Here is a 121,896-nt window from a genome sequence, read left to right as displayed (position 1 = left end):
AATCACTCTGTAATGGCTTCAAACCTTAAAGAGCTTTACAACTTTTCAAACACTTTGTTTTGTTGTATAACATCATTATTATATACTTAGTAGCTGGGAGGATACACATTGTATTGCAAAGAGAGGCAGGAAGGCAAAGGGGGCGGCATTGCCCTGTTGGTAAAAAATGAAATCAAATCGTTAGAAAGAGGTGGCATAGGGTCAGAAGCTGCTGAATCATTGTGGATAGAACTAAGGAACTGAAAGGGTAAAAAAGACCCTGATGGAAGTTGTTTACAGACAGCCAAACAATTGTAAGGATGTGGCCTACAAATTACAGCAGGGGATGGAAAATACAATAGTCGTGAAGGACTTAAATATGCAGGTAGATTGAGAAAATCAGGTTGGTGCTGGATTGCAGGACGGGGTATTTCTAGAGTGCCTACAAAATGGCTTTTTTGAACAGCTTGTGGTTGAACCCACTAGAAGAACAGCTATCCTGGATTGGGTGTTGTGCAATGAACCAGAACTGATCAGAGAGCTTAAGGTGAAAGAACCCTAAGGGGAACAGTGATCATAATATGACTGAAATCACCCTGAAATCTGAGAAGGAGAAGCTAAAGTCAGATGCATCAGGATTACATTGGAATAATGGGAATTATAGAGGCATGAGAGAGGAGTTGAATTGACTGGAAACAGACACTGGCAACTTGGAAGCCACAGGATATATACATCCCAAAGAGGAAGAAGCCAACATAAAAGCCAAAGAGAGGGCAAATTTAGTGGGAAGTTAGAGGATTGGGATCCTTTTAAAAATCATCAAAATGAAACTAAAAAAGTCATTAAGAAGGTAAAGATGGAATACGAAAGTAAGCTAGCCAATAATAGTAAAGAGGATACCAAAATTTCCTTAGATACATAAAGTATAAAAGAGAGGCGAGAGTGGATATTGGGCTGCTGGAAAATGATGCTGAATAGGTAGTAATGGGGGAAAATGAAATGGCGGATTAACTAAATGAATATTTTGCATCAGTCTTCACACTGTAAGTATGCTGGAAGTTCCGGGTGTCAGGTGAAATGAAGTGTGTGAAGTTACCATAACTAGAGAGGTTCTTGGGAAACTGAAAGGTCTGAAGGTAAATAAATCACCTGGACTGAGTGGTGTATACCCCAGAGTTCAGAAAGATGTGGCTGAAGAGATTGTGGAGGCATTAGTAATGATCTTTCAAACATCACTAAGTTCTGGAATGTTTCTGGAAGACTGGAAAAGTGCAAATGTCACTCCACTCTTCAAGAAAGGGGAGAGGCAGAAGAAAGGAAACTTCAGGCCAATTAGTCTGACCTCAATTGTTGGGAAGATCTTGGAGTTGATTATTAAGGATAAGGCATATGATAAAGTAGGATGTAGTCAGCATGGTTTCCTCATGGGAAAATCTTGCCTGACATACCTGTTGGAATTCTTTGAAGAAACAGCAAGCAGGATAGACCAAGGAGAATCAGTTGATGTTGCATACTTAAATTTTCAGAAGGCCTTTGATAAGATGCCACACATGAGGCTGTTTATCAAGCTACAAGCCCATGGAATTAGAGGAAAGATTCTAGCATGGATAAAGCAATGGATGATTGGCATGAGGCAAAGAGTGGGAATAAAAGGAGCCTTTTCTGACCAGCTGCCAGTCACTAATGGTGTTCCACAGGGGTCTGTGTTGGGACTTATTCTTTTTACATTATATGTTAATGATTTGTATGATGGAATTGATGGCTTTGTTGTAAAGTTTGTAAACAATATGAAAATAGATGGAGGGGTAGGTTGTTTTGAAGAAGTAGAGAGGCTACAGAAGGACAAACAGATTAGGAGAATGGACAAAAATGGCAAATGAGATAAAGTTTTAGGATGTGTATGGTCATGTACTTTGGTAGAAAAAATTAGAGGGTTGACTATTTTCAAAATGGAGAGAAAATACAAAAAACTGAGGTGCAAATACGTTTGTATTTGGGAGCCCTTGTGCAGGATTCCCTAAAGGTTAATATATAGATTGAGTCTGTGATGAGAAAGGCAAATGCCATGTTAGCATTCATTTCAAGAGGACGAAAATATAAAAGCAAGGATGTAATGTGGAGACTTTATAAAGCACTGGTGATGTCTCACTTGGAGTATTGTGAGCAGGTTTGGCTCCTTACCTTAGAGGGGATGTGCTGAAACTTGGAGAGGGATTAAAGAAGGTTCAAGAAAATGAATGGCCTGTCATATGAAGAGCATTTGCTGGCTCTGAGCCTGTATTCACTAGAATTCAGAAGAGTGAGTGGTGACCTCATTGAAACCTATCCAATGGTGAAAGGCCTGATAGAGTAGATGTGGAGAGGAGGGATGTTTCTTATGGTGGGTGCATCCAAGTCCAGAGGACACAGCTTCAGAATAGAAAGGCATCCTTTTAGAATGGAGATGAGGAAGAATTTCTTTAGCCTAAGGGTGGTGATTATTTGCCACAGGCAGCTGTGGAGGCCAAGTGTTTATGTATATTTAAGGCAGAGGCCGATAGACTGTTGATTGGTCCGGGCATGAAGGTATATGGAGAAAAGGCAGGAGATTGGAGGTCGGAGGAAAATTGGATCAGCCATGATGAAAATTGGATCAGCCATGATGAAAATTGGATCAGCCATGACACGATGGGAAAAATGGCCTAATTCTGCTGCTATATTTTATGGTCTTATGGTCTAATATAGACCATAAGACACAGGAGCAGAATTAGGCCATTCAGCTCATCGAGTCTGCTCCACCATTTCGTCATTGCTGATCTAATATCCTCTCAACCCCATTCCCCTGCTAGTACAAGCTATTAAAGTGACAATTTTAAAAATGCATCAGGTTTGGAAATAATTTGGAAAGTTTTAAAGATTATAAATAATCAGTAGATTATTGCAGTAAAAGATTAACCGAAGATTGTCAATGCTTGGAACACTTCTGTTGTGTGATTTTCTTTTAACTAAACTCCTTTAATTTCCTCTTTCCAATTCTTCCTTGATGGTCACCGAAGTCTGTTAATTCACAAGGTTTCTGTCTGGGTACTTCTTGAAGAATCTCAAAGAATCACTGGACCATTGTTGGAGTCCACATAGAGTAGCAGAGCAACCTGACAGATGTAGATTCCTGAATTTCTAATAATGTTTGGGCCTCTCCAAGTTCTAAATGTTCCAATACAAACAGGTATAAATCAACCACTTGGCAAAAAATTATACACATTTACTAGCAAGTTCTTCTGTCTGAAGGCTGAGCCAGGAATATGGGTTACCAGATATGTAAATTTGTTTCTGCAATTTTTGGTATGGTTTCTTCTAGCCTCAGCATTCAAGATTCAGAAAATACATAGCAGCAAATTGTCAAAAATGGGTCTGTAGAAGGCAATTATGTAACTTACATGTGCAGCAGCAGTTAATGCTTGTAGTTTAAAACAGGCAGTAAATTCTGACTGATATGAAAATAGAAAGTAACATTAACGTGACAAGGAAAAGCTGAAGAATTCCTCTCCAAAAATAAAGAATGAAACATGGAGTTCATGATGACATCAGTACATATTATTCCATTTTGTTTTACCTACCTTTTCTAGTATTTCTGTGATTTCTTTCCCAGGTGACGTCATGCTACGAATCAAGTCAATAGATGACTACAATATCTGGAAAAAGGGTCTCTGGATATCAAACCAAAATTTACCCATACTTTCTGTGACTCCTAAGTATTTGTTCTCATATACTTTTTCTCTGCAGAATATAACTTCAATCTCAAACACCTTCAGTCAATGCTTCTCCAAAGTAATTAGATTCAGATGTAGAAATTCATCATGATAACAGAGATACTTTAAACTCTGTAACAAACTTAACTCATCCTGTTAACTTCATCCAAATTTTCAGTATCACCAACGAAGGAAGACCTCCCCAGTTCTAAGCAATATGCTTTTTGGCTTTACATTGAATCAGCTTAGCAATGCAACATTATGCTTCCTAGGTTTTGGCTGATGTTTTGTGACATGGGTTCACTGTAAACTTTAAGAAAATGGTTATTTTATTATGTTATACATGTTTCTAGAATATTTCCTATTGCTTGAAGCTGTACAAACATTATACCGCTATTTAAGAAGGGAGAGAGAAAATGGGAAACTGCCAATGTGTAAACCTTACATTGACAGCTGGAAAAATGCTGTCAATTATTAAATTCTGGCTGGTGGTGTAGTGGCATCAGTGCCGGACTTCGGAGCAAAGGCTCCCAAGTTCGAAAACAGCTGGCTCCCTCCCTTGCACGCTTTTCATCTGTGCTGGGTTGAGCGTCGAGCTAGCAACTCGGCCTCACAAAAACAAGAAAGCCTGCTAAAGAAAACGCCATAAAATGAGGGCATCCCCGATGACTCCATTCAGAGTTAAGGGCTTTATTCTTCTTCTTCAATTATAAAATATGTGATATTAAGATGCTTAGAAAAAAATAGAGTCACCATAGATTGATAAAAGGGATATGACATTTGATATCTTGGGTTTCTTTAAAGCATGTATTGAGAAAGAACTAGTCTATGGAATACATTTGGATTTTCAATAAGGTCCTACAAAGATCGATGAACAAGGTTAAAGCATATTTAACAGGGTGTAGTATTGGCATGGGTTGAGAGCTGGATAACAAATAGGAACCAAGGCTGTAACTATTGGAATAAGAGTGAGCAACTGTTCACAAACTGGCCGACAGGAATCAGATGTAACATTTCAAGTTTGGTGATAACATACTGCTGATGATGAATGTCAGAAATGATGAGATAAAGTGTAGTAGAATGTAGAAACGAAAGGTATTCTTGTAAAAGTAGGGTGAGATTGAGTAATAGTGATGTTTCAAACTTCCTTATGCACAAGTCATTGAAAGTTGTGTTTAGGCACAGCAGGCAACTACAATGATAAATGTTATCCTGCACTTTATGGCTGGAGCATTTGACTACAGGAACAAAGACAGCTTTTGACAGTTATATTAGACCACAGCTGGAGTTTTATAGAATATTTTAGTGAGGTATCTGCTTCAGAGGGAGTGCACCAAATGTTCACCAGACTGGCTCCTGTGAAGTGAAAGAGTAAGCTAGACCTCTATTCACTAGAGCTTATAAGAGATGACCTTCCATATAATTTCAAAATTCTTAGAGTGCTCCATATGAAAGATGTGGAGAGAATTTTACCCTGGCTAAAGAATTTAGAGCTAGGGATCACAATTTTGAAACATTGATAGGTCATTTACGAGACAGGGGAGGAAAAATTTCTTCATTCAGAACAGGGGCAATCTTTGAGAGTTTGTGGAGACTCGGTCATTGATTGTATTCATACTATATATTTTTTGTGAATATTAAGGGATCATAAAGATATGGGATAGAGAAAGAGCAGAAAAGTGATATAGAGGTAGATAATCAATCATGATCTTGTTAGCGAGAAGGGAGATTAGTGCTGAAAAGTGCATTAATGAGACCTGTTATTTTCCCACTTTATACCAATGCTGCAGAAAGAAAAGAATATTTAGCAATTATGTATTTCACTGAATTTCTTACCTTTAATTTGAAAATTTGAATATAGCCACAATGATTAAAAACTGTTATCAATTTGTAAAATGATAAACTGACCAAAGGAATATGTCAATAAGTGTATCATTTAACATAAAGATACAATATGAATAGAGAACAGAGAACATAAATACAATAAAAGATCCTGACAGATCTTTATGCAAAATGTGAGTTCACATCCATAGTTTAGAACAAATGCATTCTGTCATTTGATTCTCATTTATTTTAAATGCAAGAAGTACTGTACATTTTATTTTAAATCTAAAACACTATGGAAAAATGACTGCACAACATTTCTGGACTTTTACACAATTATTCAAAGGATAACAGAATATCTTACATTAATAACATAATTTCAGCAATATGATAAACATGTTATCTGTATAGAATAACATCCTGGCTGAAATTAGTGTATTGCAATTTTATTCTTTTTAGATTTATCTTCTTTACTGGAACTAATTCCTGCAATCAACCTAAATAACATAGGGTTTTGTTGTTTGGAAAACAAGAGCACACAAGATGAACTAACTATTAAAATGAATAAATGAATGATAACAGCTGCGGAGTCACACTTTCACAAGTAGAGCTTTCAGCTAGAATATTGCTTCGAATTCTTTTTCTGAACAAGTTAGTTTGAAAATGAAGACAGCTTTTCTGAGACTACAAATTAGAACTTTGCCAGCTGAATTTTCACAAAACCAGTTCGTTTGCATACTAACAGGATAGGCTTTGTATCCTTGATTTAATCACTAACTGATACCTCTGCATGAGACTTGTATCCACCTGGGAGATAGGATAAGATCACATTTTTGCTTTAACACATTTCAGAGGTCCAGCATTTGTGCAAATAGTTCCAGAAAGGTATGATTCTATCTTAAGTGCACAAGATTAAAATCATTTTGATATTTTCCCTTTAGTATTATCTTACTTTTCAATAAAATTTACATTCTTTTAAACTAAGCTGAAGTTTTACTACTTTCACCAGTCTGAAAAGATCAAATTACATGTGTGATAGCTGAGACTATTTGCAGTAAAGTCTTTCCTACTTAAAGACTGTCAGATATTTTATGCAACAGATCAAATTTCATTTCAAGTACCCATTGAATTAGCTACTCTAATGGGAAAATATCAGAAAAATGTTCAAATTTATGGGATTATATTGAAAATTTTAAAGAGGAATTCAAACCAAATCTTATTACTTCATTTACTGTCTGTTGCTATAAACTAAAGATATTTCAATTAGCTTTTGTTTCACTTATAATCTATGATTAAGGAATAACATTGTACTGTTTTATTCAACAAAGCTATAACTTTAATTGAAATTAAGCATTGAAGTTTTCCAATGACGTAACGTTCATTTAGTGGGTAATAAATTTGTAATTACAAGATCATTTGTGGAAGTTGAGTCTTTCATCAAGCAGGTGCGTGCGTAATTCATTATTTCAGGAATCCGAGAAAAGTAACTCTTTCCCAAAGTATGTCGGTGCTTGATCTTGCGAATAAACATGGGCTCATAATCCTGTGTGTGAACAACATAAATCTGAGTAAATCACCATGATTCAAAATTGGAGGGAAATAGTTGAAATTGTCTTCAACTTATTTCATGTACATATCATTACTTTTCCTTTAAAACATGGATGTTAAAAGCTTTGATCTCTCAAATTGATAGTAAAAAGTTGAAGACATATGATAGAATGGAAGAATAATGAGTGCATGAAATTGTTATATAAATAGGGTTGAGGTGAATAATGTAATGAGCCCTTAACGTTGAATGGGTAAATAAATGAGCAAACTTGATCTGAGGGAGCAACTGTCAGGAGGAACAATAATGAACAAATGCTAAAGCATAGTAAAAAATGCATGTTTACACAGAGAGGAAATGAATTCACATACTTTTTCAATATCACCAAGTTTAAGATGAGCTGCAGCTTCTTCTTCTGTGAGGAGGATACAGTTCCATGGCGACCATTCAGACATCTTATCCCACCTTATCATTATCAGATCCTTCAGATTTGCATTGGCACTCAATGCAGACTGTGTACCCCAAATACTGTCAATAAGATATTTCATATCTTGTTCCTGCCAATAGAATACCAGTTTGTAAATTCATACAAAATAAAAGTCTGATTGTAATAATAAATCAAAATATTAAATTCACTTAAAAAGATACTTCAATAACTAATCTCAATATCAGATTACCAGTCAAAAATATTTTTTTGGACTAAACATTTTGCTCTTTTGGTGAAAACCATAAAAAGCAACTGGTCATTCATCTCTGCTTTTTGCATAATCTTTTTTTTTTGTCCAATATATAAAGAAAGGCCTAGTGTTAACTTCCATGACATAAACTATTCTAATATAAAAATAATTCACTGTGTCTAAAAAGTTTGAGGAATAGTGTGATGGAGGTTCTACAGGAGATATGACTTAGGAGCAGACAATAATGGATAACATTAGTAGACTGATTTACAATTACCCAAGTTGCTGAGTACATAAGGTATGATTTTATATTTTCATCATCATCAACATTTTGATTATTGGGATCAACGGTTACAGTTACTGTTCTATATAGATTTGCTAAGCAGCCCCGTAGAAAAAGAATTTCAGAGTTGTATGTACTCTGATAATAAATTTTGCTTTGAACTTTGAAAAGTATTAAAAGAGCGTGGATTAGAAACTCTCACAAAGTATCATAATTCCATAGGCTATGTAATAGAAATTTTACTAAAAACTCAATTACTAGACATGATCAAATACTGAGTAGACTCATAAACACTTGTTTACCTTAGGTGTATTTCCTCTTCTAATAATGCATATATGTTTAGGATGCAATAATAAAAGGCATAAAATGGTGTCAGCACTTGGCAAAATTATATTATTCAAATAGGATCCATGTATAATATGCAACTCACACACTTAAAAATAGGCCTGAGCTGAGGAATTAATACTTGCATTCACATTATTTAATGGAGGACAGCTTTTGTCTTTTTACCTTTTTATATTGAGGATTTTCTTGAAATGTGCTTTCTTAGCGATTGCTACTTCATTTCCGACTCTTCCTGACCCTGTCCTTCACTCAAGTTATTCCCTCCCCAAAACAACACATTCTCCCCATGCCCCATTTGATCCACTGCAAGATCTCCCCATTTCACACTTTACCACCCATCACAATATCTCTCATCCTTTCCACAACCAATCCTCTCTCCACAACCAACATCAACTTTGATTGTAAGAGCACATATTGATTTTTTTTCATTTAACGGCTATCCCACTATCTATAACATCTTAGACCTCATGTGAGAATCAAAATGCTGCCTAGGAACCTTGCACAATTCTTCTAGGCCTGTGTCTCTACAATATACTATCTTCCATTAATATTCACAGCAAAAAATCATAAACAGCAGTGATTGCTTGAAGCGTTTTGTAGTAAAAATCACATACTCATGTCATACCTGCAGCAAGAATGCTATTTGGGCTCCATCTCCAAAATCTGCCTCAGTTTTTCTCAGTTGCTTCATGATCATTTTGTACTGGCTTGACTCTTCACGATGACAAGCTTCATTATTCTGCTTAATGCATTGTCGACACATGTGGAGATTCAGTGAAGTCAGTGACAGGGGGAACTCTGTGGAAGGTAAGTAACTCCCACAACCTGAACAGAAATAAATGTTTTTGCGCAATTCCATTGGATCTTGTGGAACCTATAAAAGGTATACAAGGCTCACGTCATTTTGAGTTTCACTTTAAAGAACATCTTTCCCAGGTCTTAGAGTCTCCAAACAAAGCAAATGAGTTTATTCTGCATTAGTACTTTCTAACTGGCAACATTAAAGAAATCGATCAAATCTACCTGGCATCATTACAAAAGCTAAACTCAGAACTCTCCAGTACCAACTGAAGTTAATTTGCATTTTGATTCTTTTTGCATATCTCTGTAATAAAGCACTGTGGAAATCATATTATTCAACAACAAAGCTGTTATTTTGTTGGTTCCCCAGTCAATATATTCCATTGTAACAACAGCGTAATATCATAGTACCGACTGACCCCATTAACTAAGAAATTGAGATTAGGTGATACCATCAACAAAAAGCAACATAACCCAAACTTTTATGATTTTATCAAAACTTCTGTATGTTAAAGCTGTACAGTGGGACAGCTGATAGAGCCACTGTCTGAAAGCGCCAACAACTTGGGATCAATCCTGGCCTTCAGTGCTGACTGTGTGGAGTTAACAAGTTCTCCCTGTGACCATGTGTGTGCTTTTCTAGAGAGTTTTGTTCCAAAGACATGTGGGTCAGTAGGTTAAAATTGTATAGGTGAGTGGTAGAATCAGAAAGGAGTTGGTAGACAATGAGAAAATAAAATAGGATTATCATAGGATCATAAGCTCTAAGGGTAATCATAGCCGAAGGGTGGTAGCTCCTACTGCTAAACAAATGCTCTTCATGGCGTGTGTCTCAAACAGCCTCTGACAATCAAGTCCAACTGCTGGCCTTCATGTGTGGCCTGGCGGAGCTGTTCTCATTGACAGGAGAAGGGACAAAGGCGAACCACAGGCACCTTAAAACCAGTTGCTCTGGGCAGATGGGGCTCATTAATCACAGATGGTAGCTCATCTAGCAGAGGGAAAACTCCGATTTCAAACCTCCGCTGCCTTGCAGCTATATCTGTTCACGGGAAAGGCTTTGGGAGTAAACCACGAGGAAAAATCCGGAGTCAGAGTCCTGAAGGCGGCTGACTGCTGTACCCAGCACCGGCACGGCAACTCCTGTGATGCTGCTGGCACCAAACTGTACTGACTTTCGTCGTTCCTTTGGATCTGTCGTCAGCATGGAGAGGGGGGTCCCACTGTATGGGCAACAGACGGATCTCCACATCAACTCTGCCCTGGCTTGCACCCTGGAGAAGCCACTCCTGTGACTACCAGAGGCATAGTACCCATGGTCGATCACAACCGAGGTAGTCCACACTATCATAGGATTAATGTTAATCAGTGCTTGGTGGTCATTATGGGCACTTACTGGGCAAAAGGGACTGTTTCTATGCTGTATGACCCGCTAGATCTAAAGTATAATTTTCTGCCCTTTATAATCCAGGTCACTTAGTCAAATGAAGACATTAATTTAGCCTGTTCAGCCTTTTTGTACACGTACACTTATTTTTTATCATTGTTGTGTATGTCTTTTCATCCAGATACTTATTTCATACCATTAAATCCGACTATTTGCCTTTCTTGGATACAATATGGCCAACAGCACAGTGAAATCATTCATCTGCTAACAGTATACCCACCCATGTACTCTCTCTATATCCATTGCAGTTTCTAGCTCCATCTAACTCTTATATTATCTTTTTTTCCTATAAGTCATTGGTATACATGCTAACAAGCAGAGATTCAATACAAACTCTCAGGGAGCACCTGCAATTAGAATGTTTTGTTTAATCCTGTGCACCTCACAAACAATTGACAAGCTATTTCCCAAATTAATCTACAATTCTGTATAACTTTATTTTGGTCAATAGTCTCTGAAGAAAATATACTCAGTAGCCTAACTAGCATATTAACAGCTGCTGCAACAGACTGATTGTCCAGGCAGAACCTATCCTACACTGATCAGCCATGTCTAACCTGACAAGATTCAAGACAGCCATATAGTTTGGTACAAATCTAACAAATGTTAGATCTAAATCTAAATGATATATATTGGAAAGTGAAGCATTTCTGATCATATTTCTATCATTAAAAGTGGAAAATGTACAAAGTTACTCATCTGAATGATCCCTGCACATTACAAGTAACTTGCTTACTTTGTACCTTAAGAAATCTGGCAACCTCTGGGTTAAACATTGGTGTTTTGATGTACTGAAGAAAGAGTGTTGATATTCTCTGTCTGAGTCCATCCAGGTAAGTTTCCTTTACATGCCTCATAATTAGATCTGCTTCTCGGTCAATCAAATCCACAATTTCCTGTGTTAACTTACAGTCATGTTCCTATGAAGAAAGAACTATTGATATTAGAGATTTCAAAACGATCAAAACATATAAACAAAAACACACAGCTTTTACAGATAGCAACAAGCTTTTCATATTTTAGTTCAATATGTGTTTTGGGAAACTATTTAAGAAGATGAGGATAAAGCAGATATGCATTTAGACTGCAGAAAATTTTTTCACATATAAAAAACTAGGACAAAAATTTTGGATAAGGAGAAAGATTCAGAGAGAATATTGAAGAGCCATTCTTCACCAAAGAGTGGCAAGAATCGAAGACGCACTGACTGTGAGAGTGGCTGAAGCTGGGTCAACTAACACCATATAAGAAGTGACTAAATGAATACTTAAATCACTCAGGTATAGAGGTCTATGGACTGAATGCTGGGTGATGAGGGTAATACCATTGGCCAATATTGATGATCTGGGTCATAGAATGAGTGATTCAAAAATAAACACAAGGGTCTAATTGACCTGAAGCCTGAGGCTTCATTAGCTGAAGATATGCCAATAGTGAGCTGATTTAAAATCAGGATCAGTCAGAAGACTATACCTGGAGGTGTGCATACATCTCTGGAGGTTACGAGGCAGGGAGGAATGACACTTGCAAAATGGCAAGACTACGGAAGAATCCAAAAACAAAGAAGAAATGTTAAGCGTTAGCCAAAATAAATCAGAAGTACAGGAATGAAAAAAGAACAGGCTGCAAGAATTTAGGAACAGACAGCAGAGTTTTTGAAAGAGGCTATTAGCTATAAATACAATTTAAAGACAGTAGAAAGGTCAGAAGATACTGAAGGAAGGTTGAGTTAGGTACCATCAGGGTAGATAAAGAAATCAACACATGTTTTTTGGATATTGTGGCCCTGAGGTAGCAGATATGTGAGAAATATAAGGCAGCCAAGGACAGAACCTTGAGTGACACTCAAGGTAATGATGTGGGGAAAGGAAAGAACCCGGTAGAGGTACCTGTATTTCTTTGGCTACAATTCCATATACATGAAAAGAATCAGACAGGTACAGTCCTTCCCATCTAGATTAGGATGGAGTGGTGGCAGACAGGGAGCAAGAGACAAGTAGGAATAATTATAATCTGATGCCATTGGTGACTATGACTGAAGCCAGCGTGATATTCTAGCAGATTCAGAAGCCTGATTGAAGGCATTCAACTATGAAGTTCATTAAAAGTCGACAACACATTCAGAGACTTCAGAAGAAAGTAATCAGGAAGTTACTAGGAAAAGGGACAGAGTTTTTTTGGGACAGGTTTGAAGAGGCAACTGTAATTCAGACATCAATGTTACTAGCTCTACTATGATTTTAAACACTTTCATACTTTGACTGTGTGCTTTAATGTTAAAAGAGCATCCAGTCTCTCATCTGTGGTCAGGTATTTCATATTAATACTGTTGTAAATATCATGCAGCTCTCTTGCTCGAATAGTGAACTGTGTGTCCATTTCAGTGATTCTCCCATCAAACGCTTTCCATCTTATTGGGTCTGCACACTATAATGGTTAAAACGCAAGTTAGTTCCACAATTCAATTGGTAAAATTTATTTTAAAATCTACAAATGCACTTGTAATTAGTATGTCAACTTGGATAAAGTCAATTTGGTGACATGTGGTGATAATTAAAATGCTTAACATTTGATTTGACTGAACTGTAACTTACCAGGAAATGACAACACTGAACCTTTAGCATCTATTTACCAAGAAATGCTAAGCTCATAGACTAGTTATTTGAGCTCTGTTAGTAGCTAGCACTGTACACCCATGACTGTGTAGCCAAGTTTCCATCGAACTCAATATATAAGTCTGCTGATGATACTACAATTGTAGGCCATATCTCGGATAATGATGAGTTTGAGTACAGAGAGGAAATTAAGAAATTGGTGGCATGGTGCTAAGACAATAACCTATCCCTGAACGTCAGCAAGACAAAGGAATTAGTTGTTGACTTCAGAAGGAGTAGCGGACCGCACGACCCCATCTACATCGGTGGTGCACAGCTGGAACAGGTCAAAAGATTTAAGTTCCTCGGGGTCAATATCACAAATGACTTGACTTGGTCTAACCAAGCAGAATGCACTGCCAAGAAGGCCCAACAGCAACATTACTTCCTGAGAAAGCTGAAGAAATTTGGCCTGTCCCCTAAAACCCTCACTAATTTTCATAGATGCACTGTAGAAAGCATTCTTCTAGGGTGCATCACAACTTGGTATGGAAGTTATCCTGTCCAAGACCAGAAGAAGCTGCAGAAGATCGTGAGCACAGCCCAGCACATCACAATCTTCCATCCTTGGACTCACTTTACACCGCACGCTGTCGGAGCAGTACTGCCAGGATAATCAAGGACACGACCCACCCAGCCAACACACTTTTTGTCCCTCTTCCCTCCGGGAGAAGGTTCAGGAGCTTGAAGACTCATACCGCCAGATTTGGGAACAGTTTCTTTCCAACTGTGATGAGATTGCTGAACAGATCCTGACCTGGATCTGGGCCGTACCTTCCAAATATTCAGACCTGTCTCTCGGTTTTTTTTTGCACTACCTTACTTTCCCTTTTCTATTTTCTAATTATGATTTATAATTTAAATTTTTATTATATTTACTTTGATTTGTACTTCAGGGAGTACGAAGCACAGAATCAAATATCGCTGTGATGATTGTATGCTCTAGTATCCATTGTTTGGTGACAATAAAGTAATAGAGTATAAAGTATAAAGTAGTTTCCTAGCTGAACTCTGACTGTAGAGTCCATGTGAAATTCAGGATTGGAGAATGAACTGGTTGCATCTGTGCAGGGGTTATGCTTGGTAATATGCTCAATGGGTCTGTACCAATTTTAGGCCCAGATACAGGAACGACAAGTCTATTCATTTGAAAACAGAGGAACAGCTCAAGGCAGAAAAATATGCATAATAATTCACATATTTTAATTAACTGAGTTTGTTCTAATGGCTCAATAATTTTGCCACCATTCCCAGAGTTCATATAGCAGACCATGTACCTACTAAACTTGCCGAGTGGGTGAATCCTTAAAGTAACACCAAACTGATTGCTGAGGCCCTGGCCAGCTCAGAGCCTTGCAAACACAAGCCCAAGAAAAATGCTTCAAAAGATGATGAAGCCATGCAAATTTTAATTGTAAATTTTAGAAATTATAAAATACTTCAAAAAATTAAAACATAATTAATATATTTAAGGTAATTCAACAAATATTAAAAAACTGCTTGAAACATACTCTTCTATTTCCTTTAAAGGAGGAATAGATGCAAGAAATTGCTGAATCTTTCACAAGTTTTAACTTATCATACCTTGCATAACTGCAGGGAAACTACATAAATTCACACCTAAATGCTGGACTCCAGCATTGTCACTATGACAACAGAATCTCCTGTGTCTGGAAGTTCAGGACTTCTGTATGCATGCACATCTGAATATCAGTTGTAAATTTCCTCAAGGGTGAAAAGTGAGAGTTTCTTTTCAGCAAAAATTTTGGGCCAGTGTTATTAATCAGTTAAATATATGTGAAGGGACGTAAAATTGATTTTAGTAGATTTCACCCTTTCTCAGCTTTGATAACAGTTAGAGGGATGTGAAGTTACAGACAGGTGTCAAAGCCTAACTTGGGCAATTGTTTGTCATTTTCAACCACTTTAGGGGTGGAGGTTCTTTCATCTCCCGCTTTGAGATGGCATCATGTTTCACAAGCTCTTGCTGCTCTGTGGGATATCAGCATTTTATTAGCCTGAACTTTCCTGTGAAATGCCTAAACTTCTTCCTCAAACTTCCCAATATGCCTTGGGCACTTTGATTTCAACTGTACTGTCATGTTGATGGAAAGCTGTAGTGAAATAGCAGAGTTCTGCAACGTCCCAGTAGTTATTACTGAGCAATCTGTCCCATTGTAACTTAGCGCTATTTCAGTCATTCCAATGAAAAATGGCAGCAAAGGGGGAAAACTACAGATAATTCACACTTGTTACTTGATTAATTTAAATTCAATTTATTAAGCATGTTATTTTTCAATTTTTCAATTTATAAATGAAAATAGCTCAGTTTTCATAGCAAACTTATTTACAAAAATTCTAATTCTTTGGCACTTCTGAGTGTCAGGCAGCCTGGAGGCAAGGCAGATCCAAGATTAGGTGACATTTACTACATTCCATAAAGCTTCACCAATCAAATCAGAGTCTGGGATTTGTGGTCAGGAATCTTGGGTAGCTTGCCACACCCAGAAAATTCCATGCCCTAGTTTGTTCATTGATTAAAATAGGTTTAATTATATTAATTTAACATCCAATAATAGACCCCAAATAACAACTACTACATACAAATATGAGTTCTTAAAGAAAATGAGAACTCAAATGTTCACTCAGGGAACATTTACTTGAGTAGTTTGCTTTTTCATGTAGTTCACCAGATACTGGATTTCTGTGCAGCAATATCTGACAAATAATTCACAACTTTAAATGATTAACCTTCAAATAAAATGTGGTTTTGCAGAAATACTTTTAAACACAATAATACTGTATATTAGTTTGTTAACCTTATTCAAAAGATTCTGAATTAACTTTGGTCCAGTTTCCTTAGCAGCATCAACTCTATGCCTTCCAATAGATGCAATGAGCTTTGCTTCTTGTTCCAGGAGTGTGTAAAGAGCTGCTTTTCTCTCTGGCCCAGTAAGATTCTGGTTTATGGTGCTGAGCTCATCCTGCTTCCATTCTAAATATTCACAGAGGGCATACAAACATAATTACATTATTCATTTTAATAGCAACCATGTAGATGTTTGTGCTACTATCATAAGGAACCAGTGTTCAAATAAGACAATCAGAAATGCATTTGAAAAGTTAAACCTTGCTTCCTGTATGGAGTTGGGCCATTGTCACTGTGCAATTCTCTTCACCCTGAGTGAAAATTTTTGGTCACACTCACTAAACATCCTTCACTCTAGAACATGACTACCTAAATATCTTCCCCGTCATCAGAAATCTTAACTGAATTCAAATTTTCCCACCCAATCAGAAAAAATTGTAATTTTAAACATTTAATAGCATTTATAACAAAAGTGACTGCACAAAAGTCAGAAATGCAGAGGCCACAGGAAAACAACAGAGAAGCCAAACTGTACCTTCCAGTGCATGAAAGAGTAAATCAAAATCTTCTTTTGTCTTAGGGTTCATTCTCCTTTCATATTGCTTCTTTATATAATCAGTTCTTTCTTTTTTAAATTTTACTTCCTGCTCCTGTTCCCATTGTAGCCTTCGGTCCCTCTGCATTCTCAGTTGGTGAACATAATTCTTAGCAGACCACCGTCTGAAGTAAGTCTGTATTACAATCACCTGAAATATGAGAAACAAATGTTACAACTAAACATCAAAATAAAATCAAAAGACTGCTGTAAATTATTGACACAGGAGATTCTGCAGATGCTAGCGATCCAGAGTAACGCAAAATAAATGCTAGAAAATTGTCAGTCCTTTCATTTCTTCTACTAAAGTGCATGACCATATACTTCGTGACACTATTCCATCTGCCACATTTTTGCCCATTCTCCTGGTCTGTCTAAGCCCTTCTGTAGCCTCTCTGCTTCCTCAACATTATGTACCCCTCCACATATCTTTGTATCATCTGCAAACTTGGCCACAAGGCCATCAATTCTGTGAACTAAATTACAGACATATAATGTAAAAAGAATTGGTCCCAAAACAGACCCCTGTGGAACACTGCTAGTCACCAGCAGCCAAGCAGAAAATGCTCCCTTTATCCAATGCTCTTCATTAGCCAATGCTTTATCCATGCTAGTGTCTTTCCTGTAATACCATGGGCTCTTAACTTGTTCAGCAGCCTCATGTGTGGCACCTTGTCAAAGGCTTCTGAAAATCCAAGTACACAATGCCCTTTGTTTGTCCTGTTTGTTATTTCACAAAGAATTTCAACATATTTGTCAGGCAAGATTTTCCCTCAAGGAAACCATACTGACTATGGCCTGCTTTATCCTGTGAATCCAAACATCCTGAAACCACATCCTTAATAATCGATTCCAACATCTTCCCAACCATGAGGTCAGACAAATTGGCCTATAATATCCTTTCTTCTGCCTCTCTCCTTTCTCGAAGAGTTATATTTGCCAGTCTTGCAGAACCATGCCAGAATCAATTGATTCTTCAAAGAGCATTACAAATGCCTCCACAATCTCTTCAGCCACGTCTTTTAGAACCTTGAGATGCAGACCATCTGATCCAGGTGGCCTACCTACCTTCAGACCTTTCAGTTTCCCAAGCACCTAACCGGAAGGCCATACACTGTGTGGATCAGAGATAACACCTCCACCTCGCTGAGAATCAACACTGGCACACCTTGTGGATGTGTGCTTAGCATACTGCTCTACTTTCTCCATGCCCTTGACTGTGTGGCTAGGCACAGATCAAGTGCCATCTATAAATTTGCTAACAAAACAACTACTAGATGTCAATATCTCTGAGGACCTAACCTGGACCCAACGTATCGATGCTGCTACAAAGAAGGCATGACAGCAGCTATATTGCATTAGGAGTTTGAGGAGATTTGGTATCTCACCAAAAACATTAGCAAATTTTGACAGATATATTGTGGAGAGCATTCTAACTGGCTACATCACCGCCTGATATGGTCGGGTGGTGGGGGGGGGGGGGGGTGCTATTACACAGGATCAAAATAAGCTGCAGAGAGTTGTAAACAGCTCCATCATGGGTACTAGCCCCTGTATTATCCAGGACATCTTGAAGGAGTATTACCTCAAAAAGCTGGCATCCATTATTAAGGACCCCCTTCAAAAAGGCCATGCCTTGTTCTCATTCCTACCTTCAGGAAGGAGGTACAGGAGCCCAAAGGCACACAGTCAATGAATCAAGAAAAGCTTCTTCCCCTCTGCCATCTGATTTCCAGATAGACACTGAACCTATGAACACTACCTCACTACTTTTTTATTTCAATTTTTACACTAATTTAATTAATCTATTTAAACATACAAACGTTTGTATATACACACACACACACACATATACACATACACACACTGCATATACTTACTGTGATTCACAGTTTTATCTTTATTAACATGTATTGCATTGTACTACTGCCACAAAGACAATAAATTTCATAACATATGCTCACGATACTAAACCTGTTGCTGATTCTGATTCTGACCTTCTCCCTTGTAAGAGCAACTTCACATATTTCAAACCCATGACACTCTCGAACTTCTGGCATACTGCTACAATGAAGGCTGATGCAAAATATTTATTCAGTTCGTCCGCCATTTCCTTGTCCCCCATATTATCTCTCCATTATATGCTCTAGTATCAATTGTTTGGTAACAATAAGGTAAAGTATTATCATTTTCCAGAGTTCGATATCTACTCTTGCATCTCCTTTACACTTTATATATCTGAAGAAACTTTTTGTAAACTCTTTATTATTATCAGCTAGCTTACCTTCGTATTCCATCTTTTCCTTCTTTATCACTTTTTTAGTTGCCTTTGTTGGTTTTTAAAAGCATCCCAGCCCTCTAACTTCCCACTAATTTTTGCTCTATTATGTGCCCTCTCTTTGGTTTCTGTGTTGGCTTTGAATACTGTTGTCACCCACAGTTGCTTCATTTTGCCTTTAGAAAACTTCTCCTTCTTTGGGATGTACAGTATCTATCCACCAGTTCCAAATTTCCCCCCGAAATTTCAGCTATTGCTGCTCTGCCATCATCCCTGCCAGTGATCCCTTCCAATTGACTTTGGCCAGCTCCTCTCTCATGCCTCTGTAATCCCCTTTACTACACCGTAATACTGATATATTTGATTTTTGCTTCTCCTTTTCAAATAGTAGGGTGAATATTATGATCACTAACCCCTAAAGGTTCCTTTACCTTAAGCTCTCAAATCAATTCCAGATCATTGCACAACACCCAATCCAGAATAGCTGATCCCCTAGTGGGCTCAACTACAAGCTGCTCTGAAAAGCCATCTCATGGGCATTCTACAAAATTCCCCCTCCTGGGATTCAGCACCAACCTGGTTCTCCCAATCTACCTGCACACTGTAATCCTCATGACTATTGTAACATTGCCCTTTTGACATGCATTTTCAATCTCCTGTTGTAATTTGTAGACCACATCTTTACTACTCTTTGGAGGTCTGTATATAACATCCATTAGGGTCTTTTCACCTTTGTAATTTCTTAGCTCTAACCATGACAATTCTACACCTTCTAGTCCTATGTCACTTCTTTCTAAAGATTTGATTTCATTTTTTACCCTCAGAGCCACCCCACCCCCTCAGCCTACCTGCCAATCTTTTTGATACAATGTTTATCCTTGGATGTTAAGCTTCCAGCGATAATTTTCTTTCAGTTACGATTTAGTGATGCCAACAATGTCACACATGCCAATCTGTAACTGTGCTACAAGTTCATCTACTTTATTCCATATACTGTGTGCATTCAAATATAATACCTTCAGTCCTGTATTAATCACCTTTTTGATTTTGTCGCCTTTTTACATTGCAACTCATCCCCTTGGCTGCCATTTTCCCCTATCACTAGCCTCTCCCTGCTAGTGACCTTACTACACATCGCCTCTGTTTATAAACCAATTAACGAATCTTCAGCCCTATCGCTCCAGGTCCCATCCTCTGTGGAATTAATTAAAACTAATTTGGATTAATTTAAAATAATCCAAAGTAAGGTAAATAAGGTAGATAATAAATCCATTTAGAACAAGGTGACATTTGCTTATTAAGTGAGTGATTTGACTAAGTAAATCACTTGCATAGGAAGAGACTGAGGATTTCATAATGAAATGAGACAAGAACATGAGAAAAAAAGGTGGTTGAAAAGGTACTGAAGGCATGGGTGAGGAAAACAGAATGATGATGACTCTCCATAGTATAGAATTGGGGGATAATAGTAAATCCATGCTGAAACTGGTTAAAACACACTATGAATAGTTTCCATAGCACTGACATACACTAGAGGAAGTGCAAAACTAATTTACCAAAACATAGCACTGACATACACTGGAGGAAGTGCAAAACTAATTTACCAAAATTATACCAGAATTGTGCCTTCAGGGCCTGGACTATTTGGTTCAATAAAAGCTGTATAGGTTGTTATTCTTCATCTGGAATAGAAAGGACTAGAGGGATGACCCAATGGATGTCTTCAAGATAATGAAAAGGATTAGTGGTGCAGTAATTTAAAAAATTATTCTATTCTTGGCAATACTATGAAAATGGGTCTATAAATAATAAAGTGCTACTTTTCAATACAATATGTATTTCAGGAGGCAGTTCCTTACTTAGAGAATTTAGATTGTCAAATTCAAGATCACAGAATAAGCCTGAAGTGGCAAGTAGTAAATACATCTAGGGGGAAGCTAGGAATGGGGAGGGATAAGAAGCACTTAGTTCAATTAAACAAGGAAGAGTCGAAGAGATTTTGGGTGGCATGTAAACATTGATACGGATGTGTTGTCTTGACAGGTCTATTGCTTCAGTTTAAGTAAAAATGCAAATATCCGCAAGGACAAAAGGGCTGAATGGCTTATTCCTACACTGCATGTTCTCTGTAATGAACAGGAGTGGGTAATTTGGCTTTGATCTTGTTCTGTTATTCAAATAAGTGGGGATAATCTACACCCCATCTTCAATTATCCATTAGTTCTGAAGAACGGTTTTATTGAAAATTAATAAATTCAAAAACTACAATGGCTAGACATCAAGCTCTAATGACTACGCATGAAGTAGAATGTGTAAGAAGTAAATTTATGCAAACAAAATTCTGTAAAGTCTTATATTTTTAGCTCAACAGGTCATTCTTTCAAAAGTCTGAAATGACAGATATTTTAATATAAATCATTTAGTTATTTGCTGGATGTTCATTCTGCATGTTCACTCCTATGCATTTGGGTAAGGACGTGAGTAGGTTGCAACAATATTTACTTGAGGAACTCAGAGGGTTGAGCAGTATCTTTGGGAGGAAAGGAATTCTCGGTATTTCAGGTCAAAACACTGCATCAGGACTTTTAAAGGGTAGGTTGTTGGCTATGTTAAGCCTTTCTTGGGTGTGATTACTTAAAATTATTGTCTGTAGATTTCAAAATCACAGTACAGAATAGTCTGCCTGGAGACACAAAAGACTACGGATGATGGAATCTGGAACGATCTGCTGGAGAAACTTAGCAGGTCAAGCAGCATCTGTGGTAAGGGTTTGTCAATGTTTTGGGTTGAAACACTGCATCAGGACTAAGAGCAGAGAGTGGCAATAGTCAGTATAAAGAGGACAGGAAGAATAGTGAGACAGAGGCCAATAGGCAATTGCTGGACTGATGAGGATTGAAAGATGATGGGCAGATTAAGCTAATTATGGGGAATGACAGGGGGAGAGGAAAGGGTTGGGTTGAGAAAAAGAGCAGGTACATGATAGATGGAGGCAGACGAATAAGAATAGATAGAGGCAGATTGGGGCAGGAAGAGGGTAAGTGGAGACAACTAAGTGGTTGATAAACAAGAACACAAATAAATCTGCCTGAATTGCTAACTCACACAAATTATGAAGATCATATCATGAGCCATTTAGTCACAAGGTAAGTAAATTCAGTTTGTTAATCTGCTTTGGAAAGAAGGTTCTGAAGTGTACGTAACATTCTCAAAAATGGTTTTACAAATAATTCATAACATATTTTAAATAATTTGCGTTGCACTATGAGAAAAAAAAAAATTCCCAGATATGCACTAATGTCAAGGAACCCTTGGCACATGAAAATATCATCTAACAGTTCCAGAAACTTATTCAGCTTAATATATGTAATGTTACAAAGAAACATTCTGAAATCCAGTCATTAACATTTTGATATGGACTGCCACTTCTAAATTGTACACCCTGTTGCTCCAAAGTCCACTGGCTATACTCAATTAAATTTCTGCTAACCATGAATCATTCAATCTCAATAGTATTCTAGTTGGACCATAATTTACAATCTCATCTTCAGGTATTTAACACCTACACCCTAAAACTTCTTCAACAACACAAATTGTTCCATATTACTCTTTATTCTTAATCGTTTTAATAAGTTTCACAGAAGTATCACGTACTACATACATGTATATACATGTTTTCATAATTATTAGCTCCAACTTCAAAAATATCCCTAGTGGTTATTTTTAAGTTGAGTCACATTCCCACAATTGAAGTTACAGATTTTACAATAAGATCGAGTGTATGAGAAATAATATTAATGTGCATCTTTAGATGTTCTGCACACAATTTCTGCAATTAAGGATAAATGGATAATGTCCTACAGTTTGGTAAACGACACACAGAGTGTCTGATAAAATCTGAATGGTTGTGTTAAATTTTAGGTTTAGTTCTGATGTTATCATATCATTCCCATTACCAGCTCTCTAACTTATAATAAAAATCAAAGTTCCAAGGCAACAAATATGAAAAAAGGGAAAAAATGCAGAAATTAGAAGGTTACAAACAGATGAAAACTCTAATCAAGGAGGTGCACAAAACTGGCTCTTCTTGAACTTCCCTTTAATCTTCCTCTATTGTGAGATTGTTTGCCATTTGCTTTGTGTAAAGAAACTCATAGCTAAAATCTAGAATTTATCACATGGAGAACCACTATCATAATTTCTCACCAATGCACTGCACAGAAATGCAAGACCATGAAACCCTTTTAGTATTATTTCTAAAACTATTACAAATAAGACTGCCATAATAACTAAATCAAATGGTATTTGATATACCATCCATAGGAATATAATATTATATTAGCAGTTTACAGTCATATGTCGAGCTTAATAACATGTTCTATTGTCAAAGTAGTCTAAAATAAAACCAATAACCTAAAATTATATCTTACCGCATTCAACCTACAAGCATGATATTCTTCAGCAGTGAAGTACGGTCTTGGAGTAAGCAACTTATCTGTGATATTGGACACATAACAGCCAATTTTGGTCATCTGGGTTGAGGTATTATTTGTTGTTTGTTGATATTGATTTCTTTCAGAAACTGTCTATAGAAAAATTATATATTTGTTATGTTAATTTATCAAATATGGGTTACATTTATTCTAGTACAATTTGCTTCTCATCTAATATATAGAAGAAATGTAGCAATCTTATCATTTATTATCTAATATTTTAATAACTTACTGTACTAATAGCAGCAGTCTGTGACAAAAGGGCCACATTCTGCTAAGTGTGGTAAGTAGGTGGCATTAACATTCACATTGTTACTTTCTTACAGAAACCTGCAGGGACTTTACTTGATGGCTATGAATAAAATTCACATTTTTACTGAATATTATTGGAGTATGATTGCTTAAAGGACATATGATAAGGTGTAGGAACTGTATTCTCGACAAAACGTGTCTAGGTCACTACAAGTACTAGCAACATCCAGTTGCGTTTTAAGATCCTCCTAACCCCAAATCTCATGTGTTTTTCTTTAAAGAATCAAGGTAATACAAGAACTTCCTCTCAGTTTAAATGCCTTTATTTTAGCAGTTAGTTATCAGGGATGGTCATAAATACTGGGTATGTCTGTGACACCAATATACTAAAAAAGTGTTATAAAAAATAAAGGACACAGTCCTCTTAACATATTATCTGCTAGATTGCTTCAAAGAAACACTGCATTAATATCCAGGGGATGGAAATTTATTCCTTATAATGTCTGATTTACAGTTTCCGCCACTATTGAGCATGGATGTGATAAAACTGACAGTGAAAATGCATGCAATTTCTGAAGAAAGATTTTAAAGAAGAAACATATTTAATGTTGTATAATTTGTATAAAATTTATAACAAAATAACACAACAAATTTGTAGTTACAGTTTTATTCAAGTATCCTCCTTTACCTGTGTCTCTCGGCAGAATCTCTCCACACAAATATAATTCCTTTTTGATGGAGTTTGTGTTCCTGCATGGTGGAATTCTGTTCCGGTAAGCTTGTGTCTGTAGCCACCCAAATAAGGCTTATGATATGGAAGCCTTTCGATCTCCACCACCACGGAGCAACTTGTCTCATTATCTACAAGAAATTACTGCTATGATTTTTATTAAAAAAACATTTTCACTTCATTTAATTTTTATTGCAGGTGCAAAATTCTTCAGTAAAAAAAAACAGAAAATGCTGGACATTGTGAATAGGTTAGTCAGCATCTGTGGTAAGAAAAAGATAGCTGATAGCAGTCTGGGATATGGGACAGCAGTCCAAGGCCATTCTGTTATGTGCTCCACTTCAGAATAACTTTGAAGATGCTCACACCTCCATAAGGAACATGATCATGATGTTATCCTATTCACATTGGCATGTATTTCCTGACTGCAACACCACCCTCTAACTCCCTATGGTGAGCAAAACACACTGTATTGTTTATATTTTACCCAAGTTCTCTAAAATAAAACAGATTCAATATTTTTCATTTAATCAGTTACGTCAGCTAACTACCAGGTTTGCAATTATTGTGTTCCTCAAAAACTTAGTACCCAAAATACTTGAATAGATTAGAAAACTTAAACTTTGATTTTCTTTCACCATTTTTCTACTCTAAGAAGGAAAAATCAAACTGCGTTAATGATTTTCCTCTACTGGAAATTTATAGAGGGAAATGAGTAAGTATGGATCTATGTAGAATCAGAATCAGGTTTAATATTGCAGGCATACATCACAGAATTTGTTGTTATGGAGTAATTTGGGTTCAATGTCCATTCAGAAATCTGATTGCAGAGGGGAAGAAACTGCTCCTGAATCATTGAGTGGGTGCCTTCAGGCTCATGTACTTCCTCCCTCATTGCAGTAATGAGAAGAGGGCATGTCATGAGTGTTGGGGGTCCAAAATGATGGATGCCATCTTTTTGAGGTATCCCTCCTTGAAGATGTCCTGGATACTGGGGAGGCTAGTACCCATGATTGAGCTGACTGAGTTTTTAACAATCCTCAGTGCAGCCAGTAAGCATACCACCTCAGCATATCATTGGCTACTCAGAGTTTTAGATGTCACTTGAGACTTGTCATGTTGTGCCTTCCAAACACCAACAAGTTGTCCAAAGTCACTATCAAATTCAATATAAGCTGGAAGTAAATTTCCTGGTACAGAAGCCAGTAAATGTATCAGTCATGAATGTTATACCTGTCCTGACTTTGAAGGCCTAAAGTATTTGAACAGCATCGGCATGCCTTTTTCTTTCATCTGCTCTGATAACTCTACAGAAAGCAATGGGGTTTCTTCATATCTTTAATGGAAATGGAGTCAACAATCATTACAGTGGTAATTTTCAAATTATTAATAAGGGTACTGTGTGAAAATATAACCATCTATTATGCTTAAAATGCTGTATGAGTGCATAATTCCTCCTTCTATAGATTGAGACCAACAGAAATCTAGGAACTAATCTTTGGATCCCATCACTAACATTTTTTTAAATGACAGACAAATAAGACTCAAAAATAAAAAGTTTGTTTGTTTTACTTTTGTAACTACATCTAAAATCACAAATTTCCCATTATACAATCAATCAGACTTTAAGGTATATATTCTTATAAAATATCTCCAGGAATGCAGGTATTGCACTACCTTTCTGAACTTTGACCGTTATCACATCAGATGTGGTAGCTTCCTGCTGTGTTCTGATTTGCTTGATTGGACAGTTTTCAGGGTCAGTTGATATCAATTCTAGCTGGATAGCACCATGTGGTCTGACACCTAAATCTACCAGTGTTTCAGAATCCTTTACCATTCTACCTACAATGCAAAAGGAAATTATTAGACCATCTGTGTTCTGGAAGCCATTGAAGCATGTAATGGGCTGAAGTTCAATAACCTGATTTATCTATTCATGCAAATACAACATACAGAATACCATTCATAATTCAAGAAAAATTGGAAAACATAATGTTATACAATATAGATTTAACATTTTTGAATAAACAGTGTTTAGGATGCAATTTTGATATGTTATCTCCAAATAATCTAGTGTCAAAATGTCAAAGTTCTCCTCAACAGTGCTTTCTCTCTGAAGATGCTATCTCCAACACCCCATGTATTCCTACATCAGTTGAATGTAGAGGGACTCTGCACCTTTTAATCAAGTAGCCAAAATGACAGATCGCAGATGCCATGATAGTAGGATTCCAACCACAAAACATCTTTGATAGAAGGCAAATCAAAGGGTGGACTTCTGCATTCCTTCAAAGCTGTCACAAATATTAATGTATTTTAATCTCTTTAATGCTGAGGTATTGATAATGAAAACTGAAGTAAAGATTTTTTAAAATAAAACATAGTTAAGCATAGAACATAGATATCTATAGTGCATTACAGGCCCTTCAGCCCATAATGTTGTGCCGACCATGTAACCTGAGAAACTGCCTAGAATTCCCCTACCACATAACTCTCTATTTTTCTAAGCTCCATGTACCTAAGAGTCTCTTAAAAGACCCTATTGTATCCGCCTCTACCACTGTCATTGGCAGTGCATTCCATGCACCCACTATTCTCTGTGTGACAAGTTGTACCCACTTCCAAGCACCTTAAGACTATGATGTGTTAGCCATTTCAGCCCCGGGAAAAAAGCCTCTGGCTAGCTACACAATCAATGCCTCCCATCATCTTAAATACCTTGATCAGGTCACCTCTCACCCTTGTTTCCCCAAGGAGAAAAAGCCAAGTTTGCTCAACCTGTTCTCATAAGGCATGCTCTCCAATCCAGGCAATTTCCTTGTAAATCTTCTCTGCACTCTTTCTATAGTACCCACATCCTTTCTGTAGTGAGGTGAACAAAACTGAACACGTGGGGTCTAACTAAGTCTTATATAGCTTTAACATTACCTCACAGCTCTTGAACTCAATCCCATAGTTGATGAAGACCATCACATCATAGGCCTTCTTAACAACACTCTTAACCTGCTCAACAGCTTTGAGTGTTCAGTGGACACAGACTCCAAGATCTTGCTGATCTTCCACACTGCCAAGGGTCTTACCATTAATATTATATTCTGCCTTCAAATTTGACCTACCAAAATGAACCCCATACTTATCTGAGTTGAACTCCATCTTCAAATTCTCAGCCCAGTTCTACATCCTATCAATCTCCCACTGTAACCTTTGACAGCACCCAGTCAATCCACAACACCCCCAACTTTTGTGTCATCAACAAACTTACTAACCCACTCTTCTACTTCCTCATCCAGGTCATTTATAAAAATCACAAAGAGGAGGGATCCCAGAACAGATCCCTGTGGAACACCACTGGTCACCGTCCTCCATGCAGAATGCATTTTAAAGCTAGAATTAAAAACATTAAACTAAAGTAAATTAATTTTAATAATGTATCTTACCTTTTGCTTCTGAATCCACAGCTAAAATCACAGACCCACTGAATTCAATAGGGTCTTAGATCCTGCAATAGGTCTGTTGGCAGAGGCTTTGAGAGGGGGTTTTCCTATTGCAATGCTAGAGAATCCTAGTAAGACCAGACTTTCCTGGAGTGAAATGTTAAAATGTAGCAACAGTTTGACCACTCCCCTTTCCATCCCTAAACCTGAAGGAAAATATATGCAGAACACGCACATAATTCTAGACTTGGAACTGCTGATCCAGCTGCAAGTTTCAGTGAAAAACTAAGCTTTATTAAGTACTGTTTTGTTTTCTGGGTCTCGTGACCAATATTACTATTTCTCTGCTGGGTACAATTGTCACCTAGAGAATGAAAATATTCTCCACCATGTTCCAGATATTATTGGCTTCTGGAACAATTATTTTTGCATTTAATCAATATTTATCCAGTATCAAGCCATACAAGAATAAACTCAAAGGTTTCAAATCTCTAAACTGCAAACCAAGTGCAGTCATCCCAAATTTGAGCACATAATTATTTTGAATTCTACTTCATCACAAATCAGGACGGATTATACATAGAAGTGTTGCTCAGCCAGCAGCCGTCCAACACCTTTGCAACAAAATGCAACTTTGTCTTAGAAAGGGATTTGTCCTGGAATAATGTGCATATGCCACAAGTCCAATACTTTCTGACATATATAGGGCATGGAATCTGTAATTATATTCTGATGCCATTCCAGACAAGGCTTAGTCTTGTTAGAATTTCCCAGAATTATGCTGCGAAATCAGCTCTGAGATCCTTGCTTGTAATTCCATTCTGAGTCTATCAATTGGTCTGGGACTTCTGCATTAGATGACAATATAGTCGTTGGTGGAGACACAAGAAATTGCAGATGCTAGAATCTGGAGCAAAAAAAAAGCTACCAGAGAATCTCAGTGGTTCAAAGGAAGGCCAAGAAATGGTTGACTTTTCAAGTTAAGATCCTTCATCAGGACTCCTGCAGTTTCAATAACTGAGTGTTGGCAGTAGCCAGCAAGATCAGATCCAATGATCATTATTCCAGTAAGATGGCGGTTCGTTATTCCAGTAAGATGGCGGTGCTTTCTATTGTAGTGGCTTCTACAGAGTCAACAAAGGGTCCTTTTTAAATGTATTTTTTATGATCGCAAGATCCTACTAGATATTAAGAACTTAAATAACTGCAGGTCTACTCCATCAGTGAGTTGCTTGTTGGTGGAGAAACATAAGAAGCTGGACTTGATGCAGATCATATGGCTGCTTGCATCAGAGAGGCTTCAGAAGAGTTGGTACATTAATGAGGCATGCAGTCCAATAGACAATCACTGCCTTAGTCACTTTTTTTGTGATCATAAGACCCTTTCAGACATTGTTAATGTAGAATGCTGCAAGTCCGATTCACTGATTTATTAGTGTACAGCAGGGGAGCTGCATAGCCTCGGTCATAGCGAGGAGTAGGCCTCAAGCCGCAATATCACCTGTTAATAACTGCTAGGACAGAGGCTTGGAAGCCAGTGCACTTTACTGGGGGCGGTGTGGCATGGCGTCCAGGCTGCTGTTGGAGCTGCCCCCCCCGCCCCCCCGTATTTGCTTGGCAGAAGCAGTATTGTGGTTGACTGCAGATTTCTACGGCATTCATGAACTCAATGTCTGGACTATTTTTTTGTGTGGCTGTATTTTACTGATATCTTACATATGCTTGATAGCTTGTATGTGGTATGTGTACACTATGTTGTGTGTAACTGTTGGTATTGTGCTTTGCAACTTGGTCTCAGAATAATGCTGTCTCATTTGGTTGTATTCGTGAGTATTCATGTGTGACTGAATGACAATTAAACTTGAATTGAATTGAGATCCGATCCCTAAAGTGAAATTCCAAGTTTAAATGGAGAGAAATAACCATTAGGAAGTGAGGAAAGCTTCATCTAATTTATCTGAAACATGTAACTTTAAAATATTAGACTTCTTAAGTTTTAATTTTTATCAATTTTAATTGCTAGAATTTGTTTTAATTTTGAATGTCTATGAATCTGTCAAGGACATGCACAAGTAATCAAGCTATTTAACAGTGGAGACACAAGAAATTGTTCAGGATTGACAGTAAATAGGAAACTAGTTAGAAAGTCAGTGGGTGAGCAACAGGCATGGTTGGCAAACTACCACAAGGAAATTCTGGGTCATTATTGGTACTGTCAAGCACCTAACATAATTCTGTCACCAAGATCAGAACTGTTAGCTGATGTCCTTTCTTCAAAAGGCATCAATCTGCAAAACAGGGCTTTTAATTTGACAGGTATGATCTTAATGTCTTTTTTCAGGAATGTGCCATCAAGCAATGTATTCAAATAGGGGAATGTTAATATTTTGAAACAACATTTTAGTGGGACTTAAAGTTTTTAAAACATTCAAGTTTTCTTCACCAGTACAATAACCCAGCAAAGGCCATCAAGAAAATGAAAGGTTTGGCTTCAAGTGAGGTTGTGATGAGAGGACATATTGCAGCAAAGTCAATGGGAAGTCTCAAAAATGGTAGTACCTGCAAAGATTGATAGCAGCTGAATGGAGTAGGATTAAACTAGCTGATGTAAATAAGCATTAAAGCAGACAGGCAAAAGAGGTGATTACTATATATAAAAAAGTTTCTATATATTTTATAGAACAGCTTTTCGCCAATTGTCAAACATATATAATTGTTTTTACATATATTATCACAGGAATATTTTATTGTTTCAGTCTTACCATCACATGTTACTTGCAACACTTGTGTAGGTAATTTCAATTGTCTTCCAAATCGTGATTTTAGCTTCCCTATTGTAAAGCAGATCGGTAATGCCACTGTCATCACATCATCAGAAGGGAGCAAAGCAACTTTAACTGCATTAAAAAGCAATACAATAAATTAGTTTTCACAGTAGTTGAAAGGTAGAACAGTATTCAATTAGATATGGTAAGGCAAAAATATTAAATTATCAGCTGGTATATAATGCTAAAATAAACCCCTTCCAAAATCTAGACGTATAAAAAAAGATTTTATGCCAGAATTAAATTAACCAAAAGGGTGCATTTGTAGAATTCAATATTCTTACAATATGCTTCCCTACAGTTTTGACTACTACAAAAACACATTGCTAGTGTGTAGTATCACTAATATACAAATATCCAGAAGCAACGTGCTTATTATAAATAATTACATACCATACAATTGCTTTGCATAATACTGGTTAAAGTTCTGAAAAAAAGTTTTAATTCTCCTGACAAATTAGTTGGACTGCACTCAGTAACAAAGACTCAACTGAAAATTATTAAGTCTAACATGTTACCTGTGGCTGTACTACTGGCAAAGTCTGGTGATGGGGTCTTTGGTGGAGCAGGATATGACTTTAATGTGGATCTTTTCTTTATGTCTCTATCAGCAACAGTCCCAGGTGTTTGTAAAAGCAAACATTCAGTAGCTAAATGAGGAAAAAAAAGGAAAGTAAATCATTGTTTCCATTGGCCTCTTTCTGATTTACAGCGTCTTTTTGAAAGATTCCTCATAACAATTCTAAGATTTGGTTTTACAAGTATAAATAATTATTACTGATAATAATAAGAAATGCCTTATTGTTAATATTTTTTATTGAGACCAGGAACTTGAGTGTAATTGGCAAGGCCAGAATCTCTTGCAAATTCTTAGTTGACTCTGAGAAGATACTGGTGAGGCAAGTTCTTGAACCATAGCAGTTTTTCTAATCATGTTGCTGAATAGTGTGTTCCCAAACTGTATCTGGTGACAATGAAAAAATGACAATATACTGTATTGCCTTCAAGATACTGTTATCACACATTTGAAAGGTGCACTTGGAGTGGCCTTGTCAAATAACCACTGGGTATTTTTGTAGATAATACACACTACAACCAAGAAGGGTAGATTGGATAGTTAAGGGTAGCAATTAAGTCATCATTTTTGCTCAAGAAGGTATCAAGTCCCTTTGACTACCCATTACATTTTAAACATCTTACACAATTATTACCCATGTGCCAAATCAAAGGTGACAAGACAAGAGCAAAAGTATGACATTGTTACTTTAAGGCAGTGTTTCTCAACCGGGGTTCCGCAAGAGGTCACTGGTATTCCACGAGAGTTGGTAATAGAAATAAATCATCTGTTTTTTTAACTTTGCATGACACTAGCAATCACAGTGGTGAGCAGTGACCAACCAGTCCCGTTAGCAATTTCATTAGAGGTCTCTCAGCACGGTATGGCAGTGTGCAGTAGGACCATGTTTATTCTCACTGTTACGAACGTGCCACAACTCTGAGGGGCCAAAGGGTACAAAGTCGCCCCCTCCTCTTTGAGAATCGCAAGATCGTTATTAATTCGGGTCTGGGACCCAGGAAATGAGAGAGAATCCTCAAGGTTTTGGAATGTGTCCTGGCCTCAGTAAGACAAAGCCACGGATAACAGCCATTGTCTCTTGGAGGCAGAATTGTGTATTGAGTACTGTACTATTCATTGAAGCCCTCAGGGGATGACCAGAGTGGGCTGGTTGAGGGATTGCATCATCCCAACCTGATTGACATCTGAGACCCTGTGAGTCAGGATAAAAGTGCGTCTGGGGAACAATCCCTTCAGACGCACCAGGAGAAACGCTAGAAATCCAGTGACAGCGTTTAATAGCGATGGCCGTTGGGGGGCTCGCGTGCGTCCTTTTCTCCCTTGCCTGGGAATTGGCGGGCTCGCCACGGAAGAATGGCTTTAGCTAAAGGAGAGGCCACAAGTGACCGGCTACACCAACGGAACTCTCAAAGGATCGAAATCATAAAAGGAAAAGCCAGCAAGTTTCTAAAAATCTCTCTCTTGACTCCAACCAAAGGCTGCAGCCTGAATGAACTGAGTGACTTTTATATTTCCATCAGACAAAACATTATCCCCTAGACAACGATAGAGCTATTTCTTATTATTATAATACCTGCACTTTTAGATTTAGTATTGACGATGTATATTATCTGTATGTTTGTATTGATATTATTTTTGTGTATTTTACTAATAAATACTGTTAAAATAGTATCATCAGACTTCAACAGACCTCTCTATCTTTGCTGGTAAGTGACCCAGTTACGGGGTTCGTAACATTACAAGATAGGGGAGAGCATTGATAATTGATAGTAGGCTGATGATGAGCATTGTATTGCACGGAAGGAAGTGTGATAGACTGAGGACCGTGGTGCCTTTTCCAAGCACTGAATGGACTTGCCAACCTGTGCTGTGATGTCTCTCCTGAATAACCTCCCCCAACCTCCCCTTACACACTGACGACAGACTTACGGGAGTGAACAAACTCTACCAGTGTAGTAGAAAATTAGAGGGAAATTTTGATTTTAAAGAATGATTTTTTACATTCCATGACTCAGCTGTTGGCCTGCCATTTTGGTGGATTGTGCAGGTTAGATGTGAATTGTATTCTGAAGTGTTCATATTTTTTGTGGTTTTCTCGGTTAGTTATTTATTACGCCATTTTAAAAAAGTTTATTAACCCCTACTTCAGTGTACCTAGTCTGTGGTAAATAACTTACAAATACAGCAATGGCTCCAGCAAAACTGAAAAGACACTTAACTGCAAATCACAGCCATATGACAATGGTTGTTGGAATCTCAATAAAGCTTTTAATTAAAAACAGTTTACAACCTTAATTTAAATTAAAGCTACTGAGCCTACCTTTAGAAAAATTAAATCCCAATTTGGCTTAAGCTAGTTAGTTAACAGAAATTTATTATGTTTGCCTTATGAGTTGTTAAAATTTATGAAACAGAAAGAAAGAGATTAATTTCAAGAATGGTAAGCTAAGCTTAACTATCTGTCAGTTTTTTCAAGAAAGGTTGGTTTAAAATTCATTCTCTACTCAGAAGAGCATTGACAATTATTTTTAGACTTTTATATCTACAATCTACTGATCATGCTATGTACTGTGAGCTGTAGATATAATAATTTTTACACAGGGGTTCCCTGAGACCTGAACATTATTTCAAGGGTTCATTGAGGGTAGAAAGGTTGAGAAAGACTGCCATAAGGAATCATTGTTCTGATTAATTTCCGTCGAGACAGGAGTTCCCCACCTGGGGTCCACATACCCCTCAATTAATGGAAAGGCTCTATGATATAAAAAAAGTTGGGAACCACTACTTTAAGAGATAAGGTCCAACACGCTTTCGCAGGGAGTGGATGAAGAAAGCTACTGTTTCTCTGTGCACTGCCACTAAGAACCAAATCGCTACTTGTAAATCAATAAAATGGGGTATAGTGGGACGGGTGAAAATAGAGCATAAGGAGATATATTGGTGTGAGAGTTGGATTAATACTGCATTGATTAGACTGACATAGCAATGATCAGGACTACATTGCTTGTTGTTGGTAAATAAGAGAAAATACACACCATGACTGTTAAATTTTGTAACTTCAAAACATTAAACTAAGGAAGACACGGGAGTCTGAAATATGAATCTAACTTTGTGTTTACTTTGAGTTAGGTGTGCATGTATCACGTGGTAGCTTGATGGCATATGCATTTCATGTTTTTATACATATAACCCATAAAGAATATTTTAACGAACAAGAAAGCTTAATATATATATACACACACACACAGACACAGACACATAAACACACAAGATTACTCAACTAACGCTGAAATATTAAATAAATATTAAATACACACATCTCTCTGCTTAGCTATATACTCCAACTCAATAGAGAAGGTAGCTCAACTATTATTTAATTACACATTATACTATACTGTGTAATTAAACTTATATACTGACATCTACAGCACAGCATAGTCAATTTTTAAATCATCCCATTCAGACCTAAAGATTTAATTGCTGTGCAGGATTTCTTATTCTTGTTGGGTAACATTTTTCCAGACAAGGAGAATCACTCTGTTTGGTAGGTGAGACATCTGGCTGTGAAACAATCTCAGGTTCTGAGGCCTCCTCTGTGGTGGTTGTAGGAGTTGACTCAGAGAGTGCAGGAAGTGATTCTGACAGTAGTAGCCACCTTTGTTCTCTAACAATTGGCTCAGCCCTCCTCCGATGAGTGATCTGTCATTTCCAGATGGTATCAGGTATAATCTCCAGTTCTGACCTTAATATCTTTCCGAGCACCCACTTTTGATCACCTCCGTAGTCTTTTGCCAGGTCTTGCCCACCTGGACAAGCCGGTGAGCACTGTGAAGGTCATGTTTTTTGACTTCTCCAGTGCGTTTAACACCATTTGCCCTGCTCTGCTGGGTGAGAAACTGACAGTGATGAAGGAGGATGCATCCCTGGTGTCATGGATTATTGATTACCTGACTGGCAGACCACAGTATGTGCATTTGCAACACTGTGTGTCAGACAGAGCGGTCAGCAGCACTGGGGCTCCACAGGGGACTGTCCTGTCTCCCTTTCTCTTCACCATCTACACCTCGGACTTCAACTACTGCACAGAGTCTTGCCATCTTCATTAGTTTTCTGATGACTCTGCCATAGTTAGATGCAGCAAGGGAGATGAAGCTGAGTACAGGGCTACAGTGGGAAACTTTGCCACATGGTGTGAACAGAAACATCTGCAGCTTAATGTGAAAAAGACTAAGTAGCTGGTGGTGGACCTGAGGAGGGCTAAGGCATCGGTGACCCCTGTTTCCATCCAAGGGGTCAGTGTGGACATGGTGGAGGATTACAAATACCTGGGGATATGAATTGACAATAAACTGGACTGGTCAAAGAACACTGAGGTTGTCTACAAGAAGGGTCAGAGCCGTCTCTATTTACTGAGGAAAATGAGGTCCTTTAACATCTGCTGAATGATGCTGAGGATGTTCTACGAGGCTATGGTGGCCAGTGCTATCATGTTTGCTGTTGTGTGCTGGGGCAGCAGGCTGAAGGTAGCAGACACCAACAGAATCAACAAACTCATTCATAAGGCCAGTGATGTTGTGGGGGCGGAACTGGACTCTCTGACGGTGGTGTCTGAAAAGAGGATGCTGTCCAAGTTGCATGCCATCTTGGACAATGACTCCCATCCACTCCATAATGTACTGGTTAGGCACAGGAGTACATTCAGCCAGAGACTCATTCCACCGAGATGTAACACTGAACGTCATAGGAAGTTATTCCTGCCTGTGGCCATCAAACTTTACAACTCCTCCCTCGGAGTGTCAGACACCCTGAGCCAATAGGCTGGTCCTGGACTAATTTCCACTTGGCATAATTTACTTATTATTATTTAATTATTTATAGTTTTATATTGCTATATTTCTACACTATTCTTGGTTGGTGCGACTGTAACAAAACCCAATTTCCCTTGGGATCAATAAAGTATGTCTGTCTGTCTGTTTGTCCAGGAGTGAACATCAAACCTCCTTGTTTGAGGAGCCTTAAATTTATCTTAGCTGTTTGTCCTGCACACTCCTTCTGTGACTGGGTTTGAGCAAATCCAAGTGTGACTACAAGGGACAACCTAGGAACAGCATGGCTGATGAATTGTTGGTTGTGGAGTGTGCTGCATTGTGATACGCAAGGAGGAAATTGGTGAGCTTTTGATTCAGTGTCAGTGTAGTGTTCTGCTGACACTGCTCGCAGTGTGTTCTATAGATTTCGGATGAACCTTTACGCCAGTCCATTTGTAACTGGGTGGTAAGGTGCAGATATAATATGCCTTATTCTATTCATTTTTAAGAATGACTAAAACAGTTCCACCACACACTAAAGTACATTGTTACTGACTAGGTGTTCTGGAACACCATTCCTTGCAAAGAGGCTTTGTAACATAACAAAAGTGTGCAAGGTTGTAGTGGAGGCTATTGGAGACCCTACTGGCCATTTTGTATCTGCATCCACTACTACCAAGAAATCTGTGGCCATGAGTGGTCCAGCAAAATCCACATAAATCCTCTGAGAGTGCATAGCAAGTCAAGCCATTCCCAGGTACAGAGAGGCAATGCTCTTGGCATCTTCTGGACGTGTTGGCATCCCACATAGTGCATGCAAGCTGCACAATCTGCTGATCTATCCCAAACCACCTGACAAAGCATCAAGCCAACGCTTTCATTTTGATCATGCCTAGATGACTGGCATGTAACTTCTCCAATACTTTAGCTCTCGGCTTGGATGAGGCAACCCACAATCCCCACATAAAGTAACCTCCATCAAGAGCAAGTTCATCTCTGTCCTGACAAAAAATAGGGGAAGTAGAGTTTCTGCTGCATATTCAAGCCATTTTGGGTGGCCATGTAGATCTGAGACAGTGTGGGGTCCTTCCTGGTTTCCCTTTGCATTATCTCTGCTGTAATACGGAGACTTTCAATTTGAGTTAGTGGGAATATGTCAAAAGGACCATCTTTTCTTAGTAATTTTTCCAGTATTTCCTTTTCCAAGGGTAAACAGAACAATCCATCAGCATTTCCATGATTAGTCATCCTTCTGAATTCAATCTTGTAATTGTGCCCTCCAAGAAACAGAGCCCATCTCTGCTGCTGTTAGTGGAACATCTTTCTGTGGATTAAAGTGGACACTAGTGGTTGATGATCAACATATAAAGATCTCCCAAACAAGTACTGGTCAAAACGTATTACACTCCAAACCAGACTCAAGGACTCTCTGTCAATTTGTATGTGATTTTTCACTGCACTTCCATCACTCGTAACATGTGACATATAGATGCATCATTGCATCTATATCTTAAAGCAAGCTTTACTGGCCAAATGTGGTTCATAATGTGTGAGTACAGTGTCTGATGTCACCATTTTCTTCACTTTTATGAATACCATTCGCACTACTTTGTCCACTGCCATTTCTTTCCAATCTTCAGTAATTAATTCAAGGAGTGTAGCACAGTAGCCAGGTTTGGCAAGAACATGTTATAGTAGCAGACAGATCCTAAAAAGGACCACAACTGTGACATGTCCTTTAGCCTTGGGACATCGAGCGCTGCTTGAATTTTCTCAGCACACTTATGTAATCCTTGTGTGTCAATAGTGTAACCACAGTTAAGTGGTGCTTGGTTTAAAGAATTCACACTTGTCGCATCATGCTCTGACCCCATAATCTTCTAATCTTTTTAACACTGTCTTGAGATTTTGGAGAAGTTCCTTGTCATTCTTACTGGTAAAACTGATGTCACACAGGTAACCCTGAGTGCTTGGGCAGCCTTGCAGCACCTGGTCCATAGCTTTCTGCCAGAGTGCAGATGCAAATGCTGCTCCAAAAATAAGCCTATTATTTTTCACAAAGCCCTTTGTAAGTGCTTATGGTGAGAAACACTTTGGACTCTTCTTCCATCTCCATCTGTAGGTAGGCCACAGCCAAGTCCATTTTGCTGAAGTGTTTCCCTCCAGAAATGTTTGCAAAGATATTCTCTATCCTGGCAGATGGTATTCATCTACTTTCAGTACTGGGTTGGTGGTGACCTCAAAATCGCCACAGATGCTGACAGACTGATTCTTCCAGGCTATTGGGCTACTGGCATTACCTGTCAGCTTCTCTTAACCTTGGAAAGAATTCCTTCAGCCGACATGCGATCTAGCTCTCTAGCCACTTTATCACGGATGGTATAAGGAAATAGATGTGCTTTGCAAAACCTTGGTATGGCATTTTCATTTAACATTATTTTATCATTGATATGTTTCAGTGTTCCAATATCATCCTTGAACTCTGCTGTGACATCATCCAGTACCATTCTTAATTTGCTTTCTTACGGGGAATGTGGCATGCAAACAGTGGATGGATCTCCAATCAAATTGTAGTTGTTTCAGGCAATCTTGACCCCACAAAGCTGGTCCTCATGTTTGTACCACTTACAAGCTCAATGTGGCTTGTTGGTTGTTGTATTTCACTGTTATGGATATCATTTCCATAGGAGTTATCTTTTCTCCAGTATAAATTCTTAGTTGGATATCTGTAGGCTTCAATATCTTTGAAATGTTGCTCAAACTCTTTTTCTGGAATGACTGAAACAATGCAGCCAGTGTCCAATTCTATTTTAATTAATTTGTCATTTACTTCTGCTGCAAGCCATAAAGCTTGTCTGTTGTTAGCGTTCACATTGTAAATCTTAAAACTATCCAGTTCTGTGTCACTCTTATCATTATCAGATTTTCTCATCTCCAGCATGCAGATGAGTAATCTTTTTGAAACTGCAACTTGACTTTTTATCTTTTTCTCTTCTCACTGCAGACTATATAGTTTTGTCTGCCTGACATGTCTGTATGTTTCTTACTTTGTTGCATTTTCTGTAAGTTTCACCTTTACATCTGCCTTGGTCTGGTGAATGTGAACCCCTGTCACAATGATAACACCATTTGTTCGGCCAGGCTGGTTTCTCTTTAGACGTTGCCATTTTGTTCATGCTTAATTTCATTCCTGACTGCAACTCAATTGCATCTCTGCCTGCTGTTTCCATTGATACATCAATTTTAACTGCTCTTTTTAATGTGAGTTGTGCTTCCATTAGGAGCTCATTTTGAAGGGTTTCTTGTAAGATTCCACAAACTAAACAATCGCTCAATCCATCGTTAAGCTCACCATGGAAGTGACCATGACAATCTCTTCAATTCAGCCACACATGCTGGAAGGGAATGGAAAGCATCTTCCTTTTGATTCCACTTGTGAAACCTTAAGTGTTCTGCATTCAACAATGTCTAAATATTGGTGCTTACTTTCACAATAGTCAGCAAAACTTACTTCTGCTGGTTTGGTTTGAGCAGTAAAACATTGAAGCTATCTGTATGCTTTTGAACCCAATGCATTCAGCAAAATGGGTACTAGTTTATCATTGGTTATTTCATTTCCTCCAAAACATGGTACAATTAGCTCAGTATACATGTGCCAATTGCAGGTTATGTAGTCAAATGAATTAATCTTTCCAATGTGACCAGCCATTCTTGTTCTTTTTATTTATGATTATTATTACCTGGCACTTACTGTTTACGAACCCTGAATTCTTCAATTTTCTGCCTTTTGTTTTAAAGTCAACTGTCTCTGCACATGCTGTGCTGCACTATTTTTTTACTGACCATTTCTCACTGCACTTTTTTTAAACTCTAATATCTCCCTGCCTTTCAACAGGTCGGTAGCCATCTCAGGTTTGTTTTAAAAATACCTCATCACCACTATTATGTTTTGTAACTTCAGCACATTAAACTAATTCAAAGGAAGACAAGGGAATCCAAAATGTGAGTGTAACTTGGTGTTTATTTTAAGTGAGACATGCATGTATCAGGTGGTAGCATGATGATACATGCAGTTCACGTATTTATACATGTAACCCATAATGAATTATTAAATCAAACAAGAATGCTTAATCAAACAATATATATACAAGATTATTCAAATATTACTGAAATATCAAATGCACAAGCATGGACATTTTAATTAGGTTCTTCTTGGACCTAATAAAGCAGCCACTGAAAGTATGTTTGTGGTCATCTGCTGCTGTAGCTCATCCACTTCAAAATGCGGTAAGTTGTGCATTAAAAGATGCTGTTCTGCACACCACTATTCCAGTGCATGGCAATTTGAAATACTGTCACCTTCCTGTCAGCTTGAACCAGTATGGTCACTCTCCTCCTCTCCTCTCTCGTGAACAAGGTGTTTTCACCCATAGAACTGCCACTCACTGGCTTTTTTATTGACTTTTTGCACCACTTTCTGTAAACTTGTTGTGTGTGAAATTCTCAAGAGATCAGCAGTTTCAGAGATACACACTGTTCTGGCAGCAACAATCATTCCATGGTCAAAGACACCTAGATCAGGTTTCAACAACTGAAACTCTTGACCATGTCTGCATGCTTTTATGCATTGAGTTCCTGCCACATGATTGGCAGATTAAATATCCGCATTAGCAAACAGGTGTACCTAACAAAGTGGCCACTGAATATACATTGCCTCACTAACTCAAACTCAGCTCACTTATTCCTAAACTAGTCATGACCTGAGACTTTAGTGTCAGTCCAAGACATTTGCAATCATCAGAATGCAACTTAGCCTTAGGGACAGATCACCAATTATACTTGAAAACATAATTTTCAATGGGCATTTCAGAAAATTATTTGATTCATGCCCAATGATTTTGCTAATATCAAAAATGCATGTTCATATATTCTAGAAAGGTGTAATAGTAACAGGGTTGTTGTGGTGGGAGATTTTAATTTCCCAAATATCGATTGGCACCTCCCTAGAGCAAGGGGTTTAGATGGGGTGGAGTATGTTAGGTGTGTTCAAGAAAGTTTCTTGACACATTATGTAGATAAGCCTACAAGAGGAGAGGCTGTACTTGATCTGGTATTGGGAAATGAATCTGGTCAGGTGTCAGATCTCTCAGTGGGAGAGTAATTTTGAAATAGTGATCACAATTCTAGTTCCTTTACCATACCATTGGAGAGAGATAGGAACAAACGAGTTAGGGAAACGTTTAATTAGAGTAAGGGGAAATATGAGGTTATCAGGCAGGAACTTGAAAGCATAAATTGGAAACAGATGTTCTCAGGGAAATGTACAGAAGAAATACGGAAAATAATCAGGGGATATTTGTGTGGGGTTTTGCATAGGTACGTTCCAATGAGACAGAGAAAGGAGGTAAGGTACAGCAACCATGGTTTAGAAAGGCTGTTGTAAATCAGGTCAAGGAGAAAAGAAAAGCTTATGAAAGCTTCAAAAGAACTAGATAATGATAGAGATCAAGAAGATTATAAGGCTGGCAGGAAGGAGCCTAACAATGAAATTAGGAGAGCCAGAAAGGGCTATGAGAAGGCCATGGTGGACAGAATTCAGGAAAATCTCAAGGCATTCTGTAAGTATGTGAAGAGCAAGAGGATAAGACATGAGAGGATATGACCAATCAAGTGTGACAGTGGAAAAGTGTGTATGGAACCACAGGAGATAGCAGAGATACTTAATGAGTACTTTGCTTCAGTATTCACTATGAAAGGGATCTTGGCGATTGTAGGGATGACTTACAGTGGACTGAAAAGCTTGAGCATATAGATATTAAGAAAGAGGCTGAACTGGAGCTTTTGGAAAGCATCAAATTGGATAAGTCACCAGGACTGGATGAGATGTACCCCAGGCTACAGTGGGAAGTGAGGGACAAGATTGCTGAGCCACTGGCAATGTTCTTTGCATCATCAACGGGGATGGGAGAGGTTCCAGAGGATTGGAGGGTTGCAGATGTTCTCTTATTCAAGAAAGGGAATAGAGATAGCCCAGGAAATTATAGACCAGTGAGTTTTACTTCAGTGGTTGGTAAGCTGATGGAGAAGATCCTGAGAGGCAAGATTTATGAACATTTTGGAGAGGCATAATATGATTAGGAACAGTCAGCATGGCTTTGTCAAAGGTAGGCCATGCCTTACGAGCCTGACTGAATTTTCTGAGGATGTGACTAAACACATTGATGAAGGTAGAGCAGTAGATGTAGTGTATATGGATTTCAATAAGGCATTTGATAAGGCACCCATGCAAGGCTTTTTGAGAAAGTAAGGAGGCATGGGATCCAAGGGGACATTGCTCTGTGGATCCAGAACTGGCTTGCCCACAGAAGGCAAAGAGTAGTTGTAGACGTATCATATTCTGGATGGAGGTCGGTGACCAGTGGTGTGCCTCAGGGATCTGTTCTGGGACCCTTACTCTTCATTATTTTTATAAATAACCTGGATGAGGAAGTGGAGGGATGGGTTAGTAAATTTGCTGATGACACAAAGGTTGGGGGTGTTGTGGATAGTGTGGAGGGCTGTCAGAGGTTACAGGATTATTAAAATTAACGGGATGCAAAATTAGGCTGAGAAGTGGCAGATGGAGTTCAACCCGGGTAGGTGTGAAGTGGTTCATTTTGGTAGGTCAAATATGATGGCAAAATATAGTATTAATGGTAAAACTCTTGGTAGTGTGGAGGATCAGAGGGATCTTGGGGTCCAAGTCAATAGGACACTTAAAGCTGCTATGCAGGTTGACTCTGTGGTTAAGGCGGCATATGGTGCATTGGCCTTCATCAACCGTGGGATAGAGTTTAGGAGCTGAGAGGTGATATTGCAACTTTATAGGACCCTGGTCAGGCCCCAATTGGAGTACTGTGCTCAGTTCTGTTTGCCTCACTACAAGACGGATGTGGAAACCATAGAAAGGGTGCAGAGGAGATTTACAAGGATGTTGCCTGAATTGGAGAGCATGCCTTATGAGAATAGATGACTGAGCTTGGACTTTTCTCCTTGGAGGGACGGAGGATGAGAGGTGACCTGATAGAGGTGTACATGATGAGAGGTATTGATCATGTGGATAGACAGAGGTTTTTTCCCAGGGCTGAAATGGCTAGCATGAGAGGGCACAGGTTTAAGGTGCTTGGAAGAAGGTACAGAGGAGATGTCAGGTGTAAGTTTTCTTATGCAGAGCCGTGAGTGCATGGAATGGGCTGCTAGCAATGGTGGTGGAGGTGGATACGATAGGGTCTTTTAAGAGACTTCTGGATAGGTACATGGAGCTTAGAAAAATAGAGGGCTATGTGTAACCCTCGGTAATTTCTAAGGTAAGGACATGTTTGGCATAGCTTTGTGGGCTGAAGGACTTGTATTCTGCTGTAGGTTTTCTATGTTTCTATAAATTAACTATAAATTCAAACTTGTAGTTATCAACTTTACAACCCACAAAATGCTGGAGGAACTCAGTAGGTCAGGCAACATCAATGAATGGAAATCAACAGTTGATGTTTTGGGCCAAGGCCCATCATAAGAATCAGCTTTACCTTTTGTTTGGGAAACTGGTGACTCGCTCACTGCTGGTTCAATTTTACCATGCACTTCTTCAATAGCTTGGATCTGTGCTTCTAGCTTTTTCTTCAGTTCCTCACAAGTTAAAGAAGGTTCAATTGCTGGACACATCACAATGTAAAATGAGTGAGAAAATAATAATAATTTTAATAAAAATTAACAAAGAAAAATAAACCTCATTGTTGCTGGTGTAATTTATTTGTGTAATATGAACAAAAACAGTAAATCAAGATACAATGCTTTTCTGTGCTCATACCAATAAATAAATTCATAATTCATTAAAAACTAAAGTAAAACCTATCAGAGCCCATCAAATCACAATTCAGGTAACATCTTCTCCCATCATCACTATTTGTCTCAAATAAATAAATGAGGAAGGAACAATGACACAAAATTTAAAGCTGTTGCTGCACATGTCTAATGAATAAGATTCACCCTAACCTCTGATGCTGTGGAGTTTTCAGATCCTCCCTATGAACCTTCCAGTTTCCTCTTGGTGTTCCAGATTCCTCCCATGTCTCAAAAACATGCTGGTAAGTTAACTATCAATAGTAAAATGCTTCTGCCGGCTGGTGGTGCAGTGACATCAGTCCCGGACTCTGGAGTGAAGGTTGCCAAGTTTGAATCCAGTCAGGCCATTTCCGGGAACCTTTTCCAACCATGCCGGGTTGAGTGTCGAGCTCGCAACTCGGCCTCGTGGAAAAAAAATCTGCACTGTGAGAAGGACGTGGGGAACCACTCACAGAATCTTTCCTCCAAGACAACCACTTGAAAAAAACGTGGTCGCTGAGGCTCTGGCAGAGTATGGCACACAAAAAAAAAACTTCTGGTGTATGTAGGTGACAGGAAAATCAGTGGACAGTATGTAAGACAGAACAGGTTGTAGAGAAATGACTGGGGGAGAGCACTGAGAGGCAGCATGGACTCAGTTCAAATGGCTTCCATCTGTGCCATTTGGAAATATGCCTGAATCTGTATAAAACTACATAAAGACCAATCCTTGCAGTATTGTACAAGCTTCAATCATACCTGCATTTCTCAAAGTATTTAAAGTGCTCATTTGAATAAATGCCAAGGCTCAGTCTGCTTACTCCCTCTGTACCTTCTTGAGTGCTTCAATTTCCATATGTCATCTAAGTATTATTATATTTTGATCAAACTGCGGAGAGCCAACAATAGAAAGCTTTTTCTGGAAGTTGTCCCCAGGAAGGTAAAAATTAGATTTCCACCTATGCCACTGAAGAGCTTTAGTGAATTTTCCAGTGAATAATTGCATAGCGGTACAGAGCTTCAGGCAAAACTGACATCTTTAGCCTCCAAGATAAGAACATTTACTGTTACCATATCAATTCCACCTTTTATTAATAGCACTATCACACCTCATTTGCCTTTCTGTTTATCGTTCCCAAATGTTAAGTACATCAGAATATTTATTTCTCAGAATTGGTCACCTTGTGACCACATCTCTGTAATAACCACAAAAAAAAACATTTATTTCTATCAGCCATCAATTCATTGATCTTGCTACCAATAATTTGAGCTACAATTAAACATCTGAAAATATATGAAAAATATACCTTCCGACTGCTCATTTGATTGATCAGGGGCAATCGAAGCAGTAGATTTAGTAGGGTCCAAACTTGCAGCACCTTCCATATCTCTACTGCTGCCATCTGGAATTGTAGGTCCTCCTGCCCTTGCATCATTTGTATTCATTGGTTTGAGAGAAATTCAAAGAAAAGAGATATAAAAACATTGATAATGTTAAGTTTTTAAAAGATACAGTGCTATTTGAATGCAGTGGATATTGATAGCAAACAATTCCAGTAAAATGGTGGTGACTTGGACACAAAAGCCACTCTGGGTCCAATCAAAGATGTCTTTGTTCATCTTTTATGTCTTTTTTATGATCGCAAGTCACTGCTGCATGCCAAGAACATCAAATACTGCGTGTCTATCCCATCAGAGTTGCAAGGTAGCACTGAAGCTGGACTTACTACGTACCGTTGTGTTGTCACTTGGATTTGTTGTGTACTGTTATTGCGTTGAGGTGGTGTGCAGTGTGAGTGATTGACTTGGATGTTTTTATTGTGATCAGAAGACCCTGTTGGACATTGGTAACATAGAACACTGTAAGTCCAGTTCAGAGGTTTGGTGGTGAGACTGATGGCAGGGGAGCAGGTTGTACTAAGAATTCTAAGAACTCGGGCCTTACCACAGGGTTGCCTGTTGCAGTCGCTCAGGGGAGAAGATACTGGAGACAGTGTAGGAGTGAGCAGTGGCCTCTGTGGGCATGCTGTAATTCATACAGGGTTGGGGGCTGACCCCTCCTGTCAGTGCTGCTCTCCAGTGTTGGTCGTTGGCGCCCTCCAGTGTTTGCTTAGTGGAAGAACAAACTGAACCAGGACGACTTACTATCAACATGCAATCATGCCAGTTAGGGACTTGGGTTTTATATATATATTTCTTTGTAATTGTGTTTTCCTGCATTTGCAATGACATATGCTATTTCTGCTATGTGAGGTGTGTTGTGTGTTGTTGGTAATATGTTTTGCACCTTGGCCTCAGAGGAACGTTGTTTCATTTGGCCATATTCATGTAAGTTTAAATGTTAATTAAACATGAACTTGAACTTATATTTAATTTCACAGATAACTGTGTCAATATTCTGTGCTGCCAATTGTTTATGATAGCATTTTTGCAACTACTTGTCTTTTCATCTAATACAGTTTCTCTGTAAAAGCTACTATCACATATAAAAAAAAGAGCAGCAATACTAGGCATGGTCCTATTACGGAATATAGAAATATACAAGTAGCTTTAGACTTAAACCAATATTTTGTGTCTGTATTCACTACCTAAGATAAATATAGCCGATATAGTAGGTTACCAGGTGTCTACTGGTTTTAACTAATTTAAAATAATTCACACCAATAAAGATAAAGTACCAAACTAAAAACTGAGAAAATATCAAGAGCTGAGAGGTTGCACCTTTGTGCTAAAAGAAATGGGTGCTGAGATGGTGAATACAATAATGATGAGTTTTAAAATTTACTATATTCTGGAATATTTCCAGCAGAATAAAAGATAACAAATGTAAGACTGCTCAAGATGGATCAATTAATTAAGCCATGGGCATGAGAGAATCATAATATGCTTAGGCCGAATCAACATGGCTTTATGAAAAGGTGAATGAGTATAATAAATCTAAACAAGTGTTTTGAACATCGGATTATCAAAATATGTAAGAGAAAAAGGATGCAAACATCACTTTTAGATTTTCTGGAGGGATCACACAAAGAAAAGTTTTGAAGATGGGAATACTGCAATAGCATGAACAAGTGGCTAATTGAAGAATACTATGCAAATTAGAAATTATGCTTTCAGTTGCTTTCAGTTCATTTGGTTGCTAATAACAGGATTCCACAAGAATCAGTAATGGACCCCCAGGTATTTCAAATATAGATGAAAGCTGCCTTGTCCTCTTCTTATGCACTTTAGCTGGCCTAACTACTCTCAACACAGAGGTCATTTCTCTTGCTTTGACTTCATCCACACAGAACTGCCTTGTCTCAAGTGTCTTCCAGTCATCCATGTATGTAAAGAAACAAAAACACAATACACTTCCAATAGTGTTGGAACAATATGAGGGTGATTGTATTTATCCTGACTTGAATCAGTATACTAAATTCATATGATAATTGCCAACATCTATGCAGACTGGTATCAAATATGATACTCTCCCTATAAAGCCCTGCCTAAGCCATACTGGCATGAAGAAACATGAGTTAACTAGATTAGTACTCCTGTTTAGAAAATATTCCATTTTCCAAGCAACTATATCTTCACTTTGCAGTACTGATTCACTAGACTGAATCCTCAAGTTAGGGGATTGACATATGATGAGATATTGTGTAGGATTTGCTTGTATCCTTAGAAGCACAGACAAGGAGATGTTGAAAGGAAGTTTCCTCTGGCTGAACAGTTTATCTCAGCAGACATAATGGTAGCATGAACAGATTTACTGATGAATTGAGAATACATTCCCCTATTTTGAGTAATATGAATCTTGTGTTCTCTAACTTAGAGGGCTGTGGATACTAATCCATTCAACAAACACAAGGCTCTGATCGATAATTCAAGCAAATCAAATGATCTTTGGGCAGAAAATTCCTTGAAGCAAATACTCAGTATAGAAACATAAGAAAGGAAAAGGCATTCATTCCCTCACAGGAATAGGAAAAAAAGGTAATTCAGCTCCTCATACTTGAACCATCGTGATTATTTTTTTTACTCATGTCGCACTTTCCTGTACTAATCCCATATCCCTTGATTCCCTCAATATTCAAACATCTACTGATCTCATTCTTAATCTTAATTAGTGACCAATTCTCCATAGTTCTGAAGAGTAAAAAGAATCCAAAAGACTCTTTTGGAGTCTTTTGGAGCGGAGTCCGTGGAAGCAGAGTCCTGGGCTTTGGCTAAGTGGGCTTTGGCAAGCTTGTGTGATTGCTCGCTGAGGGGAAGAAGGTAAGGTCGCTAGGTGCTTTTTAGACATTCTATTAATCCAGTTCAGGTATGGGGGAGACAGTCAGAGCAGCGGTGTGCTCCGTATGCAGTATGTGGGAGGTCAGGGTCAACACAGTTGTCCCTGATGACCACACCTGCAAAAGGTGCGTCCAGCTGCAGCTCCTATCAGACCGAGTTAGGGAGTTGGAGCAGGAGCTGGATGAACTACGGATCATTCGGGAGGTGGAGGCAGAGATAGATAGGAGTTATCAGGAGATAGTCACACCAAAAACCCAAGAAGTAGGCAGATGGGTGACGGTCCAGAGAGGCAGGGGGAGCGGGCAGAGAGAGCAGAGCACCCCTGCGGCCATTCCCATTAACAATAAGTATACCGTACTGGATACTGTTGATGGGGATGACCTACCAGGAATGAGTTGTAGTGGTCCTGCCTCTGGCACAGAGGTTGAACCCTCAACTAGAAAGGGGAGGAGGGAAGAGAAGAGAGCGATAGTTTTAGGGGACTCTATAGTTATGGGGGCAGATAGGAGATTTTGTGGGGCAGATCGGGAGTCTCGGATGGTATGTTGCCTCCCTGGTGCCAGGGTCCGGGACATCTCAGATCGGGTGCAGGCTATTCTTGAGAGTGAGGGCATGAACCCAGATGTAGTGGTCCATGTAGGGACCAATGATGTAGGTAAGGTGAGTGAGGGGGTCCTGCTTCAAGAGTTCAGGGAGTTAGGAGTGAAGCTGAAAGGCAGGACCTCCAGGGTGACAATCTCGGGATTGCTACCTGTGCCACGTGCGAGTGAGGCGAAGAATAGAATGATTATGCACATTAATACGAGGCTGAGAGCATGGTGCAGGAAGGAAGGGTTCAGGTTTTTGGATAATTGGTCTTTGTTCCAGGGACATTGGGATCTGTTTCGAAGGGATGGTCTACATCTGAACCGGAGGGGTACTAACATCCTTGCAGGAGTATTTGCCAGTGCTGCTCGGGGGGGTTTAAACTAGATGTGCAGGGGGCAGGGATCCAGATCCAGAGGGTTGGTCAGAAGGTGCATGGGGTTAAATGTGTACAAGGTTTGGGTGATCTTGAGAAGGTCATCAAAATTCAGGGTGCAATTTGCCCGATGGAAGTTCAAGGAGCTGGGTTAGGTACAGTAGACAGTGTTTTAAGCAAAGAGAGGAGGAATGGGCTAAGAATTCTATACTTGAATGCGCGTAGTGTCAGAAATAAGACAGATGAGCTTGAAGCTCAGATGAAAATGGGGAACTACGATATCGTTGGGATAACGGAGACATGGCTGCAAGGGGATCAGGCCTGGGAATTGAGTGTACCAGGGTATACGTGCTATCGTAGAGACAGAAATATGGGAAGAGGGGGTGGGGTGGCCCTGTTGGTGAGGAATGAGATTCAGTCCTTAGCAAGAGGTGACTTGGGAACAGGGGAAGTAGAGTCTGTGTGGACTGAGCTGAGGAACAGTAAGGGTAAAAAGACCCTAATGGGTGTTGTGTACAGGCCCCCAAACAGTAGCGTGGATATTGGGTACAAGTTGATTAGGGAGTTAACATTGGCATGTGCTAAAGGTAATGCAGTCGTTCTGGGAGATTTCAACATGCAGGTGGACTGGGAGAATCAGGTAGGTGCTGGACCCCAGGATAGGGAGTTTGTGGAGTGTCTAAGGGATGTATTTTTGGAACAACCAGGAACGAGGCTATTTTGGACCTGGTGATGTGTAATGAACAGGAATTGATAAGTGATCTTGAAGTAAAGGAACCATTAGGAATTAGTGATCATAACATGATAAGTTTTTATCTACAATTTGAGAGGGATAGGGGCAGATCAGAGGTGTCAGTGTTGCAATTAAATAAAGGAGACTATGGAGCCATGAGGGATGAGCTGGCCAAAGTTAAATGGGCAGATGCCCTGGCAGGAAAGACAGTGGATCAGCAGTGGCAGATATTCTTGGGCATAATACAAAAGATGCAAATGCAGTTCATTCCAATGAGAAGGAAGGATTCAAAGAGGGGGAAGGGGCCACAGTGGTTGACAAAGGAAGTTAGAGATTGTATAGCATTAAGGAAAAAGAAATATGACAGGGCTAAGATGAGTGGGAATACAGATGATTGGGAAAGTTTTAAGGAACAGCAGATCTTAACTAAAAAAGCAATACGGAGAGAAAAAATCAGGTATGAGCTCAGTCTAGCCAGGAATATAAAAGGGGATAGCAAAAGCTTTTTTAGCTATGTGAAGAGAAAGAAGATAGTTAAGAACAATGTTGGCCCCTTGAAGAATGAATTGGGAGAAATTGTTATGGGAAACAGGGAAATGGCAACAGAATTTAATGCATACTTTAGATCTGTCTTCACCAGGGAGGACACAAGCAATCTCCCAGATGTATGGATGGGCCAGGGTCATAAGATATCAGAGGAATTGAGACAGATTGACATTAGGAAAGAAACTGTGATGAGTAGACTGGTAGGACTGAAGGCTAATAAATCCCCGGGTCCAGATGGTCTGCATCCGAGTGTTCTAAAAGAGGTGGCTCAGGAAATTGCGGATGCATTGGTAATCATTTTCCAATGTTCCTTAGATTCAGGATCAGTTCCTGAAGATTGGAGAGTGGCTAATGTTGTCCCACTTTTCAAGAAGGGAGGGAAGGAGAAAACGGAGAACTATCGCCCTGTTAGCCTAACGTCAGTCGTGGGGAAGATGCTTGAGTCCATTATTAAGGACGAAATAGTGGCACATCTTGATGGCAGAAATAGGATTAGGCCAAGCCAGCATGGATTTACCAAGGGCAAATCATGCTTGACTAATCTGTTGGAGTTTTTTGAGGGTGTAACAAGGATGTTAGACGAGGGTAAGCCAGTAGATGTTGTATACCTAGATTTTCAGAAGGCATTCGATAAGGTGCCACATAGGAGATTGGTGAGTAAAATCAGAGCTCATGGCATTGGGGGCAGGGTTTCAACATGGATAGAAAACTGGTTGGCAGATAGAAAGCAAAGGGTAGCAGTGAATGGGTGTTTCTCAGACTGGCTGGAGGTGACTAGTGGGGTACCACAGGGCTCTGTATTGGGACCACAGCTCTTTACGATTTATGTCAATGATTTAGATGAGGGCATTGAAAACTATATCAGCAAGTTTGCTGACAATACTAAACTGGGTAGCAGTGTGACATGCGAAGAGGACATTAGGAGAATACAGGGAGACTTGGATAGGCTGAGTGAGTGGGCAGATACTTGGCAGATGTCATTCAATGTGAATAAATGTGAAGTTATCCACTTTGGAAGCTGGAACAAGAAGGCACAGTATTGTCTGAACGGTGTCGAGTTAGGTAAGGGAGAAATGCAAAGAGACCTAGGAGTCCTAGTTCACCAGTCAATGAAGGTGAATGAGCAAGTGCAACAGGCAGTGAAGAGGGCAAATGGAATGTTGGCCTTTGTTACAAGGGGAATTGAATACAAGAGCAAGGATGTTCTTTTGCATTTGTACAGGGCCCTGGTGAGACCACACCTGGAATATTGTGTACAGTTTTGGTCTCCAGGTTTAAGGAAGGACATTCTGGCAATTGAGGAAGTGCAGCGTAGATTCACTAGGTTGATTCCTGGGATGGCAGGGCTGTCTTACGCAGAGAGATTGGAGAGATTGGGCTTGTACACGCTGGAATTGAGGAGATTGAGAGGGGATCTGATTGAAACGTTTAAGATAATTAAAGGATTTGATAGGATTGAGGCAGGAAATAAGTTCCAGATGTTGGGAGAGTCCAGTACCAGAGGGCATGGATTGAGAATAAGGGGTCAGTTATTTAAAACAGAGTTGAGGAAAAGCTTCTTCTCCCAGAGAGTTGTGGAGGTGTGGAATGCAATGCCTTGGAAGACGGTGGAGGCCAATTCTCTGGATGCTTTCAAGAAGGAGATATCTGATGGATAGGGGAATCAAGGGATATGGGGACAAGGCAGGGACTGGGTATTGATAGTGAATGATCAGCCATGATCTCAGAATGGCGGTGCAGACTCGAGGGGCCGAATGGTCTACTTCTGCACCTATTGTCTATTGTCTATTGACTCTTAATATTCCTGATGGGTAAATGTAGTCTTATCTCAATCCTGAATAGCCAACACATTATGTTGAGAATGTTCTTGATTCCCAACCTGGTGAAATATCATCCCTGTATCTCCATATAAGAGTATTGTCTGATTCAATAACATCACTTCGCTTTCTAACCCCAGCTAGTATAGGCCTAGTCTACCTTGCCTCTCTTCTTAGGACAATCTCCTGTCATGAGAAGCTCCTTCTATTCTAAGACAATGCTTCATTAGGTACCGTAAGAAGATGTGTACACAATATCCCATGTGTACTTTCATCAAAGTCATACGCAATTGGAATATGACATTTTACTCTTGGAGTCAAATTCTTTATCTGGAAGACATTTGTCCATTTGTCTTCTGCATTGCTTATTTTATTTGTTTAGTAACTGTCACTGATTGATACACAAGGATACATCAATTACCATTAATATTAATATTCTCAGCATTTTAAAAACATAATGCTTTTCTACCACATTGGATGACATCATATCATTCCTCTTTTCTACCAACCAGATTATTCACCTACAAATGAATCTGCTTCCATTAAAAGAGGTAACTTGAAGTTTGGGGTCATGCTTCTCTGTTTTGAATTTTGAACCCATCTGCACTTTGCCACTTAGCATTTCAGCCATTTTGAGCACAGCGATAAACTGAATGATCAAAATGCCAAAAAAAACAGCAGCTGGTGAAAATTTGAAGAGAAACGATCAAAAGCTGGAAATACTCAGTAGATCCAGTGCCACGTGTACAAGTGAATGATCAGTTATTTTGTCATTTTGATGGGAAGAATAGTGGCATACTCACTGCAAATGAAACAAAGGACATGTAAATCACCATCTTTTGAGTTCAATAATTCAGAAAATACCTGTCAAGTTGTGACAGAGTACGTGATGCTACTGCAGACAAAAACTCACAAATATTGCTTACAAATGTCAGCTAGTAATTTGAGAAGAGGAGAACTAAATAATTCTAAGGCACCTTGCTAACAAGTTAAATAGCACATTACCTTCTGGCATCTCATGTGATGGACCAGAAACATTTAGTGTAGAGCTTTCTGTAGTAGTACATTTGAAGCAGTCCAAAATTATTGCAGCTTCACCCACATGAATTTTGCTACAGTCTATAATTAGAGGTTCTGCCGCTGTTAGGCCTTCACTCATATTTATCGATTCAAGAATATTCAACAGAAAAGAGAAGAAAAGTGAAAATATTAATTAAAATACATCCTTTCAATGCCATTAATTTTTATAGATTTAAAAATCTACAGGAAATCAACAAAATGTAGTGACACTAACAGTAAATGCTCTAACACAGTCAATACTTACAAATCCCTGTTTACTCTCCCTACCCATGTTTCTCCAAAGTTTTTATTTTTTTATCTGCACTCATTTCATTGGTTGTCACTTGGAAAGCAAACCTGTCTATGCAGGAATGTGGCAAAAATCAACAAGTCAATGAATCTTACACATCCCTTCAGTGAATTAGTCAGCTCCATTTTGGGTACTAGCCTCTATAGTATCAAAGACATCTTCAAGGAACGTTGCCTCAGAATGGCTGCATCCATTATTAAGGACCCCCCATCACCGAGGGCACACCCTTTTCTCATTGTTACTGTCAGGACAGAGGTACAGAAGCCTAATAACAGACAGCCAGTGATTCATGAACATCTTACTCCCCTCTGCCATACAATTCCTAAATGGACATTGAACCCATGAACTCTACCTCACTTTTTTATATATTACTTCTGTTTTGCACTATTTTTAATCTAACTATCTAATATACATATATACTCATTTATCTACATATCTATTTTTTCTTTCTATATTATCATGTATTGCGTTGTACTGCTACTGCTAACTTTCACAACACATGCCAGTGATAATCAACCTGATTCTGATAGTTCTATGGCTCTGATTTTAGACACCTAACAAAGTGCTGCAGGAAGTTGCACTGCTTAAAGGGAATTACCAAAAAAAAAACCAAAAATAAATAAATAAGCAACTCAGAAGGAAGTTTTGTATTTACTGCCCATTTATAAATGATACCATTAATTTAAGTAAAAGTTTATGTTACAAACCTTTTGAGGAGTTTGACAGGTTCAAGTCAATGTTTCCCCTGACTGGAATATTAGAAACCATGAGGTATCAGTCATTCAGGGCAGAGATAGGAGAAGGAATTACTTTCACCAGTGAGTGGTGAATCCTTAGAATTTACAATCAGTAAGATTGTAAATCAAGGGTCTGGGAGTTACTGAGGAGGCTGTGTTGAGGTAAATGATCTAACTAATAGAAAAACAGGCATAAGAAGCTGAATGATTTATTGCTGCTTCTATTTCTTATATATTTTCAATTACTAAAAATTAGTTCAATACTAATTTTAGATTTAAGTATGTAAATGTCAAATTGTATCCATTTATTTCTTCTGACAAGTCCTGATGAAAAGTCTCAGCCCAAAATGACAACACTTTATTCCTTTCCATCAATGTTGCCTGGTCTGCTGAATTCCTTCAGCAATTTGTGTGTGTTACTTCTATAGAATATTTTGTGTTTACCATTTACTAATTCGCATTCTGCGAATTTGATTTTCTGTCCAACAATTAGGAATGTATGAAAAGAAACAGGCAATCCAATCCCTCAACCTTGTTCTGCCATTTAATCAGACTGTGGACAATCTGTATCTGAACTTTATTTAGCTATATTTGTTTCACACCTATTCACTACACTTAACAAAAGTCTCTAACTTAAAATTCACCAGCTTATGTGAGAGCACTATATATGCTTTAAGATATGCTTTCTATTTTTCATATTGCAGCACAACTTTCATCTAAAATCACAGCTTGTTCCAAATTCCCTCACTGGAAGAGATAACTTCTTTCTATTCACAAAGAATCCAATAGCTTTTTAACTAACACCCTTAAATATTCTAAACACAAAGAGACAAAAATATGTTTATATAATTCATCCATATGGTTTAGTGGTTCATACACAGTGAAATGGAGAATTTGAACCAACTCTCCTTCAATCCAGATGAAATTTTTATGAAATTTTTGGATCAGAATACTAGCCTATAATTAGGCAATAGCATAAGCATACAAATTCCACTTGTCTCCTTCCACAGCACCTAATCCCAGACTATAACAGATATATTTTGTGTTGCGTTTCTCATGTCCAAGGGCTTAATCTACAATGATATTTTTTTATTCCTTCACCAGGTATTGGCATCATAAGCAAAAGCATAATCCAAAATACATGACTATACTTTACCAAAAAAATGTACAGTCACCAATACTTGTGTCTGCCATTAATTCCAGAATTTACTTATTTACCTTAATTTAAATTCTGTAGCTGATACAGTGGGATTTAATTTTATGTTACAGTTGTTCACTCTATGCTTCTGAATTACTATTCTCTAGTCTAGTAATTCCCAATCTGGCATCCACAGAGCCCTAGGTTAACGGTAAGCCTCCTTGGCATAAAAAAAGTTTGGGAACCCTTGCTCTAGCCATATTTCTCTGTTCTGTGAATTCGCAAAAATGAATTTGCTCACCCTAGAGAACAGACAGTGCCAGCAGGAATTTTCATTCTTTGAAGGTTCTTGGCTAAATTACACTTTAAATGGAAATAGGTATAACAGGCGTGTAAATTGCAAGTTGCACTATTTAGTTGGAGATGAACTCTAGGCAACCATCTGATAGCAGCATTTTGATCAGTTTAAGTTTAGAGACACAGTACAACTTCCACACTCTTCCTTCAGTTCATACTGAATAGCCGAGGCTCAGTACAAATGATCAAGAAGCTGTGCTGTCACATCAGGCTTGGACAACTATTTGCACAGCAAAATAGACAAAACAGGAAAGATGTTTTCAATCATAATGCATAACTATTATTTCTGAAATACTGCTCACTGCAAAACCGCCCTGCAATTATAAAGTGAAATGTATTAGAGTAAAATGTGCAGTGGCTGATGTTAAATCTAATTTTGAAGTTTCTGCAATAGTACATTGTAATAATTCTATCCCATTATTAAATTAGTTTAACAACATAATTGTGGTCTTTATTAAAACATTAATAGTATAAGCATGAGAAGTACAAATTATTGTTTGTTATCATTTACGTCTTGTTATTTTTCTTAATTCTTGTTTGTTCTATTGTGTTTTAACGTTGTTCAAACAAAATTAGGTGTTAATGCAACTGATGTTAGAGATAATGTACACCAGAATAGATCCAGATATAAATAACAAGTTAACTAGTTTGAAATGTCAACATTACCTGTTTTTGTTACATCAGCTAAATTCCCCTCTGGTGTTGCAATTGGACTTTTTCCCACGGTTTCATCCATTATGACTTCAGCAGTTGGACCTTCCCCAACACCATCATTTATGATTTCAGAATCTACTATTCCATCAAACGAATGAACAAAAATGAGTTTGAAGCCAGCACAAATATAAAAAGTGCCTACTGTAGCTTTTGAAAATCATTGCTGATCGTAATCTAACCACATAATCCAGCATGATTGATTGCTAAAATGATTATGGTGCATGCTGTCAAAGAAGATGATCAATTATATGCAGTATGATTGATTGTCATGCTGTTCACTGTCAAAGAAACTAATAAGTTTATTTTTCTGCTCTATTGCACATATTCATAAATTTTGTGTATTGATATGCTGATTTCAGCAGAAGTGTTGGAGAAGGAAGTATCAGTTACGCTTTCACGAAATAAAACATTGGAAAATGATTCCCTTTGGTCTATACCAGTATGTATTTTTGTTCCTGGCCGCTGTAAGAAGGGAGAAAATCAGTTTATCGTCCTTTCATTTATTAAATAGGTGAATACTTCATTCCCCTTCTTCCCAATAACTATTAACTCAATTAACTCCCTCCATTCTTATCTATTGTGCTCCCTGAACAAAGTGCTTTTTATATTGACAGAGGTATGAAGATCAACATCAGATTAAAATAATCCCATGAAATGGAAAATTTGTCCTGATAGTCAATGGGTATACTGTCCTACACTCCTGCATGTCAATTCTTCAATCATTTTTCTCACTAGCCTTACTTATTCTTCATAAATTTCCACGAATATTGAACTCCCAAAACACAAAAGATACTACAGATATTGGAAGTCTAAAATATAAAAAAAACAGGAAATGTTAGAAATATTCAGCAAGTCAGACAGCATCCATGGGGACAGATAAAGAGCATCTTTCAGGTCAATGATCTTTTATTAGAACTAGGCAAAGCTTAAAAAAGGCACGTCATTTTAAGTTGCAGAAAATGGGGAGCGGTGAAAAGAACAAAGGGAACATCAGTGACAGGTTGAAAATCAAAATGGAGGCTGAGTGACATACTCAGTGGCTACTTCATTAGGCACTTCCTGTACCTAATAAAGAGGCCACTGAGTGTATGTTTGTGGTCCTCTGCTACTGTAGCCCATCCTTTTCAAGCTTTGAGATGTTGTGCGTTCAAAAGATAGTGTACACACCACTGTTATAACACGAGATTATTTGAGTTACTGTTGTTTTTCTACCAGCTGGCCATTACCCTCTGATCACTCTCATTAGCAAGGCATTATTGCCCACAGAGCTGCCACTCATTGTTTTTGTTTCTCGCACCATTCTCTGCAAATTCTAGAAACCGTTGTGCATGAAAATTTCAGGACATCAGCAGTTTGTGAGATACACAAACCATTTCGTCTGGCACCAACAATTATTCCACAGTCAAAGTCATTTGGACCACATCTCTTCCCCATTCTGATGTTTGGGCTGAACAACAACTGAACCACTTGACAACATCTGCATGTTTTTATGCATTGACCACAAGATTGCCTGTTAAATATTTGCATTAGCTAGCAGTATACAAGTGCACATAATAAAGTGGCCACTGAGGTTAGATGCTGTTGATGTCAGCTGAAGGTAAAGGCTTGTTAGTTGCCATCTGGTCTGTCTGGACAACATGTAAATAGAGAGAGGTGAATGAGAACACAAGAGAGATGAAAAACACAACAACGTTATAATACTGAGATTAAGAATAACACATTTATCAGAATTTTAAAATAAACAGAAGATTGGAAATACTCAGCCAGTCGGGCAGCATTGGTGAAGAGAGGAAAATTGGATTAGTGTTACAGGTTGATTACCTTAATGAAAGGTTGATATCTGAAATCATTGAATTCTGTTAGGTCACAGGAAATATGATATGCTCAGATGAAAGGTAAAATACTGTTCCTCTAACTTATATTGAGGTTAATTGGAATATTAAAAGAGGCTAAAGACAGAGTTGATCAGAGTAGGCAGAATGAGGAATTGCTGTGACAGTTCACAGATCCAAATATTTTCTACTACACTAATTCTCTTCCACACACACATTCACTCACCAAGGTCCCCATGTACTTTAACAAAACATCATTTTTTTTACATTTAAACAGAAATGAGGTTATATTATGTGAACTTATCAACATTACCTAGCTTGGAATCCTCAGCATGATCTGGTGTTACCACATGCTTTGTTTCTACTGTTTCATCTGTTGTGATTTCTTCTTGCATCATGACTCCTTCAACTGTACCACCTTCCACATGGTCTGAACTTTCAGGTTCTTCTATTCCACCAAATTAATATAAATAATATTAGCTTGTGGTACAAATAGAAAAATACTTGCATTCTGAAAGATACAGAACCACATAATCTAATCACATAAAATCAAAAAATCGATCATTAGGCTAGCCGTTTTAAACATTGTCACAAAAACAAATGTAAATACCTTCCTGTCAAATTGTTGGACATCAATGTGCGCCTCCATATCTTTTCACAATGACTGGAGAAAGACAAGCAACTTTTCCACAAATAAAGTCTAGTTTTTAGAGCATTAGAAAGTTTTTGACAAGAACAGGCCACTTGGCCCAACAAAGCTTGTCAAATTCCTATTCACAGCGTGTGTTGAAATAACTATCGAGCTAGGGTTTAAAAGCCTCTAAGGTACTACTTTCAACTACGCAACTAGATAGTTTGTTCCGTGTGTCCACTACTCGCCTTGTAAAGGAATATTAGCCTGAAATCTCCCCTTAACAAGTCTCCACCTATGGATCTGTGTGCTTGATGATGGATTAATTTTGAGGTAGCAGCTGGCATTCACTTTACTTGTACCCTTAATGATTTTGAACACTTCTATCATGTCTCCTCCCATTCTACGTCTGTATAGACTAAAATACATAATTATCTCAAACTTTCTTTATAGCTCATACCCTGCAGACCTGGAGCCTAGCCATCCTCCTCTGGACTCTCTCCAGTGCCTTCACATTCCTCACACAATATGTGGACCAAAATTGTACACAATATTCAAGGGCTGGCCTCACAAGTGCATTATAAAGCTGTAAGGAAAGCATCTCTAGACTTGAACTCCACTGAGCACATTATATTGCCCAACATTCTATTAGCCTTCCTAATCACTTCTGTGCATTGTCTAGATGTTGATAATGATGAGTCTACCAGGACGCCCAAATCTTCCTTATACGGAGCACTTCCAACTCGACCCACCCACTGTATAGTTATATCTAACATTTCTTCTTCCTATATTTAATACTTTATCTTTACTTACATAAACCTTCACCTGCCAGTTAACTGCTCACATCTGGATTTTGTTTAGATCTAACTGTATTGATTCTATTGCCTGAATGTTATCAACCCGTCCCCCTAATTATGTGTTCCCGGCAAACTTAACTTGTTTACTTGTTATGTGTTTATCCAAACCATTAATGTAAATTAAAAACAGCAGCAGCCCCAAAACTGATCTCTGCAGAACCCCACCTTTAACATTTTCTAGGTGTAAAAATGATCCTCTCAACCTTAACTCGTTGTATTCTGCATTTGAGCCAATTCTGTACCCATTCGCTCACCTTACCCTGAATCCCTACCTCCTGTAATTTGATTATTAACGTCTCATGGGGTACCTTGTCAAAAACCTTCTGAAAGTCCAAGTAAATGATATCAACCACTCTAATGTTATCATAGACTTTAGTTGACTCCTCATAGAACTCCTGCATATTAGTAAAACATGATATCCCCCTTCTGAACCCATGCTGGCTTTCTGCTAACATGCCTGTACTTATCAACTGCTTTTCCATCTCATTCTTTATTATTGATTCCATTATCTTGCCTTTAATACATGTTAAGCTTACTGGTTTATAGTTACCAGGGTCAGTGTGGTCACCCTTCTTATATACTGGACAATGTTAGCCCATTTCCAGTCCTCAGGATTTCACCAGCCTTCAATGACCTTTCAAAAATAAATGCTAGGGGTTTGTATATATAATCACAGACCTCTTTAAGTAGCTTTGAATACATGTTGTCTTGTCCTGGAGATTTATTAACTTTAAGCCTTTTCAGCTTCTTCCAATCTTGGGTATGAATTTTTCCTGCACTGCATGTATTACCTCTTTAAGTCAACCCCACTGTTCTTCAACTGACTCAACATCAAGCAGTTCCTTCTAGTTTACCTTCTGAAGTCTTTGCCACATCTGCACAAACTTTGCCTTTCTGAAATTCAATTTAATGGCTTTGGTTTTACTGATACATTCTCCCAAAAACTTACAGACTAACAATGTTATGATCACTTATTCCTAAAGGCTCAACAACTTCTGTACTCAAAATTCTATTCTGATTGTTACAGAATATCAAATCTAGACAGGCCTCCCGCTCTTGCTGGTGCATTAACATACTGGGTCAAAAAATAATCAATCAATATCACAATAAATTCAAATTCCTGTAATCCATTAGTCACTGGGTTCTCCCACTCAATATTTGGGAAATTAAAGTCATGCATCACTATAACATTACCATCGGAACTTGTTTCTTTTTAATATTTTAATAGAGGTATTTATTAAAATCATTACCAGCATTGGGGGGGGGGGAGGGGGGAGTCATCTATAAAGTACACCCAATATTATTCTTTTATCCTTATAGCTTTCAATTCTCACCCAAATATATTCACTAAGTCTCAATTCATCTGCTATCGTAAGCAGCTTCACATTTAAATTCTCTCTTATGAATGCAGCTACTCCTCCACCTTTACGATCTTGCCTATCTTTCCTAAGTATATCATTTAATACTATATTAAATACTATCACCATCTTTTGAGGTCAGCCAGGTTTCAGTTATTGCTATTACATCATACTTATATGCACTTGTACATAATTCCAGCTCACTTATTTTATTCTTAATACTTCCTGCATTTATACAGGCCATCTGTAGTCTATTACTGATGTTTTTCATCCTATTCCAATCCACTTGTATATTTTTGAAGCCTGTAATCAGTTTATGTCCTAATATGTTATTCTCCACTAACACTCCACAGTGTGCCTGGCCTGTTCTGAATTTCCTGTACCCCATTCCCTAGTTTAAACAGTCCTCAACTAACTGAAGCATACGCCTGTCCAGTACATTAGTGCCCCTCTGGTTGAAATGCAACCCATCCAGCGGTACAGCTTCCATCTCCCCCAAAAGGCATCCCAGTGTCCCATAAACCTATGCCCCTCTAATCTACACCATGATTTGAGCCATGCGTTAAATCTTCTGATCCCTTCTATCTTACCTGGACTGGCATGAGGCACAGGCAGAACTTCTGAGAAGACTATCTTGTCAGTTCTCTCCCTAAGCTTTCCACCCAACTCTTTAAATTTGTCTTGAAGAACAGACAGCTTGCCTTTACCCATGTCATTTGTTCTGATGTGGACAACGACGACTAGATTCACTCTGGCCGGTAGTTTATCTACTCACCCAGGGACATCTCCTACTTGTGCTCCTGGTAGGCACACACTGTATAAGATTCCTTGTCGGTACAGACCTGATTCTCAAACCCCCTTCCTCCCCCCCCCCCCCCCCCGATAATTGAGTCCCCTACTATAACTACTTCCTTTTTACAGGACTTAGGTTTAGGATTAGAGGATCCTGTGGGGCTCCTCTGTACTGCCCACCATCTCAGAGTACTTCACCAATTATCAAACAAAAAGAAACAAGCCATCTTGTTGAGTTGTCAATTATGAGATGTCACCTATCCTAATTTCCCTTCCACCAATCATCAAACTCTAAATGCTTCCCTCTGTCATGTCTCTCGGTCATCTGTTGGCACACTGCTTATTTTGGTGGAGGGCCAGGAAATGTACGTGGCAGCTTGTACAAAGTGTAGCAGAGCCAAACATCTGAGGAGAGCATCTTTTAAAATAGATGTCAAAGCATTCGAGCATAATGTAAAATAGATGCCGATGCCAATGCATCGATTATGCCAAATAGATGACAAAGTAAAAATACTGCTTTGTGTGTTTGAGTCAAAGAATCTAAGCAAGAAGGTAATGCTAGAATTGTGTACAAGACCATCCTGGCCATAGCTAGCAATCTGGTCACTACATTAAGGAAATATGTGACAATAGACAAGGTTCAGAGGAGACTTACGTGGATGCTGTCAGGTGTGAAAAAGCTGAGTTATGAGAAGAGTTATGCGAGTTACGTTGAGTTCATAGGGTGATTTAATCAAGATGTAAAAAATTGGGCCAAAAGTTGATGATAGGAAAAAAAATTCTCTTAGAAGAGAAATTAATAACTAGGAGATTCATTTTATATAATAGGCAGAATGATTAAAAAGTTTACTGAAACACACTGCCTAAATTTTTGTGAAGGGAAGATCGTGCCTCACGAGCCTGATTGAATTTTTTGAAGAGGTAACAAAAGAAATTGATGACGGTTGGGCAGTGGATGTGGTCTACATGGACTTCAGCAAAGCATTTGACAAGGTCCCTAATGAGATATTCATCCAAAAAGTCACGAGGCATGGGATAAGTGGAACTTTGGCTGTTTGGATAAAAAACTGGCTTAAAGGAAGAAAGCAGAGGGGAGTTGTGGAAGAAAAGTATTCTGCCTGGAGGTCGATGACTAGTGGAGTGCTGCAGGGATCTGTCCTGGGACCCCTGCTATTTGTGATTTTTATAAATGACCTGGATGTAGAGGCGGGAGGATGGGTGAGTAAGTTTGCGGATGACACGAAGATTGGAGGAGTTGTGGATGGAGTTGTAGGTGGTAGAAGGTTACAAGAGGATATAGACAGGCTGCAGAATTGGCCAGAAAGATGGCAGATGGAGTTCAAACTGGCCAAGTGTGAGGTAATGCATTTTGGAAGGTCAAACCAGAAGACTGAGTACAGGTTTAATGGTCAGTTACTTAAGAGTGAGGATGAACAAAGGGACCTTGGGGTTCAAATCGATACATCCCTCAAGGTCGCTGCACAGGTTGATAGGATAGCTAAGAAGGCCTATGGGATGCTAGGCTTCATTAACAGGGGGATTGAGTTCAAGAGTAGAGAGGTCATGTTGCAAATCTACAAATCTTTGGTGAGACCGCACTTAGAGTATTGTGTTCAATTCTGGTCACCTCATTATAGGAAGGATGTGGAAGCTATGGAGAGTGTGCAGAGGAGGTTTACCAGGATGTTGCCTGGTTTGGAGAACAAGTCATATGAAGCAAGGATAGCAGAGCTGAGACTTTTCTCATTGGAGCGTAGAAGAATGAGAGGGGACTTGATAGAAATCTACAAGATTATGAGAGGCATAGATAAGGTGGCTAGTCAGAACCTGTTTCCCAGGGCACCAACAGCAAACATCAGAGAGCATATGTACAAAATTAAGGGAGGGAAGTTTACGGGAGACATCAGGGGTAAGTTTTTTACACAGAGGGTTGTGAGCGCCTGGAATGACTTGTCAGAGATGGTGATGGAGGCTAAAACATTCGGGGTATTTAAGAGACTCTTGGACAGGCACATGGATGAAAGAAATATGGGGTAGGGTGGGTTTAGTATTTTTTTAAGGATGATATGGGTCAGCACAACATGTAGGGCTGAAGGGCCTGTACTGTGCTGTAGTGTTCTATGGTTCTACGGTTTAAATTGGTGGAAAAGCAGAAAGCCCGAGCATATTTAAACACTTGCAAGATTACAGAGTAAGAGTTAAAATCCTCATGGTAAGTAAAGATAAAACTTTTAGAGCTTGATTCACCTGAATGTAACACAGCAGTATTATCAATTTTGGTTGATGCATCAACCATCCCGTCTGCTGGTTTGTCAGAAGTGTTTGTGCGCTGATCGGAAGGGTTTTCCACTACTTCAGGATCATCACTTGGTTCTTGTGTTGCCTGGGTAGAGTCTTCCTTCTCCAGTGAATCACCTTGCTCCTGAGTTTCCAGCATATGATTTTCATTTTCTGCCATTTCTCATAACAAAACAGAAAGGTTAAGTCCTTCTGGTAACTATTCCAAGACATAAGAGCAGCCTGGCTTCTTAAATCTAGATGTTTGCAATAATCTCATCAATCCTCCTACTGGCATAGTACCTTTTAAATGTAGAAAGACCAAGTTTGTTCAGCATCACCTTTCAAACAAATAGTCACTAATCCAGGCAACATCCTGGTAAACCAACTTCTGCTCCCTTTCCAAAACGTCCACATCCTTCTCTTCCAGTAATGCAGTAACCAGAAATGCACACAATACTCCAAATTCCTAAATGGGCATTGGACACTACCTCACTTTTTTTTTAAAATATACAGTATTTTTGTTTTTGCACTTTTTTAATCTATTCAATATAAGTAATTGATTTACTTATTTATGTATTTTTTTCTCTCTGCTAGATTATGTATCGCATTGAACTGCTGCTGCTAAGTTAACAAATTTCACGCACATGCCAGTGATAGTAAACCTGATTCTGATTTGGCCTAGATCAAAATTTTAAACATCTGCAGCTTGACGCCAGACTTTTATACTCAACATCTCGACTAATAAGAATAATGTGCCAAACCCCATTCTGATCACTTTTGGCTCTCCCTGTCCAGCAAACAAACCCTGAGGTAGCACAATACACAATGTCGTTTACTGCTGCCCTCCAACTCCTACCTGGTCTGCTCAAAGTCCCAGATCCAGTCTGCCGAAAACCTTCCAGAAAGTTGTTATTAGCGATGCCATAGCAACCGTCGCATGCGAGAAATGGGCATGCGCCGTGCCGACATTATGGTGCTGGGCATGCGCTGTGCCGACATTATGGTGCTGGGCATGCGTACATCTGTAGATATCGGAGATACGGGCTAGACATGCCCCACGTCAGTAGGTATCGGAAGTGGGGACTAAGCGTTCGCCGTGCTGATATTTTCGTCGCAGAATCTTTCTGAAAAGCTGTCCACTTTTGTAGACTCAGAAGTTACAAACGTTTGCACCCATTCTACTGAGAAAACTTAAGCTTATATTTTCAGAGAATAACCAGCTCATAGGATGAATAAAACCTGTTCTTCGGGTTTTCACACTTGTGGCTGGCTTTGCAACGGCTGTGCTGACAAAAGGTCCGGGATCTGAAATATTAATTGTTTCTCTTGTCTGACCCAATGAGTACTTGCAGCATTTCTGTTTCTACGTTGGAAGAGTTGTCCGGTTTAGTGCTACAGTCTCTGACCCCTGCTTTTGGAAAGTACTGACGGAGTTGATCTCATCACCTTACCTGTTTAAAAGTAACTTACCCTTTAATTCCTTTAATGATTGTTTTGAAATGATTTCTCATTATCGATCTCGGAACAAAGGAAATCCTATCTCCACTTCATTAAAATCTCTCAACTTTATATTTTGGAATTTTAAAATTAAAACATAAATAGCAAGAGATAACAAAAAAAGATCATGCCTGATCTTTATCTTAATTCCATTTAATTTATACATCCCTTGCTTACTGCAGTACCCAGAAATTTATCAAACTTTAAAAAGAAAGTCTAGGCCACCCCTGCCCTACAAGGCAGGGAACTGAAAAGATTCTGTGAAGAGGAAGAACTTTTCCTTACGTCAGTCCTGAATGGCCTACCTGTAATTTTAAAAATGGAAACGCTAAGGAAACACACCGCAATCTTTTTTGGGAGGCTGGTGTCCTGGGTATTTGGGGGATATAACCAATTTACCTACCAGAGGTCTTATAAAGGAGACTACCAGCAGACATTGACTGAAGAAAATTTCCATCCCACACCTTTCCTCCATTCATTCTGGTCCCAATTTCCCCATCTGACTGGAGTTCAATTGTAACAGCCCAATTACTGGCCAAACCATATTAACTCTGGATCTTACTGCATGTGTCTTCTGTACTTTCACTTACGTGAGCTATGTGGAATTTTGGATTAAATGATTTCAGACACATAAAAACAGTACTTCACCAACAAAGGCATCATGAGTGGTAGGACACAGGTGAATGCCAATCCTGAAGATGTAGTGAACTATACAGAGATTTCAAAGAGATACAAACTGACTGGTAGAAAGAACAGACCTGAAAAATGTAAACACGAGGAAATCTGCAGATGCTGGAAATTCAAATAACACACACAAAATGCTGGTGGAATGCAGCAAGGCAAAGGGTCTCAGGATGAAGGGTCTCAGCCTGAAACATCAACTGTACTTCTTCCTGTAGATGCTGCCTGGCCTGCTGCATTCTACCAGCATTTTGTGTGTGAGGATCTTAGTCAGACCAAATTCCTTGTAGGTCTGGGAGAATTGATCCATCAAACTCTGGAGGTGCTGCGAAGTGTGGTCTCACCAATATATAAAAGGCCACACCTGGAGCACCAGATGCAGTATATCACACCAGCTGACTCACAGGTGAAGTGTTGCCTCACCTGGAAGGACTGTCTGGGGCCCTGAATGGTGGTGAGGGAGGAAGTGTAAGGGCAGGTGTAGCACTTGTTCCACTTACAAGGATAAGTGCCAGGAGGGAGATCGGTGGGAAGGGATGGGAGGACGAATGGACAAGGGAATCGCCTAGGGAGCGATCTCTGCGGAAAGCGGGTGGGGGGGAAGAAGGGAATGATGTGCTTGGTGGTGGGATCCCATTGAAGGTGGCGGAAGTTATGGAGAATTGTATGTTGGACCTGGAGGCTGGTGGGGTGTTAGGTGAGGACGAGGGGAACCCTATCCTCCCTATCCTGAGCTGGGTGGCGGGAGGATGGGGTGAGAGCAGATGTGTATGAAATGGGAAAGATACGTTTGAGAGCAGAGTTGATGGTGGAGGAAGGGAAGCCACTTTCTTTAAAAAAGGAAGACATTTCCTTCATCCTGGAATGAAAAGCCTCATCCTGAGAGCAAATGCGACAGAGATGGAGGAATTGCGAGAAGGGGATGACATTTTTGCAAGGACAGGGTGGAAAGAGGAATAGTCCAGGTAGCTGTGAGAGTCCGTAGGCTTATAGTAGATAGCAGTATATAACCCGTCTCCAGAGACGCAGACAGAAAGATCAAGGAAGGGTAGGGAGATGTCGGAAATGGACCAGGTAAATTTGAGGGCAGGGTGAAAGTTGGAGGCAAAGTCAATGTCAACAAGCGTAGCATGCGTGCAGGAGGCAGCGCCAATGCAGTCATCGATGTAGCAAAGGAAAAGTGGAGGACAGATACCTGTATAGGCTTGGAACATGGACTGTTCCACAAAGCCAACAAAAAGGCAGGCATAGCTGGGACCCATACGGGTGCCCATGGCCACACCTTTGGTTTGGAGGAAGTGGGAGGAGCCAAAGGATAAATTATTAAGAGTGAGAACCAATTCCGCTAGACGGAGGAGAGTGGTGGTAGGGGGAACTGGTTAGGTCTGGAATCCAAAAAGAAGTGGAGAGCTTTGAGATCTTCCTGGTGGAGAATGGAGGTATATAGGGACTGGACATCCATGATGAAAATAAGGTGGCGGGGGCCAGGGAACTTAAAATCATTGAAAAAATTCAAAGCCTGAGAAGTGTCACGAACATAAGTGGGAAGGGATTAAACAAGGGGGGATAAAATAGTGATAAGGTATGCAGAAATGAGTTTGGTGGGGCAGCAGTAAGCTGAGACAATGGGTCTATCTGAAAAATATGTCTTTTTTGTAGGATGAATGAAAAGAGACAATATAAACTGTAAAGCATAATTTTAGAAGTAACACAACAGCACAGTTCAGTGAGGATACATCTGAATACATCGTTGGAGGTTTTGGTACAGAGTGAAAAGAAGTCAAAATATTAAAAGGTTTTGTATCTTATAAGTAAAGGGAGGGAATACAAATGTTCATGTTGAAATTTTCTGTAAAATTGGTTCAGCCACAATTGGGAGTATTGTGTCGAGTTCTGGTAAATACACTTAAAGAAAGCGTAAAAGTTTTGAAAAGCATACAGATGAGTTTTGATTCATGATTCCAAAATGATTCCAGGCATGAGGGACTTCAGCTATGCAAATGTACTGGAGTTGTTCTCTTTGATAAGAGCTCAAGAGGTATAGATTTTAGAGATATAGATTTTAAAATTATGAAGGATACTAAATACTAATTTCTCTTGGATAGAAAAGATCATGTTTTATATAGCACCACATTTTTGGGACATTGTGTCTTAATCAATGATGCAACTTTTGCCAGTACATATGGAAACAAATCTATATATCAAAATCCATGTAGAGTGGATTCCAGTTAATTGAGCCATCAGTTAATCGGGTCAGCCACTTATTTGGGACAAGTCTGAAAGAATAAAATCTAATCAACACAAAGGCCAGGATTCCCTTTCTTTATTTGAGACACTAAGCCACTTAATTATCAGTTTCTAACTAACATCAGTTGCACGCATTTGTGTGGCCATTATACACTACACCATGCTCAGAGTGAACACTTCTTAAACAGTGTCAGTTGCATGTGTTTCTGTTCATGAAGTAATTATTTTTGTCACTGATAGTTGGGGAGAAGTAAGCAGTAGACAATTTAGAACCGTTTTGCTCACTGCAGTTTCAAGCATTCAGGCTTGGAGATGGCAGAAATAGTCAGGAGTTAGCAACTACAAAGAATTTGAAGGTATCAACAATGATCTTAAATGTTACAATGAAAATGAAGATTTGGAGGATGCAGTCGTCGAAAGTACTGTTTGAAGGCAGTCCACCATCTACATGAGATATCTGCACTGATTTTGTTTACTTACAGTCAATCAACACGGCAGCAAAAACACTGGATGAATTTCTCCGTCGCTAAATATTAGGAACTAATACACAGTTTTATAGTGTTGGTAGTGGTCTAATTTCTGTATTTCATTTAAATACATAATTTGTTACTTAGTTAAATGGTAGTTTGTTATTTTCATGAAATTTAAGCTAACTGGGGCAGCCACTTAATTGGGTCAAAAGGTATTGGTCCCAACGTGTCCCAATTAATTGGAAATCCCCCATTTATTTAGATTGTATTAACGCAATGAAGTGAAATTTTTGTTTCATGATTAACGTACACATCATTTGCTTGATAGATGTATATTAGGGAATCACACAAATTCAAAGTGTCATGAGGTGATGTCAATTTCTAAATCTTCCACCACAAAGACTTTTGGATTGGGTTTTCTCCCCCTGCTTGTACCTGTAACTTTTAGCTAGAATTTAAAATAAGATGTATGCAAAATCTACCTACATCCTTTCTATTCACACAACCAGAAATGTACTGCTGATACCCAATTTCTGTCACTTTTCCTGGAGGCAATTCATATTGCTTGTCAAGACACCATTTGGTAGGATTAAGTCTGCTTGCAATGGTTAATAACAGTAAGTGACAGGGCAGTAAAACAATGATTACCTGGACAAAACAACAGGAAACTATTTGTATTCATTACTGAACAAGAGACCGATAGCATTAAGGGAGTAAAAAGAATGTTGGAGTGACATTAAACATCTGGTTCACAATAAAAGGTTATTGTCATGCAAGGAGCACTAAAAATTGTATAATCAATTATAGTCGCAGCAAAATTTAAAACAATGTCAGTGTTTGCAGGGAACCATTTTAATGACATTTATACAGCACAAAATTAACAAGTAGTATAGTTTACAGAACCAAAAAAAATATATAGAGTTTAAATTGGCCATTTCCATTGGTTGTGAGGGGCTTCTTCTATTAATGGCTCCCAAGGTTTCCACTTGGCCATTTTCTTTGCAAGAGAAAGTTCACTCTCAGCCTACAATTCAAATATAACAATAAGTACACAAAGGTATTAACATACTGCAAAAGCACCATCACCTCTAATCAATATTAAGAATCTACATTGATGATGGAATCAGTGCTGCTTCATGCATCTATGCTGAGCTCGCCAGTTTTATCAACTTTGCATCCAACCTCCACCCTGCCCTTACACTCACTTAGTCCATTTCTGTCACATCTCTCTCCCCTTTCTCGATCTTTGTCTCCATATCTTGAGACAAACTGTCGTCAGCTGTCTTTTATAAACCTACCGATTCCCACCTAGGCTCTTGTAAAAATGCCATTCTCTTTTCCCAGTTCCTTCGCCTCTGCTGCATCTGTTCCCAAGATGAGGCATCCTTTGAAAGACTTGAGATGTCCTCCTTCTTCAAAGAACAGGATTCCCTTCCTCCACCACTAACATCTGCACTCGCCCCATCTTCCCATCGCCTTTACAAAGATAAAGTTCCTCTTGTCCTCACCTACCACCCTATGAGCCTCTACATCCAAAACACATTCTCTGCAACTTCCAACATTTTCAACAGGAACCTACCAACAAACAACTAAACCTGCCCCCTCCCAATCTCCGCTTTCCACAGGGATAACTCCCTCCACTCCTTTGACTGTTCATTCCTCCAAACTAATTTCCCTCCTGACACTAATGACTACAAGCAGCTGAAGTGCTACACCAGTCCATTCACCTCCTACCTCACCTCCATTCGGACCCCAAACAGTCCTTACAGGCTAGGCAACACCTCACGTGTGAATCGGTTGAGGCCTTTGACTGTATCTGGTTCTCCTGATGCGGCCTCCTCTACACTGGTGAGACCTGAAGTAGATTGGGGGACTGCTATTTTTTTTCCAGGCACCTCTGCTCCATCTGCAGAAAGCAGAATATCCCGGTGCCAACCACTACAATTCCTACATGCATTCCCTTTCTGAAACCTGGGCCCACGGCCTCCTCTTCTGCCACAATGAGGCAGGTTGGACGAGCAACATCTCATATTCTGTATAGGTCGCCTCCAACCTGATGGCATGAACATTTATTTCTCCAGCCTCTGTTAATTTTTTGCCCTGTCCCTTCCCAGTCCCCACCCTGGTTTCTCCTCACCTGTTTATCACATCCCCTGATGCCTCCTCCTTCCCCTTCTCCCATGGTCCACTCCCCTCTTAACAGATTCCTTCTTCTCCAGACCTTTACCTTTTCCGCTTATTCCCTCCAGCTTCTTACTTCAACTCCTCCCCACCCACCTGGCTTCACTTTATCATCTTCTATCTTGTCCTCCTTCCCTTCCCCTCCCCCTCCTTATTCTGGCACCTCTCCTCTTTCTTTCCAATCCTGTTGAGGTGTATTTATTTCCATAGATGCTGCCTGACCTGCTGAGTTCCTTCAGAATTTTTGTGTGTTGCTCTGGATTTCCAGCATCTGCTGGATTTCTTGTGTGCATATATACATCTTAGGAATTATTTTGTAAGTAACTGGTTTTCAACCTTGCAGAAATCCAAACTGAAAACTCCCCAACTTTCATGAGTTTTCTCCATTGCTATTCCAAAAGTTACAATTCATGTTGCAGAACAATTCCCAAGTCATCCAATTAAATGACTGTTGAAACCTATTTATGTTCAAAGTTTACAAATATGTTTTTGCCAGCAAGTGATACTAAACTGTAATGGGGCTTTGAAATTCTGGCAACCAACCCCTAACCCAAAATAATCAGTCACTAGTGATGGCACCCTAGCCTAGTTCAGCTGGATGAGAACCAATAAGGAATTATGCTCAAAAATCAGGTTTTCCCTTGAATTGTACAGGGGTGGTAGAAAGTTTCTGAACTCTTTAGAATTTTCTCTAGTTCTGTATAAATATGACCTAAAACGTGATCAGATTTTCACACAAGTCCTAAAACTAGATAAAGGGAACCCAATTAAATAAATAACACTTATTTATACTTGTTCATTTGTTTATTGAGAAAAATGATCCAATATTATATGTATTTGTTGGAAAAAGTATGTGAACCTCTAGGATTGGCAGTTAATTTAAAAGTGAAATTAGAGTCAGTTGTTTAAATTAAAGGGTTGACAATCACGTGAGAGTGTGGGAGGCCCTGCCCTATTTAAAGAACATAAACCTGGGTCTTCAGTATCAAAGTCTGATCTTCACCACATGGGTTTTTGGAAGTGTGTCATGCCTCAATCAAAGGAGATTTCTGAGCACCTCAGAAAGAAAAGATGTTGATGCTCACCAGGCTGGAAAAGGATACAAAACCATTTCTAAAGAGTTTGGGCTCCACCAATCCACAGTCAGGCAGATGGTGTACAGATGGACTAAATTCAACACCATTGTTACTCACCCCAAGAGTGGTCAACCAGCAAAAATAACTCCAAAAGCAAGGTGTGTAATACTCCAGGAGGTCACAATGGACCCCAGGATAACACCTAAGGATCTACAAGCCTCTCTTGCATTGGCTAATGTCAGTATTCATGAGTCAACCATCAGGAATACACTGAACAACAATGGTGTGCATGGCAGGATTGCAAGGAGAAAGCCGCTACTCTCCAGAAATAACATTGCTGTCTGTCCAAAGTTTACTAAAGACCACATGGATAAACCAGAAAGCTACTGGAAGGATGTTCTGTAGACGGATGAATCCAAAGTAGAACTTTTTGGTTTAAATGAGAAGTGTTATGTTTGGCGAAAAACAAATACTGCATTCCAGCATAAGAACCTCAACTCATCTGTGAAACATTGTGGTGGCAGTGTCATGGTTTGGGCCGGCTTTGCTTCCCTCGGGACCAGGACAGGTTGCCATCAATGATGGAACTATGAATTCAACAGGAAAATGTCCATCCGTGAACTGAAGCTCAGGAGAAAGTAGGTCATGCAGCAAGACAACAACCCTAAACACACAATCTGGTTAACACTGAAGAAATGGCTGAGTCAAAGTCCTGACCATAATCCTATACAAATGTTATGGGAGAACCTGAAGCAAGCAGTTCATGCAAGGAAGCCCACCAACATCCCGGAGTTGAAGCAGTTTTTAAAACAGAAATGGCCTAAAGTTTCTCCAAGTCGACGTACAAGACTGATTAACAGTCACCAGAAACGCTTGGTTGAAGTTATTGCTGTACAAGGGGGTCACACCAGTTACTAAAAGCAAAGGTTCACATACTTTTTCTACCAAACACGTGTAACATTGGATCATTTTTTTCCAATAAATAAATGAACAAGTATAATGCTTTTTGTGTCATTTTTTTAAGTTCTCTATCTAGTTTTAGGACTTGAAGATATGATCACATTTTTGGTCATACTTATGCAGAAATAAAGAAAATTCTACAGGTTTCTCAAACTTTCTAGCACCACTGTAGCTGCAAACTGGGTAGGCTGTCACTGCTTCTGAATGTGCACTTATGAACCAAAAGTTAACAATAATTTACAGACAGAAATAAGACTAAGAGATGCAAAAAAAAATTGTACAGGTTTGTTAAATTAGACAATTAAGACATAGGAGCAGATTTATTTTTTTCTCTCAACCCCATCTTCCTGCCTTCTCCAAGTAATCTCTGATCCCCTTATTAAACAGGAACCTATCAATCTCTGCTTTAGATATACCCAATGATTTAGGTTCCACATCTGCCTGTGGCAATGAATTCCAGATTAACCACCCCCAGCTAAAGATATTCCTCTTCACCGCTGTTCTAAAGGGATATCCTATTCTAAGGCTGTGCCATCTGGTCCTAGATTCTCAAACTATTCGAAACATCCTCTCCATGTCCACTCTATGTCGGCTTTTCAATATCAGGCAAGTTTCGATGAGATTCCCCTCTCATTAAATTAAACATTGTATTTGCCTTCCTTACTACCAAGTCAACCTATAAATTAGTCTTCAGGGAATCCTGCACTAGTATGCCCAAATCCCTTAGCACCCCCAATATCTGAATTTTCTCCCTGGTTAGAAAACTGTCTACACCTTTATTCCTTCTACCAAAGTGCATGACTATACTTCACGTATTCCATCAGCCATACCTTTACAATTCCCCTAATCTGTCTCAGTCCTTCAGCAGACCAACCGTGTCAACACTACCTACTCCTCCACCTATCTTTATCATGTAAACCTGGCCACATCATCAATTCCATCATCCAAATTGTTAATATAAACTGAAAAGTAGCAGACCTAGCACCAACCTCTGCAGTCATTAGTTTCTAAAAGAATACGAATAACCAGAAATAAATACATTGCGATATTCCTGTGAAGTTATATATAGATAGATACTTTGGTTGTATCACTGCACACCTGTATTTTGAACTAGTACTTTTTAATGCACATTGTATTTTTTTTCATACCTCAATTCATTTGTATTTTAATATTTAAAATTCTGACTACGCAACCTTGCAACAATAATTTCCTTCAGGATAAATAAGGTTTTATATTATTTTATCTTTATTGATCCCAAAGAAAATTATGGTATCACAGTAGCATTACAAGAGCCCAGATATAAATATTAAACGAGAAGTAGGAAGAACAAAAATAAGTTATCACAAACAGTCTAACAGTAGGGGGTCATCATTTCCCCGGCTATAGGTTGACTCATAATAGAGTATCATGGCCAAGGTTAAGAATGATCTCATATAGTGCTCTTTGGAACAGTGCAGTTATCTTAGTCTATTACTAAAAGTGCTCCTCTTTTCAGCCAAGGAGGCATGCAGATGAGAAACACTATCCAGAATTGCCAGGATTTTCCAAAGTGTCTTCTGTACTATCAGTTTATTGACATCATCTGTGTTGATGCCATTGCCCCAACACACCACTGCATAGAAGATTGTACTGGCAACAGCAGACTGGTAGAACATGTGAAGGAGAGGCTAGAATTTATATAGTCCAGCAGTGACATACCTGTGAAATAATTTCTTCTATCTGGCCACAGTTGATTTTGTCTTCTATTTTTTGAATATTATTCTCCTGCAATAAGTGATACAGAAGAGGTGGCTTGAAATGGCTACCTGCATGCAAGGCCTTACCCCAACACCATCAAGCATCAGTATTCAGACAATTAAATCAGATGTATCTGCCAAGAAGGAGTAGTTCTACCATTCTTTTTAAAGAAAATTTATATTTTCAGTAGTCACCACTTACTTTTTTATTGTGACTGCTAATAACAAATATGTGTACAAAATTTTACATAGTGATTTTCGATTTAGGAATTTGGATATCAGAGTTAATAAAGGGGATTAAATCATGTAGAATTCGAGGCATCTTTTCAGTTTTGTCCAAGAACCTGAAGTGCTTAAAAAGAAAAAAAAAACATTGGAATCACAGAGCAAATCAGCCAGCATCAGGACGGAGAAAAAATTTCGTCATTTCAAAACAAGGACCCTTCAGCAGAACTGAGAAAAGCGAACAAGTAAATATGCGTAGCTGCACATGGGAAAGAGGCAGAGAAGAAACAATACAAAATAGAAACCAAGCTTGTCAAAGTAATAATTAAGATATTGCAGAGGGGAATAAAAAAAGAAAAACTGAAACAAAAATGTACAGCTACATCTGTGGACAGACAGAAAATTCTAAAGTTTAATATCCAGTCTCCAGGACTGCTACATATCCAGACTGAAGATGGGCTGTTCATTGAGCTCGGATTTAGCAGCATTAGAGCATTGCACAAGATCAAATACAGAGGTCAGACTGGGAGTGAGACAAAGAGTTCACGTGAGATGCTCTCTCAAAACTCTGGATTGTACTTGTGAACTGAGCAAAGGTTTTCTGCTCAGGGTCACCAATGCAGATGGAAATTCAACCTTCTGAAATTTACAACTTTCAAAAAGAAGCCTGAAAACAGGGAACTTACTGTTTTGATCATGTTAAATCTTTCATTGATGATCTGCTCAGTGTATTTCCTATAAGCTGCTTCTGGAGGGATTGACTCAAGTACTGTGAGGACTCTTGTGTACAAAATTTTCAATTGCTGTAAAAAAAAATATATTAAAGGATAAACTCTTACGGTATACTACTTTTAATCTCTCCGTAGTTCATATTTCAGGGTGTTAGTTCCTCTACTAAGAAGCTATAAAGAGTAGATGGTACAATGCCCTTCAGTGCCTCAGAATGGCTGTACCAGTTTAAAATTTGGAAACATATTGATATTGAGATGCTGTAATTATAGCTTTAAAGAGAATCTCTTCCTGACATTGTTTTTGGTATCAATGTAAAATCTGGTTTAACAATAAAATATTAAGTGTCAAAAAATACTTATTTTGAAAGAAAGCCAACACTTTCCAAATGTGGCAAGTATGGACGCATTAGAAAAAAATGAACTAAACAGAAATTTCATATTTGATCAGGACTCCAGTTCAACAAAGGGTACTGTAATAATTGATAGCAGATTGCTTCTTTGGCTATCAGAATTCAATTAATCTTGTCCTTAGCAATAGTACTTTAAATGTATTAGAACAAATACATACTAGAAGCTGATAAGAAAATAACATTATGTGAAAAATCAGTCATCCATTGTTCACACTAGCATTGGAGAATCAAATGATCAGAATTTTCTTTGATTAAAAAGTATGCACATTTTTGAATAACAATAAACCTCTCAAATTCTGCATCTATATACAGTTTCCTGTGATTCCACCAAGAATCATCTCCTAGAGTGGAGACAGGTTAGAGAATCAGTCTTTGATTTTAGACAGAAATATTAATTTGAACTTTGAACTTTAATTCCACTATCAATGTTTCCTTCTGGATATTCTAATCAGTCAAATGATAAGTTTACAAAATAGGCTTCCTTTTCTCTCTCCCTTTGTTTTGCAAAAGAAAGCTACTGCCTGAATTCCAGCCACACATTTCAAACATGGGAGTTTAGAAAAAGAACATTCAGTAATTACAAATATTGAACTTATTTTGCAGGTCAGTCAATTTTAAACATTACAGCACTAAAATAAATTTACAAGGACCATACCTCAAGAGGATTCTGGGCCACAGCAAGACCCACCAGTCCAGTGGTCTGCAGAAAAGAAAGTGGATTATTTTATGTGTATTCATAGAAACATTGAAAATCTACAGCACAATACAGGACCTTTGGCCAACAAAGTTGTGCCGAACATGTCCCTACCTTTGAAATTACTAGGCTTACCTATAGCCCTCAATTTTACTAAGCTCCATGTACCTATCCAAAGTCTCTTAAAAGACCCTATCATATCCACCTCCACCACCGTTGCCTGCAGCTCATCCCATTCACTCACCACTCTCTGAGTAAAAAACTTACCACTGACATCTCCTCTGTACCTACTACCCAGAACCTTAAACCTACATCCTCTTATGGCAACCATTTCAGCCCTGGGAAAAAGCCTCTGACTATGCACACGATCAATGCCTTTCATCATCTTATACCCCTCCATCAGGTCACCTCTCATCCTCCATCACTCCAAAGAGAAAAGGCCACAAGTTCACTCAACCTATTCTCATAAGGCATATTCCCCAATCCAGGCAACATCCTTGTAAATCTCCTCTGCACCCTTTCTAAGGCTTCCACATCCTTCCTGTAGTGAGGAAACCAGAACTGAGCAAAGTACTCCAAGGGTCCTACACAGCTGCAACATTACCTCTCGGCTCCTAAATTCAATTCCACGGTTGATGAAGGCCAATACACCGTACGCCTTCTTAACCACAGAGTCAACCTGCGCAGCTTCTTTGAGCGTCCTATGGACTCGGATCCCAAGATCCCCCCGATCCTCCACACTGCCAAGAATCTTACCATTAATACAATATTCTACCATCATATTTGATCTACCAAAATAAACCACTTCACACATATCTGGATTGAACTTCATCTGCCACTTCTCAGCCCAGTTTTGCATCATATCAATGTCCCACTGTAACCTCTGACAGCCCTCCACACTATCCACAACAACCCCAAGATTCATGAACATTGCAACATTGTCTCACCCCCCCCCCTCCCTTTATAATACACCTTTCTCTGTCACTTATTCTTTTTCATTTACCACCTGGACTCTATGACCTACAGACCCAGTTTCAGGGACTCTTGACAACTCATGTTCTTAGTATCATTTTTAGTTTGTTTGTGTTCTTTTGCACATCTGTGTATGCCAGTTTGTGTATATGTTCCATAAATTAAATTTGATTTATTTATACTTCACTGATAATAAATTTGCTTTAAATTTTAACCCTCCTCCCCCACCCCAGTATTTTCTCTCCATTTTAATATTATTTTCTCCAAAACTCCAGGGTTCTCCTGGGTCTCGTTTTCCCTTTTACTCAAGCCCATACATATTTCCTCACTCATCTTTTCACAGTATTTCCCTTTCATCCCTCTATCAACTCTCTTTCCCGATCTGTCTTCTGCACTTCCTTCCCTTGAATAACTTCCCTGGGTCGCCTAAATTATCAACCTCCGTTATACTTTATTTCTCTGCCTGACCTCTATCTCTTCCACGTCTCCCACCTCTCCTACATTTGATTCTCAGTGTGATTAACTCCCTCTGTTTACCCTCTACTGGCTACCCTCCGCCTTCCCTAGCCTTTTCCTCCCTCCCCATCCCCGCCACGCTCACCATCTTTGGCCGACCGTTTCCTTCTCTCTTCTTACATATTTACAGCCATCCCCATACAATTACCCTGCTCCTTGCATATCTACCCCCTCCCTGACCTCCACTTACTTTCTTAAGGACTCCGGCCATTGCTGCAGCGGTGGATTGTGGGACCGCCTCCAGCCCGGTTAAACGAGCGCCGAACAGCGCCGCCGCGCCGGCTCCAGACTCGATGCGTGGAGTGCCGAGAGCGGGCAGCCCGGAGGCCGACTAGCCAGTGGGTTGGTGCCTGGATTTGGACGTCAGCCTCCGACCTTGGATCTGCCACAGGCCTGGCGGGTTGTGGGCAGGGGAGGGTGTAGCTACTTCTGTTTCTGCGGGCGGAAGTGTGCGAACTGGGGATTGCGGGGTGGTAACTGCATCGGGGGCTGTTCGGCCCTACAAGTGAGTGCTAGCTCCCTGAGTAGTCCCATTTCCCCACAGCACTGATTGATTACCTTCACCGCCCTGAGTTGTAGATGTCGAGTGTTTCTGCCTGTCACCCTCTCTCTGGCCCTCCAACCATTCGATTATGGCTCAGATTCTCTCTGTTTTGAAACAGCCGTAATCCTGTATATTTTTTTTATCATACGTTTGACATGAAATGTTAATATTCGTTTACTTCTTAGATGCTGTCTGAGCTGCGCCATTTTAAGGGAAGCTTTTTCTTTGTTTTAGATCTTCTGCCAACTTTTGCTGCTCCAACGAAAACCGTTCCTTCTTTCAAACTCTTGGAACTATTCCAATAAGTCTCTCCCATGCCCTGCTTTGAACGTTCAGATCTTTTTTAAAGTGTGGTGACCGGGATTGGGAATAAAACTTCACCTGCGGCCTCACCAGTGCTTTGTACAGGTCCAAAATAACTTCCCTGTTTTGTGATGTCATAAGCTTTACTAATATCTTTCTCAGTATTTCTTAGAGAGAGAGTTAGTGTATGTTTGTATATTAATACAATAAACACTATGTGTTTTACTTGCAAAGATATTCAACTTTTGAAAAAAACGTACATGTACAGTGTTCCAATGCATGAATAAACACCTTTATGTGCATGAATTAAGCTGAAAAATTGTGGGCATGCATTGGGGTACAAGAATGGGATTTTGTTTTTGCGGACTTAGCATACCTGCCCTAAAGTTAATAATATATTTACCCCTATGACTTTTGATGACAAGAACTTCTAGAGCCAATTGTAACTTGTAAGAAGTCCTATAACATATCTGCAATCTTCCAAAATAAAGCACTTTTGCCTACACAACCTGAATGATAATAAATAAAGAGAACCCTACGATAGCACTTTTCACAATCTCAAGGTATTCAAATTACTCCGTAGTCATTTGAGCACATTTCAATTTGAGAATAAAAATAGCAACCTACATGCGATATAATAAGTACCATAACAGAACAGAAGATCCTTCACAGCACATTGTCCATATGAATTGCACAGAACTTGCAGTGGTGAAATTCACACAGATAGTTGCTCCTGTTCAAAATGTGAGTTTATTGTCACATGGACAGGTACAATGAAACACTTACTTACAAATGCAGCACAGGCACATAGCATCAAATAGAAAATATTCACAAGACAACGGAAATTATACAAGAGAGAACACAATTAGAGTGAAAAAACCAAAGTCCTTTGTAGTGCAAACTAATCATAGTGCTGCTGTACTGGGGTAGTGATTAAGGTTGTGGAGATTGATTCAGCCTAATGTAGCTGTTATTGAACCTGGTGGTGTGGGACTTGGGCTTCTGTTAAAGTTAAACATTAAACAAATATTCTTAGCTTTCTGTTGGAAACAAAAACCAATCTGCAGTTCTTAATGTAAATTGCAAGCAGCAATCAGTTTGAAGATGGAGGTACAGCTTTGCAAAGTGTCTGCATTAGCAAAACACAAGACAATGGGGTTATGTCACTATACATATCAAACATGGTTATAAGTTGGTTTGTTTGTGTACTCAGTGGGTGAACCCTCACAGCAGCAATTTTGGATATTTAGGATCTCTGTCACCAGAAGTTTTAAAGACCATTTGGGCGAGTTACTTTGTTCCTTCAAAGTATCTGGAAAACATCAGGTACAATGATATAAACTAGTAGAAAATAGTATAAATATTAGGAGCATTGAAGAATAGCAAGGAGAATGTCAGAAAGATGGGGTTATAGAAAGAAGAACTTAGAATTCAATCCTCAACATTCAGTTTCTGTGACGGGCAGCTCATTTGTCTGCAACTGGTATGCCTTTTGTAAACCTTTTGTGATTCAGAAATCTTCTATAAATTAGAAATCCGCTGAGTGTTAAGTGTGTGTTAAGACTTATTTTTCTTCATTTAGATGTGTATCTGATGCACCATCAATAACTCACACTGAGACGTAGGCGAGATATCGGCTTTTATTGACTGGAAGAAGGAACCAGGAGTGAGTGTCTATCATACAAGGTCTTGGAGACTGAGGCCGAGCGTCAGGCCGCAGATCTCCTTTATACAGGGGCCTGTGGGAGGAGCCACAGGAGCAGTCAGCAGGGGCGTGTCCCGACAGGCACCTAGTTCACCACAGTATCATTAGAAATAAAGTACACTGTGTATAAACTACTTCATTTGCTGGAAATACTTCCTCCGTGGTAAGCTCAGGAGACTATTGCAAGGTAAACCTTGCTGTATAGATTAGACAGGGGAGTAAGCTAGTCTTTGAAGAAAAGGTGGATACAGTATATATAACCTTTCTATAGTGAGGGTTCTATAGTGAGCTAGTCTTTGAAGAATAGGTGGATACAGTATATATAACCTTTCTATAGTGAGGGTTCCCGTGGCTGCTTAGCGCCCTGCTCTACACATGTTACACTTATGATTGTGTGGCTAAGCACAGCTCCAATTCCATGTTGAAGTTTGCTGACAACATCAATGTTGTAGGCTGAATCAAAGCTGGTGACGAGCCAGCATATAGGAGGGAGATTGAAAATCTGGTTAAGTGGTGCTAACCTCTCAGTCGATGTCAGGAAGACCAAGCTGCTGATTATTGACTTCAGGAGGAGGAAGTTTACTTTAAACTTTAGCTTTCTGCTGTCAGTTCACTGATTTAGACTGGCATATGTTTGCCCTCCTTACCCTCCTTGAAGTTGCTACAATACTAATGTACAAAATTTACAGTATTAACAATCAGTAATGCATAATAGACCTCAGCTTTTAGCACTGTTAGCTAGGTTCTAGTTCAGTCTAAAAACTAGATCTGTATTATATATAAATTCTTTTAATGTTTTTATAGACCTTGGAAAGATTCATTATTCACTTCTTAATTCAGATATAAAGTTCCACAAGGTGTGGGAACCTTTTCTTGAATATTTTCATAATTCCCATTTAGATTAAAGGTGCATCCCTCCCTTTTTTTCTTTTGAATTTAAATCCCTTACATCCAGCTTCATATGGTTAAGATTTGTGTGTTTTTTTAATGTGTAAACATATTATAGTTTAGGTAGTAGGCAATATACCTTCTTTTCATAAATACAGCTCTGTGGTGATATAGTTCTGATTAACTTTTTTATATGTCGTAGGGTTGACTTGGAGTTGGGTAGTGGGAGGGTGGGGTGGTTACTAACTTTATACAATTCTACTATGGGTGCTTTGCTTAATTGTTGTGAATTGTACTTTGATATATTTGTTTTGCACTGTGTAAACCTTTTTTAATTTTTTTTGTTTTGTTGCATTGTAAAAACTCAAAAAAAATTAATTTAAAAAAATAATGTTTTTATAGGATGTATTGTTTTTTCTAAGGAAATACTAATTAAGACAACTTTCCTAATTAATACCAATCCTACTTCTGTCTGCTTTGATTATTAATAAATTATTATTAAAACACTTATGGAACTTTAAAATTAACATTCAAGAAATACAATGCAGTGGAATTACTCACAACATATACTTCAGTAGTTTTGATTTTCTGTATTGATCATCTGTTGGTATTAAAATAATTAATTAAATTTCACCACAGTAACATTCTCGAAATCTAATGTTTGTCTCAACCAACTTCCTCCCAAATGGTAATTGTTCATTTCTTTTTCCCTAGATTTCCCACCCACTGTTCGAAATGGAACTATTTGAAAAAATAATTTCATTCTTTTGAAGATATTACATTGACTATTTATGTTAGTGCCTTATTTATATTTAATCTGGCTGCCAAACAGATGCCTTGATTTTATATTTTGAAAGCCTTTAGATATTCAATATTAAACTCTTACTAATTGGTTTCTTTAATTTTATCTTGGCCAGCATAAATTTCAACTGTACAAATACTCACTTAATTTCTACTTTTCAGTTGTCATACCCAATATCTAACAATGCAATCTAATTTTTATAGGTTCAACATTTGCAATTTTGAAGAATGATATTTTTGTGTTACTTTAGTCTCACAATTCTTTCAACTTCAATAAAATGCAATGAGTAAATAAACAGTTTTATATCTTCTCCAAACTGTAGTGTTCAATATAAAATATAATTTTAAATTCTATGATTATCACTAGCCATTTGAAGCATAAATAGGTAAGTGACATCAGTGGTGGGTAAATTAATGGAAAGTATTCTTAGAGATAATATTAATAATTATCTGTATAGACAGAATCTGATTAGGAGTAGCCAGCATGGATTTATGCGTGGAAGGTCATGTTTGACAAACTTTATTGAATTTTTTGAAGAAGTTACGAGGAATGTTGACGAGGGTAAGGCAGTGGATGTAGTCTTCAGCAAAGCCTTTGACAAAGTTCCACATGGAAGGTTAGTTAAGAAGGTTCAGTCGTTAGGTATTAATACTGGAGTAATAAAATGGATTCAACAGTGGCTAGATGGGAGATGCCAGAGAGTAGTGGTGGATAATTGTTTATCAGGATGAAGGCCGGTGACTAGCGGGGTGCCTCAGGGATCTGTTTTGGGCCCAATGTTGTTTGTAATATACATAAATGATCTGGAAGATGGGGTGGTAAATTGGATTAGTAAGTATGCCGATGATACTCAGGTAGGAGGTGTTGTGGATAATGAGGTGGGTTTTCAAAGCTTGCAGGGAGATTTATGCCGGTTAGAAGAATGGGCTGAACGTTGGCAGATGGAGTTTAATGCTGAGAAGTGTGAGGTTCTACATTTTGGCAGGAATAATCCAAATAGAACATACAGGGTAAATGGTAGGGCATTGAGGAATGCAGTGGAACAGAGAGATCTAGGAATAACAGTGCATAGTTCCCTGAAGGTGGAGTCTCATGTAGATAGGGTGGTGAAGAAGGCTTTTGGAACACTGGCCTTTATAAATCAGAGCATTGAGTACAGAAGTTGGGATGTAATGTTAAAATTGTACAAGTCATTGGTAAGGCCAAATTTAGAATATTGTGTGCAGTTCTGGCCACCGAATTATAGGAAAGATATCAATAAATTAGAGAGAGTGCAGAGACGATTTACTAGGATGATACCTGGGTTTCAGCACTTAAGTTACAGAGAAAGGTTGAGCAAGTTAGGTCTCCATTCATTGGAGCGTAGAAGGTTGAGGGGGGATTTGATCGAGGTATTTAAAATTTTGAGAGGGATAGATAGAGTTGACGTGAATAGGCTGTTTCCATTGAGAGTAGGGGAGATTCAAACAAGAGGACATGATTTGAGAGTTAGGGGGCAGAAGTTTAAGGGAAACATGAGGGGGTATTTCTTTACTCAGTGATAGCTGTGTGGAATGAGCTTCCTGTAGAAGTAGTAGAGGCCAGGTCAGTTGTGTCATTTAAGGTAAAATTGGATAGGTATATGGACAGGAAAGGAGTGGAGGGTTATGGGCTGAGTGGGGGTAGGTGGGACTAGGTGAGATTAAGAGTTCGGCACGGACTAGGAGAGCCGTGGTGGCCTGTTTCCGTGCTGTGATTGTTATATGGTTATATGGTTAAAATATTGAAATTGGAGACTAGGAAGAAAAACAAAAATGTTGTCAGGTGTGTTTTGAAGTAATCTCGCAAGAGGAGAGGAAAGACAGTGACAAAATTAAAATAACCTGGAAGCTGAATTGGATTTTTGGCAAGACCATATTCTTCCTAGTAAAATATTGAAGACTGGATATGGACAACCATCCACTTACAGATTTTGCAGTGAAGAACTCTGGACAGATGACAAGTGAGAATTCATTATTGTTATAGTACAAATGGAAACAGGTCTATAGCTGTAAATGAAATGGACAAGAGCCAGTTTCTGCTTCAAGGGAGAAGCAAAAGATAGGTCTTGAGGAGCTTTCATCATGCAGGGTTTGGAAGAGCTCAAGATATTCTGGATAAGATTCACTCGCTAAGTATGGAATCAAGCAAGGGCTTACTCAGTGCAATCTGGAATTTCGCAGGCGCAGCAAAGGAAGACGATGGTGTGATTATGTATATTAAATGTGAAGATGAACAGGAATAATGCAATATTACAATCACAGAGATTTGAAAAGAGTGTTCTTGGCAGAAACCGACCCTGATTAGAGATTGTACTCCAGAAGCTGTGTAAAAAGATAGACATTAGACAAGAGATTTTAGAACTTTGGAGAAATTACACAGAATGTCTGTTAGCTGAAAAGGGAGTGGAGTTTCTGTGAAGTGGATAATTTTGCCAGTTTTAAAATTAGGAGAAGCCATATACAAAATCGGCAATCATGAGGTATTGGAGGAAAGTTGGATGGAATATGGTCCAAGAGCAGATACTGGCTTAAGCATAAAATAAGCTTGAAGAAGAGCAAATTGTTGCAAACAATGGGAACAATTTGAGAGGGACATGCAGATTTAGAGGTATGGAAATCCAGAGCCTTGGAGAATTCATTGGATTAAAAAGAAGGAGGCAGAAAGGTAGCTGTACAGCTGGCATCTAATTTAGCATGGAAAAAGTCTTTCACTGATTGTGGGACAGCGACAGTACTCAATTACTTAACATCCCTCATTCGAAAGTCTTTTCAAACACTGACTAACTTTTCAAACTCTTCCTAAATTCCTCCTGTATTGTTATTTCCTGCTGATCCTTTTCATGTTTTTCAATGGCATACTTTGCTACTGTAAGAAAAATCAGATAGAACTTTTAAAAATAAATACATTTTAAATTGAAACACTCATGGCTTCATCTGGAAAGAATGTGTGTTGAGATTCTGTATCAGTGATGAAAACTGGGATCCAAGTGATCTTCTGTAAAAATCCATTATTCTACATTAGCAATTGCAATGTGTTAGATCTTCCCAGTTTTATTATAATCATGTCCCTCACTGATTGCTCTTACTTTATCCTCTTCCTGTTAGAATTTAGTACAGTTTACTTTATCCTCAAGATAATGGATATGAACACGAACTTGACCAATGATCATCTGACTCAGTATGCAATCCATCGGAGTTTACAAGAAGCCAGTAATCAGTCAACTCAATATTACGAAAGGTAACTCTTTTGCAGAATAGGATCTAAATTTGTAACAAAAAGATTTATTCTCATGTATTAATTTTGAGAAGAGCCAGCATTGAATAGTGGGAAATGGAAATAAACCTTTCAGATTAAAGAAAGTTCACAGTACTGTTCCACAAGGTTTAGAGTTGGGTCTTGTGAAGTTCATAATTTACATGGGATTAAAGAACTCTGTATGGAAATCTGCAGATGAATTTGAAGACTGCAAAATGTAGCCAATGTATAAAGGTAAACACTAGATTAAACACTGGGCTAAATGTCCAAGCATTATCAGCACCTTAGACATAAGAATCTGTCTGAGATAAAATTCCAAAGAAATGTAGACTAAGAGATAAATAAATTATTTTATTTCTAAAGGTAGAGTATTAATATCAGTGAAGACAGATGAATATGTACAGGACCATTGACGGCCTTTACTTAAGAGTATCACATTCCAGTCTCTAAAGTGTAACATGGACATGAGTGTACGGGGGGGGGGGGGGGGGGCAGGGGGATGCAGAAAACATAATTACAGAAATGATGACTATAGGTATAGTGAAAGGTTGAATAAGTTGTGTAGAAAAAATTCCTGGAAAAGATATCAGTGTTGTTATTAAAATTATGAATGAGTTGGACAGGAGGGAATGTTTGTACTTGTGAAAATTCATCGAAGGTTATCAGGTAAAAGATTATAACTAATAAATTCAATAGCGAATTCATTTTCTCAGTGAATATTTAGAATGTGGAACTCACTGTTACTGCAAATGGTTGAGGCTGATAACTTTAATGGTTTATTTAAGAAGCTAGATCAGCACAAGGGAAAGAATATTGAAAAGATGAAAGAAATACAGTGAACGGAATGAGCAGTGATATAAAGTGTAAACACCGAGGAGAATGGATGAGGCAAATGGCCCACTTCTGCACTGTTCATTCCATGGAATAATTTTAAGTGATCCAGAATAAAACTTTTGTCCATATTTGTGATTCTTTTTATAGCATTTTACCACCTAGCCAAGAAAACAGACAGATCGTGAAAGCAATCAGGCAAGGTATGCAGACTGGCTTTCATGTGATGTGGTTTATGATGCTGCAGCTCACAATGAATAGTCATTTTGTTTCTTTTTATTCTAGGAGAAATTCTTGAACTACAGCGACTGATTAAACATAAGTTTGCCTTGGATGAAGCAGACGAGAAGGGGTGGTTTCCATTGCATGAAGCTGCTGTTCAGCCCATTCAACAAGTGCTTGAGATTATATTGGATGGTGTGTAGAAAATTAGGCTGTAGTGCAGTAAAATATTATCTATGACTTGCTGTTCACAAAACCGTAAAACTTATCATTTCAGAACAAAGGCATATTCAGATAACATCTTTAGTATAACAAAGATATTTTGCAGGAAGAAAATTTGGTTCAAAATGGAGGGTTAAATTATGAAAAACAGGGGTAGAGAAGTTTAAGAAAGAGATCCTTGAGGTGCCATTGGCAGCTAAAAGCTCAAACAACAGAGGTGAAGTAATTGAGACTGGGAAAGATCAAAAGGTTGGAAATGGATGAGGGCATTATCTTAGGTTGTTTAGGGTAGGAGAGTTGGCTGATTCTGAAGATAAGGAGGGATGAAGCTTTAGAGAGATTTGACAGAATTTTACAATTGAGGCATTGCTTAACTCAGAACCAGCAGAAGTCAGGAAGCAGATGGGAGTTTAAATGTCTTTCTTAAAGCAGTGAGCATATTTCAGATAACCATATAACAATTACAGCATGGAAACAGGCCATCTTGGCCCTTCTAGTCCATGCCGAATGCTTACTCTCACCTAGTCCCACCAACCTGCACTCAGCCCATAACCCTCCATTCTTTTCCTGTCCATATACCTATCCAATTTTACTTTAAATGACAATACCAAACCTGCCTCTACCACTTCTTCTGGAAGCTCATTCCACGCAGCTACCACTCTCTGAGTAAAGAAGTTTCCCCTCGTGTTACCCCTAAACTTTTGCCCATTAACTCTCAACTCTCGTCCTCTTGTTTGAATCTCCCCTACTCTCAATGGAAAAAGCCTATCCATGTCAACTCTATCTATACCTCTCATAATTTTAAATACCTCTATCAAGTCCCCCCTCAACCTTCTACGCTCCAAAGAATAAAGACCTAACTTGTTCAATCTTTCTCTGTAACTTAGGTTCTGAAACCCAGGTAACATTCTGGTATATCTCCTCTGTACTCTCTCTATTTTGTTGACATCTTAGTCAAATTCAATCCTGGCTTCAATAGATGTTGACCTATTTGATAGCAGTATGGAATGAACTCTCACTTCAGGTTTTCCAGGAGAAGTTGAGCTTCATCAGCTGCCCTAATTGAGATAAAGTCACTCAGCACAAAATCACTGACTATATTTATGACTTCCCCGCTCAATAAAGCTTAGGGATAATATTTCACCCCTGGAGCTCAATTATATTTTAATTGAAGTGCACCATTTCCCAAAGTGATTAGGGTAAATTTATTTTCCAACAGTGAATTGGATATTTTGGTAACCATTATCTCATAATATACTGTGCTTATAACAAACAGCAGGGTGTCTTTTCAGCTGTTGTATCAGTTACTGCCAAACTATGGTACCTACGCTTGTTCTGCAAATAATCTTTTATAAAACAGTAGTTCCCAATTTCAAAATAGGTATTCTATTTTCAATGTAATTGTGGAGGTGAATGGAAGTTAGGGGTAGGTAAAAGGATGTTTTGTATATAAACGGATCCTTCTGTGTTCCACATTGTTAATTTTAGCATCATATAAAACAATCTGGCAACAAAAGACTGAAGATGGGGAAACTCCACTTACTTTGGCTGCTGCAGCTGGGATACTGGGGAATGTGCAGGCTCTTTTGGAGAAGCGGATTTGTCCCAATATTACTAACAACAAAGGAGAAACACCCCTATTGATTGGTGAGTAGATTTTTTTGAATATGACTCTCCTTCATCCCATCCCTTTCTTTCCTAACCATTTTTTTAACTGGATGTGGATCAAATGCTAAAAGAGTGGAACTGTCATTATCAACTCTGATTATGTGCTCATACAACATAAACTCATGCATCCTTTTAGCAGGGATCCCTAGCTGGCTTTCATTCTCCATTAACTCTTCTTTAAAACATATATGCCTAGAAATCTAGTAGTATTTTGATACTGTCATTTCCAGATTCTGCAGACCTGCAATATTCAGAGAAAAAAAAATCAAGACACAATTTCGGAAGGTATTCTGGCATAGCGTGTAAATTTCTATGCACACCACTAAAGGATAATATGAGAATTTTCACTTTAACAGTGATCAAAAACTAGCTGGTCACTGGATTTAAAAAGAACCAGATATGGTGATTTATTGTTAGAGGTCTCATTTTCAATAAAGCCATCAGAATCCCAATAACATTTGCAAATTGGGGAACCAAAATGTTAGTTGTTTTACTAGAAGAACTGAAACAGAGCAATTGGTGCTTTACTTTGGTTTAGAGGTGTAGAGCATGGGAATAGGCCATTCAGCCTGTCTCATCCCTACTGGCCAACAGGGACCCAGCAACACTAATCTCATGTTCCAGCACTTGGCCTATGATTCAAGTGCTCAACTATAGATTTCTTAAATGCTGTTAGAAGCCCGGCTTCCACCACCCTTTAGTCCAAGTACTCACCACTCTGGGTGGAAAATGTTCCCATACTATCCCCTGTGAATTTCTAAATCTATGTCCTCTTGTGCCTTCTAATTTTCATGTTTCTATATTTCAATAACTTGTGTGATTTCAAAGCAAAATGAGATGGGACTGTTTTTTGGTTTTGCACTCTTATTCTTGATTGCCCATGTCAGCGTAGCACTGGTATGGAGCTAAAATCATGTCAGTCTGTTGCTAAATATGTGTTTAATACGTTCCTAATATTTGAAATAAATTCTAATGTCAACTTGTTGTATTTAAAAATGTAGTTGCAATCAGGACACTTTTCATCTGAAGACATGCAATAACCATCCAACAAAAGGATTAAGAAATAAAATAGTTATGGATTTATCTAGAGAAACAAAGCAATGGATTTCAATGTGATTCTGTAACCTCCCCAGCCCTCCCTCCACCCTAATAGATATACCGCACATTATAAAGTAATACCATTAGCAATTGCTGTGCGTATCATTTGTTCCATCAGCTGTGCTACAAGGTCTCAAAGGATTTAGTTGCAGCTGGTAGTCTTTGAATAAAGACCCTGTTCTAAAGGTGCACACTGTTGAGTCATTGCACCCGTCCACAACAGAAAGTAATGCAGAAAAGAAATGACAACAGCAAAGTATAATTGCAGAACAATAACCGGCATGGGAAGACCAGGGTTAATATTCTGCACTGACACAATTTTAGACCAGTCTGTATCCTGGGAAAGCCTGTTCTGTAATTTCAAATTCTGTGGCTACAGGAAAATGTTGCAATGCAAATTTTCAAATTTTGCATTTGCTACTGATCCTGGTTAAAATTTGCCTTGGATATTTTTCCATTTTCATATTGCTTTTAAAAGTCAAGATAATCAGACAGCATCAGTGATGCAATCATCAGTGCACACCATTTCTAGTATTGCTGTAGATAGAAGCTTTTGGAATACTGTACAGTGGATTCTGGTTAACTGGGACACATTGGGCCCAGTACATTTTGGCCCAATTAAGCAGCTGTCCCAATTAGCCAAAGTTTCATGGAAATAGTTAAGAAGATATTAAAAGAAGACAAACCATTGTTTAACTGATTAACAACATGTATTTAAATGAAGCACAGAACAAATTAAAATATTATCAATACTAATACAGTACTATTAAACTGTATATTAGCTCCTAATAGGTATCAACAGAGGAATTTATCACTGCTATGTTCTGATTGACTGTAAATGAACAAAATCAATGCAGACACCTAGTGTAGTTAATGTTCTCCTTTCAGACAATACTTGAAACAATTGCATCCTCCAAACCACTCTCCTCCGTCTAGCAATTCCAGACCTAACCAATTCCCTTCTACCACCACTCTCCTCCATCTAGCAGAATTAGTTCTTACTCTCAATAATTTCTCCTTTGGCTCCTCCCACATCCACCAAACCAAGGGTGTAGCCATGGGCACCTGTATGGGTCCCAATTATGCCTGCCTTTTTGTTGGCTTTGTGGAACAGTCCATATTCCAGGTCTATACAGGTATCCATCCCCCTCTTTTCCTTCGCTACATCGACAACTGCATTGGCGCTGCCTCCTGCATGCGTGCTGAGCTCATTGATTACATTGACTTTGCCTCCAACTTTCACCCTGCCCTCAAATTTACCTGGTCCATTTCCGACACCTCCCTCCCCTTTCTTGATCTTTCTGTCTCCATCTCTGGAGACGGCTTATCTACTTATATCTACTATAAGCCTACAGATTCTCACAGCTACCTGGACTATTCCTCTTCCCACCCTGTCTCTTGCAAAAATGATATCCCCTTCTCACTGTTCCTCCGTCTCCGCTGCATCTGCTCTCAGGAAGAGGCTTTTCATTCCAGGACGAAGGAGATGTCGTCCTTTGTTAAACAAAGGGGCTTCCCTTCTTCCACCATCAACTCTGCTCTCAAACACATCTCTCATTTCCCGCGCATCTGCCCTCACCCCATCCGCCCACCACCCCGCTCAGGATAGGGTTCCCCTTATCCTCAACTACCACCCCACCAACCACCAGGTCCAACGTATAATTCTCCGTAACTTCCGCCACCTCCAATGGGATCCCACTACCCAGCACATCTTTCCCTACCCCCTTTTCTGCTTTCCGCAGGGACCTCTCCCTACGCGACTCCCTTGTCCACTCGTCCCCCCCATCCCTTCCCACTGATCTCCCTCCTGGCGCTTATCCTTGTAAACGGAACAAGTGCTGCACCTGCTCTTACACTTCCTCCCTCATCAATATTCAGGGCCCCAGACAGTCCTTCTAGGTGAGGAGACACTTCACCTGTGAGTTGGCTGGTGTGGTATACTGCGTCCGGTGCTCCTGGTGTGGCCTTTTATATATTGGTGAGACCCGACACAGACTGGGAGACTGTTTCGCTGAACACCTACGCTCTGTCCGCCAGAGAAAGCAGGATCTCCCAGTGGCCACACATTTTAATTCCACGTCCCATTCCCATTCTGATATATCTATCCATGGCCTCCTCTACTGTCAAGATGAAGCCACACTCAGGTTGGAGAAACAACACCTTATATACCGGCTGGGTAGCCTCCAACCTGATGGCATGTACATTGACTTCTCTAACTTCCATTAATGCCCCTCCCCTTCTTACCCCATCCCTAATATATTTAGTTTTTTTTCTCTCTCTGCCCATCACTCTGCCTGTTATCCATCTCCCTCTGGTGCTTCCCCCCCCCCCTTTCTTTCTCCCTAGGCCTCCCGTCCCATGATCCTTTCCCTTCTCCAGCTCGGTATCACTTTCGCCAATCACCTTTCCAGCTCTTAGCTTCATCCCATCCCCTCCGGTCGTCTATCATTTTGCATTTCCCCCTCCCCCCACTACTTTCAAATCATTTAGTATCTCTCCTTTCAGTTAGTCCTGACGAAGGGTCTCGGCCCGAAACGTCGACAGTGCTACTCCCTATGGATACTGCCTGGCCTGCTGTGTTCCACCAGCATTTTGTGTGTGTTGTTTGCATCCTCCAAATCTTCATTTTCATTGTAACACTCAAGGTGATTGTTGGTACCTTCAGATTCTTCATAATTCTTCAAGTCAAGTCAAATCAAGTCACTTTTTATTGTTCTTTCAAACATAACTGCTGGTACAGTAAAAACGAGACAATGTTTTTCAGGACCACGGTGCTAAATGAAACAGTACAAAAACTAGACTGAACTACATGAAAACAACACAGAAAAAAGGAACTACACTAGACTACAGACCTACCCAGGACTGCATAAAGTGCACAAAACAGTGTAGGCATTACAATAAATAATAGACAAGACAATAGGCACAGTATAGGGCAGTAAGCTGGTGTCAGTCCAGACTCTGGGTATTGATGAGTCTGTTGGCTTGGGGGAAGAAACTGTTACATAGTCTGTTCGTGAGAGCCCGAATGCTCTGGTGCCTTTTCCCAGATGGCAGGAGGGAGAAGAGTTTGTATGAGGGGTGTGTGGAGTCCTTCATAATGCTGTTTGCCTTGCAGATGCAGCGTTTAGTGTAAATGTCCATAATGGCAGGAAGAGAGACCCCAATGATCTTCTCATCTGACCTCAATATCTACTGCAGGGTCTTGTGATCCGAGATGGTGCAATTTCTGAACCAGGCAGTGATGCAGCTGCTCAGGATGCTCTCAATACAACCCCTGTAGAACGTGATGAGGATGGGGGGTGGGAGATGGACTTCCCTCAGCCTTCGCAGAAAGTGCAGACACTGCTGGACTTTCTTTGCTATGGAGCTGGTGTTGAGGGACCAGGTGAGATTCTCCGCCAGGTGAACACCAAGAAATTTGGTGCTCTTAACGATCTCTACTGAGGAACCATCGATGTTCAGCGGGGAGTGGTTGCTGCGTGCCCTCCTGAAGTCAACAACCATCTCTTTTGTTTTGTTCACATTCAGAGACAGGTTGTTGGATTTGCACCAGTCCGTTAGCTGCTGCACCCCCTCTCTGTAAGCTGACTCATCGTTCTTGCTGATGAGACCCACCACGGTCGTGTCATCGGCGAACTTGATGATGTGGTTCGAGCTGTGTGTTGCAGCACAGTCATGGGCCAGCAGAGTGAACAGCGGTGGACTGAGCACACAGCCCTGGGGGGCCCCCGTGCTCAGTGTGATGATGTTGGAGATGCTGCTCCCAATCCAGACTGACTGGAGTCTCCCAGTCAGGAAGTCTAGGATCCAGTTGCAGAGTGAGGTGTTCAGGCCCAGTAGGCTCGGCTTTCCAATCAGTTTCTGAGGGATGATTGGGTTCAATGCTGAACTGAAGTCTATGAACTGCATTCGAACGTATGTGTCTTTTTTGTCCAGGTAGGTTAGGGCCAGGTGGAGGGTGGTGGCAATGGCATCATCTGTTGAGCGGTTGAGACGGTACGCAAACTGCAGGGGATCCAGTGAGGGGCAAACTGCTCTGAAGGCAGAGTCACGGGTCCTCAACAATGCACGCACTTCTGCTGTCATCCGTGGCTTCTGCTTAGCACATGTAGTGATGGATCTTGGACTTCCAGAAAGTGTCCACAGATGGGTGATTGATAAGTTTGTGGCCTAAGGTAGAAGGAGATGAGTTATACAGCTCTAGTTACATGCACATGCAGGTCAACTCTGAGTGAGTATGCAGAAAGTTTGAAGTTAATAACTCATCTCCTTCTACCTTAGACCACAAACTTATCAATCACCCATCCATGGACACTTTCTGGAGGTCCAAGATCCGTATGCTTCACGACCGCTGGACTAAGTGTGCAAATGTAGGAGGGGTCTATGTTGAAAAATAAATGTGCTAAGTTTTCTAAAATTGACTCCTTCTACCTTAGGCCACGAACTTATCAATCACCCCTCGTATAACAGCCACATAAGTGTGTGTGACTGGCGCTAATTAGAAACTGTTCGGCAGCAGTCTCCCGTCCCAATTAAGTGACATAGTGTCCCAAATAAATGAAGGAAATCCCGGCTATTTTCTCAATTAGTTTTTGTTCGTTAAGAGTTGTCCCAAATAAGTGGCTGCCCCAATTAACTGATGGTCCAATTAACCAGAATTCACTGTATTTCAGATTGCACATTCTTTCATATGGCTGGTCATTTCAGCATGTCATTTGCAGGTAAAGTTCTCATGATACCATGGAGAATAGTGGAAAACTATTTGAGGACAATCATTATGTTCATTGGAAGACCAATGTAACATTAATTACTATCAATGCAAAGCTTGGTTATCATCCAGAACAAAGTTGGATTGTATAAGAAACTGCATTGGTCTGCAATTTGCCATTACCTGTCCTGTGAAAGCTCCCCTTCTTTCTAATGGACTGATCCTTGATATGGGAAAATACATAGCCTGTGTTACAGGGGCTAACTGGTAATTATATTTGGCCTTTGGACCTGGACACCACATAACAAAACAAGAAACATCATACAGCATCATTATTTTTCATCCTTCGAGTGTTAAAAGACAATGAGTCATGGCTTTTTTGTGGCCTTGTGCTTTCTACTGAAAATATGGCCTACAGTTTAAAATTATCATTAATAATTTTGTAATCATTAATTGGAACCAAGGTTTTCAGAGAATGCAAGACACTGGAAAACCCAATTCTTTCAGAATGTATCTCCAACTGATAGAACTTGAGTGGAAAAAAAAATCATTCATCTTATTCAACTATTCTAACCCATGTGTAGCTTCTTCAAACTATGCTCTCTCATTTGTGCACAGCTGTTCCTAAAACCCTATATTCACAATGGAGACACGCATCAGTGGTTGACCGGTCATGGTGAATTTGTAAACTAGCCATTAGAGGGCGCCCAGTACTGAACATTTGTCTGCATCAGTCCATGGTTTGATTATGCGTAGCACAGTCCCACCAAACAAGAGCTGTCAGTACTTCATCATATAAGGAATCCAGTTCTCCATTTTATCTTATAAATTACAGGCTGACCAGCCTTTTAGTTTTTTTTCCCATGTCTAAAGTTTTTAAGTGACTTAGCAACCCAATTTCACAACTACCACAAATCTGCCTTTCCCAAGATGGTAACAATCAACAGCCTGATTCGGGAGACTATAAACTTTGCACACCTAGGATAACAAATACAAAAGCTAATGTCACACTGGCATCAGGAATGCTGGCAGAAATCTGAAGTGTGGATATCTGGTTGTATTTAGACTTAAACTAAAAGCTCCAGAAATATGTATGATTATTCCATTTAACATCTTGAACTACTTATTAAAGATGACCAAGGCGCAGTTAAATGCTGATGTCACTAAACATCCATCGAGGTTATTTCTGACAGTCATTAACTGGGCCCTTTAAAATTAGTGAGCTCATGAGTCATGTGCTTTGCAAGCATATATGTAGGTTTATTTATAAGAGCAGCACATATGTAAAAGAAAGCAATCTTGCTGAGCTTGTTTGAGCATGATACATTCTTGGTCATTACCAGTCAGGTGTGGTGCTGTTTTTTCTATTATCATTTCACCCCTTCATAAAATTTTGTATTACTTTGAGCAGTCATAGAGACGTACAGCATGGAAGCAGCCCTTTGGCCCAACCTGTCCACGCTCTTCTTCCTGATTCAGTTTTATTTTGCATTTCAAATTAATGTTATTTTTATAAATAATCTTTCTATTTCTTGCCCTTGTGACCCTTTCCTGCAAGCTGTGAGAAGAAATGCCTATAAGATGGTTTCAGTGTTGCTCCAGCATGGGGCACTTATTAACCGGCCTTGTGTCAGACGATGGACAGCGATGCACGAAGCAGCAAAGCAAGGACAAGATGATATGGTAGCATTGTTGCTAAGGAACGATGGGAATATTAATCAGAAAGATGGGTATGGAGTAACTCCTGTTGCCACAGCTGCTGCTTTTGGACACTGCAGTGTTCTGGAGTATCTCATTCATAAAGGTAACATTAAAAAAAACACCTTTCCCGGTCCAAGGCTAAAAATGAGTGAGGGAAATAGGGCTAGAAATGGGCCAAATGCCTCCTTAAATTTTGTTCAACCCTCCAAAATCCAGATCTCTTGGTTCAACTCTGCTTTGCTGATTCATCCCCATATCTCTTGCAGGCTGTCTCCAGGTTATGTACAGGTTCTGATTTTACAGACATTCATAAGTTGATTTTGTCCATAAGCCAGAAAATAACGATCACTGGATACAACCAGAGTATTGTAATGAATTGTACTGATGAGAGCCAATTAACATGAACATAAATTTATTATCTTCTGCTTAGTTACAATGTTGCTGGTTTTGATGGACTTGAAATAGCAGTGCATGTTATGTAGCTTAATGAACAAGTATCAATATAAGTGATTGCTTGTCAATTTCCAAAGCAACTACTTAAGTGGCCTCCTTCAGTGAAACTGACACTGAACAATGGTTGGGGTGTTGTCATTTGAATTTAATATTATTTATGGCCCCTTCTCATATGTACAGAATGTCTATAAGTCACGCATTTGTAACCTAGGGAAGGTGAGTAATTATTTTTCATTCCAAATACCTATTAGTATCAGCCTTGAAGATATCTCATGACTGAATATCAACATCTTTCACGGGGATGATTTCCAAATCTGTACAGCTCTTTGAAGAATTTTCTGTTTTCCGTTCCAAAGAGCTGACCCCATATCCTGAGATGCTGACCTCAGATTTAGACTCTCCAACTAAAGGAAACCACTTTGCCAAAACTTCTAAGAATTTTATAGATTTTCTCAGAACTTGTTATTCTCATAGCCTCCAGATAGCAAGGGTACATTTTACTCATTTTCTTGTCGTAGAAGTAGCCAGTTCAATTCAAGAGTTTCTCCGCTCGTGAATGTGTAGGATGCATGCCATTTATCCAGACCATTGATCCTGGTGCGCATTGCTTTGCCCGCAGGAGGTGATGTTCATGCCCAAGCAGATGACGGTGCTTCAGTGCTCTTTGAAGCAGCTGAAGGAGGGAACCCAGACTGTATCACAGTGCTGCTTGAATATGGAGCCAATCCCAACACACCAGACAATGCAGGTCACCTTCCAATTCACAGAGCAGCACAAGAGGGACATTACTTGTGAGTGGTGAAACACTGCATTTACCCAGGTCATTTGGAGGTCATCTACTAACTGGTTTTGTTGCATGCAAGGTGAACATTTTCTTGATAATGCAATGAGAACAAAACGAGACACTACCTGTTTGGGTGATGGTTTACCTATCTTTGCCGTGTACCCTTAAAAATACTTTTAGTTGAAGTCTTCCCAAAACCTGTCACCAGCTTGCATTTGTGAGAGTGAATCGTTAAGCAGAAGGCAACTCTGCAGGTTATAATCTTCTGACAGTGGGTGCTGTCAGGTGACATCAGCCAAGAACCTTAGAAAGTAGGACATGCACAGATCAACATGCACATCCATCACTGATCCTTGTGTAAACATAATCATTTACATCATTCACCAATTTATGTCCACGTTACATAGCATATGTACAGATTGTATTACAGATCGTTGATTGCCTGCAGTAGGCATATCAAAGTACCAATTCTGTTTCCAAAACATCATCCAAATTCACTGGAAGGCCAAGGAAACAAAAATTATCATCCTCTGCCAGGCTGACACACACATGCTGGGGAAGCCCTGCAGATCAGGCAGCATCTACTGTACGGAAATGAATAAACAGTCTACATTTCAGGCCAAGACCCTTCATCAGGACTGGAAAAGGAGGAGGAAAAAGACAGAATAAGAAGGTGGGGGGGGGGGTGGAGAAGGAGTACAAACTGGAAGGTGATAGGTGAAACCAGCTGAGGGGGAAGGTTAATGGGTGGGGGATGGGGCAGGAAGTGAAAAACTAGGAGGTGACAGGTGGAACAGTTAAAGGGCTGAACAAGAGGAATCTGATAGGAGAGGACGTTGGACCATGGGAGAAGGGAAACAAAGAGAAGCATGAAGGAGGTGCTGGGAGAGGAGAGCCAGAATTTGGAAAGGAAAAGGAGAGAAGAGGGAGCTGGGGCGGGGGGGGGGGGGGAGGAATTGCAGAAATCGACTTTCATGCTGTCAGGTTAGAGGCTATCCAGATAGAAGGTGAGACGTTGCTCTTCTAATCTGAGAGTGGTCTCTTCGTAGCAGTAGAAGAGGCCATTGACTGGTGTGTTAGAATGGGAATGGGAAGTGGAATTTAAATGGTTGGTACCAGGAAATCCTGTTGCGAAGATGTCAACATACCCAGGACTATGGCCCCAGTTATATTCAGTCAGCTGAAATAGTGAGATACCAATAGATTGCAGTTGCTAGAAGTCTGAAATCATAGAGAAGCTGGTAACGCTGAGCAGATCAGGCAGCATATACACAGATAGAAATGTTACAGATGAATGTCAGCCTTTCATCAGAGTTGACCTGTTCTGAATCAAACTGGAGAGTCTGGTTATCTGATTTTCTTTTGAGTCCCAAGAGAGTTAACAACAGAAGAGTTGTTGTTTGTCAAGATTATGCTGGGTGTTGTTCAGTCAAAAATGTTAGAATGAAAGTGGGCTGCTGTATTCAGTTGACTGCAAGAGGAAGCTCTGGATTATCCAAGACTACTGAATGGGGATGTCCTGCAAAATCATCAACCAATCTATGTTTAGATTTCTACAATGTTGAGGAGACCAAGGGCAGATCACTAAACTGGAGAGAGTACAGCTGATTCCCTGCTTCATCTGGAAGGAATTCTTTGTTTTAATTGTTATCTACATGTTGCAAAGAGAGGAAAATAAGCTATCAAACTCATTCCTTTCATAAAACTCAGTAACCAGGTAGAATCAGAGGGCAATATCTCTTCAAGTGGACTCAAATAATCCCAGTTCAATATATCTATCCAACTCCTCATTTCTAATTTGTGTCACTCCATATTGGATTCAGATTTTTTTTGCATCGAAGCATACAGTGAATCGTGTCATTTTCATTAAAGACTAAAGCACCCAAGGATGTGCTGAGAGCAGCCCTTGAGTGTCACCACACATTCCGGTGCCAACATAGCACGTCCACAATGTTCAGTAGAGCAATGCAAGCAGCAGCAATTACAACAAAACAAGCCCCTTTCCTGAACTCCCACCTACCAACCCACACACAGACAGGCTTCCAACCCGAGGTCAGACCACTACCAGGCCTTCAGTCCCTGGCCTGGACTCTCAGACTGAAAACGTCATGCCCCTGGCCCCCTGGCAACCTGATCCAGGGGCTTCAACCTGATTAGATTTAAGTATCCCTTTTTATGGACGTTGTATCCCTTTTGATAAAGGTTTTATTTATAGATTACCTTCTTCACTAACAGTGGCATTGGAATGATATGGAATGTGTGAGACGCATGTTACTAGTGAACAACAAATTAGTTTTAAGTGATAACTGTCCCTTTTAGATATCATAGTATGAGAATTCTATTCTTAAAGGATTGGTGGTTATCATAAATCCTTTCTGCATATTATTTGCAGGGCCTTGAAGCTTCTTATTCCAGTCACCCGGAAGTCAGCGATTAAGAGAAGTGGGATAAGTCCAATCCATTTGGCTGCTGACAATGGCAGTACCCAATGTCTGGAATTACTGATGGAAAGTGGATTTGATGTTAATGCAGTTATAAATGAAGAGATAGCTGCAACCTATGATGATAAACGGAGGACGGCCCTGTTCATTGCTGTATCTAATAACGATATTGCCTGCTCTGAACTCCTGCTGAGAGGGGGTGCACTACAAAACCAAGATCCACTCTCCAGCCTCCTTGTCGCAGTGAGAGAAGGGAATCACGAACTTGTGCGTTTACTTCTACATCATGGCGCCAATGTCAACTGCTACTTTACCCTCATTAACGATACTCTCTTTCCTACTGCCATGCAGTATGCTGTAAAAGATGAAATGATGCTTAGACTCCTGCTCAATAATGGCTACAATGTGTCAATCTGCTTTGACTGCATACACACAGACAGTCTGGGACGGTTTCGTCTCCATCCTATGGTTGAATCAAACTCCTATATGACCTCAGTAAGTGACCTGTTTCTGTCTACAGTTTGTGCATTGAATTGACTCTGACGTGTAACAGTCATTGGTTATCAAAGTAATTCCATAATTCCTTTCTGGTTATATTTAACCACTTTGTGGGTTCAACTGGCGAGGGCAACAATCTGCCCATCCCTGAAACGAAACTGAGTGGCCTCCCAGGCTGCTGCAAAGACATCATATTATTGTGGGTGTGTATAGGACAAACCCAACAACGTTGGTCAATTTTCATCTGAAAGGACATTATTGACTAGAATATAACAAATGGTAACTTCCGGGTCATTATTTCCAAAACCATCTCTTTAATTAAGTTTAAATCTGCCAGCTGTAGTGGTGGGATTTTCAATGTCTAGCTCATTCATTCAGTCTGTTTATCTACTGGCCCACAGATGCAACCATTGTGCAAATAATTCCCAGTGGCCAAACCTTTTAATTCTGATTCCCATTACCATTCTGATGTATCAGTTCATGGCCTCCTCTTTGCCAAGATGAGGCCGCCCTCAGGTTGGAGGAGCAACACCTTACAGTCAGTCTTGGTACCCTCCAACCTGATAGCATGAACTTCAATTTCTTCTTCCAGTAACCAAACTCTCCCCACCCCTGCCTCTATTTCCCACTCTGACCTGCTCACCTGCCTATTACTTCCCACTGGGCCCACTCCTTCTTCCCTTTCTCCTATAGTCCACTCTTCTATCCTAAAAGATTCTTGATCTTCCCCCACCCACCCCCAGCTTCTTTTACTTCTGGCAGTTTCCCTCTTCTTTCTTAGTCCTGACACAAAAAGTTGACTGTTTATTAATTTCTATAGCTTCTGCCTGACCTGCTGGGACCCTCCGGCATTTTGCGTGTGTTGCTTTGGATTTCCAGCATCTGCAGACTTTCTTGTGTTAGTAATAGCTCAAATTTATATTGGTGACTTAAGTGGTCACATTTCATTCATGCCCTTCCTTTTCAACTTAACAGCAAAAGTGAATTCAGAGGCCTGGCAGAAAGCAAAGAGAGGAAATTAAAGGTGCCTCTTCTGGTTAGCTGCTGGGGTCAGTGTAGTGGCTGTTTCTTTTCATATTATATGTTACTAATCTGGACAGATTAGGAGAATGGGCAAAAAAATAGCAGTTGGAATACTGTGTAGGGAAGTGTATGATCATGTGCTTTTGTAGAAGGAATAAAGGCACGGGGTGCAGATTCAGAATTTGAAAGTGCAAAGGAAATTGGGAGTCCTAAAGATTTTCTTAAAGTGCAGGATTCCCTAAAGATTAACTTGCAAGTTGATTTGGTACTAAGGAAGGCAAGTATAATGTTAGCATTCATTTTGCGAGGACTAGAATATAAAAGCAAGGATGTAATGCTCATGTTTTATAAGGCATTGGTCAGACTAGTTTTGGAGTATTGTGAACAGTTTTGGGCCCCATAACTAAGAAAGATCAGAGATGAAGAGAAATTTATTTAGCCAGGGGATGGTGAGTCGGTGGAATCATTGCCACAGATAGTTGTGGAGGCCAAGTCATTGAGTAGATTTAAAGTGGAGATTGAGGTTGATAAGTTCTTGATTAGTAAGGGGAGAAGGCAGGAGAATGGGGTTGAGGGGGGAAATAAACCAGCTATAATCAAATGGCAAAGCAGACTGGGTCTGCTGAATGGTCTCATTTTGCTGCAGTCTTGTAGAATTGCAGTGATGATAAACTTCACCAGCAAAACCCTGATATAGAACACAAAGCAGTTCTAAAAAAAATAAGGAATAATAAAGAAATAAAGAAAAAAGGAACAGTGATTATCACTCAGCCATCAGGCTGTTAAACCAGAGGGGATAACTTCACTCAGCTTCACTTCCCACAACCCACTTTCAAGGGCTCTTTAATCTCATGATCTCAACATTTATTGTGGACTTTCATTGATTCTATTATGGTTATTATTCTATTATGGATTTGTTGTGTATGCCCACAAGGACATGAATGTCAGGGTTGTATATGGTGACATACATGTGCTCCAATAATAAATTTAATTTGAACTTTGAACTTTGAAATATTGAAAGTTCAGTTGATGTAAGCTTACTTAATTTATATAAAATGATCATAATCAAATGTGCCCCATGCTCAGCTCTGGACATGTCTCATTCTATTTAGCCTTGTATCAATTTCCACTAGATTTGTATTGTTTTGGTATAAGAATCCTATGCTTCTGAAAATGATACTGCACCCTTATCAGAAATTCTTGGCCTTTGTGTTTGACTGCAACAACATCCAACATTTGAGTTCAATGGTTGCCACACTTGATCCACATCATGAGGAATGTGCACATGCATGCTCACAGGATGAGTCACATGAGCCACCGAGTTTGTAAGGCTTTGAGTACAGGTGCTATAAAACCTGCTAGAGATATGCAGTACAGGAAAATAATAATCTCAATGAAAGACTTGATGTCAAAGCTGCCAAAAGGGAGCAGCATGCTCCACCTATCACTCCTTCTTAACACTAGTTGAACAGAAGAAAGGACACAGACACAGACCCATCTGGTGATTGATTTCTGCTGGTTACTGCTACAATTCTACAAGGGTTTGATGCCTTTAAGAATTATTTCGCATAGCTAAGGTCTACAAGAAATTGTCTAACAAATGAAAAATAACTTCTTCCTCCCTCTCTTCTTGCTGTTCTGCAGCTGACTGGCTGAATTTCAGTTCTTGACTCTTAGGAAAGAGAAAGGATTAAGGGTAGGGCTTTATTTCAGATAGCGGGTCATGCTGGGACTGGGAAGAGTGGGGGTAGGGTGTGGGGAGGTGTAATGGCAGAATAAATAAGAGATGCATACTAGCAGCATCTTACCATTTGTAAAATCATAAGAAATTCTGGGATGCACAGCAGGTGGAAGAAGGCAGCATACATGAGGTTTAGGAAGCAAGGATCAAATGAGTCTATTGAGGAGTATAGGGTAGCAAGAAAGGAGCTTAAGAAGGGGCTGAGAAGAGCAAGAAGGGGGCATGAGAAGGCCTTGGCGAGTAGGGTAAAGGAAAACCACAAGGCATTCTTCAATTATGTGAAGAACAAAAGTTTGACAGGAGTGAAGGTAGGTCTGATTAGAGGAGGCTGTGGAAGTGAGCAAGGTCCTCAATGAATACTTCTCTTCAGTATTCACCGCTGATAGGGAACTTGATGATGGAGAGGACAATATGAGTGAGGTTGATGTTCTGGAGCATGTTGATATTAAGGGAGAGGAGGTGTTGGAGTTGTTAAAATACATTAGGACAGGTAAGTCCCTGGGGCTTGACGGAATATTCCCCAGGCTGCTCCACGAGGCAAGGGAAGAGATTGCTAAACCTCTGGCTAGGATCTTCATGTCCTTGTTGTCCATGGGAATGGTACCGGATGATTGGAGGGAGGCGAATGTTGTCCACTTGTTCAAAAAAGGTAGTAGGGATGGTCCAGGTAATTATAGACCAGTGAGCCTTACATCTGTGGTGGGAAAGCTGTTGGAAAATATTCTTAGAGATAGGATCTATGGGCATTTAGAGAATCATGGTCTGATCATGGCAGATCGTGCCTAACAAGCCTGATAGAGTTCTTTGAGGAGGTGACCAGGCATATAGATGAGGGTAGTGCAGTGGATGTGATCTACATGGATTTTAGTAAGGCATTTGACAAGGTTCCACATGGTGGGCTTATTCAGAAAGTCAGAAGGCATGGGATCCAGGGAAGTATGGCCAGGTGGATTCAGAATTGGCTTGCCTGCAGAAGGCAGAGGGTCATGGTGGAGGGAGTACATTCAGATTGAAGGGTTGTGACTAGTGGTGTCCCACAAGGATCTGTTCTGGGACCTCTACTTTTTTGTGATTTTTATTAACGACCTGGATGTGGGGGTAGAAGGGTGGGTTGGCAAGTTTGCAGATGGCACAAAGGTTGGTGGTGTTGTAGATAGTGTAGAGGATTGTCGAAGATTGCAGAGAGACATTGATAGGATGCAGAAGTGGGCTGATAAGTGGCAGATGGAGTTCAACCTGGAGAAATGTGAGGTGGTACACTTTGGAAGGACAAACTCCAAGGCAGAGTACAAAGTAAATGGCAGGATACTTGGTAGTGTGGAGGAGCAGAGGGATCTGGGGGTACATGTCCACAGATCCCTGAAAGTTGCTTCACAGGTAGATAGGGTAGTTAAGAAAGCTTATGGGGTGTTAGCTTTCATAAGTCGAGGGATAGAGTTTAAGAAATGTGATGTAATGATGCAGCTCTATAAAACTCTAGTTAGGTCACACTTGGTGTCCAGTTCTGGTCGCCTCAGTATAGGAAGGATGTGGAAGCATTGGAAAGGGTACAGAGGAGATTTACCAGGATGCTGCCTGGTTTAGAGAGTATGGATTATGATCAGAGATTAAGGGAGCTAGGGCTTTACTCTTTGGCAAGAAGGAGGATGAGAGGAGACATGATAGAGGTGTACAAGATATTAAGAGGAATAGACAGAGTGGACAGCCTGCGCCTCTTCCCCAGGGCACCACTGCTCAGTACAAGAGGACATGGCTTTAAGGTAAGGGGAGAGAAGTTCAAGGGGGATATTAGAGGAAGATTTTTCACTCAGAGTGGTTGGTGCGTGGATTGCACTGTCTGAATCAGTGGTGGAGGCAGATACACTAGTGAAGTTTAAGAGACTACTAGACAGGTATATGGAGGTATTTAAGGTGGGGGGGGGTTATATGGGAGGCAGGGTTTGAGGGTCGGCACAACATTGTGGGCCGAAGGACCTGTAATGTGCTGTACTATTCTATATTCTATGTTCTAATTGCATATGAGAAGGTGATTTGGTATGAGGATACCCTCATTTAAAATTACAGCCTTATCGCTGACTGCAGACCAAGTAATGACCATTCAAGTTAGGGTGATCACTGTATCTTTGTTATATTATAACAGTGTAGAGCGACCCATCTTGTTGATTATCTACTGCTGCCTGTAATAACTTGCCATTGTTTCTCCAAAAGAGAAGAAAGTGTGTCTATGAATGTTACCCACGTGTTTTGGTTGTGTGTGGACAATATGAGAAATACAGTACACGGCTCCTGGCGGCATCTGCAGCTACAAGACCCTTCTCTTAATTTGCACCACCTCCACTTCCAACACAGCGTGGAAAAACCCTTAGCTTCCTTTTTCCAATGGGATGCCATCCTTGCAAAATCCGCAGGGCAGAATAATTTTCAGAATTGCTTGCAGTATCTGCTGCAGCAATGACACACCCCTTATGCAAGAAGTTTCACCAAGTTGAAGTAGAGCAGCTTTGACATTAACTGGTGCTAGCCCCTTTTACAGAATCAAGCCTCCCACTGAAGTAGCAAGATGATCAGTGTGGGTAATGATGGCTCCACACAGCCATTATATAAATGGGCAGGTATTGCTGCCTCCACAACTTGTACATTGTGATCCTCCACAACTATTTACAGGGGCTTTTTGATTTAACACCTCTTGCCTTTGTCCTCAGCATATTTTGGCCCCTCACTGACAATTCTATTCCTTGTACACTCTCCCAATTTGAATCACATTGGGTGCTACAGTAGCATAGTGGTTAGTGTAATGATTTCATAGTGCAAGAAATCAGGTTTCAGTACTTGCCACTGTCTGTAAGGAGCTCGTACATTCTCCCCGTGTCCACATGAATTTCCTCTGAGTATTCTGGTTTCCTCCCACATTTCAAAGACGTACGAGTTAGTAGGTCAGTAAGTTGTGGGCATGCTCTGGAAGTATGGTGACACTTATTGCCTCCAGCACATCCTCAGACTGTTGGTTGTTGATTCATGTGACATATTTCACTATAAATTTTGATGTATATGTGATAAATTAAGCTAATCTTTATCTTTACAACAGTGGTGTTCCAAGCTAAACTCCATAGTTTCTCCAATGCAAGACCTTATTAGGGAAAGTGTCTCCATTTCAACTATTCAACATTTCAACGTCAGCTATTCTGCTTCCAATTCTCCAATCCATATTTCTGATAACTATAATTTCAGTCTGGCCTCCCACTTCGCACACCAGCCAAATCTGAGCTCATCTAATATCACGCCCATGTGCTACCTTGCATAAGTTTTCAATATGTCATTGATGATTGCTCAGAGTTCCCTGACATCTCAGTTGTGAGACTGTAACCCTTATGTTCATAATCTACTATGCCTTCACCCCTTTCCTAATTACCACCCCCCTGCCTTACAACCTTACAAGAACCTTCTGTTAACTACCACTGCACTCAGTCCCTTTTCTAACTGTTAACTGTAATTGCACCTTTCTCATTCTTCATCTTTGATGGATTCCTTAAAAGGTTTTAACCAAGCTTGGATACGCTTTTCCTAACATGTCCATCATTAGCTCAGTGAACAGTTTTTGTCTGACTAACTTTGAAAACACCATTCATGTTAACTGTACTTTAATTTTATTTGTAGTTCTGCGAATTCATTACTGTTCCATGGATGAGCCATTTGGTCGGCAGGGTTGTGCGAGTACTGATAGATTACGTGGATTACGTTTCCTTCTGTGGGAAATTAATACCTGTACTTGAGAAGCAGAAGGAATGGCCTGAGATCTGCCACATTATGGGTAATTCCATTATTTTCATTCCTTGCTTAGTATACAGAATATGAAGATTTAGAGAAAACACAGTGATGGGGGGATGGGCGGGCAGGGGGAGTAGTTTAGTAAAGTGTGACATTAGAAACAGACGTTTGCAAAAGAGAGTGGCATGTTTAAAATAAATGAAGCATTTTTTCCAGAAACAATTCTTTTTGAAATGGCGCCACCCGAAATAGTTTCTGATACTGACTGGATATTAGTCTTGTCCAGTATTTTCTCCTCCAGTTTAGCCATTTGTGTATTTGTGACTCTTTTTTTTTAAAGTGAATATCTCTCACGTTTGTGGTTATGAGTAATTTTAAGACTCTGGTGGTTTTGTATAATTTTACTGTGGGAATAATAATTCCTTGAGCAAAAAATGAGCTGCTGCAGATCTCAGCTTTGTGGTGTCTCCTGTATCCATAATAGTCCCTTGATTCTGTTCTATATTACTCAAATATTAAATGTATAATTCATTCAGTTACATGCCTACAATAACAAACACAGGAAGTTTATTTTTCCTCAGAGTTATCACTCAACTGTAATATAAATATATTCAGCTCACTGATTCCAAGCTATATCTGAGTCCTGAAGAAAGGTCTCAGCCCTAAACATCGACTATTTATTGATTTCCATGGATGCTGCCTGACCTGCTGCGTTCCTCAAGCATTTTGTGTGTACTAATCTGATTCTCCTTTTGGAGATCCATTGTTAGATAAAAGTAAATAGCAAATTAGGGTCATAAACTTAATATGGCAAATTTATCATTGTGGTAGTAGAATTCCAAACAAATCATGAAAGCACTTCAATAGGCACTTGTGTTTTTGGGGCTTATTCCCCCCTCACTCAACCACTGGTTTGTTCCAAGTTCAGACCCACACTTTAAGATTACTTGCAGAGTGCTGCCACCATGTTTAAAATGCTTGTCATTATATTTTTATTAATACAGTGCCAGAGCGATGGATTTACACCTGCTGCACCAGGTGACCATCAGGCAGTATTGGAGGGAAGTTTTAAAGGTATCCTTTAAAACATTCTGGCAATTTGCTTCCTCCTCCATCCACATCTATGAAATTTTAAAATAAAACTTTGTTCTTTTTGTCTTACGCTTCCACAATCCATACCGTCACCAAAATACATCTTTCTTTCTTTAATATCATTAAAATTATTAGGGACATTTTAGAATCTCTTAGCTCAGCACATGGATGATAGAAAAATAGAGGGCTATGTAGGAAGGAGGGGTAAAATTAATCTTAGTGTATGATAAAAGATCATCACAGCATCACGGGCCAAAATGCCTCTACTGTGCTATAGGGTTCTATGTTTTGTGTTCACTATTTTTTGGCAGTAAAGTGCAGATACAAGGGTAAAATTCCATTCAAAAATAAGAATAATTTACCAAATGGAGAAAGGATGAACAATCTGTAAAACCAATGACTTTTGAAAGACTGGAGTTATTCCCCATCTCACTGCTGACAGTGTATTCATTAACCTTGAGAATTCAAGTCAGAAACTTATCCATTAAACCACTTTTTAAATCACCATTATCAGTGACATTACTTTTATAGTTTAATTTGAATAAACACTCAGTGGCCATTTTATTAGGGAAATCCTATACGTAATAAAATGGCCACTGAGTGTATGTTTTGGTCTTCCGTTGCTTTAGCCCATCCTCTTCAAGCTGTGACATGCTGTGCATTTCAAGATGCTTTGCTGATCTCCTGCATGAGGTTATTTGAGTTACTGTTCCTTCCTGTCAGCTTGAACCAGTCTGGCCATTCTCCTCTGACCTCTCTCATTACAAGATGTTTTTGCCCACAGAAATGCTACTCACTGCATATTTATGTTTTATTGTGCTTTTTTTTTCATCATTCTCTCTATAATCTAGAGACTATTGTGCATGAAAATCAAAGATGATCAGCAGTTTCTGAAATATTGAAACCACCTTGTCTGGCACCAACAGTCATTCCACAGTCAAAGTAATTTAGATCACATTTCTTCCCCTTTCTGATGTTTGATCTGAACAACAACTGGATTTTGACCATGCCTGCATGTTTTTATGTATTTTGTTGTTGCCATATAATTGGCTGCTTAGATGTTTGCATTAACAAGCAGGTATATAGGTGTACCTAATAAAGTGGCCACTGAGTCTATTTTTATCTGGTCAATATCCAATAACATACTTTGAGTCCAGCAGATTACTGTGATGGGTCTGAATTTACAGCAGAACAAAGCTCATGCTTATAACTGTTTCAGACTGCTTTCAAATTATTAGGATGATTAACTCTTCCATGACACATTTGCAGTAGTTAAGGGATGATAGATGTGACATTAGATCCAAATAATTTAGGACAGAGAGCTAGAGAAGCAGTCCCTTTTATGCACGGAGTAGGAGACTGTGGAATCCATTAGCAGAGTTAATGACTGAAGCAGAGACCATTGAGAATGTTGGAAGGGAATAAAAGGCATGTGGTCACGTGACACCTGGGATGGGGATAACAATTGCTGTGAACTAATTGAGCCAGACAGCCACATTCTTTGATGACTGTCTGTGTAACTCATTGTTGTTTCCATTTCTACTGTCATAACAGTGTTTAAATCATTCTGCAGAAGTAAACACTCCCATCATATTATTACCAATTCCAGATGCCCTGCATTTGTCTTACTCTAAAGGCAGCTCTACCTTCATCCTCAGACCGCTGGAGTTTTTGTTTCTGCAAGAATTCTTCAGAGGGGGGCTGCTATTCAATACTTGAGAACTGACAGCTTTTCAGCATAGTAGTTTCTGCCTCCTGTGACAGCCAGGTGACCACAAGTGCTTGCATTTGAACAGGAAACATTGTGGCAGGCTTCCTGGAATTGGACAAAGTTCCTTGATGCGGCCACTTGCTAACCTTAGTCCTGCTGCTGAAGGTCTTTTATCAGCCCACTACTGACTAAGAGAGATCACGCTGCAAAGAGAGAACCCTCTTGTACAAGAATTATCCTGACAATATGTTACTACCCTATCATGTTTTGTGCATTTCCGCCAATCAAATGCAGAAATAAACTTCTAATAAACTGTAGCAAAGTGATTTCAACACCCAAGTAAGCATCTGTTGACCAGCTCATCTCATTGATCTCCCTCAAGCAAACAGGACCACTCAGTACTAATTACAGACTTACTCCAAACATCAATGAAGGAGGTGTAGTACGCTGACTGTCATTTTTATTGAAGTAGCCTTCGATCAACTGTAGCATCAAGGAGACCTGGCAAAACTGAAGTTAACTGGCTGCAAGGGAAAACACTCCAATAGTCCAAAGTTCAAAGTAAATTTGTTATTGAAGTATGCATATGCATCTGATATACTATCTTGAGATTCATTTTCCTGCACACATTTCTTGGAATATGATTATTGAAAGCTAATCATTCCAGCTCCAAAATGTTGTGGCAGAAGTTCCTCAGGGCAGTATACCAAAGCCAACCATTTTTAATTATTTCATCAATGACCCATTCTGTCCCATTATCTAAAGTATGGATGCTTGCTTATCATTGGGCAATAATTACTTCTATTCACTATGAAAATGAAACAGCCTGCATACAGCAATACTTTGATGATATTTAGTCATGGTTTGATAACTGGCAAATAATAATTGCACTTCTCAAATGCTATGCTATGATGTAGTGTTAAAATTGTACAAGGCATTGGTAAGGCCAAATTTGGAGTATTATGTACATTTCTGGTCACCGAATTATAGGAAAGATGTCAACAAAATAGAGAGAGTACAGAGGAGATTTACTAGAATGTTACTTGGGTTTCAGCACCTAAGTTACAGAGAAAGGTTGAACAAGTTAGGTCTTTATTTTTTGGAGCGTAGAAGGTTGAGGGGGGACTTGATAGAGGTATTTAAAATTATGAGGGGGATAGATAAAGTTGACGTGGATAGGCTTTTTCCATTGAGAGTAGGGGAGATTCAAATAAGAGGACATGAGTTGGGAGTTAGGGGGCAAAAGTTTAGGGGTAACACGAGAGGAACTTCTTTACTCAGAGAGTGGTAGCTGGTTGGAACGAGCTTCCAGTAGGTAGAGGTAGGTTCAATATTGTCATTTAAAGTAAAATTGGATAGGTATATAGACAGGAAAGGAATGGAGGGTTATGGGCTGAGTGCAGGTTGGTGGAACTAGGTGAGACTAAGCGTTTGGCATGGACTAAAAGGGCCAAGATGGCCTGTTTCTGTGCTGTAATTGTTATATGGTTATTTCCTATGAAAGTGAGTCTAACCATCAACCCTAGATATTCAATGACATCATCATTCCCAAATGCCATTGACTAAAAAAGCAATTGAACCAGGTGCATTAACCGTGAGGCTACAAAGGCAGGTCAGAGAATGGGTATCTTGTTGAAATAACTCACCTCCTGACACCCCAAAGATATAGCACCATCTACAAGACAGAAACCAGTAATGTGATGGAGCACCCTCCATCTTTCTGCATAGGTATGGCTCCAACAACACTGAACTTCCAGGTGTACACCTATATACCTGCTTGTTAATGCAAACAACCAATCCAAGCAGCTTTCTTGACTGACACCCCATCAAACCCTTGACACATTTATTCTCTCCTCCATGGGCAAATCATGACGGCATTGTTTAGAATCTGCAATATCCACAGCATTTACCTGGCCCATTCGGTCATCACCTCCCAGTACCACTCCCTCTACCACTAAGAAGGACGACAGCAGAAGATGCTTGGGTTCGTGCCCTCCTGCTCTAAGCACCATCATCCTGACTTACAGCATACAATTTTGTCATTCATTGCTGTAGGGTTGAAATTCTGAAATTTTGTACTTGGTAAAATTGTGAAAGTTCCTCCAAATGAAGGCAATTTCTCATTATCATCTGCAGAAGGGCAATGAAAGATGACACAAAGTGATAGCCTTGTCAGTGACTCCCACGTCCTGTAAATGAATTTAAAAGACAAATAAACATCCAAGGTGCATACACCAACCATATCAAATTGAACTGCAAGTCTGGCAGACTTCCCTTCCCCAACCTCCTTTCCTATCATCTCAAGAGTCATTAGGAATTTAATTAGCAACTCAAGCATTGACCTTGCCAAGACACACAACTTCAACATATTGCAGGAACTGAATGCAGAACCAAAGTTAAAACCACTGCTTTGTATTTAAAGGAATTTAAAATCATGTTTGTATCTTTTTACATCTTTTTGGCTGCTCCAAGAGACAAGGAACTGAAAATCTCTCCTCAAATTCGCATTCAAAATTATGCAAAGAGCATCACATTATTATAATACTATGCTAACAGCAAACTTGCCAGGTCAGATTCTGGTCTATGGAATCAGAATCTTGGTCGTATTTTTTCTAGCATATAAAAGTAATGCTGACCTAATTAAAGTCCATACATTTGAAAAACAACGATGAAACGACTTTTGCTTTACTCACAGAAAACCCTCGTCAGTTGAAGCATTTGTGCCGACTGAAAATACGGAAACTTGTGGGGCAAAGACGGCTGCAAGATCCTACATGTTTAGTGTTGCTTCCGCTCCCTCCTATGCTTGTGGATTACCTCTTGTATAAGGAATATGACCTGTATGGAAAAAGTCTTAGTGTACTGTATTAGTGTGTGAACTGTAATCATCATGTATCATAATTGTAGTTGTAGTATCTTATAATTCATATTCTTAAATTGGTCATAAAACCGCTGAATTACCACCTACAGTGAGCCACCAGTTTGCTGAATTGGTCAGCACAGTTAGTGTAACAAGTGACAAGTCTGTAACATTAAGAATTGAGGACTTCTGGTTGAACTATTCTGTAATTACAATATTTGCAAATCACAAAAATGTTAAAAATGCATAGTAACACTCAAAATGTTGGATGAACTCAGCAGGTCATCAGGCAGTATCTGTAGAAAACAATGAACAGTCACCATCTTAGCCCAAAATATCAATTGTTCATTCCTTTTTGTAGATGCTGCCTGACCTGCTGAGCTCCTCCAGCATTTTGTATGTGGGTACTCTGGATTTCCAGCAGCTGTGGAATACCTTGTGTTAGTTAAAAATATATGAGCTTTTCAAACATAAAACTAAACCAAGCAGAAGCCTTTATTCTGAAATAATCTCCTGTATGTCCAACATAATAACTTTTTTCATAAACCCAACTTTGCCATACACAAACCCTTCAAGGTCTGGTGCATATCTATATATTTCTATACAGTTTTCAAAGGCAGCTAATCATGCAGCAGCTCAAGTACTTTTTAGCATATTTATTCCCACTTTGTGTAATGTAATTTCCACCGCTTCTCTGCAGAAGGCAATATTATTCCTGCCGCATAGCAGTTTGTGCTTCTTTAATACCAGCTCCATTTAGATCTTTGATAGTGAGTATTGACACTTTTAAACAGGGTCATGATCAAAATCAATGTGATGAATGTAACTATGGTAAGTTTGCATTCAGTATATTTGTTAACTTTGGAATTAATTCAGGTCCTCTGTATCAGTACAATGAGGCCCTATACTGAGTAGCTGGTAATGATGAATGAATGGTTAATAAATTTCTCCATGCTTGAAAGACATTTCTTAAGCTGATGCAGAAAATAATATTAACTGTTTTCTGCTCCTCTAACAGTAATTGAACCCTATCCACTGGATGAATGAGTTTAAGTAAGCAAGCCAAGTACTTCACTGATGTGTACATTTCAGTGTCAATCTGAAACTATATCACTAGGTATAATTAATTTCTTCATTCAACAGCTCCTGTAATAGCAGGTCAATTATAGTCCAGAAGAAATCAATCTTCACTCAGTTATTTGCATCATGCTGACAGACTAATAGTTTACAGGGATTGGTGATCACTTCTATTCCGGACATTCACATTATTTGATGAAATACTTCAAAATATAAACCTGTTCATTAAAATATACAGGCATGCTTCTGGATTTGAGTTGTTATTGCTTAAAATAAAATGGTTTATTTTATTAAAATAATTAGCATTAAGTACACTGCAATGTTTCCCCATAATTTTAGGTGATTCACATCATTCTTTATGCTGTACTCGAGAAGACTAGTGAGAAAACCTGCTGAAATTAAAGTACTTATGCTATAAGCTATTTGTTTTCTCATTTGTGATTTTATTTCCTTCACTGTTTTCCTCCACTGAGTTGTTACCTTTAACAGCAAATGATCTGATTTGTTGATTTATCTAAGCAATTTACCACATTTTCCTCAGCATATTTTGAATCAAGTCTGTTTAAGCCAAATCAAGCTTTCAACAGAATGTGATTTACAACAAATTGCAAATAATCAGTCACAAAGGAGCTCAACTAAAACTATTGAAGTTTGGGAGAAAGTAAGCAATAAAAAATGTACAAGCCCGGTCTTTTCCTCTGAACCTAGGTATTAAAGTTTGCTGTGCTTTTCAGGTAAAGCTTGATTAAGTGTTGCTTTTACTGAACAATCAACATAGAACACATAACAGTACACCACAGGAACAGGCCCTTCAGCCCACAGTGTTGTGCCAAACTAGCTAAAAAATAAATCCAAAACTAATCCCTCCTTCCTACACAAAGCCAATATCCTATCTTCCTCACATTCATGTAACTATCTAAACATCTCTTAAAAGCCTCTAATGTATCTGCCTCTAACACCATGCCATGATGCATGCATTCCAGGCATCCACCACACTCTGAGTAAAAAGAAACTTAACCCTCACATCCCCTTTGAACCTACTCCTCTCACCTTTATTGCACGCCCACTGGTATTAGACATTGCTACCCTGAGAAACAGATATTCCCTTTCTACTCTATCTATGCCTCTCAAAATCTTATAGACCTCGATCAGATCTCCTCTCTGCCTCCACTGAGTAAGAATGACTTAACGTGTTTTTTTTAAAGCTGCTTTGCTATACCTAACAATCATTGCACATCACAACATGGAAATGGTACAAGATCAGTCACAAGCTGGGCTCAGACTTCATTATAATTTTTATTTCAATAAAATACATATTCTGATTCAGATCGCCTCCTGACACCGCGCCTACTAGCACTTTTGAAATCAAATTTCTCTACTAATATATCCTATCATGCAATTCACACATACAAAATGGGAGAAGTTCCTCCTGGTTTATCCCACTCCATCACTGGAACATTGATGGAACTGTGGTAGAATTGGCATCCCTTCACGGAAATTACATGTGGTGGTGCAACAGTTAACACTGCTGCCTCACAGCTCTAAGGATCAATATTTGATACTTACCTCGGTTGTCTCTGTCAACAGTTTACACATTCAACCTGCATGTTTCCAGGAGGTACCCCAGATTGCTATCACACCTTAAGCACATGATATTAGATTAATTGTCTGCTGTAATTTACTCTTTTGTGTGAATAAGTGGCAAAAAAAACAAGGAGGAATTGTTGGGCATCTAAGGAAAATAAATTGCTGTCAAAGGGAAATAAAGGAAAATAGAACTAATGGGGTTGTTGGGAGATAAAATAGATCAGATGGGCTGAATGGTATTCATCTGTGTCAGAATGATTAAATAAAATACATATATTGTTGTATTACATTAGGTATTCAGAATTCATTCCATTTTTATCATTTATACTGGTACACCCTTCCAATTAGTGTTATCCAATAAATCTCAACCTGATGATCCAAACTTTGCAGGTCCAGCCTCCCAGCTTAAGTTCTGATATGAGGATTGAAATGTCAGCATCCCCTTCTTTAACTGAGCCCCATTATTGTGCTCAAAATGTGACATTAAATGGAAACACTGATGCTGATCAGCTAATGTTAATCAGTAATGGGATCCATTAGGATCCGGCGTTTTGTTAGAGGTTGTATCATTATTGCTTGCTTTACTAAACTTTAAAGCAGAGGGGAATGTCAATATGCTACATTGCTCCCAGCCTGATTCTAATGGTTCTTAAGCATAAAAATGAATTGTAAATGTTTTATAAGCAATGTTTAATTCTTGCATTCACAGGTTTAAATGGCATTTGAAGCAGATACCAGTCAATTTACATATAACTGACATGTATGTATACAATGATTTTGTTCATTATGTTTCTGATGACAATTGCCTGTTTTATTCTAAATTCTGTAATTAATCTAACAATACATACATCTACTAAAATCTACTGTATATTGGTTTTCCAACTGCAACCATGCAAGTTGAAGGAATAAATGGTTGTTTCAAACTCATGAAACTATTCTGCTAAGGCTTGTCCTTCAAAATTAAGGACAAATATATTTTATTGGCATCATCCCTTTTAAGCAGGAGAACCACAGATAATCTTCATCCTATTTATTTATAGCTAGTGGAGTATCCATTACAAAATATTTAGTTCAAAATACCAAAGTACAAAATATCTTGCCATCTTATTCTGTTTGTCCTGTGACAGTTGAACATTGATGACACCAGTATTGTCCTGTTGTCTGGGATACAGTTGACAACAAAATAATCTCAACATTTCCCAGAGCTGTCCAATGAAGTCAAAATATCTGTCCCTCAATTTTGAAATTCCAAATATGCAGCCTTTGGCTATTCCCATGTTGTTGTGTCTTCTGTGCCAAACGGGAAACTATTTTAGTTCCCAGAATCTCTTTTCAATTTTCTTTTGATTTTTTCTAATGAGTGAAAATCCATTTAGATGAAAACTGAGAATTATTCAGCCAGTATATTTGTTCGGTACTTTAAAAAAAGTGGAATAGTTCCCAACTGATGCACACACCCATATCACACACAAATCTTCCCTAGTTAGCCCTGCCATACAAATTTACATTCCCACAGAGGATTTACATATTAAAGAAGCAGCAGGACAACTTGCTTCACTATATTTATTTATCCAGTTCACTTAGTTTGTTTCTATTTCTGAGCAGGAATTTCCATGATAAATTCTCTTGTACACAGATTCACAGCATTTCAATGAAAAATTAGTGGTTAAAGGCTAGGGCTTTGTTGCCTGCCAAAAAAAGGCCTAAAAATTTGTTTGCCAGTGTGGATCATTCACTTTATAAAAGGGCACCACTTTAAAACTCTGATTGCACTAAAATACTACAAGTAGAGGCATAGCTCTTTGCATATAGGAGAGCTCCAGCATGCTCTGGGAGTTTCCGAATTTGCCCAACAAGATGATTTTCTCTAGTTGATGTCATATTTGTCGAGCAGAGTGGAGCAGTTTGGAAAATTGCCCTGTCATTGAAGGTTGATATCTACACTGCTTGTGATTAATTTATATTTAATTGCTCACCACTTAGTCGAGTCCTGATGCTGATTTTGACCCAAAACATCGGCAAAATCAGCCAAAACCTAGCAAAACCTTGAGCAATGCACACAAAATGCTGGAGGAACACAGCAAGCGTCTCAGCCTAAAATGCTAATAATTTCCTCCTCTCCATAGATGCTGACTGACTTACCGAGTTCCTCCAGCATTTTGTGTGTGCTTGATTAACATATCCAGCATAAACAGAATCTCTTGTGTTTTAACAGTTCCTTTCTATCCACAGATGCTGCTCAACCTACTGAGTTCTCCCGCCAGATTGTTAGTTGCTCCAGTTTGCAGCATCTGCAGTCTCTTGTGACTGCCTTGCATTTATTGTACTTTTTCTGGAGAAATTACACTGCCTTTATTGGGAGATGCTGCTGTAGTTTCTGCTTCCTCCATGTTTTCTGAATACATTGATTTTGCATGCTCTGCAACAGGTTCTTTTCTACCAGTCAAATGTCCCACCCCAACAATGTTTGACTGCTGTGGTGCTGTCAATAACTATTCAAAATCATGAAGAGAATACCACTGTGCTTTACCCAAAGCAGGCAGGGAAGAGACACTAACAGAGCACATTGCAGAAAGGATAAAGGAAATTTAGTTAAATAATCACATGGGAACCTTGCAGAGTTCTCGATGTTCGGAGCTGTTTGAATTGCATCCCCCACCACCCATCTCCTGAATACAATAAACTTCAACAAATGGATTTCTTGAGATTTTGGAGCCAGAGTAGCCAATTTTCCAAACTATTGGATGTTACTCTGACTAGTACCCCCAAAATACTTTTACTTTGCTTTTCTTTAATGTGCTGATGGGTGAGTAATGAACTTGATTGGTGTAAAGAAAGTGGGGAAACATCCTGGACCCTTGTTTTGGCTGCTAACCTAGCTTTGTTCCTGACCCCTGTTGTTCAAGACCCCAACCCCTGCACCTGAAACAGAGTTCAAAATCTGGCCCTAGCAGAAGCTGGAGGGCCACACCCTTCCATGGCCCCTCCCTGCCCATTTTGGGTGCACGTCCTGCTTGCACTCTGGATCCCCATTTCACATTCTGGGCTGATATGCCAGCCATATGCTGGACCGTCAGGTGCCAGATCATTGGAGGTTTACTGTACCTGGTAAATGATTGCTAGGATTGCGGCGTTGAGGTGATAATGACAGAGAATGTAGGGTGAGCTGTCACTATCACTACTTTAGGATCGTTCATCTCCCACCTGTTTGTCAGCTGGACAAGTGATAAAGTGAGAGAAGCCTCATTGTAACGAATCTTTGCCCAATTTGTTCTCCCTGCCCGTTTGAAAACTACTGGATTTTCTGTCCAGAAGAAGATGAAGTTCTAGTTTCTATGACTAAGCAGAGAATTGAGCTTTATTTTAAAAAAAGTGTAGCAAACCAGCCCCAATGTTTCATCATGTATAAGGCATGCAATATACTGCACTGATTTATCGTTTATTTTTCTTTCAGGATCTGGGCAAGCCAGTATTTATTGTCCATCCCTGTTCAAGGTGGTTCACAGTGGCTTATAAGTAAAATGATTATATAAAATACTGATTCATAAAGCCAAGGTCTGACTTACTAATTTGTGCTTCCATGCAAAGACCAACTTTGTCTCCTGGATAATTAAAACAGAGGTATTTCCATTGCAATCACTAATATATTTACCATAAAAAATTTTTGCCAGACAACGGAAATACCTTCATAACATCTACTGTGCAAAATGTAGGGTCAGTGCCTAACATCTTCTTCCTCAGCATTCAGAGTCTGGCTTTGGTCTCATTGGAAAGTTGGCGAGCGCTACTGAGTAAACATGTTGAGCAAAGGAATGTAACACCATGTCCTGTCAACAGAATTGACAGCTGCTGACAGGCGTTAGCGGTCTAATGCCATGTACAAAACAAAGGCAAAGTCAAGGTCATAAATGAAGCAACTGTCAGGGAAGTAACTGCTGTAGAAGCACTACGAGTGTTCTGTTGTTTGCTATTAGTTGTTGAATTCAAACACAAATCTTTGTAGATTTTCAAACAATCCCTAAGGGGCTCTCTGGATCCTCCACTCTTACTACTGAGGTACAGTAAAAGAAATAGAGAGTTATGACTTAGTATTTTTCAGGATTGTCTGAATTTTGAAAGTGCAGGGACGAAAACTGAGATGTTATGATATTCAAAGAATTTGCTTGAGTCGAGGTAGAGGAATTATATTTGCCAAGACAAATCTGAGAAAACAAATTGGAAGAAATACTGACAAGCCTCTTTGTAGGTAGTGAACTGTGGTGATGCAAAATGTCTTCACAGTTATAACTTAGTTGCACATACAACAAAATGCCAAAATAAATTTGCATGTAATTACTATCCTCTCGAAGTGCCTTCAGACATCAGTCATAAATAATAAATTGATCAGATTTGTAGTGACCTTCATGCACGATGTGCTCATTACTGACCACCAGACAGAGTTTGGACTTATGGTGCCCTGTAGCATTTATGCCCCTACTGTCCTCTCGGAGATAGGTCTCCACTTCTTTTGATGTGTCTCATGGTGAGACACCCAGTCTGCTGCCGTACATCTACAGTCCAAGCTCAACCACCTGTAGCTTGATGTCAACCTCCAACAAAGTCAGCACCATTTCCTGCTGCAAGTCATTAAAATGCACTGCATTAAACAGACAAAGGAACAGGGCAGCTAGGTAGTAAGGAAATGGACATGATTGATTTGTTGATGCTTCTTTCCAATCTGACATACATAGATTTAAAAATCTATTTTACAATATTTATTTTGGATTGACTTCTATTAGGGCATTGTGACTGGGTTTTACTGTGACAGTCAGCTACAATGGGATGTGACTGGGAGATATTGACAGTCCACTTCAACGGACTGTGACTGGGTTTTACTGTGATTGTCAGCTACAACGGGATGTTACTAGGTTTAACTGTGATAGTCAGCTACAACGGGCTGTGACTGGGTTTTACTGTGATAGTCAGTTACAACAGGATGTGACTGGGTGAAACTGTGATAGTCAGTTACAACGGGATGTGACTGGGTGAAACTGTGATAGTCAGTTACAACAGGATGTGACTGGGTGAAACTGTGATAGTCAGCTACAATGGGATGTGACTGGGTGAAACTGTGATAGTCAGTTACAACAGGATGTGACTGGGTGAAACTGTGATAGTCAGTTACAACAGGATATGACTGGATGAAACGGTGATAGTCAGTTACAACAAGATGTGACTGGGTGAAACGGTGATAGTCAGTTACAACAGGATGTGACTGGGTGAAACGGTGATAGTCAGTTACAACGGGATGTGACTGGGTGAAACTGTGATAGTCAGTTACAACGGGATGTGACTGGGTGAAACTGTGATAGTCAGTTACAACGGGATGTGACTGGGTGAAACGGTGATAGTTACAACGGGATGTGACTGGGTGAAACGGTGATAGTCAGTTACAACAGGATGTGACTGGGTGAAACGGTGATAGTCAGTTACAACAGGATGTGACTGGGTGAAACGGTGATAGTCAGTTACAACAGGATGTGACTGGGTGAAACGGTGATAGTCAGTTACAACGGGATGTGACTGGGTGAAACGGTGATAGTTACAACGGGATGTGACTGGGTGAAACGGTGATAGTCAGCTACAACGGGATGTTACTGGGTGAAACGGTGATAGTCAGTTACAACGGGATGTGACTGGGTGAAACTGTGATAGTCAGTTACAACGGGATGTTACTGGGTGAAACGGTGATAGTCAGTTACAATGGGATGTGACTGGGTGAAACGGTGATAGTCAGTTACAACGGGATGTGACTGGGTGAAACGGTGATAGTCAGTTACAACAGGATGTGACTGGGTGAAACTGTGATAGTCAGTTACAACAGGATGTGACTGGGTGAAACTGTGATAGTCAGTTACAACAGGATGTGACTGGGTGAAACTGTGATAGTCAGTTACAACAGGATGTGACTGGGTGAAACTGTGATAGTCAGTTACAACGGGATGTGACTGGGTGAAACGGTGATAGTCAGTTACAACGGGATGTGACTGGGTGAAACGGTGATAGTCAGTTACAACGGGATGTGACTGGGTGAAACTGTGATAGTCAGCTACAAC

The 121,896-nt window shown here is 39.3% G+C and overlaps 3 protein-coding genes across 20 annotated transcripts; 1 reads left to right on the top strand and 2 right to left on the bottom strand.

The window, feature by feature from the left end:
• Window positions 1-5,406: 5,406 nt before the first annotated feature.
• Window positions 5,407-65,368, bottom strand: iqub (IQ motif and ubiquitin domain containing). 3 transcript variants are annotated; one of them, XM_059977901.1, is made up of 19 exons: window positions 65,262-65,368; window positions 64,373-64,585; window positions 58,801-58,935; window positions 56,608-56,733; window positions 53,346-53,489; window positions 45,313-45,426; window positions 43,711-43,836; window positions 31,282-31,413; window positions 30,701-30,835; window positions 26,179-26,346; window positions 24,460-24,632; window positions 23,457-23,612; window positions 16,689-16,899; window positions 16,104-16,279; window positions 12,887-13,057; window positions 11,374-11,550; window positions 9,008-9,256; window positions 7,449-7,634; window positions 5,407-7,074 (listed from the first exon to the last, which is right to left on the bottom strand). In XM_059977901.1, the coding sequence occupies exons 2-19, from the start codon at window positions 64,581-64,583 to the stop codon at window positions 6,910-6,912; spliced, it is 2,955 nt and encodes a 984-aa protein (XP_059833884.1). In that variant the 5' UTR covers window positions 64,584-64,585; window positions 65,262-65,368; the 3' UTR covers window positions 5,407-6,909. The 3 variants fall into 3 exon arrangements, with proteins under 3 accessions (XP_059833884.1, XP_059833885.1, XP_059833886.1); XM_059977902.1 differs by lacking the exon at window positions 65,262-65,368 and adding an exon at window positions 64,706-65,248; XM_059977903.1 differs by having other exon boundaries at window positions 5,409-7,074; window positions 56,608-56,730.
• Window positions 21,747-116,544, top strand: asb15b (ankyrin repeat and SOCS box containing 15b). 13 transcript variants are annotated; one of them, XM_059977912.1, is made up of 12 exons: window positions 79,037-79,139; window positions 81,231-81,314; window positions 82,956-83,034; window positions 86,169-86,301; window positions 87,301-87,353; window positions 87,436-87,567; window positions 89,083-89,241; window positions 96,627-96,872; window positions 97,842-98,013; window positions 100,399-100,942; window positions 107,364-107,517; window positions 112,973-116,544. In XM_059977912.1, the coding sequence occupies exons 4-12, from the start codon at window positions 86,201-86,203 to the stop codon at window positions 113,146-113,148; spliced, it is 1,737 nt and encodes a 578-aa protein (XP_059833895.1). In that variant the 5' UTR covers window positions 79,037-79,139; window positions 81,231-81,314; window positions 82,956-83,034; window positions 86,169-86,200; the 3' UTR covers window positions 113,149-116,544. The 13 variants fall into 13 exon arrangements, with proteins under 13 accessions (XP_059833890.1, XP_059833892.1, XP_059833895.1 ...); XM_059977908.1 differs by lacking the exon at window positions 79,037-79,139 and adding an exon at window positions 79,166-79,306; XM_059977905.1 differs by lacking the exon at window positions 79,037-79,139 and adding an exon at window positions 79,644-79,753.
• Window positions 68,892-79,105, bottom strand: LOC132398453 (NADH dehydrogenase [ubiquinone] 1 alpha subcomplex subunit 5-like). Of its 4 annotated transcripts, none has more exons than XM_059977920.1 (5): window positions 78,992-79,105; window positions 77,275-77,319; window positions 76,165-76,281; window positions 75,216-75,281; window positions 68,892-70,324 (listed from the first exon to the last, which is right to left on the bottom strand). In XM_059977920.1, exons 1-5 carry the CDS (start codon window positions 79,010-79,012, stop codon window positions 70,223-70,225), a joined length of 351 nt encoding a protein of 116 aa, XP_059833903.1. In that variant the 5' UTR covers window positions 79,013-79,105; the 3' UTR covers window positions 68,892-70,222. The 4 variants fall into 4 exon arrangements, with proteins under 4 accessions (XP_059833903.1, XP_059833904.1, XP_059833905.1 ...); XM_059977921.1 differs by lacking the exon at window positions 78,992-79,105 and adding an exon at window positions 78,887-78,987; XM_059977922.1 differs by lacking the exon at window positions 75,216-75,281.
• Window positions 116,545-121,896: the final 5,352 nt, after the last annotated feature.

Source organism: Hypanus sabinus, chromosome 8 (assembly GCF_030144855.1).
Source record: "Hypanus sabinus isolate sHypSab1 chromosome 8, sHypSab1.hap1, whole genome shotgun sequence".
NCBI lineage: Eukaryota > Metazoa > Chordata > Chondrichthyes > Myliobatiformes > Dasyatidae > Hypanus > Hypanus sabinus.
This window is presented reverse-complemented; position numbering and strand designations above follow the sequence as displayed.

Coding starts and splice junctions, on each gene's coding strand:
- iqub (XM_059977901.1), bottom strand. CDS start 64,583: ATGGCAGAAAATGAAAATCATATGCTGGAAACTCAGGAGCAAGGTGAT. Junction 9,257..11,373: donor AGGTTGCCAGATTTCTTAAG/GTACAAAGTAAG, acceptor TACCTTTTATAG/GTTCCACAAGATCCAATGGA. Junction 7,635..9,007: donor AAATAGCATTCTTGCTGCAG/GTATGACATGAG, acceptor TTCTATTGGCAG/GAACAAGATATGAAATATCT.
- LOC132398453 (XM_059977920.1), bottom strand. CDS start 79,012: ATGGCCGGAGTCCTTAAGAAA. Junction 77,320..78,991: donor TGGCCGGAGTCCTTAAGAAA/GTAAGTGGAGGT, acceptor TCTTTTCTGCAG/ACCACTGGACTGGTGGGTCT. Junction 76,282..77,274: donor TGGCCCAGAATCCTCTTGAG/GTATGGTCCTTG, acceptor TTTTTTTTACAG/CAATTGAAAATTTTGTACAC.
- asb15b (XM_059977907.1), top strand. CDS start 86,201: ATGGATATGAACACGAACTTGACCAATGATCATCTGACTCAGTATGCA. Junction 86,302..87,300: donor TCAACTCAATATTACGAAAG/GTAACTCTTTTG, acceptor TTCTTTTTATAG/CATTTTACCACCTAGCCAAG. Junction 98,014..100,398: donor GCACAAGAGGGACATTACTT/GTGAGTGGTGAA, acceptor TATTATTTGCAG/GGCCTTGAAGCTTCTTATTC.